Source organism: Drosophila biarmipes, unplaced genomic scaffold (assembly GCF_025231255.1).
Source record: "Drosophila biarmipes strain raj3 unplaced genomic scaffold, RU_DBia_V1.1 ptg000016l, whole genome shotgun sequence".
NCBI lineage: Eukaryota > Metazoa > Arthropoda > Insecta > Diptera > Drosophilidae > Drosophila > Drosophila biarmipes.
The window spans coordinates 135,677-279,855 of NW_026114534.1; the positions used below are offsets into that span (position 1 = coordinate 135,677).

General features: G+C 37.3%; 20 non-coding genes and 3 pseudogenes across 20 annotated transcripts; all 23 read right to left on the reverse strand.

Annotated features, from left to right (window-relative positions):
* Positions 1-4,340, reverse strand: part of LOC127011981 (large subunit ribosomal RNA) — a 9,444-nt pseudogene extending 5,104 nt beyond the window's left edge.
* Positions 4,341-4,742: 402 nt separating this feature from the next.
* On the reverse strand, positions 4,743-4,921 carry LOC127011895 (5.8S ribosomal RNA). The gene has a single exon (XR_007765353.1). It is a non-coding gene; the product is annotated as a 5.8S ribosomal RNA (ribosomal RNA).
* A 1,203-nt stretch (positions 4,922-6,124) lies between these two features.
* On the reverse strand, positions 6,125-8,119 carry LOC127011878 (small subunit ribosomal RNA). Its single transcript, XR_007765336.1, has one exon. It is a non-coding gene; the product is annotated as a small subunit ribosomal RNA (ribosomal RNA).
* Positions 8,120-15,655: 7,536 nt separating this feature from the next.
* Positions 15,656-19,626, reverse strand: LOC127011938 (large subunit ribosomal RNA). The gene has a single exon (XR_007765397.1). It is a non-coding gene; the product is annotated as a large subunit ribosomal RNA (ribosomal RNA).
* A 402-nt stretch (positions 19,627-20,028) lies between these two features.
* LOC127011906 (5.8S ribosomal RNA) lies at positions 20,029-20,207 on the reverse strand. The gene has a single exon (XR_007765364.1). It is a non-coding gene; the product is annotated as a 5.8S ribosomal RNA (ribosomal RNA).
* A 940-nt stretch (positions 20,208-21,147) lies between these two features.
* LOC127011879 (small subunit ribosomal RNA) lies at positions 21,148-23,142 on the reverse strand. The gene has a single exon (XR_007765337.1). It is a non-coding gene; the product is annotated as a small subunit ribosomal RNA (ribosomal RNA).
* Positions 23,143-36,055: 12,913 nt separating this feature from the next.
* LOC127011939 (large subunit ribosomal RNA) lies at positions 36,056-40,026 on the reverse strand. The gene has a single exon (XR_007765398.1). It is a non-coding gene; the product is annotated as a large subunit ribosomal RNA (ribosomal RNA).
* Positions 40,027-40,428: 402 nt separating this feature from the next.
* On the reverse strand, positions 40,429-40,607 carry LOC127011915 (5.8S ribosomal RNA). The gene has a single exon (XR_007765373.1). It is a non-coding gene; the product is annotated as a 5.8S ribosomal RNA (ribosomal RNA).
* A 1,204-nt stretch (positions 40,608-41,811) lies between these two features.
* Positions 41,812-43,806, reverse strand: LOC127011918 (small subunit ribosomal RNA). Its single transcript, XR_007765377.1, has one exon. It is a non-coding gene; the product is annotated as a small subunit ribosomal RNA (ribosomal RNA).
* A 7,535-nt stretch (positions 43,807-51,341) lies between these two features.
* Positions 51,342-60,808, reverse strand: LOC127011970 (large subunit ribosomal RNA; annotated as a pseudogene).
* A 402-nt stretch (positions 60,809-61,210) lies between these two features.
* On the reverse strand, positions 61,211-61,389 carry LOC127011924 (5.8S ribosomal RNA). Its single transcript, XR_007765383.1, has one exon. It is a non-coding gene; the product is annotated as a 5.8S ribosomal RNA (ribosomal RNA).
* Positions 61,390-62,593: 1,204 nt separating this feature from the next.
* Positions 62,594-64,588, reverse strand: LOC127011880 (small subunit ribosomal RNA). The gene has a single exon (XR_007765338.1). It is a non-coding gene; the product is annotated as a small subunit ribosomal RNA (ribosomal RNA).
* A 7,386-nt stretch (positions 64,589-71,974) lies between these two features.
* Positions 71,975-81,413, reverse strand: LOC127011975 (large subunit ribosomal RNA; annotated as a pseudogene).
* Positions 81,414-81,815: 402 nt separating this feature from the next.
* Positions 81,816-81,994, reverse strand: LOC127011934 (5.8S ribosomal RNA). Its single transcript, XR_007765393.1, has one exon. It is a non-coding gene; the product is annotated as a 5.8S ribosomal RNA (ribosomal RNA).
* A 1,204-nt stretch (positions 81,995-83,198) lies between these two features.
* LOC127011881 (small subunit ribosomal RNA) lies at positions 83,199-85,193 on the reverse strand. The gene has a single exon (XR_007765339.1). It is a non-coding gene; the product is annotated as a small subunit ribosomal RNA (ribosomal RNA).
* Positions 85,194-94,306: 9,113 nt separating this feature from the next.
* On the reverse strand, positions 94,307-98,277 carry LOC127011947 (large subunit ribosomal RNA). The gene has a single exon (XR_007765406.1). It is a non-coding gene; the product is annotated as a large subunit ribosomal RNA (ribosomal RNA).
* Positions 98,278-98,679: 402 nt separating this feature from the next.
* Positions 98,680-98,858, reverse strand: LOC127011944 (5.8S ribosomal RNA). The gene has a single exon (XR_007765403.1). It is a non-coding gene; the product is annotated as a 5.8S ribosomal RNA (ribosomal RNA).
* A 1,203-nt stretch (positions 98,859-100,061) lies between these two features.
* On the reverse strand, positions 100,062-102,056 carry LOC127011882 (small subunit ribosomal RNA). The gene has a single exon (XR_007765340.1). It is a non-coding gene; the product is annotated as a small subunit ribosomal RNA (ribosomal RNA).
* Positions 102,057-107,469: 5,413 nt separating this feature from the next.
* LOC127011993 (large subunit ribosomal RNA) lies at positions 107,470-111,270 on the reverse strand. Its single transcript, XR_007765424.1, has one exon. It is a non-coding gene; the product is annotated as a large subunit ribosomal RNA (ribosomal RNA).
* Positions 111,271-111,672: 402 nt separating this feature from the next.
* Positions 111,673-111,851, reverse strand: LOC127011955 (5.8S ribosomal RNA). The gene has a single exon (XR_007765414.1). It is a non-coding gene; the product is annotated as a 5.8S ribosomal RNA (ribosomal RNA).
* A 1,204-nt stretch (positions 111,852-113,055) lies between these two features.
* On the reverse strand, positions 113,056-115,050 carry LOC127011909 (small subunit ribosomal RNA). Its single transcript, XR_007765367.1, has one exon. It is a non-coding gene; the product is annotated as a small subunit ribosomal RNA (ribosomal RNA).
* A 21,779-nt stretch (positions 115,051-136,829) lies between these two features.
* LOC127011966 (5.8S ribosomal RNA) lies at positions 136,830-137,008 on the reverse strand. The gene has a single exon (XR_007765421.1). It is a non-coding gene; the product is annotated as a 5.8S ribosomal RNA (ribosomal RNA).
* A 937-nt stretch (positions 137,009-137,945) lies between these two features.
* On the reverse strand, positions 137,946-139,940 carry LOC127011867 (small subunit ribosomal RNA). The gene has a single exon (XR_007765325.1). It is a non-coding gene; the product is annotated as a small subunit ribosomal RNA (ribosomal RNA).
* Between the last annotated feature and the right edge of the window lie 4,239 nt (positions 139,941-144,179).

Here is a 144,179-nt window from a genome sequence, read left to right on the forward strand (position 1 = left end):
CTTTGTGGTCAAAACCAAGGCATCGGTGGCACGCATAGGTGCGCACTTGAGAGCGGCAGCGGTAAGAGAACCACTTGATATACACCCTCCCGCTTTCGAGAACGGCCAACGCCTGATCATCTACTTCCAGCGTCACGTTTATAGTGGCGCTGTTAGCTGCTGACCAGGGCTTGGTCGCCAGGACTACCGCCTTCTGGAACTCCTTCAGCGACATCTCCTCGAAGTTTTTCTCTTTTAACTCCATCATGAACTCATCCGGCGTCACAGTGGTGTCCACATCCTGTACCGTCACCCTGGGTTTTGCGGCAGTGTTTTTGGACACCTTAAGGCCCACCTCAGCGAATTTTGCGGAGGCAACGATTTTCGACATCTCCGCCTGCGATGGCGTGCGAATAATCGCGCCGCCCCGCTTCAACTCTCGCACCTCATGCACTCTGACGCCCAAAGCAGGCGCTACCTCTTTGCGGACCTTGTCCGCAATTTGCCTCCCTGATAAGGCCGGATCATCACATGCAACGACTGCCGACCAGGTCTCCCGGATTTTCCGCGGTGCGGCTACAGGGGCATAGGGGGCGACAGGGGCAGCAGGTGAGGCGATAAGGTGCGCGCCTCTAGCAGCGGCGGCTGCGTATGAGACGGCCGAGGCAACCGGTGCCTGCTTCTTAAGGCGGTCCTCAAGCACTCCAATCCGTATAAGGAGGGCTGCAACAACCTCCTCGTAGCGGTTGGCTACGGACTGCACCTTCACATTTGTGGCCGGGTTGGCATAGGAGACCATGAACATCCTACCGATCTCCGATCGGATGTCCCCCATCTCGGCAGCGACGGCACCATTACCTCTCCACTCCCTATCCGAGAAGGATTTTAGAGGACTGGCTGGTGCAACGAAGGTCTTCTCGTGTTCAGCAGAGGATGCAGCAGCGGCGGGGGCTGCGGGAGCGGCAGGGGCTGCGGCAAGGGCAGCGACAGGGGCAGCGGCAGCGGCAGCAGCAGGGGCAGCGGCAGCGGCAGCGGCAGCGGCAGGGGCTGTCGCAGTGTCAGCGGCAGTTGCATCCAGTGCCATCAACTTGCACCTAGAGGCGTCCCTCAGCGGCGCTTTATTGCGCTTACCTCTGGGTCGTCCTCTGCCCCCACTGCTTCCCCTACTACTAGCACTCTCACTGCCAGAATCTCCAACATCCATTTTGGGTGGCGCCATCCGCCGGTTATCGGCAGTTCCAACCCAAAAGCTTTTCCACCAAGGACTTACCCCTTTATTATCAGCTGGTCGGAAAGCTCTATCAGCTGATCAGCTGATAAAAGTTTAGCGATGACACAAACCGCACAGCTGTTTTAGGCAAAATGTGCCTAAATAAGCCTAACGCCTCTCTCAAGAGAGCGCCTCTCTCGTGACACACGTGGCGCAATGGAAAATTTCCAATGGGAAAAACCCAATTTCACCCGGTTTCACCACTTTTACACAGGGAAAACACGCGCACTGGGTTCGCAGGCACAAAACACGAATTTTCGTGCTGTTTCTAGCTTCGTATCTGGTCTCTATCAGTCAATATTGGCTACACTCGCGGAGCGTACGGAAAACACGTCTGTTCGCACGAGCAATCTAACACCGACTGAGTAGATAGGGACAGTAGGAATCTCGTTAATCCATTCATGCGCGTCACTAATTAGATGACGAGGCATTTGGCTACCTTAAGAGAGTCATAGTTACTCCCGCCGTTGACCCGCGCTTACTTGAATTTCTTCACTTTGACATTCAGAGCACTGGGCAGAAATCACATTGTGTCAACACCCGCTAGGGCCATCACAATGCTTTGTTTTAATTAGACAGTCGGATTCCCCAAGTCCGTGCCAGTTCTGAATTGATTGTTAATTGATAATCGTTATAATTAATAAGAACTAATTGGTTTAACCCAATTAGTATTCTTAAAAATTTTAGCAAGAAAGTTCCACAATTGGCTACGTAACTAAACTATCCGGGGAACAAGTAACTAACATAAATGCTAGAAACTCTATTTACCCAGAACGAGCACATAAACCATGTTATTGTTTCCCAATCAAGCCCGACTATCTCAATCTTCAGAGCCAATCCTTATCCCGAAGTTACGGATCTAATTTGCCGACTTCCCTTACCTACATTATTCTATCGACTAGAGACTCTTCACCTTGGAGACCAGCTGCGGATATTGGTACGGCCTGTTGAGAAGTTTGCGTGTCCCCACCATAAATTTTCAAGGTCCGAGGAGAAAATATCGACACAACAGTATATGTCATGCTCTTCTAGCCCATCTACCATATCTCTCTGCGAAAGACTTCCATGGTAGTACGGCTATAAAACAGAAAAGAAAACTCTTCCGATATCTCTCGACGGCTTCTTTATGGTCGTTCCTGTTGCCAGGATGAGCACGAGGCCCATATTTAATAACAAACGGATACTCAACAGGTTACGGAATTGGAACCGTATTCCCTTTCGTTCAAAATTATTCAAGTATATTAATTTAGCTAGATTTTATATAATATATATATTTGTTTGGCATTTGTATTTTACTTGAAAATTTTCGGCTTTCGCCTTGAACTTAGGACCGACTAACTCGTGATCAACCACTGTTCACACGAAACCCTTCTCCACTTCAGTCCTCCAAGGTCTCATTCGATTATTTGCTACTACCACCAAGATCTGTACCAATGGCAGCTCCATGCAGGCTTACGCCAAACACTTCTACGCATACCATTGTACCTTCCTACTCACTAAAGTTTCAAAATTTATATTACAAGTAATATAAATCATCTACTTTAGCGGTAATGTATAGGTATACAACTTAAGCGCCATCCATTTTAAGGGCTAGTTGCTTCGGCAGGTGAGTTGTTACACACTCCTTAGCGGATTTCGACTTCCATGATCACCGTCCTGCTGTTTTAAGCAACCAACGCCTTTCATGGTATCTGCATGAGTTGTTAATTTGGGCACCGTAACATTACGTTTGGTTCATCCCACAGCGCCAGTTCTGCTTACCAAAAGTGGCCCACTGGGCACATTATATCATAACCTTGAACTTCATATCAAGAAAGTTAAGGTTCTTACCCATTTAAAGTTTGAGAATAGGTTAAGATCGTTTCGACCCTAAGGCCTCTAATCATTCGCTTTACCAGATAAGATTATTTTATATAATATTAAAATGCACCAGCTATCCTGAGGGAAACTTCGGAAGGAACCAGCTACTAGATGGTTCGATTGGTCTTTCGCCCCTATACTCAATTCTGACAATCGATTTGCACGTCAGAACTGTTTCGGTCTTCCATCAGGGTTTCCCCTGACTTCAACCTGATCAAGTATAGTTCACCATCTTTCGGGTCACAGCATATATGCTCAAGGTACGTTCCAGTTAGAGGCATAAATAATATAAATATCATTATACATAACTATATAGAACGCCCCGGGATTGTGTTAATTAGCTATAAATAGTTAAAAAACTAATCCCATTATTAGTCAAGTTAATTACGCTATTAGGTTTATATCCCAATAACTTGCACATATGTTAGACTCCTTGGTCCGTGTTTCAAGACGGGTCCCGAAGGTATCCTGAATCTTTCGCATTGTTAATCCTACAAGTGCATATAATAAACACAAAAATCAATGATAATTATGCCATTATATAATTCCGAAAAATTAACGCACTGTATTCATATAAATCTATCAGCACTTTATCAAATTAATAACATTTATTCTGTGTTAAAATGCAAGCAAATTAATTTGAATAAACTATAAGTTATATTTTATGATAAATTTGGTATGCTAATAGATTACAATGTCCTTATATGGAAAAAATGCACACTATTATCATAATATTGTTTAAATATTACAATTCTAATGATGAATTTTCCATAACGGATATTCAGGTTCATCGGGCTTAACCTCTAAGCAGTTTCACGTACTGTTTAACTCTCTATTCAGAGTTCTTTTCAACTTTCCCTCACGGTACTTGTTTACTATCGGTCTCATGGTTATATTTAGTTTTAGATGGAGTTTACCACCCACTTAGTGCTGCACTATCAAGCAACACGACTCTTTGGAAACATCATCTAGTAATCATTAACGTTATACGGGCCTGGCACCCTCTATGGGTAAATGGCCTCATTTAAGAAGGACTTAAATCGTTAATTTCTCATACTAGAATATTGACGCTCCATACACTGCATCTCACATTTGCCATATAGACAAAGTGACTTAGTGCTGAACTGATTTCTTTTCGCTCGCCGCTACTAAGAAAATCCTTGTTAGTTTCTTTTCCTCCCCTAATTAATATGCTTAAATTCAGGGGGTAGTCCCATATGAGTTGAGGTTGTGTATAACTTTTATATGCAATTAATTCTTTATATATAATGATAAAACATTTTATTAAATTCGTTATATTAATAATATCTGTATATAAATGGCATTTGTTTGATTTAACGAATCAACGAAGAACAATAATATTGTCAACGGTTTTCTATTTTCTAATCATTAATAAGAGACAATTCTAGATAAATTTTTATGCTAGACATTTCTCAGTATCATTTGATTGAAAAAGAAAATATTTCTCTTCGTTTTTCACATTCAAATTATTTACTAATGTGAGATAATGTTTTTCATATATTTTTTAATATTATGAATAAAATAATTAAATTATTATTATCCAATAATATACCATATGCTTATAAAATTTCATTATAAAATTTGTATAAGCAACTTAATTAGCATAGTCTTACAACCCTCAACCATATGTAGTCCAAGCAGCACTATAAAATTAATTAAAGTACATAACAGCATGGACTGCGATATGCGTTCAAAATGTCGATGTTCATGTGTCCTGCAGTTCACACGATGACGCACAGTTTGCTGCGTTCTTCATCGACCCATGAGCCGAGTGATCCACCGCTTAGAGTTTTATAAATTGGTTTCTTAATTTTGTCAAATATGTTTTTATTGAAAGAAATTAAAAATACACCATTTTACTGGCATATATCAATTCCTTCAATAAATTTATTTTTATACCTAAAACGAATGCTGCGAAATGTCTTAGTTTTATATAACCAATATATATCAAAGTATTTCTTTTTAAATTGCATTTATTGTAAATAAATATATATATATATATATTAATACTTTTTTAGCGATATAAATTGAAATTTATATAAAACATTAACCTGTATAAAACCAGGTACAACATTGTACATTTTAGGTTGTTGCATTATCCAATGTATGCGCATAACTGAGATGAACAATACATATCGCAACGCGTGTATATTATGGTCCATATACACACAGTATTTTAATTGTGTTTATATACAATAATAATTTAATATTATTATTTTAATAATTCGATTTGCTTGTTCGAATTTTTATTTGTTTGTTTTGGCTGCTTATTATTTCTCTCATATGTATTAAATACAATATATAATTTTAATATTTGCATTATTTCGATTTGCTTGTTCGAAATTTCATTTGATCTATATTAGATCATATACATTTTGGCAATTCATATTTTATTTGTATTACTATAATGTATTTATTATAATATAAACAAATATTTTATTAACGGTAAGGATATACAATAATAATTTAATATTATTATTTTAATAATTCGATTTGCTTGTTCGAATTTTTATTTGTTTGCTTTGGCTGCTTATTATTTCTCTCATATGTATTAAATACAATATATAATTTTAATATTTGCATTATTTCGATTTGCTTGTTCGAAATTTTATTTGATCTATATTAGATCTCATATACATTTTGGCAATTCATATTTTATTTGTATTATTATAATGTATTTATTATAATATAAACAAATATTTTATTAACGGTAAGGATATACAATAATAATTTAATATTATTATTTTAATAATTCGATTTGCTTGTTCGAATTTTTATTTGTTTGCTTTGGCTGCTTATTAATTTCTCTCATATGTATTAAATACAATATATAATTTTAATATTTGCATTATTTCGATTTGCTTGTTCGAAATTTCATTTGATCTATAATAGATCTCATATACATTTTGGCAATTCATATTTTATTTGTAATACTATAATGTATTTATTATAATATAAACAAATATTTTATTAACGGTAAGGATATTAAAACATTAATGATCCTTCCGCAGGTTCACCTACGGAAACCTTGTTACGACTTTTACTTCCTCTAAATAATCAAGTTCGGTCAACTTTTGCGAAACAACCGTAACACGCAAGGCGTCACAGTGATCACGTCCGGAGACCTCACTAAATAATTCAATCGGTAGTAGCGACGGGCGGTGTGTACAAAGGGCAGGGACGTAATCAATGCGAGTTAATGACTCACACTTACTGGGAATTCCAAGTTCATGTGAACAGTTTCAGTTCACAATCCCAAGCATGAAAGTGGTTCAGCGGTTTACCCGGACCTCTCGGTCTAGGAAATACACGTTGATACTTTCATTGTAGCGCGCGTGCAGCCCAGGACATCTAAGGGCATCACAGACCTGTTATTGCTCAATCTCATTATTGCTAGACGCAATTTGTCCATTTAAGAAGCTAGTGTCCTTATAATGGGACAAACCAACAGGTACGGCTCCACTTATATAAACACATTCAAACACAATAAACATTTTACTGCCACCATGAATGAAGGCTATATAAGCTTCAACACCATAATCCTGAAGATATCTATTTAATATATTTGAGTCTCGTTCGTTATCGGAATTAACCAGACAAATCACTCCACGAACTAAGAACGGCCATGCACCACCACCCATAGATTCGAGAAAGAGCTATCAATCTGTCTTACACACTTATGTTCGGACCTGGTAAGTTTTCCCGTGTTGAGTCAAATTAAGCCGCAGGCTCCACTCCTGGTGGTGCCCTTCCGTCAATTCCTTTAAGTTTCAGCTTTGCAACCATACTTCCCCCGGAGCCCAAAAGCTTTGGTTTCCCGGGAAGCGACTGAGAGAGCCATAAAAGTAGCTACACCCAATTGCTAGCTGGCATCGTTTATGGTTAGAACTAGGGCGGTATCTGATCGCCTTCGAACCTCTAACTTTCGTTCTTGATTAATGAAAACATCTTTGGCAAATGCTTTCGCTTAAGTTAGTCTTACGACGGTCCAAGAATTTCACCTCTCGCGTCGTAATACTAATGCCCCCAAACTGCTTCTATTAATCATTACCTCTTGATCTGAAAACCAATGAAAGCAGAACAGAGGTCTTATTTCATTATCCCATGCACAGAATATTCAGGCATTTGAAGCCTGCTTTAAGCACTCTAATTTGTTCAAAGTAATTGTACCGGCCCACAATAACACTCGTTTAAGAGCACTAATGCAGGTTTTTAAATAGGAGGAACATATGAAAAAATACAAGTATCTAAGCACATGTAAGAACTCCACCGGTAATACGCTTACATACATAAAGGTATAGTACTAACCACAATTGTAAGTTGTACTACCCGTATGAAGCACAAGTTCAACTACGAACGTTTTAACCGCAACAACTTTAATATACGCTATTGGAGCTGGAATTACCGCGGCTGCTGGCACCAGACTTGCCCTCCAATTGGTCCTTGTTAAAGGATTTAAAGTGTACTCATTCCAATTACAGGGCCTCGGATATGAGTCCTGTATTGTTATTTTTCGTCACTACCTCCCCGAGCTGGGAGTGGGTAATTTACGCGCCTGCTGCCTTCCTTAGATGTGGTAGCCGTTTCTCAGGCTCCCTCTCCGGAATCGAACCCTGATTCCCCGTTACCCGTTGCAACCATGGTAGTCCTAGATACTACCATCAAAAGTTGATAGGGCAGACATTTGAAAGATCTGTCGTCGGTACAAGACCATACGATCTGCATGTTATCTAGAGTTCAACCAATATAACGATCTTGCGATCGCTTGGTTTTAGCCTAATAAAAGCACATGTTCCATAAGGTTCATGTTTTAATTGCATGTATTAGCTCTAGAATTACCACAGTTATCCAAGTAACTGTTAACGATCTAAGGAACCATAACTGATATAATGAGCCTTTTGCGGTTTCACTTTTAATTCGTGTGTACTTAGACATGCATGGCTTAATCTTTGAGACAAGCATATAACTACTGGCAGGATCAACCAGAATAATGTTTTTATTCATATTTCATTCATATTTTTTGAATAGAAATTAGCAATATATATGTTGTTATAGATTTTATTTCTATCGAATACGGCCATTTTTATATAGCATTCGTATACGTTTGTTTTCCAATTTATACTTGTTTCGCCACTAATAATAACAAGTTTTTATTGATGTCAAAAAGAATCATATTCTTTATAAACACAATATTTATTTTTCATATATTTTCTTTATATATGCACATTTCATTCTAAAATATCATTTTTGTTCGACATACATAATATATTGTATCCACACATGTACAATTTTTGTTTAACCAATATAAGATATTGAGTTAATCATTTGTATTTTGACGATAAATTTAAAATTTATCTATATATATCCATATAAGTCTCTGGTAATATATAAAATAGAACCGAGTGTATATATATAATTATTACTACTATATTTATTTCTTAAATAATATATACTTATATATTATTTATATATATACTCTTTATTATATATTATATAATTTCTTAAATAACTCTCTTAATAGCTATTTTTTATTATCAACAATATAAGTTGATATTAATATTGAAAATGTATTCATAATTACATTTTTATATTTCTTTGGTAGACTTTTATGTACTATTATTATTTAATAATACACATATAATATAAATCATGTTAGCCTACCTCCTAAAATTAACGATAAAATTCGGAAACAATTTGTTATTCTATGTACAATAGAAACTTGGCCTTTGTTTCAACGTTATTATCTTTGGGCTTAAAATATTAACCGCGGAGCCAAGTCTCGTATTCAAATAAATGAATAAAGAAACAAATTTGACGGATAATATCTTCTCTACTGACATATGTCAATAGCAGACGGCCGGCCCATTGACCATCCTATAGTAGTTTTTGGACACGCTGTCTCCCATTCGGGTATATTCAATTTACTTTGCCACTCACCCATATAGTGTTCTCTTATATAATAAGACAACGCACTTTTATATTCATTATATGGATATATTGCCTTCCTCATATTTGCCACACCACCTATAGTAGTTTTTGGACACGCTGTCTCCCATTCGGGTATATTCAATTTACTTTGCCACTCACCCATATAGTGTTCTCTTATATAATAAGAAAACGCACTTTTATTTTCATTATATGGATATATTGCCTTCCTCATATTTGCCACACCACCTATAGTAGTTTTTGGACACGCTGTCTCCCATTCGGGTATATTCAATTTACTTTGCCACTCACCCATATAGTGTTCTCTTATATAATAAGAAAACGCACTTTTATTTTCATTATATGGATATATTGCCTTCCTCATATTTGCCACACCACCTATAGTAGTTTTTGGACACGCTGTCTCCCATTCGGGTATATTCAATTCTCTTTGCCACTCACCCTTATAGTATTCTCTTATTTAATAAGAATACTAAAATACTTCTCATATTATAGATGTAATCTATTAACTTCTCAATATCCATACGGTTTATGTATGGTATTGACAAAATCCTATGCATTTGCATAAGATTTATTTTGCCACAATTTATAGTACTAGTGCCGCCCTCACTAGGTATAAATATCTCATTTCGCTAGTAGTGTATGGGCAAATTCTACTAGCTATTCTCATAAATATGTCACTTATATGCCATATCTATACAATTCATGCACTTTTATATGTATATTTGCTATATTATACATTATTATGCCTTATAGGTATTATACCTATAAGCCACATCCATACGATTGCTTAATATAAATATATGTATAATTTTTTATACATATTTTTTTTTTATTTATGTATGGTTTTTTATTCATATCCATATACTGTATTCACTTTTATATGGATATGATTGGCGTTTTATATAGTATTGACAAAATCATAAGTTTGACCAATACGAGGAGAGGTCCGCCAACGACCACCTCCCTATAGGTGTTTTTGGACACGCTGTCTCCCATTCGACTGCTTACTATACTAGGGGCTACCCGCTCCGTATGATATTCTCTCATATAACAAGAGAATGCAAGAAATATTCGTATTTTATGAATATAATCCATTTATTTTTCAATATCCATACGTTTTACTTAGTTTTTTGTACGGTATTGACAAAATCCTATGCATTTGCATAAGATTTATTTTGCCACAATTTATAGTACTAGTGCCGCCCTCACTAGGTATAAATATCTCATTTCGCTAGTAGTGTATGGGGAAATTCTACTAGCTATTCTCATAAATATGTCACTTATATGCCATATCTATACAATTCATGCACTTTTATATGTATATTTGCTATATTATACATTATTATGCCTTATAGGTATTATACCTATAAGCCACATCCATACGATTGCTTAATATAAATATATGTATAATTTTTTATACATATTTTTTTTTTATTTATGTATGGTTTTTTATTCATATCCATATACTGTATTCAATTTTATATGGATATGATTGGCGTTTTATATAGTATTGACAAAATCATAAGTTTGACCAATACGAGGAGAGGTCCGCCAACGACCACCTCCCTATAGGTGTTTTTGGACACGCTGTCTCCCATTCGACTGCTTACTATACTAGGGGCTACCCGCTCCGTATGATATTCTCTCATATAACAAGAGAATGCAAGAAATATTCGTATTTTATGAATATAATCCATTTATTTTTCAATATCCATACGTTTTACTTAGTTTTTTGTACGGTATTGACAAAATCCTATGCATTTGCATAAGATTTATTTTGCCACAATTTATAGTACTAGTGCCGCCCTCACTAGGTATAAATATCTCATTTCGCTAGTAGTGTATGGGCAAATTCTACTAGCTATTCTCATAAATATGTCACTTATATGCCATATCTATACAATTCATGCACTTTTATATGTATATTTGCTATATTATACATTATTATGCCTTATAGGTATTATACCTATAAGCCACATCCATACGATTGCTTAATATAAATATATGTATAATTTTTTATACATATTTTTTTTTATTTATGTATGGTTTTTTATTCATATCCATATACTGTATTCACTTTTATATGGATATGATTGGCGTTTTATATAGTATTGACAAAATCATAAGTTTGACCAATACGAGGAGAGGTCCGCCAACGACCACCTCCCTATAGGTGTTTTTGGACACGCTGTCTCCCATTCGACTGCTTACTATACTAGGGGCTACCCGCTCCGTATGATATTCTCTCATATAACAAGAGAATGCAAGAAATATTCGTATTTTATGAATATAATCCATTTATTTTTCAATATCCATACGTTTTACTTAGTTTTTTGTACGGTATTGACAAAATCCTATGCATTTGCATAAGATTTATTTTGCCACAATTTATAGTACTAGTGCCGCCCTCACTAGGTATAAATATCTCATTTCGCTAGTAGTGTATGGGCAAATTCTACTAGCTATTCTCATAAATATGTCACTTATATGCCATATCTATACAATTCATGCACTTTTATATGTATATTTGCTATATTATACATTATTATGCCTTATAGGTATTATACCTATAAGCCACATCCATACGATTGCTTAATATAAATATATGTATAATTTTTTATACATATTTTTTTTTATTTATGTATGGTTTTTTATTCATATCCATATACTGTATTCACTTTTATATGGATATGATTGGCGTTTTATATAGTATTGACAAAATCATAAGTTTGACCAATACGAGGAGAGGTCCGCCAACGACCACCTCCCTATAGGTGTTTTTGGACACGCTGTCTCCCATTCGACTGCTTACTATACTAGGGGCTGCCCGCTCCGTATGATATTCTCTCGTATAACAAGAGAATGCAAGAAATATTCGTATTTTATGAATATAATCCATTTATTTTTCAATATCCATACGTTTTACTTAGTTTTTTGTACGGTATTGACAAAATCCTATGCATTTGCATAAGATTTATTTTGCCACAATTTATAGTACTAGTGCCGCCCTCACTAGGTATAAATATCTCATTTCGCTAGTAGTGTATGGGCAAATTCTACTAGCTATTCTCATAAATATGTCACTTATATGCCATATCTATACAATTCATGCACTTTTATATGTATATTTGCTATATTATACATTATTATGCCTTATAGGTATTATACCTATAAGCCACATCCATACGATTGCTTAATATAAATATATGTATAATTTTTTATACATATTTTTTTTTTATTTTTGTATGGTTTTTTATTCATATCCATATACTGTATTCAATTTTATATGGATATGATTGGCGTTTTATATAGTATTGACAAAATCATAAGTTTGACCAATACGAGGAGAGGTCCGCCAACGACCACCTCCCTATAGGTGTTTTTGGACACGCTGTCTCCCATTCGACTGCTTACTATACTAGGGGCTACCCGCTCCGTATGATATTCTCTCATATAACAAGAGAATGCAAGAAATATTCGTATTTTATGAATATAATCCATTTATTTTTCAATATCCATACGTTTTACTTAGTTTTTTGTACGGTATTGACAAAATCCTATGCATTTGCATAAGATTTATTTTGCCACAATTTATAGTACTAGTGCCGCCCTCACTAGGTATAAATATCTCATTTCGCTAGTAGTGTATGGGCAAATTCTACTAGCTATTCTCATAAATATGTCACTTATATGCCATATCTATACAATTCATGCACTTTTATATGTATATTTGCTATATTATACATTATTATGCCTTATAGGTATTATACCTATAAGCCACATCCATACGATTGCTTAATATAAATATATGTATAATTTTTTATACATATTTTTTTTTATTTATGTATGGTTTTTTATTCATATCCATATACTGTATTCACTTTTATATGGATATGATTGGCGTTTTATATAGTATTGACAAAATCATAAGTTTGACCAATACGAGGAGAGGTCCGCCAACGACCACCTCCCTATAGGTGTTTTTGGACACGCTGTCTCCCATTCGACTGCTTACTATACTAGGGGCTACCCGCTCCGTATGATATTCTCTCATATAACAAGAGAATGCAAGAAATATTCGTATTTTATGAATATAATCCATTTATTTTTCAATATCCATACGTTTTACTTAGTTTTTTGTACGGTATTGACAAAATCCTATGCATTTGCATAAGATTTATTTTGCCACAATTTATAGTACTAGTGCCGCCCTCACTAGGTATAAATATCTCATTTCGCTAGTAGTGTATGGGCAAATTCTACTAGCTATTCTCATAAATATGTCACTTATATGCCATATCTATACAATTCATGCACTTTTATATGTATATTTGCTATATTATACATTATTATGCCTTATAGGTATTATACCTATAAGCCACATCCATACGATTGCTTAATATAAATATATGTATAATTTTTTATACATATTTTTTTTTATTTATGTATGGTTTTTTATTCATATCCATATACTGTATTCACTTTTATATGGATATGATTGGCGTTTTATATAGTATTGACAAAATCATAAGTTTGACCAATACGAGGAGAGGTCCGCCAACGACCACCTCCCTATAGGTGTTTTTGGACACGCTGTCTCCCATTCGACTGCTTACTATACTAGGGGCTGCCCGCTCCGTATGATATTCTCTCGTATAACAAGAGAATGCAAGAAATATTCGTATTTTATGAATATAATCCATTTATTTTTCAATATCCATACGTTTTACTTAGTTTTTTGTACGGTATTGACAAAATCCTATGCATTTGCATAAGATTTATTTTGCCACAATTTATAGTACTAGTGCCGCCCTCACTAGGTATAAATATCTCATTTCGCTAGTAGTGTATGGGCAAATTCTACTAGCTATTCTCATAAATGCCTTCTTTATGCCATATCTATACAATTTATGCACTTTTATATGTATATTTGCTAATATTATACATTATTATGCCTTATAGGTATTATACCTATAAGCCATATACATACGATTTCATTTTTTTATTTATATATGGTTTTGTATTTATAACCATATACCGTATTTACTTTTATAAGGATATGATTGGCGTTTTATATAGTATTGACAAAATTATAAGTTTGACAAACACTTTTTTAAGTCTTTTAGTTAAAATTGTCATTTTTAATTGACTATCTAAACACTAGATATATTTGCACATGGAGCAAAGAGTATAAAAATTGGTCGCGTCACTAATAATATCGCGATACATTTTTACTACCATCAAAATACCACATACGTTTATATGTCCTCTTTATTTAATTTGGTTTCTAAACCTCAGGAATAGTTTTAATTATATGTGCGCTCTAAGTTGAATGAATTTCTTGAATCTCTTTACTTGAATTTCTAAGACTTAAAAATATTTATAAATAGATGTCCTATTGCATAATATTTTTTTATCGCTTCACTTATAAAATAACGATCCTGCCTTTCTACCTTTGAATAAACATTCATATAAACATGGAGAAAAAAACGTTCGCGTCACTAACAGTATGTGACGATAAAATTTTGCTAACATTAAAAGGAACATATTTTTATATGTCAACTCTTAGTTGAATTGGTCTATTGCTTAAGATTCTAGACCTTAGGAATATTTTTATATTATATGTTTGCCAATCTTCGCGTCACTAAAAAGATGACGATTCATATTGTTATTATTAGATGGTCGAGTTGTACTTATATTGATATGTTAATCAAATTGGTCTCTTACTTGAAAATCTAGACCTTAGGAATATTTTTATATTATATGTTTGCCAATCTTCGCGTCACTAATAAGATGACGATTCATATTGTTATTATTAGATGGTCGAGTTGTACTTATATTGATATGTTAATCAAATTGGTCTCTTACTTGAAAATCTAGACCTTAGGAATATTTTTATATTATATGTTTGCCAATCTTCGCGTCACTAATAAGATGACGATTCATATTGTTATTATTAGATGGTCGAGTTGTACTTATATTGATATGTTAATCAAATTGGTCTCTTACTTGAAAATCTAGACCTTAGGAATATTTTTATATTATATGTTTGCCAATCTTCGCGTCACTAATAAGATGACGATTCATATTGTTATTATTAGATGGTCGAGTTGTACTTATATTGATATGTTAATCAAATTGGTCTCTTACTTGAAAATCTAGACCTTAGGAATATTTTTATATTATATGTTTGCCAATCTTCGCGTCACTAATAAGATGACGATTCATATTATTATTAGATGGTCGAGTTGTACTTATATTGATATGTTAATCAAATTGGTCTCTTACTTGAAAATCTAGACCTTAGGAATATTTTTATATTATATGTTTGCCAATCTTCGCGTCACTAATAAGATGACGATTCATATTGTTATTATTAGATGGTCGAGTTGTACTTATATTGATATGTTAATCAAATTGGTCTCTTACTTGAAAATCTAGACCTTAGGAATGTAATATATAAAGGATTAAAAATTCGCCACAAAGCCAAGCAAACAATCAATGCATACAAATAGATTGTTGGTTGAACTTTATATAAGAAGTTCAACACAACAAATAAATTATGCAATTTTATTATCGAATCATCAAGCAAAGGATAAGCTTCAGTGGATCGCAGTATGGCAGCTGCTCAACCACTTACAACACCTTGCCTGTTACAAAAGTCGTTTACAATTGATTCTAGGCTTTGTCATTGTATTAAATAATGCTTTTATATGTAACTAGCGCGGCATCAGGTGATCAAAGATCCTCCCAATTTACTATGTTACAAATTACATTGGCATCACATCCATTGTCGTTTAAAAAGTAAATTATAAACTTTAAATGGTTTAGAAGCCATACAATGCAAATTGCCCCTTATTTATCATTGCAGTCCAGCACGGATACGACCTTAGAGGCGTTCAGGCATAATCCAACGGACGTAGCGTCATACCACTGTTCGCTCGAACAAGTATTGTGCCATTGGTCCGTACCTGCGGTTCCTCTCGTACTACGCAGGAATGCTGTCGCAACAACGTTTTGTCATTAGTAGGGTAAAACTAACCTGTCTCACGACGGTCTAAACCCAGCTCACGTTCCCTTGCATGGGTGAACAATCCAACGCTTGGTGAATTTTGCTTCACAATGATAGGAAGAGCCGACATCGAAGGATCAAAAAGCGACGTCGCTATGAACGCTTGGCCGCCACAAGCCAGTTATCCCTATGGTAACTTTTCTGACACCTCTTGTTAAAAACTCTTTAAACCAAAAGGATCGATAGGCCGAGCTTTTGCTGTCCCTGTGTGTACTGAACACCGAGATCAAGTCAGCATTTGCCCTTTTGCTCTATGTGTGGTTTCTGTCCGCACTGAGCTGGCCTTGGGACACCTCCGTTATTATTTGAGAGATGTACCGCCCCAGTCAAACTCCCTACCTGGCAATGTCCTTGAATTGGATCATACCTGAGTAATTGGAGTTATACCAAATTTTCAAATCAAAAATACATAAATGCACCGTTTTATTAAAGAATTTGTTTGCGATTATATAACAAACTCGTGATACTTTGATCAAGAAGCTTGCATCAAAACCCAATACCATAAGATATAATAAATATATCCGTATAATGGCTAGGAAATGATACACGTTCCATTTAATCAAGTAAGTAAGGAAACAATAAGAGTAGTGGTATTTCATTGGCGATACCAAACCGAGGTCTAATATCTCCCACTTATTCTACACCTCTTATGTCTCCTTACACTGCCAGATTAGAGTCAAGCTCAAAAGGGTCTTCTTTCCCCGCTAATTATTCCAAGCCCGTTCCCTTGGCTGTGGTTTCGCTAGATAGTAGATAGGGACAGTAGGAATCTCGTTAATCCATTCATGCGCGTCACTAATTAGATGACGAGGCATTTGGCTACCTTAAGAGAGTCATAGTTACTCCCGCCGTTGACCCGCGCTTACTTGAATTTCTTCACTTTGACATTCAGAGCACTGGGCAGAAATCACATTGTGTCAACACCCGCTAGGGCCATCACAATGCTTTGTTTTAATTAGACAGTCGGATTCCCCAAGTCCGTGCCAGTTCTGAATTGATTGTTAATTGATAATCGTTATAATTAATAAGAACTAATTGGTTTAACCCAATTAGTATTCTTAAAAATTTTAGCAAGAAAGTTCCACAATTGGCTACGTAACTAAACTATCCGGGGAACAAGTAACTAACATAAATGCTAGAAACTCTATTTACCCAGAACGAGCACATAAACCATGTTATTGTTTCCCAATCAAGCCCGACTATCTCAATCTTCAGAGCCAATCCTTATCCCGAAGTTACGGATCTAATTTGCCGACTTCCCTTACCTACATTATTCTATCGACTAGAGACTCTTCACCTTGGAGACCAGCTGCGGATATTGGTACGGCCTGTTGAGAAGTTTGCGTGTCCCCACCATAAATTTTCAAGGTCCGAGGAGAAAATATCGACACAACAGTATATGTCATGCTCTTCTAGCCCATCTACCATATCTCTCTGCGAAAGACTTCCATGGTAGTACGGCTATAAAACAGAAAAGAAAACTCTTCCGATATCTCTCGACGGCTTCTTTATGGTCGTTCCTGTTGCCAGGATGAGCACGAGGCCCATATTTAATAACAAACGGATACTCAACAGGTTACGGAATTGGAACCGTATTCCCTTTCGTTCAAAATTATTCAAGTATATTAATTTAGCTAGATTTTATATAATATATATATTTGTTTGGCATTTGTATTTTACTTGAAAATTTTCGGCTTTCGCCTTGAACTTAGGACCGACTAACTCGTGATCAACCACTGTTCACACGAAACCCTTCTCCACTTCAGTCCTCCAAGGTCTCATTCGATTATTTGCTACTACCACCAAGATCTGTACCAATGGCAGCTCCATGCAGGCTTACGCCAAACACTTCTACGCATACCATTGTACCTTCCTACTCACTAAAGTTTCAAAATTTATATTACAAGTAATATAAATCATCTACTTTAGCGGTAATGTATAGGTATACAACTTAAGCGCCATCCATTTTAAGGGCTAGTTGCTTCGGCAGGTGAGTTGTTACACACTCCTTAGCGGATTTCGACTTCCATGATCACCGTCCTGCTGTTTTAAGCAACCAACGCCTTTCATGGTATCTGCATGAGTTGTTAATTTGGGCACCGTAACATTACGTTTGGTTCATCCCACAGCGCCAGTTCTGCTTACCAAAAGTGGCCCACTGGGCACATTATATCATAACCTTGAACTTCATATCAAGAAAGTTAAGGTTCTTACCCATTTAAAGTTTGAGAATAGGTTAAGATCGTTTCGACCCTAAGGCCTCTAATCATTCGCTTTACCAGATAAGATTATTTTATATAATATTAAAATGCACCAGCTATCCTGAGGGAAACTTCGGAAGGAACCAGCTACTAGATGGTTCGATTGGTCTTTCGCCCCTATACTCAATTCTGACAATCGATTTGCACGTCAGAACTGTTTCGGTCTTCCATCAGGGTTTCCCCTGACTTCAACCTGATCAAGTATAGTTCACCATCTTTCGGGTCACAGCATATATGCTCAAGGTACGTTCCAGTTAGAGGCATAAATAATATAAATATCATTATACATAACTATATAGAACGCCCCGGGATTGTGTTAATTAGCTATAAATAGTTAAAAAACTAATCCCATTATTAGTCAAGTTAATTACGCTATTAGGTTTATATCCCAATAACTTGCACATATGTTAGACTCCTTGGTCCGTGTTTCAAGACGGGTCCCGAAGGTATCCTGAATCTTTCGCATTGTTAATCCTACAAGTGCATATAATAAACACAAAAATCAATGATAATTATGCCATTATATAATTCCGAAAAATTAACGCACTGTATTCATATAAATCTATCAGCACTTTATCAAATTAATAACATTTATTCTGTGTTAAAATGCAAGCAAATTAATTTGAATAAACTATAAGTTATATTTTATGATAAATTTGGTATGCTAATAGATTACAATGTCCTTATATGGAAAAAATGCACACTATTATCATAATATTGTTTAAATATTACAATTCTAATGATGAATTTTCCATAACGGATATTCAGGTTCATCGGGCTTAACCTCTAAGCAGTTTCACGTACTGTTTAACTCTCTATTCAGAGTTCTTTTCAACTTTCCCTCACGGTACTTGTTTACTATCGGTCTCATGGTTATATTTAGTTTTAGATGGAGTTTACCACCCACTTAGTGCTGCACTATCAAGCAACACGACTCTTTGGAAACATCATCTAGTAATCATTAACGTTATACGGGCCTGGCACCCTCTATGGGTAAATGGCCTCATTTAAGAAGGACTTAAATCGTTAATTTCTCATACTAGAATATTGACGCTCCATACACTGCATCTCACATTTGCCATATAGACAAAGTGACTTAGTGCTGAACTGATTTCTTTTCGCTCGCCGCTACTAAGAAAATCCTTGTTAGTTTCTTTTCCTCCCCTAATTAATATGCTTAAATTCAGGGGGTAGTCCCATATGAGTTGAGGTTGTGTATAACTTTTATATGCAATTAATTCTTTATATATAATGATAAAACATTTTATTAAATTCGTTATATTAATAATATCTGTATATAAATGGCATTTGTTTGATTTAACGAATCAACGAAGAACAATAATATTGTCAACGGTTTTCTATTTTCTAATCATTAATAAGAGACAATTCTAGATAAATTTTTATGCTAGACATTTCTCAGTATCATTTGATTGAAAAAGAAAATATTTCTCTTCGTTTTTCACATTCAAATTATTTACTAATGTGAGATAATGTTTTTCATATATTTTTTAATATTATGAATAAAATAATTAAATTATTATTATCCAATAATATACCATATGCTTATAAAATTTCATTATAAAATTTGTATAAGCAACTTAATTAGCATAGTCTTACAACCCTCAACCATATGTAGTCCAAGCAGCACTATAAAATTAATTAAAGTACATAACAGCATGGACTGCGATATGCGTTCAAAATGTCGATGTTCATGTGTCCTGCAGTTCACACGATGACGCACAGTTTGCTGCGTTCTTCATCGACCCATGAGCCGAGTGATCCACCGCTTAGAGTTTTATAAATTGGTTTCTTAATTTTGTCAAATATGTTTTTATTGAAAGAAATTAAAAATACACCATTTTACTGGCATATATCAATTCCTTCAATAAATTTATTTTTATACCTAAAACGAATGCTGCGAAATGTCTTAGTTTTATATAACCAATATATATCAAAGTATTTCTTTTTAAATTGCATTTATTGTAAATAAATATATATATATATATATTAATACTTTTTTAGCGATATAAATTGAAATTTATATAAAACATTAACCTGTATAAAACCAGGTACAACATTGTACATTTTAGGTTGTTGCATTATCCAATGTATGCGCATAACTGAGATGAACAATACATATCGCAACGCGTGTATATTATGGTCCATATACACACAGTATTTTAATTGTGTTTATATACAATAATAATTTAATATTATTATTTTAATAATTCGATTTGCTTGTTCGAATTTTTATTTGTTTGTTTTGGCTGCTTATTATTTCTCTCATATGTTTTAAATACAATATATAATTTTAATATTTGCATTATTTCGATTTGCTTGTTCGAAATTTTATTTGATCTATATTAGATCTCATATACATTTTGGCAATTCATATTTTATTTGTATTATTATAATGTATTTATTATAATATAAACAAATATTTTATTAACGGTAAGGATATACAATAATAATTTAATATTATTATTTTAATAATTCGATTTGCTTGTTCGAATTTTTATTTGTTTGCTTTGGCTGCTTATTAATTTCTCTCATATGTATTAAATACAATATATAATTTTAATATTTGCATTATTTCGATTTGCTTGTTCGAAATTTCATTTGATCTATAATAGATCTCATATACATTTTGGCAATTCATATTTTATTTGTAATACTATAATGTATTTATTATAATATAAACAAATATTTTATTAACGGTAAGGATATTAAAACATTAATGATCCTTCCGCAGGTTCACCTACGGAAACCTTGTTACGACTTTTACTTCCTCTAAATAATCAAGTTCGGTCAACTTTTGCGAAACAACCGTAACACGCAAGGCGTCACAGTGATCACGTCCGGAGACCTCACTAAATAATTCAATCGGTAGTAGCGACGGGCGGTGTGTACAAAGGGCAGGGACGTAATCAATGCGAGTTAATGACTCACACTTACTGGGAATTCCAAGTTCATGTGAACAGTTTCAGTTCACAATCCCAAGCATGAAAGTGGTTCAGCGGTTTACCCGGACCTCTCGGTCTAGGAAATACACGTTGATACTTTCATTGTAGCGCGCGTGCAGCCCAGGACATCTAAGGGCATCACAGACCTGTTATTGCTCAATCTCATTATTGCTAGACGCAATTTGTCCATTTAAGAAGCTAGTGTCCTTATAATGGGACAAACCAACAGGTACGGCTCCACTTATATAAACACATTCAAACACAATAAACATTTTACTGCCACCATGAATGAAGGCTATATAAGCTTCAACACCATAATCCTGAAGATATCTATTTAATATATTTGAGTCTCGTTCGTTATCGGAATTAACCAGACAAATCACTCCACGAACTAAGAACGGCCATGCACCACCACCCATAGATTCGAGAAAGAGCTATCAATCTGTCTTACACACTTATGTTCGGACCTGGTAAGTTTTCCCGTGTTGAGTCAAATTAAGCCGCAGGCTCCACTCCTGGTGGTGCCCTTCCGTCAATTCCTTTAAGTTTCAGCTTTGCAACCATACTTCCCCCGGAGCCCAAAAGCTTTGGTTTCCCGGGAAGCGACTGAGAGAGCCATAAAAGTAGCTACACCCAATTGCTAGCTGGCATCGTTTATGGTTAGAACTAGGGCGGTATCTGATCGCCTTCGAACCTCTAACTTTCGTTCTTGATTAATGAAAACATCTTTGGCAAATGCTTTCGCTTAAGTTAGTCTTACGACGGTCCAAGAATTTCACCTCTCGCGTCGTAATACTAATGCCCCCAAACTGCTTCTATTAATCATTACCTCTTGATCTGAAAACCAATGAAAGCAGAACAGAGGTCTTATTTCATTATCCCATGCACAGAATATTCAGGCATTTGAAGCCTGCTTTAAGCACTCTAATTTGTTCAAAGTAATTGTACCGGCCCACAATAACACTCGTTTAAGAGCACTAATGCAGGTTTTTAAATAGGAGGAACATATGAAAAAATACAAGTATCTAAGCACATGTAAGAACTCCACCGGTAATACGCTTACATACATAAAGGTATAGTACTAACCACAATTGTAAGTTGTACTACCCGTATGAAGCACAAGTTCAACTACGAACGTTTTAACCGCAACAACTTTAATATACGCTATTGGAGCTGGAATTACCGCGGCTGCTGGCACCAGACTTGCCCTCCAATTGGTCCTTGTTAAAGGATTTAAAGTGTACTCATTCCAATTACAGGGCCTCGGATATGAGTCCTGTATTGTTATTTTTCGTCACTACCTCCCCGAGCTGGGAGTGGGTAATTTACGCGCCTGCTGCCTTCCTTAGATGTGGTAGCCGTTTCTCAGGCTCCCTCTCCGGAATCGAACCCTGATTCCCCGTTACCCGTTGCAACCATGGTAGTCCTAGATACTACCATCAAAAGTTGATAGGGCAGACATTTGAAAGATCTGTCGTCGGTACAAGACCATACGATCTGCATGTTATCTAGAGTTCAACCAATATAACGATCTTGCGATCGCTTGGTTTTAGCCTAATAAAAGCACATGTTCCATAAGGTTCATGTTTTAATTGCATGTATTAGCTCTAGAATTACCACAGTTATCCAAGTAACTGTTAACGATCTAAGGAACCATAACTGATATAATGAGCCTTTTGCGGTTTCACTTTTAATTCGTGTGTACTTAGACATGCATGGCTTAATCTTTGAGACAAGCATATAACTACTGGCAGGATCAACCAGAATAATGTTTTTATTCATATTTCATTCATATTTTTTGAATAGAAATTAGCAATATATATGTTGTTATAGATTTTATTTCTATCGAATACGGCCATTTTTATATAGCATTCGTATACGTTTGTTTTCCAATTTATACTTGTTTCGCCACTAATAATAACAAGTTTTTATTGATGTCAAAAAGAATCATATTCTTTATAAACACAATATTTATTTTTCATATATTTTCTTTATATATGCACATTTCATTCTAAAATATCATTTTTGTTCGACATACATAATATATTGTATCCACACATGTACAATTTTTGTTTAACCAATATAAGATATTGAGTTAATCATTTGTATTTTGACGATAAATTTAAAATTTATCTATATATATCCATATAAGTCTCTGGTAATATATAAAATAGAACCGAGTGTATATATATAATTATTACTACTATATTTATTTCTTAAATAATATATACTTATATATTATTTATATATAAGTTAACAACCAACTCCCAACTTGGGCTGAGCAGGCCAATTCATATTCCCTTTATTAATATTAATCACTATTATTATATTATTATTACACTTCTTATACCACTCGTGTATGGTTCGCCTCAATTTGAGGTCCACCCTAATGAGCCCAAGTGCTGAGCCAACATATTGTGCCAACATATGGGCCGTGGCTTTGTCCCATTGGCTGACAGCGAACGTATGACTTCTGCAAAATGTGCATGGTCAGCGGTCTGCCACGGGCATCCGGTCATGCATGAGCCTTTGTTAATTCTTAAGTTCAGTTCATATAGGATATTCAATAAATAAAGAGCACCAGCTCCTATTAATGAAACTCCGGCACTTAGCCGTTAAATCTTTAATTAAAATATACTGACTGAGTCTCTAGGCCAGCAGGTAAAGAAGGGCAGTCACCCTTCCAACGTAAACTTCCTAATCTTCAGTGGATAGGAGTAGCCAGCCGGCTCCTCAAGAATCACCAACACCAAGTACGCGTGATCCCCCCTGGATCCAACACCCGTCCCATAAGAATTGGGACTGATATTAGTGACTGCTGCGTGGGACCTGCCCGCCAGCCGATCTGTATTATATAACAATTAGTGACTACTGCGTGGGACCTGCCCGCCAGCTAACCCCCATTAAATCAATAATTGACGCCCAACTACTCTTCGAATCTCACCCTGAGGAAAACAAAATGTAAGTGACTGTGCGACGAAGATAGGTCACCCAGGTCAATACGAAATATTGTGACAGATAAGTGCCTACACAAATTCTCCATATTTACTTACAAACTTGTGCCAGAGCTAGCAATTTAAATTTAAAAATTTAAATTTAAAAATACACAAAGCAGTTATATGAAATATATATTTGTTTGCAATTTTAAGTGGTTATTACGCGTGGAAAATTTTCCCCTCCCCTATTCCCTTGATTATTCTATGATTATACTCGATTTGCATGCGTTTATTTTAAAAAAAAAAAAAAACAGAAATTTTGTGTCCAGTGTACCTGTGTGATTACTAAGCCTGTTGTTTCGACCCAGCCATTTTCCAACCGGAATTTTTCTTGAGATATATAAATTCAGCGGGTTTTTTATTATAGTTTCTCTTCAAATTCGTTGTGCTTCACCCACCGCGCAGTTACTCCCCTAAATAATTGTCCATCGTCGCCTTTATTACTGCCGATTAACTCACTCAGCCCCATTTGCGGCCGATGAGTTGGGAATATAGGGAAGTTAAACAAGAAGTAGAGAGCGACGACAGTGAAGAAATCGGATTTTGCCCCACAACGACACAACCAGACTCAGAAATGAACCCAGAAATGATACAGGCCCTCATTACAAATGCTGTCAACGCCGCGCTAACCGCACAGGAGCAGCGCTGGCGGGCAGAAATTGAATCAGTTAGAAATCAGGTCAGCTCGTTAACTGTGCAGGCACCCCAAGTAGAAGTTTATGAAAGGGTAACACCGGACCCCGCCATAAAGTGCGATGTCAAATTAGATATTGTAAAATCGCTCCCAACCTTTAGTGGCAGCCACGATGAATACGTGTCGTGGAGGCAGGCCGCATCAGATGCGTATGAGGTATTCAAGAGATACAAAGGCAGCGAGGCCCACTATGAAGCAGTGGTTATTATCAAAAACAAAATTTGTGGTAATGCGCGATCGCTCCTCACGTCCCATAATACAGTGCTAAATTTCGATGCAATTCTGGCTAGGCTGGATTGCACATACGCGGACAAAACGTCCCTACGCGTACTGCGTCAAAATCTAGAGATGGTTCAACAGCGCGATGCCGATCTCATGGCATATTATGACGAGGTCGAGAGGAAACTCACGCTCGTCGCGAACAAAATAGTTATGTCGCACACTGCAGACACGGCAACCATCCTGAATAAAGAAGTTAGGGGCGACGCCTTACACGCATTTATTGCTGGACTGAAAAGACCCCTTAGAGCACTGGTGCTGCCAGCACAGCCAAAAGACCTTCCGTCTGCGCTTGCGCTAGCGCGGGAGGCCGAAAATAGCATTGAAAGAAGTGCATTCGCGGCTTCCTACGCAAAAGCAATAGAAGACAAGTCCCTTGTCCACGATGGAAACAGGCGTAACAATAAATTTCAGGGAAAGCAATGGAAAGGAGAGGATAAAAATCCACACTTCGTTCCGAAGCAAAGCCAAAGCAAGCCCCAGGAGGACAGCCCCTGGCAGAAGCGCGGGGACCCCGAAGTTACAGACCATAACAAAGTACAGCCTATGGAGGTCGACCCTTCCACATCAAAGTTTAGGCAGGAGACTAATTGGGGAAAGCCTCAGAATAATAACAATCACAAAAGACAGAATTCATCTCAGCGTTATTCGGGGCAAAGACGCCAGCGCGTCAATAACATAACCCAGTCCCATGAGCAGGAGGAGGCAGATTACGCCGCCGCAGCTGAAGCGGAAGTCGCCAGCATTGAAGAAGGTAATGACTCCGACGAACTTAAGGACCTGCTACATTTTTTAGGGAGCGCTCCCGACTGCCGTTCATCGAACGACAGTTGGCTGATAGAACATTAAAAATACTTATCGACACGGGGGCGGCAAAAAATTACGTTAAGCCCGTAAAGGAGCTAAAAAACGTAATGCCGGTCGAGAACCCCTTTACTGTGAGCTCTATTCACGGCTCCAGTAGCGTCAAGCAAAAATGCATGATGCGCATTTTTGGGCTAAACGCCCCATTTTTTTTGTTAAATACGCTAAGCACGTTCGATGCCATAATTGGCTTTGACTCGCTAACGCGAGCAGGGGTCGCATTGGACTTAGGCAATGGCGTAATAAAATTCGCAAACTCCACGGAAAAACTAAAATTCTTTGACTGCGATAACGTGAATTTTACAAAAATCGACGACATCGTGGTACCAAATTCGGCGAAAGCCGAGTTCAAAAAAGTTATTCTGAAAAGAATAAAGGTGTTTTCGACCTCTAACGAGGCCCTAACATTCAACACCTCGGTCATCGCCACTATCCGAACTAAGAGTGACGAACCCGTCTACTCCAGGTTATACCCCTACCCCATGGGGGCAGCAGACTTTGTAAACAGCGAAATCAAGGAACTGCTGAGCAATGGCATAATCAGGCCTTCCAGATCCCCGTACAACAGCCCTACTTGGGTAGTTGACAAAAAAGGGACCGACGAGAATGGCATCAGGAAGAAACGTTTGGTAATCGACTTTAGGAAACTAAACGAGCAAACAATTGCCGATCGCTACCCTATGCCAAGCATTCCCATGATTCTAGCGAATTTAGGGAAAGCCAAATACTTTACTACCCTAGACTTGAAGTCAGGGTATCATCAGATATACTTGGCCGAGAAAGACCGGGAAAAAACCTCGTTCTCAGTTAACGGAGGAAAATACGAATTTTGTCGACTACCTTTCGGATTAAAAAACGCAGGTAGCATATTCCAAAGAGCCATCGATGATGTACTGCGGGAAGAAATAGGCAAGATATGTTACGTGTACGTCGATGACGTTATTGTTTTTTCCGAAAACGAAACCGAACATGTTAAGCACATCGATATAGTGCTTAAGCGACTGCTCGACGCCAACATGAAGGTGGCTCGAGAAAAGACTAAATTCTTTAAAGAAAGCGTAGAATTTTTAGGCTTCATAGTTACTAGAGGGGGAACAAAAACAGATCCCGAAAAAGTCAGGGCAATACAAGAATTCCCAGAACCTAAAACCCTCTTTAGCCTCAGGTCCTTCCTCGGCCTGGCGAGTTATTACAGAAGCTTTGTCAAAAATTTTGCCTCCATTGCCAGGCCCCTTACTCATATTCTCAAAGGGCAAAACGGAGCAGTCAGTAAAAACATGTCGAAAAAAGTTCCTATTACGTTTGATGAAGCCCAGCGCAATGCGTTTGACCACCTGCGCAATATCCTGGCATCAGAAGATGTCATTCTAACGTACCCCGACTTTAAATTACCATTCGACCTAACCACCGACGCTTCAGCCAGTGGAATAGGCGCGGTATTGTCCCAGAACAAGAGGCCCATTACAATGATATCGCGCACGCTTAAGGATTGCGAGCTAAATTACGCTACCAACGAAAGAGAATTGTTAGCGATAGTTTGGGCCATAGGCAAACTACAGAACTACCTTTACGGCACTCAGGAGGTTAGGATCTTCACAGACCACCAGCCGCTGACTTACGCGGTATCTGACAGAAACACCAACGCTAAAATCAAGCGATGGAAGGCCTTTATAGACGAAAACAACGGGAAGGTGTTTTACACGCCAGGGAAGCAAAACCTTGTAGCCGATGCGCTGTCTCGGCAACACTTGAACAACCTAGAGGCTGAGCCTCAGTCCGACGCTGCCACGGTGCATAGCGAGCTTTCGCTCTCATACACCATCGAGACTACGGATAAACCCCTAAACTGCTTCAGAAACCAAATTATTTTGGAAGAGGCAAACCAACCACTTCGGCGAGACTTCATTGTTTTTGGCAATAGAACTCGCCACGTCATTTACTTTAATAACAAAAACCTACTTGTCCAATCTGTTAAAGAAATTATCAACGCCAACGTCGTAAACGCGATCCACTGCGACTTTCCGACACTAGCTTGTGTTCAACATGCCTTGAGGCAGGAGTTCCCTGCAACGAAATTTTGGCATTGTAAAAACTTTGTCACTGACATTACAAATACCAATGAAAAGCTGGAAATTGTTAATGCCGAACACAACCGCGCCCACAGGGCTGCGCAGGAAAACGCCAAGCAAATTCTTCGCGACTACTATTTTCCCAACATGTCAAAGCTGGCCAGCGAAGTCGTCGCAAATTGCAAGGTCTGCAATAAAGCCAAATACGATCGCCACCCCAAACGACAGGAGTTAGGAAGCACCCCAATTCCTTCATATGTAGGGGAGATGTTACATATTGACGTTTTTTCTACCGACAAAAAGATCTTCCTAACTTGCATCGATAAGTTCTCTAAGTTCGCCATCGTACAGCCCTTATCTTCTAGGGCAATAGTTGATGTACGGGCCCCTATACTCCAATTGGTAAATTTCTACCACAAAACTAAAACCATCTATTGTGACAATGAGGCTTCCTTCAATTCTGAAACGATTACGTCTTTGCTGAAAAATCAATACAGCATCGATGTCATTAATGCGCCACCGCTTCACAGTAGCTCCAATGGCCAAGTGGAAAGATTCCACAGTACCTTGGCAGAAATAGCCAGGTGCCTCAAAATCGATAAAAAAATTGACGACACTGTGGAATTAATTTTGCGGGCTACAGTAGAATATAATAGATCGTTGCACTCAGTCACGGATTGTAGGCCAGCAGAAGTTATCCATGCCAGCAGCGACGAGGCTAATTCGGCTATTAGAGCCAAGATCGACAAGGCGCAACAAACCAACCTCGATAGAATTAACACTTCAAGACAAAACAGAGTCTTTGAAGTTGGGGAAAAGGTCCTCGTGCGCAATAATAAAAGACTCGGAAATAAGCTGACGCCGCTCTACTCGGAAGAGCGCATAGAAGCAGACCTAAAAACGTCTGTTCTCATTAAAGGGAGGGTGGTCCATAAGGACAATATAAAATAAACATCTCCGCCATCCATACTCGCCCTTATGTTATTCAGAACTCAACATTACTACCATCTCCACAGGCTTGCCGTTATACTCGTCTTACTGCTGTCCATAGCGAATGCGAGAATTACCGACTTCTCTCACGCGAAGTATATTCCGGTACTGGACGGGAATGTCCTGGTGTGGGAACAATATGGCCTAGTTAGGCACTCGACAAATTTGTCTGAGTTCTCCAGCATAATTGACTCTACGGTCAGAATGCTGGAGCTGTTCCCACAGTCGCATATGAGGAAGTTATTGGAAGTGGACGTCGATCATGCCCAGAACATTCTGGATGAATTAACCGTGCACCATAGAATGGCCAGGAGCCTAGATTTCCTGGGCACTGCACTTAAGGTCGTGGCAGGCACGCCCGACGCGGAGGACCTCTATAGAATTAAGACTAACGAAGCAGCGCTGATCGAAGCAAACAATAGGCAGGTTGTAATCAATACAGAAACACAGAAACACATTAACCAACTTACAGATACAGTAAATAAAATCCTCAAGGAAAAAAGGGACGGGTTAGTTGACTCCGGCCACCTTTTCGAAACACTTCTAGCCAGGAATAGAATCCTCATTTCAGAATTACAAAATTGCATGCTCACAATCACACTTGCCAAGAACAACATTATAAATCCGGTTATATTTAATCACAATGACCTTAAATCTATCTTTGACGAACAGCTCACAGAGGTCCCCATAGTCAGTCTTATGGCTGTATCTAAGATTAAAATTTTTCAATCTAATGTCTTTATCCATGTCTTAGTTCAGTATCCTAAAGTTAAGCGTATTTGTAAAAAAGTCCTGCTCTTCCCGGTCGCGCACTACCATACTATTCTACAAATAGAAGATAACAGCGTGGCGGAATGCGACGACGAAGTCCTAGCAGTTTCCGACTGCGCCTCCACCAACTTGGCCACATTTTGTAAAAAGGCGCCGCACGACACCTGCGCCAGGCAATTACATGCAGGCGGGGCGGCTACATGCCGGACGCGGCCCAGTAATCTGGAACCACTTACAATCGTGGACGACGGAATAATGATCGTCAATGAAAAACTCACGAGGATCACCATCGATGACGGTCCCCCAACAACCATAATAGGGACCCACCTTATTACTTTCGAAAGGAAGGCGGTGGTTAATGACTCCGTGTTTTTGAACCTCGGCTTCTCTGTGAAAAAGAGCCCAGGGATCGCGGCCTCCCCATTAATCAACATAACGGGACATGATCACATATTGAGTTTGCCATTACTGCAACGGATGAACGAGCACAACCTGCGTCTGATGCAGGAACTCAGAGATGACGTGTCGGCGGGAGGTGCACCTAAGATGTGGTTCGCCGCGGGAGTTGCCGTCAGCTTTACATTATGCGGCCTGGTCCTGCTCCAACATCACTGCAGGCGCAAACGAGAGGCATCCCGATTACGAAAGTCCATCGACGAATTGGCTGTCACCGAGGACGGCGTCTAATTTAAAGGGGGGAGTAGTTAACAACCAACTCCCAACTTGGGCTGAGCAGGCCAATTCATATTCCCTTTATTAATATTAATCACTATTATTATATTATTATTACACTTCTTATACCACTCGTGTATGGTTCGCCTCAATTTGAGGTCCACCCTAATGAGCCCAAGTGCTGAGCCAACATATTGTGCCAACATATGGGCCGTGGCTTTGTCCCATTGGCTGACAGCGAACGTATGACTTCTGCAAAATGTGCATGGTCAGCGGTCTGCCACGGGCATCCGGTCATGCATGAGCCTTTGTTAATTCTTAAGTTCAGTTCATATAGGATATTCAATAAATAAAGAGCACCAGCTCCTATTAATGAAACTCCGGCACTTAGCCGTTAAATCTTTAATTAAAATATACTGACTGAGTCTCTAGGCCAGCAGGTAAAGAAGGGCAGTCACCCTTCCAACGTAAACTTCCTAATCTTCAGTGGATAGGAGTAGCCAGCCGGCTCCTCAAGAATCACCAACACCAAGTACGCGTGATCCCCCCTGGATCCAACACCCGTCCCATAAGAATTGGGACTGATATTAGTGACTGCTGCGTGGGACCTGCCCGCCAGCCGATCTGTATTATATAACAATTAGTGACTACTGCGTGGGACCTGCCCGCCAGCTAACCCCCATTAAATCTATAATTTATATACTCTTTATTATATATTATATAATTTCTTAAATAACTCTCTTAATAGCTATTTTTTATTATCAACAATATAAGTTGATATTAATATTGAAAATGTATTCATAATTACATTTTTATATTTCTTTGGTAGACTTTTATGTACTATTATTATTTAATAATACACATATAATATAAATCATGTTAGCCTACCTCCTAAAATTAACGATAAAATTCGGAAACAATTTGTTATTCTATGTACAATAGAAACTTGGCCTTTGTTTCAACGTTATTATCTTTGGGCTTAAAATATTAACCGCGGAGCCAAGTCTCGTATTCAAATAAATGAATAAAGAAACAAATTTGACGGATAATATCTTCTCTACTGACATATGTCAATAGCAGACGGCCGGCCCATTGACCATCCTATAGTAGTTTTTGGACACGCTGTCTCCCATTCGGGTATATTCAATTTACTTTGCCACTCACCCATATAGTGTTCTCTTATATAATAAGACAACGCACTTTTATATTCATTATATGGATATATTGCCTTCCTCATATTTGCCACACCACCTATAGTAGTTTTTGGACACGCTGTCTCCCATTCGGGTATATTCAATTTACTTTGCCACTCACCCATATAGTGTTCTCTTATATAATAAGAAAACGCACTTTTATTTTCATTATATGGATATATTGCCTTCCTCATATTTGCCACACCACCTATAGTAGTTTTTGGACACGCTGTCTCCCATTCGGGTATATTCAATTTACTTTGCCACTCACCCATATAGTGTTCTCTTATATAATAAGAAAACGCACTTTTATTTTCATTATATGGATATATTGCCTTCCTCATATTTGCCACACCACCTATAGTAGTTTTTGGACACGCTGTCTCCCATTCGGGTATATTCAATTCTCTTTGCCACTCACCCTTATAGTATTCTCTTATTTAATAAGAATACTAAAATACTTCTCATATTATAGATGTAATCTATTAACTTCTCAATATCCATACGGTTTATGTATGGTATTGACAAAATCCTATGCATTTGCATAAGATTTATTTTGCCACAATTTATAGTACTAGTGCCGCCCTCACTAGGTATAAATATCTCATTTCGCTAGTAGTGTATGGGCAAATTCTACTAGCTATTCTCATAAATATGTCACTTATATGCCATATCTATACAATTCATGCACTTTTATATGTATATTTGCTATATTATACATTATTATGCCTTATAGGTATTATACCTATAAGCCACATCCATACGATTGCTTAATATAAATATATGTATAATTTTTTATACATATTTTTTTTTATTTATGTATGGTTTTTTATTCATATCCATATACTGTATTCACTTTTATATGGATATGATTGGCGTTTTATATAGTATTGACAAAATCATAAGTTTGACCAATACGAGGAGAGGTCCGCCAACGACCACCTCCCTATAGGTGTTTTTGGACACGCTGTCTCCCATTCGACTGCTTACTATACTAGGGGCTACCCGCTCCGTATGATATTCTCTCATATAACAAGAGAATGCAAGAAATATTCGTATTTTATGAATATAATCCATTTATTTTTCAATATCCATACGTTTTACTTAGTTTTTTGTACGGTATTGACAAAATCCTATGCATTTGCATAAGATTTATTTTGCCACAATTTATAGTACTAGTGCCGCCCTCACTAGGTATAAATATCTCATTTCGCTAGTAGTGTATGGGCAAATTCTACTAGCTATTCTCATAAATATGTCACTTATATGCCATATCTATACAATTCATGCACTTTTATATGTATATTTGCTATATTATACATTATTATGCCTTATAGGTATTATACCTATAAGCCACATCCATACGATTGCTTAATATAAATATATGTATAATTTTTTATACATATTTTTTTTTATTTATGTATGGTTTTTTATTCATATCCATATACTGTATTCACTTTTATATGGATATGATTGGCGTTTTATATAGTATTGACAAAATCATAAGTTTGACCAATACGAGGAGAGGTCCGCCAACGACCACCTCCCTATAGGTGTTTTTGGACACGCTGTCTCCCATTCGACTGCTTACTATACTAGGGGCTACCCGCTCCGTATGATATTCTCTCATATAACAAGAGAATGCAAGAAATATTCGTATTTTATGAATATAATCCATTTATTTTTCAATATCCATACGTTTTACTTAGTTTTTTGTACGGTATTGACAAAATCCTATGCATTTGCATAAGATTTATTTTGCCACAATTTATAGTACTAGTGCCGCCCTCACTAGGTATAAATATCTCATTTCGCTAGTAGTGTATGGGCAAATTCTACTAGCTATTCTCATAAATATGTCACTTATATGCCATATCTATACAATTCATGCACTTTTATATGTATATTTGCTATATTATACATTATTATGCCTTATAGGTATTATACCTATAAGCCACATCCATACGATTGCTTAATATAAATATATGTATAATTTTTTATACATATTTTTTTTTATTTATGTATGGTTTTTTATTCATATCCATATACTGTATTCACTTTTATATGGATATGATTGGCGTTTTATATAGTATTGACAAAATCATAAGTTTGACCAATACGAGGAGAGGTCCGCCAACGACCACCTCCCTATAGGTGTTTTTGGACACGCTGTCTCCCATTCGACTGCTTACTATACTAGGGGCTACCCGCTCCGTATGATATTCTCTCATATAACAAGAGAATGCAAGAAATATTCGTATTTTATGAATATAATCCATTTATTTTTCAATATCCATACGTTTTACTTAGTTTTTTGTACGGTATTGACAAAATCCTATGCATTTGCATAAGATTTATTTTGCCACAATTTATAGTACTAGTGCCGCCCTCACTAGGTATAAATATCTCATTTCGCTAGTAGTGTATGGGCAAATTCTACTAGCTATTCTCATAAATGCCTTCTTTATGCCATATCTATACAATTTATGCACTTTTATATGTATATTTGCTAATATTATACATTATTATGCCTTATAGGTATTATACCTATAAGCCATATACATACGATTTCATTTTTTTATTTATATATGGTTTTGTATTTATAACCATATACCGTATTTACTTTTATAAGGATATGATTGGCGTTTTATATAGTATTGACAAAATTATAAGTTTGACAAACACTTTTTTAAGTCTTTTAGTTAAAATTGTCATTTTTAATTGACTATCTAAACACTAGATATATTTGCACATGGAGCAAAGAGTATAAAAATTGGTCGCGTCACTAATAATATCGCGATACATTTTTACTACCATCAAAATACCACATACGTTTATATGTCCTCTTTATTTAATTTGGTTTCTAAACCTCAGGAATAGTTTTAATTATATGTGCGCTCTAAGTTGAATGAATTTCTTGAATCTCTTTACTTGAATTTCTAAGACTTAAAAATATTTATAAATAGATGTCCTATTGCATAATATTTTTTTATCGCTTCACTTATAAAATAACGATCCTGCCTTTCTACCTTTGAATAAACATTCATATAAACATGGAGAAAAAAACGTTCGCGTCACTAACAGTATGTGACGATAAAATTTTGCTAACATTAAAAGGAACATATTTTTATATGTCAACTCTTAGTTGAATTGGTCTATTGCTTAAGATTCTAGACCTTAGGAATATTTTTATATTATATGTTTGCCAATCTTCGCGTCACTAAAAAGATGACGATTCATATTGTTATTATTAGATGGTCGAGTTGTACTTATATTGATATGTTAATCAAATTGGTCTCTTACTTGAAAATCTAGACCTTAGGAATATTTTTATATTATATGTTTGCCAATCTTCGCGTCACTAATAAGATGACGATTCATATTGTTATTATTAGATGGTCGAGTTGTACTTATATTGATATGTTAATCAAATTGGTCTCTTACTTGAAAATCTAGACCTTAGGAATATTTTTATATTATATGTTTGCCAATCTTCGCGTCACTAATAAGATGACGATTCATATTGTTATTATTAGATGGTCGAGTTGTACTTATATTGATATGTTAATCAAATTGGTCTCTTACTTGAAAATCTAGACCTTAGGAATATTTTTATATTATATGTTTGCCAATCTTCGCGTCACTAATAAGATGACGATTCATATTGTTATTATTAGATGGTCGAGTTGTACTTATATTGATATGTTAATCAAATTGGTCTCTTACTTGAAAATCTAGACCTTAGGAATATTTTTATATTATATGTTTGCCAATCTTCGCGTCACTAATAAGATGACGATTCATATTATTATTAGATGGTCGAGTTGTACTTATATTGATATGTTAATCAAATTGGTCTCTTACTTGAAAATCTAGACCTTAGGAATATTTTTATATTATATGTTTGCCAATCTTCGCGTCACTAATAAGATGACGATTCATATTGTTATTATTAGATGGTCGAGTTGTACTTATATTGATATGTTAATCAAATTGGTCTCTTACTTGAAAATCTAGACCTTAGGAATGTAATATATAAAGGATTAAAAATTCGCCACAAAGCCAAGCAAACAATCAATGCATACAAATAGATTGTTGGTTGAACTTTATATAAGAAGTTCAACACAACAAATAAATTATGCAATTTTATTATCGAATCATCAAGCAAAGGATAAGCTTCAGTGGATCGCAGTATGGCAGCTGCTCAACCACTTACAACACCTTGCCTGTTACAAAAGTCGTTTACAATTGATTCTAGGCTTTGTCATTGTATTAAATAATGCTTTTATATGTAACTAGCGCGGCATCAGGTGATCAAAGATCCTCCCAATTTACTATGTTACAAATTACATTGGCATCACATCCATTGTCGTTTAAAAAGTAAATTATAAACTTTAAATGGTTTAGAAGCCATACAATGCAAATTGCCCCTTATTTATCATTGCAGTCCAGCACGGATACGACCTTAGAGGCGTTCAGGCATAATCCAACGGACGTAGCGTCATACCACTGTTCGCTCGAACAAGTATTGTGCCATTGGTCCGTACCTGCGGTTCCTCTCGTACTACGCAGGAATGCTGTCGCAACAACGTTTTGTCATTAGTAGGGTAAAACTAACCTGTCTCACGACGGTCTAAACCCAGCTCACGTTCCCTTGCATGGGTGAACAATCCAACGCTTGGTGAATTTTGCTTCACAATGATAGGAAGAGCCGACATCGAAGGATCAAAAAGCGACGTCGCTATGAACGCTTGGCCGCCACAAGCCAGTTATCCCTATGGTAACTTTTCTGACACCTCTTGTTAAAAACTCTTTAAACCAAAAGGATCGATAGGCCGAGCTTTTGCTGTCCCTGTGTGTACTGAACACCGAGATCAAGTCAGCATTTGCCCTTTTGCTCTATGTGTGGTTTCTGTCCGCACTGAGCTGGCCTTGGGACACCTCCGTTATTATTTGAGAGATGTACCGCCCCAGTCAAACTCCCTACCTGGCAATGTCCTTGAATTGGATCATACCTGAGTAATTGGAGTTATACCAAATTTTCAAATCAAAAATACATAAATGCACCGTTTTATTAAAGAATTTGTTTGCGATTATATAACAAACTCGTGATACTTTGATCAAGAAGCTTGCATCAAAACCCAATACCATAAGATATAATAAATATATCCGTATAATGGCTAGGAAATGATACACGTTCCATTTAATCAAGTAAGTAAGGAAACAATAAGAGTAGTGGTATTTCATTGGCGATACCAAACCGAGGTCTAATATCTCCCACTTATTCTACACCTCTTATGTCTCCTTACACTGCCAGATTAGAGTCAAGCTCAAAAGGGTCTTCTTTCCCCGCTAATTATTCCAAGCCCGTTCCCTTGGCTGTGGTTTCGCTAGATAGTAGATAGGGACAGTAGGAATCTCGTTAATCCATTCATGCGCGTCACTAATTAGATGACGAGGCATTTGGCTACCTTAAGAGAGTCATAGTTACTCCCGCCGTTGACCCGCGCTTACTTGAATTTCTTCACTTTGACATTCAGAGCACTGGGCAGAAATCACATTGTGTCAACACCCGCTAGGGCCATCACAATGCTTTGTTTTAATTAGACAGTCGGATTCCCCAAGTCCGTGCCAGTTCTGAATTGATTGTTAATTGATAATCGTTATAATTAATAAGAACTAATTGGTTTAACCCAATTAGTATTCTTAAAAATTTTAGCAAGAAAGTTCCACAATTGGCTACGTAACTAAACTATCCGGGGAACAAGTAACTAACATAAATGCTAGAAACTCTATTTACCCAGAACGAGCACATAAACCATGTTATTGTTTCCCAATCAAGCCCGACTATCTCAATCTTCAGAGCCAATCCTTATCCCGAAGTTACGGATCTAATTTGCCGACTTCCCTTACCTACATTATTCTATCGACTAGAGACTCTTCACCTTGGAGACCAGCTGCGGATATTGGTACGGCCTGTTGAGAAGTTTGCGTGTCCCCACCATAAATTTTCAAGGTCCGAGGAGAAAATATCGACACAACAGTATATGTCATGCTCTTCTAGCCCATCTACCATATCTCTCTGCGAAAGACTTCCATGGTAGTACGGCTATAAAACAGAAAAGAAAACTCTTCCGATATCTCTCGACGGCTTCTTTATGGTCGTTCCTGTTGCCAGGATGAGCACGAGGCCCATATTTAATAACAAACGGATACTCAACAGGTTACGGAATTGGAACCGTATTCCCTTTCGTTCAAAATTATTCAAGTATATTAATTTAGCTAGATTTTATATAATATATATATTTGTTTGGCATTTGTATTTTACTTGAAAATTTTCGGCTTTCGCCTTGAACTTAGGACCGACTAACTCGTGATCAACCACTGTTCACACGAAACCCTTCTCCACTTCAGTCCTCCAAGGTCTCATTCGATTATTTGCTACTACCACCAAGATCTGTACCAATGGCAGCTCCATGCAGGCTTACGCCAAACACTTCTACGCATACCATTGTACCTTCCTACTCACTAAAGTTTCAAAATTTATATTACAAGTAATATAAATCATCTACTTTAGCGGTAATGTATAGGTATACAACTTAAGCGCCATCCATTTTAAGGGCTAGTTGCTTCGGCAGGTGAGTTGTTACACACTCCTTAGCGGATTTCGACTTCCATGATCACCGTCCTGCTGTTTTAAGCAACCAACGCCTTTCATGGTATCTGCATGAGTTGTTAATTTGGGCACCGTAACATTACGTTTGGTTCATCCCACAGCGCCAGTTCTGCTTACCAAAAGTGGCCCACTGGGCACATTATATCATAACCTTGAACTTCATATCAAGAAAGTTAAGGTTCTTACCCATTTAAAGTTTGAGAATAGGTTAAGATCGTTTCGACCCTAAGGCCTCTAATCATTCGCTTTACCAGATAAGATTATTTTATATAATATTAAAATGCACCAGCTATCCTGAGGGAAACTTCGGAAGGAACCAGCTACTAGATGGTTCGATTGGTCTTTCGCCCCTATACTCAATTCTGACAATCGATTTGCACGTCAGAACTGTTTCGGTCTTCCATCAGGGTTTCCCCTGACTTCAACCTGATCAAGTATAGTTCACCATCTTTCGGGTCACAGCATATATGCTCAAGGTACGTTCCAGTTAGAGGCATAAATAATATAAATATCATTATACATAACTATATAGAACGCCCCGGGATTGTGTTAATTAGCTATAAATAGTTAAAAAACTAATCCCATTATTAGTCAAGTTAATTACGCTATTAGGTTTATATCCCAATAACTTGCACATATGTTAGACTCCTTGGTCCGTGTTTCAAGACGGGTCCCGAAGGTATCCTGAATCTTTCGCATTGTTAATCCTACAAGTGCATATAATAAACACAAAAATCAATGATAATTATGCCATTATATAATTCCGAAAAATTAACGCACTGTATTCATATAAATCTATCAGCACTTTATCAAATTAATAACATTTATTCTGTGTTAAAATGCAAGCAAATTAATTTGAATAAACTATAAGTTATATTTTATGATAAATTTGGTATGCTAATAGATTACAATGTCCTTATATGGAAAAAATGCACACTATTATCATAATATTGTTTAAATATTACAATTCTAATGATGAATTTTCCATAACGGATATTCAGGTTCATCGGGCTTAACCTCTAAGCAGTTTCACGTACTGTTTAACTCTCTATTCAGAGTTCTTTTCAACTTTCCCTCACGGTACTTGTTTACTATCGGTCTCATGGTTATATTTAGTTTTAGATGGAGTTTACCACCCACTTAGTGCTGCACTATCAAGCAACACGACTCTTTGGAAACATCATCTAGTAATCATTAACGTTATACGGGCCTGGCACCCTCTATGGGTAAATGGCCTCATTTAAGAAGGACTTAAATCGTTAATTTCTCATACTAGAATATTGACGCTCCATACACTGCATCTCACATTTGCCATATAGACAAAGTGACTTAGTGCTGAACTGATTTCTTTTCGCTCGCCGCTACTAAGAAAATCCTTGTTAGTTTCTTTTCCTCCCCTAATTAATATGCTTAAATTCAGGGGGTAGTCCCATATGAGTTGAGGTTGTGTATAACTTTTATATGCAATTAATTCTTTATATATAATGATAAAACATTTTATTAAATTCGTTATATTAATAATATCTGTATATAAATGGCATTTGTTTGATTTAACGAATCAACGAAGAATAATAATATTGTCAACGGTTTTCTATTTTCTAATCATTAATAAGAGACAATTCTAGATAAATTTTTATGCTAGACATTTCTCAGTATCATTTGATTGAAAAAGAAAATATTTCTCTTCGTTTTTCACATTCAAATTATTTACTAATGTGAGATAATGTTTTTCATATATTTTTTAATATTATGAATAAAATAATTAAATTATTATTATCCAATAATATACCATATGCTTATAAAATTTCATTATAAAATTTGTATAAGCAACTTAATTAGCATAGTCTTACAACCCTCAACCATATGTAGTCCAAGCAGCACTATAAAATTAATTAAAGTACATAACAGCATGGACTGCGATATGCGTTCAAAATGTCGATGTTCATGTGTCCTGCAGTTCACACGATGACGCACAGTTTGCTGCGTTCTTCATCGACCCATGAGCCGAGTGATCCACCGCTTAGAGTTTTATAAATTGGTTTCTTAATTTTGTCAAATATGTTTTTATTGAAAGAAATTAAAAATACACCATTTTACTGGCATATATCAATTCCTTCAATAAATTTATTTTTATACCTAAAACGAATGCTGCGAAATGTCTTAGTTTTATATAACCAATATATATCAAAGTATTTCTTTTTAAATTGCATTTATTGTAAATAAATATATATATATATATATTAATACTTTTTTAGCGATATAAATTGAAATTTATATAAAACATTAACCTGTATAAAACCAGGTACAACATTGTACATTTTAGGTTGTTGCATTATCCAATGTATGCGCATAACTGAGATGAACAATACATATCGCAACGCGTGTATATTATGGTCCATATACACACAGTATTTTAATTGTGTTTATATACAATAATAATTTAATATTATTATTTTAATAATTCGATTTGCTTGTTCGAATTTTTATTTGTTTGATTTGGCTGCTTATTATTTCTCTCATATGTATTAAATACAATATATAATTTTAATATTTGCATTATTTCGATTTGCTTGTTCGAAATTTCATTTGATCTATATTAGATCATATACATTTTGGCAATTCATATTTTATTTGTATTACTATAATGTATTTATTATAATATAAACAAATATTTTATTAACGGTAAGGATATACAATAATAATTTAATATTATTATTTTAATAATTCGATTTGCTTGTTCGAATTTTTATTTGTTTGCTTTGGCTGCTTATTATTTCTCTCATATGTATTAAATACAATATATAATTTTAATATTTGCATTATTTCGATTTGCTTGTTCGAAATTTTATTTGATCTATATTAGATCTCATTATACATTTTGGCAATTCATATTTTATTTGTATTATTATAATGTATTTATTATAATATAAACAAATATTTTATTAACGGTAAGGATATACAATAATAATTTAATATTATTATTTTAATAATTCGATTTGCTTGTTCGAATTTTTATTTGTTTGCTTTGGCTGCTTATTAATTTCTCTCATATGTATTAAATACAATATATAATTTTAATATTTGCATTATTTCGATTTGCTTGTTCGAAATTTCATTTGATCTATAATAGATCTCATATACATTTTGGCAATTCATATTTTATTTGTAATACTATAATGTATTTATTATAATATAAACAAATATTTTATTAACGGTAAGGATATTAAAACATTAATGATCCTTCCGCAGGTTCACCTACGGAAACCTTGTTACGACTTTTACTTCCTCTAAATAATCAAGTTCGGTCAACTTTTGCGAAACAACCGTAACACGCAAGGCGTCACAGTGATCACGTCCGGAGACCTCACTAAATAATTCAATCGGTAGTAGCGACGGGCGGTGTGTACAAAGGGCAGGGACGTAATCAATGCGAGTTAATGACTCACACTTACTGGGAATTCCAAGTTCATGTGAACAGTTTCAGTTCACAATCCCAAGCATGAAAGTGGTTCAGCGGTTTACCCGGACCTCTCGGTCTAGGAAATACACGTTGATACTTTCATTGTAGCGCGCGCGCAGCCCAGGACATCTAAGGGCATCACAGACCTGTTATTGCTCAATCTCATTATTGCTAGACGCAATTTGTCCATTTAAGAAGCTAGTGTCCTTATAATGGGACAAACCAACAGGTACGGCTCCACTTATATAAACACATTCAAACACAATAAACATTTTACTGCCACCATGAATGAAGGCTATATAAGCTTCAACACCATAATCCTGAAGATATCTATTTAATATATTTGAGTCTCGTTCGTTATCGGAATTAACCAGACAAATCACTCCACGAACTAAGAACGGCCATGCACCACCACCCATAGATTCGAGAAAGAGCTATCAATCTGTCTTACACACTTATGTTCGGACCTGGTAAGTTTTCCCGTGTTGAGTCAAATTAAGCCGCAGGCTCCACTCCTGGTGGTGCCCTTCCGTCAATTCCTTTAAGTTTCAGCTTTGCAACCATACTTCCCCCGGAGCCCAAAAGCTTTGGTTTCCCGGGAAGCGACTGAGAGAGCCATAAAAGTAGCTACACCCAATTGCTAGCTGGCATCGTTTATGGTTAGAACTAGGGCGGTATCTGATCGCCTTCGAACCTCTAACTTTCGTTCTTGATTAATGAAAACATCTTTGGCAAATGCTTTCGCTTAAGTTAGTCTTACGACGGTCCAAGAATTTCACCTCTCGCGTCGTAATACTAATGCCCCCAAACTGCTTCTATTAATCATTACCTCTTGATCTGAAAACCAATGAAAGCAGAACAGAGGTCTTATTTCATTATCCCATGCACAGAATATTCAGGCATTTGAAGCCTGCTTTAAGCACTCTAATTTGTTCAAAGTAATTGTACCGGCCCACAATAACACTCGTTTAAGAGCACTAATGCAGGTTTTTAAATAGGAGGAACATATGAAAAAATACAAGTATCTAAGCACATGTAAGAACTCCACCGGTAATACGCTTACATACATAAAGGTATAGTACTAACCACAATTGTAAGTTGTACTACCCGTATGAAGCACAAGTTCAACTACGAACGTTTTAACCGCAACAACTTTAATATACGCTATTGGAGCTGGAATTACCGCGGCTGCTGGCACCAGACTTGCCCTCCAATTGGTCCTTGTTAAAGGATTTAAAGTGTACTCATTCCAATTACAGGGCCTCGGATATGAGTCCTGTATTGTTATTTTTCGTCACTACCTCCCCGAGCTGGGAGTGGGTAATTTACGCGCCTGCTGCCTTCCTTAGATGTGGTAGCCGTTTCTCAGGCTCCCTCTCCGGAATCGAACCCTGATTCCCCGTTACCCGTTGCAACCATGGTAGTCCTAGATACTACCATCAAAAGTTGATAGGGCAGACATTTGAAAGATCTGTCGTCGGTACAAGACCATACGATCTGCATGTTATCTAGAGTTCAACCAATATAACGATCTTGCGATCGCTTGGTTTTAGCCTAATAAAAGCACATGTCCCATAAGGTTCATGTTTTAATTGCATGTATTAGCTCTAGAATTACCACAGTTATCCAAGTAACTGTTAACGATCTAAGGAACCATAACTGATATAATGAGCCTTTTGCGGTTTCACTTTTAATTCGTGTGTACTTAGACATGCATGGCTTAATCTTTGAGACAAGCATATAACTACTGGCAGGATCAACCAGAATAATGTTTTTATTCATATTTCATTCATATTTTTTGAATAGAAATTAGCAATATATATGTTGTTATAGATTTTATTTCTATCGAATACGGCCATTTTTATATAGCATTCGTATACGTTTGTTTTCCAATTTATACTTGTTTCGCCACTAATAATAACAAGTTTTTATTGATGTCAAAAAGAATCATATTCTTTATAAACACAATATTTATTTTTCATATATTTTCTTTATATATGCACATTTCATTCTAAAATATCATTTTTGTTCGACATACATAATATATTGTATCCACACATGTACAATTTTTGTTTAACCAATATAAGATATTGAGTTAATCATTTGTATTTTGACGATAAATTTAAAATTTATCTATATATATCCATATAAGTCTCTGGTAATATATAAAATAGAACCGAGTGTATATATATAATTATTACTACTATATTTATTTCTTAAATAATATATACTTATATATTATTTATATATATACTCTTTATTATATATTATATAATTTCTTAAATAACTCTCTTAATAGCTATTTTTTATTATCAACAATATAAGTTGATATTAATATTGAAAATGTATTCATAATTACATTTTTATATTTCTTTGGTAGACTTTTATGTACTATTATTATTTAATAATACACATATAATATAAATCATGTTAGCCTACCTCCTAAAATTAACGATAAAATTCGGAAACAATTTGTTATTCTATGTACAATAGAAACTTGGCCTTTGTTTCAACGTTATTATCTTTGGGCTTAAAATATTAACCGCGGAGCCAAGTCTCGTATTCAAATAAATGAATAAAGAAACAAATTTGACGGATAATATCTTCTCTACTGACATATGTCAATAGCAGACGGCCGGCCCATTGACCATCCTATAGTAGTTTTTGGACACGCTGTCTCCCATTCGGGTATATTCAATTTACTTTGCCACTCACCCATATAGTGTTCTCTTATATAATAAGACAACGCACTTTTATATTCATTATATGGATATATTGCCTTCCTCATATTTGCCACACCACCTATAGTAGTTTTTGGACACGCTGTCTCCCATTCGGGTATATTCAATTTACTTTGCCACTCACCCATATAGTGTTCTCTTATATAATAAGAAAACGCACTTTTATTTTCATTATATGGATATATTGCCTTCCTCATATTTGCCACACCACCTATAGTAGTTTTTGGACACGCTGTCTCCCATTCGGGTATATTCAATTTACTTTGCCACTCACCCATATAGTGTTCTCTTATATAATAAGAAAACGCACTTTTATTTTCATTATATGGATATATTGCCTTCCTCATATTTGCCACACCACCTATAGTAGTTTTTGGACACGCTGTCTCCCATTCGGGTATATTCAATTCTCTTTGCCACTCACCCTTATAGTATTCTCTTATTTAATAAGAATACTAAAATACTTCTCATATTATAGATGTAATCTATTAACTTCTCAATATCCATACGGTTTATGTATGGTATTGACAAAATCCTATGCATTTGCATAAGATTTATTTTGCCACAATTTATAGTACTAGTGCCGCCCTCACTAGGTATAAATATCTCATTTCGCTAGTAGTGTATGGGCAAATTCTACTAGCTATTCTCATAAATATGTCACTTATATGCCATATCTATACAATTCATGCACTTTTATATGTATATTTGCTATATTATACATTATTATGCCTTATAGGTATTATACCTATAAGCCACATCCATACGATTGCTTAATATAAATATATGTATAATTTTTTATACATATTTTTTTTTTATTTATGTATGGTTTTTTATTCATATCCATATACTGTATTCACTTTTATATGGATATGATTGGCGTTTTATATAGTATTGACAAAATCATAAGTTTGACCAATACGAGGAGAGGTCCGCCAACGACCACCTCCCTATAGGTGTTTTTGGACACGCTGTCTCCCATTCGACTGCTTACTATACTAGGGGCTACCCGCTCCGTATGATATTCTCTCATATAACAAGAGAATGCAAGAAATATTCGTATTTTATGAATATAATCCATTTATTTTTCAATATCCATACGTTTTACTTAGTTTTTTGTACGGTATTGACAAAATCCTATGCATTTGCATAAGATTTATTTTGCCACAATTTATAGTACTAGTGCCGCCCTCACTAGGTATAAATATCTCATTTCGCTAGTAGTGTATGGGGAAATTCTACTAGCTATTCTCATAAATATGTCACTTATATGCCATATCTATACAATTCATGCACTTTTATATGTATATTTGCTATATTATACATTATTATGCCTTATAGGTATTATACCTATAAGCCACATCCATACGATTGCTTAATATAAATATATGTATAATTTTTTATACATATTTTTTTTTTATTTATGTATGGTTTTTTATTCATATCCATATACTGTATTCAATTTTATATGGATATGATTGGCGTTTTATATAGTATTGACAAAATCATAAGTTTGACCAATACGAGGAGAGGTCCGCCAACGACCACCTCCCTATAGGTGTTTTTGGACACGCTGTCTCCCATTCGACTGCTTACTATACTAGGGGCTACCCGCTCCGTATGATATTCTCTCATATAACAAGAGAATGCAAGAAATATTCGTATTTTATGAATATAATCCATTTATTTTTCAATATCCATACGTTTTACTTAGTTTTTTGTACGGTATTGACAAAATCCTATGCATTTGCATAAGATTTATTTTGCCACAATTTATAGTACTAGTGCCGCCCTCACTAGGTATAAATATCTCATTTCGCTAGTAGTGTATGGGCAAATTCTACTAGCTATTCTCATAAATATGTCACTTATATGCCATATCTATACAATTCATGCACTTTTATATGTATATTTGCTATATTATACATTATTATGCCTTATAGGTATTATACCTATAAGCCACATCCATACGATTGCTTAATATAAATATATGTATAATTTTTTATACATATTTTTTTTTATTTATGTATGGTTTTTTATTCATATCCATATACTGTATTCACTTTTATATGGATATGATTGGCGTTTTATATAGTATTGACAAAATCATAAGTTTGACCAATACGAGGAGAGGTCCGCCAACGACCACCTCCCTATAGGTGTTTTTGGACACGCTGTCTCCCATTCGACTGCTTACTATACTAGGGGCTACCCGCTCCGTATGATATTCTCTCATATAACAAGAGAATGCAAGAAATATTCGTATTTTATGAATATAATCCATTTATTTTTCAATATCCATACGTTTTACTTAGTTTTTTGTACGGTATTGACAAAATCCTATGCATTTGCATAAGATTTATTTTGCCACAATTTATAGTACTAGTGCCGCCCTCACTAGGTATAAATATCTCATTTCGCTAGTAGTGTATGGGCAAATTCTACTAGCTATTCTCATAAATATGTCACTTATATGCCATATCTATACAATTCATGCACTTTTATATGTATATTTGCTATATTATACATTATTATGCCTTATAGGTATTATACCTATAAGCCACATCCATACGATTGCTTAATATAAATATATGTATAATTTTTTATACATATTTTTTTTTATTTATGTATGGTTTTTTATTCATATCCATATACTGTATTCACTTTTATATGGATATGCTTGGCGTTTTATATAGTATTGACAAAATCATAAGTTTGACCAATACGAGGAGAGGTCCGCCAACGACCACCTCCCTATAGGTGTTTTTGGACACGCTGTCTCCCATTCGACTGCTTACTATACTAGGGGCTGCCCGCTCCGTATGATATTCTCTCGTATAACAAGAGAATGCAAGAAATATTCGTATTTTATGAATATAATCCATTTATTTTTCAATATCCATACGTTTTACTTAGTTTTTTGTACGGTATTGACAAAATCCTATGCATTTGCATAAGATTTATTTTGCCACAATTTATAGTACTAGTGCCGCCCTCACTAGGTATAAATATCTCATTTCGCTAGTAGTGTATGGGCAAATTCTACTAGCTATTCTCATAAATGCCTTCTTTATGCCATATCTATACAATTTATGCACTTTTATATGTATATTTGCTATATTATACATTATTATGCCTTATAGGTATTATACCTATAAGCCACATCCATACGATTGCTTAATATAAATATATGTATAATTTTTTATACATATTTTTTTTTATTTATGTATGGTTTTTTATTCATATCCATATACTGTATTCACTTTTATATGGATATGCTTGGCGTTTTATATAGTATTGACAAAATCATAAGTTTGACCAATACGAGGAGAGGTCCGCCAACGACCACCTCCCTATAGGTGTTTTTGGACACGCTGTCTCCCATTCGACTGCTTACTATACTAGGGGCTGCCCGCTCCGTATGATATTCTCTCGTATAACAAGAGAATGCAAGAAATATTCGTATTTTATGAATATAATCCATTTATTTTTCAATATCCATACGTTTTACTTAGTTTTTTGTACGGTATTGACAAAATCCTATGCATTTGCATAAGATTTATTTTGCCACAATTTATAGTACTAGTGCCGCCCTCACTAGGTATAAATATCTCATTTCGCTAGTAGTGTATGGGCAAATTCTACTAGCTATTCTCATAAATATGTCACTTATATGCCATATCTATACAATTCATGCACTTTTATATGTATATTTGCTATATTATACATTATTATGCCTTATAGGTATTATACCTATAAGCCACATCCATACGATTGCTTAATATAAATATATGTATAATTTTTTATACATATTTTTTTTTTATTTATGTATGGTTTTTTATTCATATCCATATACTGTATTCACTTTTATATGGATATGATTGGCGTTTTATATAGTATTGACAAAATCATAAGTTTGACCAATACGAGGAGAGGTCCGCCAACGACCACCTCCCTATAGGTGTTTTTGGACACGCTGTCTCCCATTCGACTGCTTACTATACTAGGGGCTACCCGCTCCGTATGATATTCTCTCATATAACAAGAGAATGCAAGAAATATTCGTATTTTATGAATATAATCCATTTATTTTTCAATATCCATACGTTTTACTTAGTTTTTTGTACGGTATTGACAAAATCCTATGCATTTGCATAAGATTTATTTTGCCACAATTTATAGTACTAGTGCCGCCCTCACTAGGTATAAATATCTCATTTCGCTAGTAGTGTATGGGGAAATTCTACTAGCTATTCTCATAAATATGTCACTTATATGCCATATCTATACAATTCATGCACTTTTATATGTATATTTGCTATATTATACATTATTATGCCTTATAGGTATTATACCTATAAGCCACATCCATACGATTGCTTAATATAAATATATGTATAATTTTTTATACATATTTTTTTTTTATTTATGTATGGTTTTTTATTCATATCCATATACTGTATTCAATTTTATATGGATATGATTGGCGTTTTATATAGTATTGACAAAATCATAAGTTTGACCAATACGAGGAGAGGTCCGCCAACGACCACCTCCCTATAGGTGTTTTTGGACACGCTGTCTCCCATTCGACTGCTTACTATACTAGGGGCTGCCCGCTCCGTATGATATTCTCTCGTATAACAAGAGAATGCAAGAAATATTCGTATTTTATGAATATAATCCATTTATTTTTCAATATCCATACGTTTTACTTAGTTTTTTGTACGGTATTGACAAAATCCTATGCATTTGCATAAGATTTATTTTGCCACAATTTATAGTACTAGTGCCGCCCTCACTAGGTATAAATATCTCATTTCGCTAGTAGTGTATGGGCAAATTCTACTAGCTATTCTCATAAATGCCTTCTTTATGCCATATCTATACAATTTATGCACTTTTATATGTATATTTGCTAATATTATACATTATTATGCCTTATAGGTATTATACCTATAAGCCATATACATACGATTTCATTTTTTTATTTATATATGGTTTTGTATTTATAACCATATACCGTATTTACTTTTATAAGGATATGATTGGCGTTTTATATAGTATTGACAAAATTATAAGTTTGACAAACACTTTTTTAAGTCTTTTAGTTAAAATTGTCATTTTTAATTGACTATCTAAACACTAGATATATTTGCACATGGAGCAAAAAGTATAAAAATTGGTCGCGTCACTAATAATATCGCGATACATTTTTACTACCATCAAAATACCACATACGTTTATATGTCCTCTTTATTTAATTTGGTTTCTAAACCTCAGGAATAGTTTTAATTATATGTGCGCTCTAAGTTGAATGAATTTCTTGAATCTCTTTACTTGAATTTCTAAGACTTAAAAATATTTATAAATAGATGTCCTATTGCATAATATTTTTTTATCGCTTCACTTATAAAATAACGATCCTGCCTTTCTACCTTTGAATAAACATTCATATAAACATGGAGAAAAAAACGTTCGCGTCACTAACAGTATGTGACGATAAAATTTTGCTAACATTAAAAGGAACATATTTTTATATGTCAACTCTTAGTTGAATTGGTCTATTGCTTAAGATTCTAGACCTTAGGAATATTTTTATATTATATGTTTGCCAATCTTCGCGTCACTAAAAAGATGACGATTCATATTGTTATTATTAGATGGTCGAGTTGTACTTATATTGATATGTTAATCAAATTGGTCTCTTACTTGAAAATCTAGACCTTAGGAATATTTTTATATTATATGTTTGCCAATCTTCGCGTCACTAATAAGATGACGATTCATATTGTTATTATTAGATGGTCGAGTTGTACTTATATTGATATGTTAATCAAATTGGTCTCTTACTTGAAAATCTAGACCTTAGGAATATTTTTATATTATATGTTTGCCAATCTTCGCGTCACTAATAAGATGACGATTCATATTGTTATTATTAGATGGTCGAGTTGTACTTATATTGATATGTTAATCAAATTGGTCTCTTACTTGAAAATCTAGACCTTAGGAATATTTTTATATTATATGTTTGCCAATCTTCGCGTCACTAATAAGATGACGATTCATATTATTATTAGATGGTCGAGTTGTACTTATATTGATATGTTAATCAAATTGGTCTCTTACTTGAAAATCTAGACCTTAGGAATATTTTTATATTATATGTTTGCCAATCTTCGCGTCACTAATAAGATGACGATTCATATTGTTATTATTAGATGGTCGAGTTGTACTTATATTGATATGTTAATCAAATTGGTCTCTTACTTGAAAATCTAGACCTTAGGAATATTTTTATATTATATGTTTGCCAATCTTCGCGTCACTAATAAGATGACGATTCATATTGTTATTATTAGATGGTCGAGTTGTACTTATATTGATATGTTAATCAAATTGGTCTCTTACTTGAAAATCTAGACCTTAGGAATGTAATATATAAAGGATTAAAAATTCGCCACAAAGCCAAGCAAACAATCAATGCATACAAATAGATTGTTGGTTGAACTTTATATAAGAAGTTCAACACAACAAATAAATTATGCAATTTTATTATCGAATCATCAAGCAAAGGATAAGCTTCAGTGGATCGCAGTATGGCAGCTGCTCAACCACTTACAACACCTTGCCTGTTACAAAAGTCGTTTACAATTGATTCTAGGCTTTGTCATTGTATTAAATAATGCTTTTATATGTAACTAGCGCGGCATCAGGTGATCAAAGATCCTCCCAATTTACTATGTTACAAATTACATTGGCATCACATCCATTGTCGTTTAAAAAGTAAATTATAAACTTTAAATGGTTTAGAAGCCATACAATGCAAATTGCCCCTTATTTATCATTGCAGTCCAGCACGGATACGACCTTAGAGGCGTTCAGGCATAATCCAACGGACGTAGCGTCATACCACTGTTCGCTCGAACAAGTATTGTGCCATTGGTCCGTACCTGCGGTTCCTCTCGTACTACGCAGGAATGCTGTCGCAACAACGTTTTGTCATTAGTAGGGTAAAACTAACCTGTCTCACGACGGTCTAAACCCAGCTCACGTTCCCTTGCATGGGTGAACAATCCAACGCTTGGTGAATTTTGCTTCACAATGATAGGAAGAGCCGACATCGAAGGATCAAAAAGCGACGTCGCTATGAACGCTTGGCCGCCACAAGCCAGTTATCCCTATGGTAACTTTTCTGACACCTCTTGTTAAAAACTCTTTAAACCAAAAGGATCGATAGGCCGAGCTTTTGCTGTCCCTGTGTGTACTGAACACCGAGATCAAGTCAGCATTTGCCCTTTTGCTCTATGTGTGGTTTCTGTCCGCACTGAGCTGGCCTTGGGACACCTCCGTTATTATTTGAGAGATGTACCGCCCCAGTCAAACTCCCTACCTGGCAATGTCCTTGAATTGGATCATACCTGAGTAATTGGAGTTATACCAAATTTTCAAATCAAAAATACATAAATGCACCGTTTTATTAAAGAATTTGTTTGCGATTATATAACAAACTCGTGATACTTTGATCAAGAAGCTTGCATCAAAACCCAATACCATAAGATATAATAAATATATCCGTATAATGGCTAGGAAATGATACACGTTCCATTTAATCAAGTAAGTAAGGAAACAATAAGAGTAGTGGTATTTCATTGGCGATACCAAACCGAGGTCTAATATCTCCCACTTATTCTACACCTCTTATGTCTCCTTACACTGCCAGATTAGAGTCAAGCTCAAAAGGGTCTTCTTTCCCCGCTAATTATTCCAAGCCCGTTCCCTTGGCTGTGGTTTCGCTAGATAGTAGATAGGGACAGTGGGAATCGGATCCCTCCGAACTTATTTAACGTGGCGTGTTCCACACTAAAGGGATTACAACCACGGCACTCACATATGCCCACTTTGGAGCATATAGTGCAGCGGGTCTAGGTTAAGCGCCAGACCAACGCCCCGGACTAGAAGCTATAGCTATGTACATAGCAACCACCCCAGTAGCAATTTAAGTACTTGCTTGTCGGGCAAGCACTTCCCCTTGCGTTGGGGCGAGATCTATCTAAAATCTCTACTGTTCTTTGGGTCGCAGCACCCGAGTTGTATAAACGCAACATCCACGTCGAGCCCGGGGACTCTACCCGCGATATAGGTGTCAACCACAGCCACCACGAAACTCCCACAAGGGGGCCGACCTCAATGAGCAGCCTTGGATAACTGCTCAACCCGTGGTACCGAAAATTACAGGCTCGGTGGGCCTCACCCCTTCAGCTCCGACAAGCTCGGATGGGGCAACCATGTCATATTAGTCGCCTCCTACGACAAGCAATGACAGACTGTGGCAGTATTCTTCGCTGCTACCACACGGCAGGGATGAGGACTAAGAGTCCCTCCTCCGGTTGAACGCCTCCTCGGCAAACGCTGTAAGCCTTCTGGTCTTCTCCTGATCCGCTAGTATGCCATCGAATCCAATCCATCTTTCGCCAACTTGCTGCACACCAAGTCCATCGAGGTCTCGCAAATCTTCATAGTTCGGGCAGTCGCATAGAACATGTTGCCAGTCCTCATATGGGTCGCCACATGAGCATGCGGCAGTGCCCGACGCTCTGACACCAAACAGAAATGCGTTTAGCGATCCATGTCCTGTAAGCAAGAATCCGGTACGCATCGTGAATCCAAAGTTAGGATCGCGATAGGCAAATTCGACATCCGGGATGAACTTGTAGGTCACCCGGCCGGATGACTCTACGCTATCCCATCTGTCTTGCCACGCGTGCAGTATGCACTGCTCAGTACGCACCTTCATCTGCCCTCGGCTAAGACTTGTGAGGTCCTCGCCATAACACAGATCGTACTCCTCCAACGGGTATCCACGCTTAAGCTTGTATTTGGCTTGGCGACCAAATCAAGCGGGGGAGCGCCAGCAAGAACCTGCAGTGCCACAGTAGACACTGTTCGGCAAACCGGGAGGCTACCAAGCAGGATGAGCCTCTGGCAAGAAAGAAGTCGCTTCCTGGCCACTACTTCCTGCGTCGTATCGACATACCATATCGGGGCACCAAATAGCACACAGGGTACCATGAGTCCGGCATAGATGGTCCGCTTGGCTCGAGGACTGAATCCCCAGTCTGCTCGAATCACACGCGCCAATGCTCCAACGACTCCGGTCATTCGCTGCTTGAGCGAGGTGAAGTGCTTGGAGAATTTCAAGCCTTCTTCGACCGTGATGCCAAGATACCGGCAGCTGCTTACATACGGCAAGCTTGCTCCAGCAAGCTTGACCGCTGGGGGCCGACTAAGCACACCCGAAGGATTACGTGCCAAAGGTGGGCGGGCGTTCTCCTTAAGCAGCATTATCACCGTCTTGCTGGTGGAGACGGCAACGCCGACTTCCATCCCCCACGCTTCTACGATGGACATTAGCTGCGCTCCTTTTGTCTCTAGCACGCTTCGGGATTCTCCCTCGACGAGAAGCAGCAGGTCATCCGCGTACGCGCTCAAGGCGCAGTACGACTCAAGGCGTCGGAGCAGAACGTCCATCAGCAAGTCCCATATAAATGGGCCGCTGATTGATCCCTGCGGACAGCCTCTAGTTACGGGAACATTAACTGCCTCGTAACTGCTTCGGATCACTGCGCTTCTGCCTGAGAAAAAGCTCTGCCACAAGCCCATCTCTCGGCATCCCAGTTCGGCTAATCGGCGCAATGCAGCACTCCATTCCACGTTGTCAAAGGCTCCCTTGAAGTCCACGAAAATTCCGAGCACGTATTTCGCCGGGCTGGCATGAACACTGCTCTTAACGTGCATCCAAGCGTCCTCCACACAACGTCCTTGGCGAAATCCGAATTGCCATCTACAGCCTTCCGGAAGAACTTCCCTCACACGATCCACCATAATGGCCTCGAGCACCTTGCCAAAAACCGGCAGCAGGCAAATTCCGCGATATGACGACGGTTCGCACTTGTCCTTGTCGGGTCCCTTGAGCAGTGCCACTACACGTGGACATTTCCACTCTGCGGGGAAGTACCCCGACCGGACGCAGTTTGAATACAGCACCGTCAGATGCTGAGGTATGGCACGCCACACAGCCTTGCAAATCGTCCCGTTGATACCGTCCATGCCAGGCGAGCGCTTGCTCTTCAACCTGGCGACACAAGCATCAACTTCCGAGACATTCAAGGGCGGTGGGATTTCCTCCACGGGGGCAATCGGTGCGTCAGACTCCGCAGCTGGGAAAAAGTTGCGGAGGAGCACTCGCGCACAGTCACTCCAATTGGTGACCAGCTCGCCATTCACGCGGAGGCACCCAATCTCCGTCCGTCTCTTGCGACCTCGGCACATCTTGTAGACGCGCCCCCAGGGATCGTGCGAGTTTTCTCCCACGATGCGTCTCCAGCTGTTCTCCTTGGTCCTCACGATAAGCTTCCTGTAGTCGGCTGTCGCAAGCCTCAGCTCCACTACAGTCAGCTCGGCCACGTCATCATGCTGATGGCGTCTGGCATCCTGAAGACGGCGCCTGAGTCTCCTGACTTGGCGGCGCTTTGCGCAAAGGTCAGCGGTCCACCAACTTACCCTCGTTCTCGGCTGTCCGGGCGTTCTCCTTCCCAACGCAAGGTCGCACACATCGTGCACCATCCTGCGGAGTCTAGACACTTGTTGGTCCAGCGGCAATCCTTGGAAGTCTTCCGGAATCTCGGCTGCCCTATTCACCAATTCCTGTTCGAACAGACGCCAACGTGCATTGGAGAAGTTCCAGGACGGTACCGGAGATAATCTCCCAACGGCATTCGCGGTCGAGGTGCTGGCCACAACGGAAATTACGTTGTGGTCACTCAATTCCCACTCGTCCACTCTCCACTCATATGTGGCTAGCATATGTCCTGCTGAGTTGGCGAATGTCACGTCGATATCGCTGTGCGATCTTATGTTATCGAACGTGTAGCTTTGACTAGGTTGGTTCAAGACCACCGCTCCCTTCGTCAGCATCCACTCGGACAGCAGCTCACCCCGGGAGTAGTTAGTTAGTCCCTCCGGTCGAGGAGGGAGTTTACTAAACCACATGGGGGACGCTGCGTTCGCGTCAAGTCCGAAGATTGCTGGAGTACTGCTGGCCAGCAGCAGGACAGAATCCAAGTACCTTAGGTACGACTGGAGGTTGTAGCTGTATTCATCCGGTTGCGGGTTCGGTCTACCATTTGGTCTGCTATCGAACTGGCAGTATGCGGCGCAAAGGAAGATTGAGCCAAAACTTCCTTTAATGCACACACACACGCCGTAGTTGTTGGTGAGCGGCTCCACTGGCATGCAGATGACATCCTGGTGGCTGACAAAGATGGCTGCCTTCCCTCGCCGATCGACGAAGCTTCGCACTCCATCCGGCAACACGTCTATCCTCTCGTCACCTGCGTAAGGCTCCTGAACCAGTGCGAACAGACTCTTGCTTTCAAGCAACCGGACTCCGAGCTCGATGGTCGCCGCTCGTCCTCGACCACAGTTTGCTTGGATGAACCTAAACATTAATGTCTAGAGTTCACCCTCGCAAGCACTGCCGCATATACGGGACATCCCGGGGACAGCATGTGGTGTCCCGACGGGTAGCCCTTAAACCGGCAGTTCCGGCAGTCCACCGGCTTCTGGCACTCGCGTGCACTGTGGCCAGTTTGTCCGCACTGTCGGCAGACATTCTCCTTATACCGGCAGTCCTTCACCTTGTGGTCGAAACCCACGCACCTGTGGCATGCGTAAGTGCGCACCAACGCCCGGCAGTTGTACGCAAACCAGCCAATGTACGCCTTGCCGCCGTCAAGCACGTCGAGGGCCGTGGTGCTGACTTCCAGCGTCACATTTACAGTGGCGCCATCCGCCTGCGACCACGATTTCTCTAGCCGCACCTGCTTTTTGAAGGCCTCCAGGTCCATTCGGTCTGCGAAGTTGTTTTTAAACAACTCGCTCATAAAATCAGCCGGTGGCGTCGCAGTATCAACATTGCTGACCAGAACTTTTGGAGTCTGAGCTGGGCTTTGCTTCACCTCCAAGCCAGCTTCTGCAAACTTCCTATTTGCCACAACCTTCCTTATTTCCCCGGACGACGGGGTGCGGATAATGGCACCGCCACGCGCCAGTCCTCTGACTTCGTGTAGACGGACTCCTAGTGAAGGAGCAATCTCCTTCCGCACCTTTTCAGCCAGCTGCTGCCCCGAAATATTCGGGTCTGAGCTGTGAACCACAGCCGACCAGGTCTCGCGCGGCTTCCTCGGCATCGGGACCGGCACGGCAGGGGGCATGACAGAGGACACCGGCAGGCTGGGGTACGCAGTGGCATACACCGAGGGCATATGGGCGGCTCCATGTTGGATAGTCGGCGGTGGCGGCGGTGGCGGCGGTGGCGGCGTTGGCAGCGGCGTCCTCTTCATTTGCTTCCACCGGTCCTCCAAAATCGCATTGCGCACCGTGAGCGCCGAGATCAGGGCCTCGTACTTTGCGGCGACTCTGAGTAACTCCCTCGTTGAGCTTCGTCCCAGGCAGGTGGTGACGTCCAGCACGATCTCCGACCTAATTTTCGCGATCTCCGCGGAAATTCGGCCGAGGCCACCTCTCACGATCTCCATTGCCTCGAGCTCCTCTACGCATTCTCCTTCTCCGGTGGCAGCGGCGCCAGCAGCGGCGCCAGCTGCGACGCCGACGCAGGCATCGGCAGAGGAGGCAGCGGGGACAGTGCCAGCAGCGGGGACGATGGCATCAACGGGAGCCGGCGGCGGCGGCATCTCCAGCGATGACAGCGTCTTCTCCACAAGTTGCTTCGGTCCACCACTGCCTCCGTCGATGGCCACATACTTGGCCTGTGAGGCATCCCTCGCAGCTGCACCTCTGCCACGCTTTCCCTTCGACCGACCCTGCCTATCACGGCTAACACTGCCGCTACGACTGCTCGCAGACTCACTGCCCGAGCATCCACCTGCCGTCTCCATCGGAGATGGAGCCATTTTCCTCCTACCACCAAACTTACTCGAGCAAGTACACTTACCCGATACGCAAGTTTAGCCGGTACACACACCCGCTAGAACAGCTGACTGCGAGAGAGAAAGCTCGCTCTCGCCGCTTTTGCTCTCACGAAAGTTCTCGCGGCTGCACTCACCCACGCGCACGTGTGGAAATTTTCCAAAAAGGAAAACGGCGATTTCCACTCTTACCGCTCACTTTTCAAAATTGTTTTTACACAGGCGTCTTCCTTGCACTAAACTGCGAATTTTAGTCCAATTTCGAGCTCTGTACACCCAGAAATAACTTTGAAATGACCGTTTGATTGGGACCACGAGAAAACACACGTCCGTCGTTAATCCATTCATGCGCGTCACTAATTAGATGACGAGGCATTTGGCTACCTTAAGAGAGTCATAGTTACTCCCGCCGTTGACCCGCGCTTACTTGAATTTCTTCACTTTGACATTCAGAGCACTGGGCAGAAATCACATTGTGTCAACACCCGCTAGGGCCATCACAATGCTTTGTTTTAATTAGACAGTCGGATTCCCCAAGTCCGTGCCAGTTCTGAATTGATTGTTAATTGATAATCGTTATAATTAATAAGAACTAATTGGTTTAACCCAATTAGTATTCTTAAAAATTTTAGCAAGAAAGTTCCACAATTGGCTACGTAACTAAACTATCCGGGGAACAAGTAACTAACATAAATGCTAGAAACTCTATTTACCCAGAACGAGCACATAAACCATGTTATTGTTTCCCAATCAAGCCCGACTATCTCAATCTTCAGAGCCAATCCTTATCCCGAAGTTACGGATCTAATTTGCCGACTTCCCTTACCTACATTATTCTATCGACTAGAGACTCTTCACCTTGGAGACCAGCTGCGGATATTGGTACGGCCTGTTGAGAAGTTTGCGTGTCCCCACCATAAATTTTCAAGGTCCGAGGAGAAAATATCGACACAACAGTATATGTCATGCTCTTCTAGCCCATCTACCATATCTCTCTGCGAAAGACTTCCATGGTAGTACGGCTATAAAACAGAAAAGAAAACTCTTCCGATATCTCTCGACGGCTTCTTTATGGTCGTTCCTGTTGCCAGGATGAGCACGAGGCCCATATTTAATAACAAACGGATACTCAACAGGTTACGGAATTGGAACCGTATTCCCTTTCGTTCAAAATTATTCAAGTATATTAATTTAGCTAGATTTTATATAATATATATATTTGTTTGGCATTTGTATTTTACTTGAAAATTTTCGGCTTTCGCCTTGAACTTAGGACCGACTAACTCGTGATCAACCACTGTTCACACGAAACCCTTCTCCACTTCAGTCCTCCAAGGTCTCATTCGATTATTTGCTACTACCACCAAGATCTGTACCAATGGCAGCTCCATGCAGGCTTACGCCAAACACTTCTACGCATACCATTGTACCTTCCTACTCACTAAAGTTTCAAAATTTATATTACAAGTAATATAAATCATCTACTTTAGCGGTAATGTATAGGTATACAACTTAAGCGCCATCCATTTTAAGGGCTAGTTGCTTCGGCAGGTGAGTTGTTACACACTCCTTAGCGGATTTCGACTTCCATGATCACCGTCCTGCTGTTTTAAGCAACCAACGCCTTTCATGGTATCTGCATGAGTTGTTAATTTGGGCACCGTAACATTACGTTTGGTTCATCCCACAGCGCCAGTTCTGCTTACCAAAAGTGGCCCACTGGGCACATTATATCATAACCTTGAACTTCATATCAAGAAAGTTAAGGTTCTTACCCATTTAAAGTTTGAGAATAGGTTAAGATCGTTTCGACCCTAAGGCCTCTAATCATTCGCTTTACCAGATAAGATTATTTTATATAATATTAAAATGCACCAGCTATCCTGAGGGAAACTTCGGAAGGAACCAGCTACTAGATGGTTCGATTGGTCTTTCGCCCCTATACTCAATTCTGACAATCGATTTGCACGTCAGAACTGTTTCGGTCTTCCATCAGGGTTTCCCCTGACTTCAACCTGATCAAGTATAGTTCACCATCTTTCGGGTCACAGCATATATGCTCAAGGTACGTTCCAGTTAGAGGCATAAATAATATAAATATCATTATACATAACTATATAGAACGCCCCGGGATTGTGTTAATTAGCTATAAATAGTTAAAAAACTAATCCCATTATTAGTCAAGTTAATTACGCTATTAGGTTTATATCCCAATAACTTGCACATATGTTAGACTCCTTGGTCCGTGTTTCAAGACGGGTCCCGAAGGTATCCTGAATCTTTCGCATTGTTAATCCTACAAGTGCATATAATAAACACAAAAATCAATGATAATTATGCCATTATATAATTCCGAAAAATTAACGCACTGTATTCATATAAATCTATCAGCACTTTATCAAATTAATAACATTTATTCTGTGTTAAAATGCAAGCAAATTAATTTGAATAAACTATAAGTTATATTTTATGATAAATTTGGTATGCTAATAGATTACAATGTCCTTATATGGAAAAAATGCACACTATTATCATAATATTGTTTAAATATTACAATTCTAATGATGAATTTTCCATAACGGATATTCAGGTTCATCGGGCTTAACCTCTAAGCAGTTTCACGTACTGTTTAACTCTCTATTCAGAGTTCTTTTCAACTTTCCCTCACGGTACTTGTTTACTATCGGTCTCATGGTTATATTTAGTTTTAGATGGAGTTTACCACCCACTTAGTGCTGCACTATCAAGCAACACGACTCTTTGGAAACATCATCTAGTAATCATTAACGTTATACGGGCCTGGCACCCTCTATGGGTAAATGGCCTCATTTAAGAAGGACTTAAATCGTTAATTTCTCATACTAGAATATTGACGCTCCATACACTGCATCTCACATTTGCCATATAGACAAAGTGACTTAGTGCTGAACTGATTTCTTTTCGCTCGCCGCTACTAAGAAAATCCTTGTTAGTTTCTTTTCCTCCCCTAATTAATATGCTTAAATTCAGGGGGTAGTCCCATATGAGTTGAGGTTGTGTATAACTTTTATATGCAATTAATTCTTTATATATAATGATAAAACATTTTATTAAATTCGTTATATTAATAATATCTGTATATAAATGGCATTTGTTTGATTTAACGAATCAACGAAGAATAATAATATTGTCAACGGTTTTCTATTTTCTAATCATTAATAAGAGACAATTCTAGATAAATTTTTATGCTAGACATTTCTCAGTATCATTTGATTGAAAAAGAAAATATTTCTCTTCGTTTTTCACATTCAAATTATTTACTAATGTGAGATAATGTTTTTCATATATTTTTTAATATTATGAATAAAATAATTAAATTATTATTATCCAATAATATACCATATGCTTATAAAATTTCATTATAAAATTTGTATAAGCAACTTAATTAGCATAGTCTTACAACCCTCAACCATATGTAGTCCAAGCAGCACTATAAAATTAATTAAAGTACATAACAGCATGGACTGCGATATGCGTTCAAAATGTCGATGTTCATGTGTCCTGCAGTTCACACGATGACGCACAGTTTGCTGCGTTCTTCATCGACCCATGAGCCGAGTGATCCACCGCTTAGAGTTTTATAAATTGGTTTCTTAATTTTGTCAAATATGTTTTTATTGAAAGAAATTAAAAATACACCATTTTACTGGCATATATCAATTCCTTCAATAAATTTATTTTTATACCTAAAACGAATGCTGCGAAATGTCTTAGTTTTATATAACCAATATATATCAAAGTATTTCTTTTTAAATTGCATTTATTGTAAATAAATATATATATATATATATTAATACTTTTTTAGCGATATAAATTGAAATTTATATAAAACATTAACCTGTATAAAACCAGGTACAACATTGTACATTTTAGGTTGTTGCATTATCCAATGTATGCGCATAACTGAGATGAACAATACATATCGCAACGCGTGTATATTATGGTCCATATACACACAGTATTTTAATTGTGTTTATATACAATAATAATTTAATATTATTATTTTAATAATTCGATTTGCTTGTTCGAATTTTTATTTGTTTGTTTTGGCTGCTTATTATTTCTCTCATATGTATTAAATACAATATATAATTTTAATATTTGCATTATTTCGATTTGCTTGTTCGAAATTTCATTTGATCTATATTAGATCATATACATTTTGGCAATTCATATTTTATTTGTATTACTATAATGTATTTATTATAATATAAACAAATATTTTATTAACGGTAAGGATATACAATAATAATTTAATATTATTATTTTAATAATTCGATTTGCTTGTTCGAATTTTTATTTGTTTGCTTTGGCTGCTTATTATTTCTCTCATATGCATTAAATACAATATATAATTTTAATATTTGCATTATTTCGATTTGCTTGTTCGAAATTTTATTTGATCTATATTAGATCTCATTATACATTTTGGCAATTCATATTTTATTTGTATTATTATAATGTATTTATTATAATATAAACAAATATTTTATTAACGGTAAGGATATACAATAATAATTTAATATTATTATTTTAATAATTCGATTTGCTTGTTCGAATTTTTATTTGTTTGCTTTGGCTGCTTATTAATTTCTCTCATATGTATTAAATACAATATATAATTTTAATATTTGCATTATTTCGATTTGCTTGTTCGAAATTTCATTTGATCTATAATAGATCTCATATACATTTTGGCAATTCATATTTTATTTGTAATACTATAATGTATTTATTATAATATAAACAAATATTTTATTAACGGTAAGGATATTAAAACATTAATGATCCTTCCGCAGGTTCACCTACGGAAACCTTGTTACGACTTTTACTTCCTCTAAATAATCAAGTTCGGTCAACTTTTGCGAAACAACCGTAACACGCAAGGCGTCACAGTGATCACGTCCGGAGACCTCACTAAATAATTCAATCGGTAGTAGCGACGGGCGGTGTGTACAAAGGGCAGGGACGTAATCAATGCGAGTTAATGACTCACACTTACTGGGAATTCCAAGTTCATGTGAACAGTTTCAGTTCACAATCCCAAGCATGAAAGTGGTTCAGCGGTTTACCCGGACCTCTCGGTCTAGGAAATACACGTTGATACTTTCATTGTAGCGCGCGTGCAGCCCAGGACATCTAAGGGCATCACAGACCTGTTATTGCTCAATCTCATTATTGCTAGACGCAATTTGTCCATTTAAGAAGCTAGTGTCCTTATAATGGGACAAACCAACAGGTACGGCTCCACTTATATAAACACATTCAAACACAATAAACATTTTACTGCCACCATGAATGAAGGCTATATAAGCTTCAACACCATAATCCTGAAGATATCTATTTAATATATTTGAGTCTCGTTCGTTATCGGAATTAACCAGACAAATCACTCCACGAACTAAGAACGGCCATGCACCACCACCCATAGATTCGAGAAAGAGCTATCAATCTGTCTTACACACTTATGTTCGGACCTGGTAAGTTTTCCCGTGTTGAGTCAAATTAAGCCGCAGGCTCCACTCCTGGTGGTGCCCTTCCGTCAATTCCTTTAAGTTTCAGCTTTGCAACCATACTTCCCCCGGAGCCCAAAAGCTTTGGTTTCCCGGGAAGCGACTGAGAGAGCCATAAAAGTAGCTACACCCAATTGCTAGCTGGCATCGTTTATGGTTAGAACTAGGGCGGTATCTGATCGCCTTCGAACCTCTAACTTTCGTTCTTGATTAATGAAAACATCTTTGGCAAATGCTTTCGCTTAAGTTAGTCTTACGACGGTCCAAGAATTTCACCTCTCGCGTCGTAATACTAATGCCCCCAAACTGCTTCTATTAATCATTACCTCTTGATCTGAAAACCAATGAAAGCAGAACAGAGGTCTTATTTCATTATCCCATGCACAGAATATTCAGGCATTTGAAGCCTGCTTTAAGCACTCTAATTTGTTCAAAGTAATTGTACCGGCCCACAATAACACTCGTTTAAGAGCACTAATGCAGGTTTTTAAATAGGAGGAACATATGAAAAAATACAAGTATCTAAGCACATGTAAGAACTCCACCGGTAATACGCTTACATACATAAAGGTATAGTACTAACCACAATTGTAAGTTGTACTACCCGTATGAAGCACAAGTTCAACTACGAACGTTTTAACCGCAACAACTTTAATATACGCTATTGGAGCTGGAATTACCGCGGCTGCTGGCACCAGACTTGCCCTCCAATTGGTCCTTGTTAAAGGATTTAAAGTGTACTCATTCCAATTACAGGGCCTCGGATATGAGTCCTGTATTGTTATTTTTCGTCACTACCTCCCCGAGCTGGGAGTGGGTAATTTACGCGCCTGCTGCCTTCCTTAGATGTGGTAGCCGTTTCTCAGGCTCCCTCTCCGGAATCGAACCCTGATTCCCCGTTACCCGTTGCAACCATGGTAGTCCTAGATACTACCATCAAAAGTTGATAGGGCAGACATTTGAAAGATCTGTCGTCGGTACAAGACCATACGATCTGCATGTTATCTAGAGTTCAACCAATATAACGATCTTGCGATCGCTTGGTTTTAGCCTAATAAAAGCACATGTTCCATAAGGTTCATGTTTTAATTGCATGTATTAGCTCTAGAATTACCACAGTTATCCAAGTAACTGTTAACGATCTAAGGAACCATAACTGATATAATGAGCCTTTTGCGGTTTCACTTTTAATTCGTGTGTACTTAGACATGCATGGCTTAATCTTTGAGACAAGCATATAACTACTGGCAGGATCAACCAGAATAATGTTTTTATTCATATTTCATTCATATTTTTTGAATAGAAATTAGCAATATATATGTTGTTATAGATTTTATTTCTATCGAATACGGCCATTTTTATATAGCATTCGTATACGTTTGTTTTCCAATTTATACTTGTTTCGCCACTAATAATAACAAGTTTTTATTGATGTCAAAAAGAATCATATTCTTTATAAACACAATATTTATTTTTCATATATTTTCTTTATATATGCACATTTCATTCTAAAATATCATTTTTGTTCGACATACATAATATATTGTATCCACACATGTACAATTTTTGTTTAACCAATATAAGATATTGAGTTAATCATTTGTATTTTGACGATAAATTTAAAATTTATCTATATATATCCATATAAGTCTCTGGTAATATATAAAATAGAACCGAGTGTATATATATAATTATTACTACTATATTTATTTCTTAAATAATATATACTTATATATTATTTATATATATACTCTTTATTATATATTATATAATTTCTTAAATAACTGTCTTAATAGCTATTTTTTATTATCAACAATATAAGTTGATATTAATATTGAAAATGTATTCATAATTACATTTTTATATTTCTTTGGTAGACTTTTATGTACTATTATTATTTAATAATACACATATAATATAAATCATGTTAGCCTACCTCCTAAAATTAACGATAAAATTCGGAAACAATTTGTTATTCTATGTACAATAGAAACTTGGCCTTTGTTTCAACGTTATTATCTTTGGGCTTAAAATATTAACCGCGGAGCCAAGTCTCGTATTCAAATAAATGAATAAAGAAACAAATTCGACGGATAATATCTTCTCTACTGACATATGTCAATAGCAGACGGCCGGCCCATTGACCATCCTATAGTAGTTTTTGGACACGCTGTCTCCCATTCGGGTATATTCAATTTACTTTGCCACTCACCCATATAGTGTTCTCTTATATAATAAGACAACGCACTTTTATATTCATTATATGGATATATTGCCTTCCTCATATTTGCCACACCACCTATAGTAGTTTTTGGACACGCTGTCTCCCATTCGGGTATATTCAATTTACTTTGCCACTCACCCATATAGTGTTCTCTTATATAATAAGAAAACGCACTTTTATTTTCATTATATGGATATATTGCCTTCCTCATATTTGCCACACCACCTATAGTAGTTTTTGGACACGCTGTCTCCCATTCGGGTATATTCAATTCTCTTTGCCACTCACCCTTATAGTATTCTCTTATTTAATAAGAATACTAAAATACTTCTCATATTATAGATGTAATCTATTAACTTCTCAATATCCATACGGTTTATGTATGGTATTGACAAAATCCTATGCATTTGCATAAGATTTATTTTGCCACAATTTATAGTACTAGTGCCGCCCTCACTAGGTATAAATATCTCATTTCGCTAGTAGTGTATGGGCAAATTCTACTAGCTATTCTCATAAATATGTCACTTATATGCCATATCTATACAATTCATGCACTTTTATATGTATATTTGCTATATTATACATTATTATGCCTTATAGGTATTATACCTATAAGCCACATCCATACGATTGCTTAATATAAATATATGTATAATTTTTTATACATATTTTTTTTTTATTTATGTATGGTTTTTTATTCATATCCATATACTGTATTCACTTTTATATGGATATGATTGGCGTTTTATATAGTATTGACAAAATCATAAGTTTGACCAATACGAGGAGAGGTCCGCCAACGACCACCTCCCTATAGGTGTTTTTGGACACGCTGTCTCCCATTCGACTGCTTACTATACTAGGGGCTACCCGCTCCGTATGATATTCTCTCATATAACAAGAGAATGCAAGAAATATTCGTATTTTATGAATATAATCCATTTATTTTTCAATATCCATACGTTTTACTTAGTTTTTTGTACGGTATTGACAAAATCCTATGCATTTGCATAAGATTTATTTTGCCACAATTTATAGTACTAGTGCCGCCCTCACTAGGTATAAATATCTCATTTCGCTAGTAGTGTATGGGCAAATTCTACTAGCTATTCTCATAAATATGTCACTTATATGCCATATCTATACAATTCATGCACTTTTATATGTATATTTGCTATATTATACATTATTATGCCTTATAGGTATTATACCTATAAGCCACATCCATACGATTGCTTAATATAAATATATGTATAATTTTTTATACATATTTTTTTTTATTTATGTATGGTTTTTTATTCATATCCATATACTGTATTCACTTTTATATGGATATGATTGGCGTTTTATATAGTATTGACAAAATCATAAGTTTGACCAATACGAGGAGAGGTCCGCCAACGACCACCTCCCTATAGGTGTTTTTGGACACGCTGTCTCCCATTCGACTGCTTACTATACTAGGGGCTGCCCGCTCCGTATGATATTCTCTCGTATAACAAGAGAATGCAAGAAATATTCGTATTTTATGAATATAATCCATTTATTTTTCAATATCCATACGTTTTACTTAGTTTTTTGTACGGTATTGACAAAATCCTATGCATTTGCATAAGATTTATTTTGCCACAATTTATAGTACTAGTGCCGCCCTCACTAGGTATAAATATCTCATTTCGCTAGTAGTGTATGGGCAAATTCTACTAGCTATTCTCATAAATATGTCACTTATATGCCATATCTATACAATTCATGCACTTTTATATGTATATTTGCTATATTATACATTATTATGCCTTATAGGTATTATACCTATAAGCCACATCCATACGATTGCTTAATATAAATATATGTATAATTTTTTATACATATTTTTTTTTATTTATGTATGGTTTTTTATTCATATCCATATACTGTATTCACTTTTATATGGATATGCTTGGCGTTTTATATAGTATTGACAAAATCATAAGTTTGACCAATACGAGGAGAGGTCCGCCAACGACCACCTCCCTATAGGTGTTTTTGGACACGCTGTCTCCCATTCGACTGCTTACTATACTAGGGGCTGCCCGCTCCGTATGATATTCTCTCGTATAACAAGAGAATGCAAGAAATATTCGTATTTTATGAATATAATCCATTTATTTTTCAATATCCATACGTTTTACTTAGTTTTTTGTACGGTATTGACAAAATCCTATGCATTTGCATAAGATTTATTTTGCCACAATTTATAGTACTAGTGCCGCCCTCACTAGGTATAAATATCTCATTTCGCTAGTAGTGTATGGGCAAATTCTACTAGCTATTCTCATAAATATGTCACTTATATGCCATATCTATACAATTCATGCACTTTTATATGTATATTTGCTATATTATACATTATTATGCCTTATAGGTATTATACCTATAAGCCACATCCATACGATTGCTTAATATAAATATATGTATAATTTTTTATACATATTTTTTTTTATTTATGTATGGTTTTTTATTCATATCCATATACTGTATTCACTTTTATATGGATATGCTTGGCGTTTTATATAGTATTGACAAAATCATAAGTTTGACCAATACGAGGAGAGGTCCGCCAACGACCACCTCCCTATAGGTGTTTTTGGACACGCTGTCTCCCATTCGACTGCTTACTATACTAGGGGCTGCCCGCTCCGTATGATATTCTCTCGTATAACAAGAGAATGCAAGAAATATTCGTATTTTATGAATATAATCCATTTATTTTTCAATATCCATACGTTTTACTTAGTTTTTTGTACGGTATTGACAAAATCCTATGCATTTGCATAAGATTTATTTTGCCACAATTTATAGTACTAGTGCCGCCCTCACTAGGTATAAATATCTCATTTCGCTAGTAGTGTATGGGCAAATTCTACTAGCTATTCTCATAAATATGTCACTTATATGCCATATCTATACAATTCATGCACTTTTATATGTATATTTGCTATATTATACATTATTATGCCTTATAGGTATTATACCTATAAGCCACATCCATACGATTGCTTAATATAAATATATGTATAATTTTTTATACATATTTTTTTTTATTTATGTATGGTTTTTTATTCATATCCATATACTGTATTCACTTTTATATGGATATGATTGGCGTTTTATATAGTATTGACAAAATCATAAGTTTGACCAATACGAGGAGAGGTCCGCCAACGACCACCTCCCTATAGGTGTTTTTGGACACGCTGTCTCCCATTCGACTGCTTACTATACTAGGGGCTACCCGCTCCGTATGATATTCTCTCATATAACAAGAGAATGCAAGAAATATTCGTATTTTATGAATATAATCCATTTATTTTTCAATATCCATACGTTTTACTTAGTTTTTTGTACGGTATTGACAAAATCCTATGCATTTGCATAAGATTTATTTTGCCACAATTTATAGTACTAGTGCCGCCCTCACTAGGTATAAATATCTCATTTCGCTAGTAGTGTATGGGCAAATTCTACTAGCTATTCTCATAAATATGTCACTTATATGCCATATCTATACAATTCATGCACTTTTATATGTATATTTGCTATATTATACATTATTATGCCTTATAGGTATTATACCTATAAGCCACATCCATACGATTGCTTAATATAAATATATGTATAATTTTTTATACATATTTTTTTTTTATTTATGTTTGGTTTTTTATTCATATCCATATACTGTATTCACTTTTATATGGATATGATTGGCGTTTTATATAGTATTGACAAAATCATAAGTTTGACCAATACGAGGAGAGGTCCGCCAACGACCACCTCCCTATAGGTGTTTTTGGACACGCTGTCTCCCATTCGACTGCTTACTATACTAGGGGCTACCCGCTCCGTATGATATTCTCTCATATAACAAGAGAATGCAAGAAATATTCGTATTTTATGAATATAATCCATTTATTTTTCAATATCCATACGTTTTACTTAGTTTTTTGTACGGTATTGACAAAATCCTATGCATTTGCATAAGATTTATTTTGCCACAATTTATAGTACTAGTGCCGCCCTCACTAGGTATAAATATCTCATTTCGCTAGTAGTGTATGGGGAAATTCTACTAGCTATTCTCATAAATATGTCACTTATATGCCATATCTATACAATTCATGCACTTTTATATGTATATTTGCTATATTATACATTATTATGCCTTATAGGTATTATACCTATAAGCCACATCCATACGATTGCTTAATATAAATATATGTATAATTTTTTATACATATTTTTTTTTTATTTATGTATGGTTTTTTATTCATATCCATATACTGTATTCAATTTTATATGGATATGATTGGCGTTTTATATAGTATTGACAAAATCATAAGTTTGACCAATACGAGGAGAGGTCCGCCAACGACCACCTCCCTATAGGTGTTTTTGGACACGCTGTCTCCCATTCGACTGCTTACTATACTAGGGGCTGCCCGCTCCGTATGATATTCTCTCGTATAACAAGAGAATGCAAGAAATATTCGTATTTTATGAATATAATCCATTTATTTTTCAATATCCATACGTTTTACTTAGTTTTTTGTACGGTATTGACAAAATCCTATGCATTTGCATAAGATTTATTTTGCCACAATTTATAGTACTAGTGCCGCCCTCACTAGGTATAAATATCTCATTTCGCTAGTAGTGTATGGGCAAATTCTACTAGCTATTCTCATAAATGCCTTCTTTATGCCATATCTATACAATTTATGCACTTTTATATGTATATTTGCTAATATTATACATTATTATGCCTTATAGGTATTATACCTATAAGCCATATACATACGATTTCATTTTTTTATTTATATATGGTTTTGTATTTATAACCATATACCGTATTTACTTTTATAAGGATATGATTGGCGTTTTATATAGTATTGACAAAATTATAAGTTTGACAAACACTTTTTTAAGTCTTTTAGTTAAAATTGTCATTTTTAATTGACTATCTAAACACTAGATATATTTGCACATGGAGCAAAAAGTATAAAAATTGGTCGCGTCACTAATAATATCGCGATACATTTTTACTACCATCAAAATACCACATACGTTTATATGTCCTCTTTATTTAATTTGGTTTCTAAACCTCAGGAATAGTTTTAATTATATGTGCGCTCTAAGTTGAATGAATTTCTTGAATCTCTTTACTTGAATTTCTAAGACTTAAAAATATTTATAAATAGATGTCCTATTGCATAATATTTTTTTATCGCTTCACTTATAAAATAACGATCCTGCCTTTCTACCTTTGAATAAACATTCATATAAACATGGAGAAAAAAACGTTCGCGTCACTAACAGTATGTGACGATAAAATTTTGCTAACATTAAAAGGAACATATTTTTATATGTCAACTCTTAGTTGAATTGGTCTATTGCTTAAGATTCTAGACCTTAGGAATATTTTTATATTATATGTTTGCCAATCTTCGCGTCACTAAAAAGATGACGATTCATATTGTTATTATTAGATGGTCGAGTTGTACTTATATTGATATGTTAATCAAATTGGTCTCTTACTTGAAAATCTAGACCTTAGGAATATTTTTATATTATATGTTTGCCAATCTTCGCGTCACTAATAAGATGACGATTCATATTGTTATTATTAGATGGTCGAGTTGTACTTATATTGATATGTTAATCAAATTGGTCTCTTACTTGAAAATCTAGACCTTAGGAATATTTTTATATTATATGTTTGCCAATCTTCGCGTCACTAATAAGATGACGATTCATATTGTTATTATTAGATGGTCGAGTTGTACTTATATTGATATGTTAATCAAATTGGTCTCTTACTTGAAAATCTAGACCTTAGGAATATTTTTATATTATATGTTTGCCAATCTTCGCGTCACTAATAAGATGACGATTCATATTATTATTAGATGGTCGAGTTGTACTTATATTGATATGTTAATCAAATTGGTCTCTTACTTGAAAATCTAGACCTTAGGAATATTTTTATATTATATGTTTGCCAATCTTCGCGTCACTAATAAGATGACGATTCATATTGTTATTATTAGATGGTCGAGTTGTACTTATATTGATATGTTAATCAAATTGGTCTCTTACTTGAAAATCTAGACCTTAGGAATATTTTTATATTATATGTTTGCCAATCTTCGCGTCACTAATAAGATGACGATTCATATTGTTATTATTAGATGGTCGAGTTGTACTTATATTGATATGTTAATCAAATTGGTCTCTTACTTGAAAATCTAGACCTTAGGAATGTAATATATAAAGGATTAAAAATTCGCCACAAAGCCAAGCAAACAATCAATGCATACAAATAGATTGTTGGTTGAACTTTATATAAGAAGTTCAACACAACAAATAAATTATGCAATTTTATTATCGAATCATCAAGCAAAGGATAAGCTTCAGTGGATCGCAGTATGGCAGCTGCTCAACCACTTACAACACCTTGCCTGTTACAAAAGTCGTTTACAATTGATTCTAGGCTTTGTCATTGTATTAAATAATGCTTTTATATGTAACTAGCGCGGCATCAGGTGATCAAAGATCCTCCCAATTTACTATGTTACAAATTACATTGGCATCACATCCATTGTCGTTTAAAAAGTAAATTATAAACTTTAAATGGTTTAGAAGCCATACAATGCAAATTGCCCCTTATTTATCATTGCAGTCCAGCACGGATACGACCTTAGAGGCGTTCAGGCATAATCCAACGGACGTAGCGTCATACCACTGTTCGCTCGAACAAGTATTGTGCCATTGGTCCGTACCTGCGGTTCCTCTCGTACTACGCAGGAATGCTGTCGCAACAACGTTTTGTCATTAGTAGGGTAAAACTAACCTGTCTCACGACGGTCTAAACCCAGCTCACGTTCCCTTGCATGGGTGAACAATCCAACGCTTGGTGAATTTTGCTTCACAATGATAGGAAGAGCCGACATCGAAGGATCAAAAAGCGACGTCGCTATGAACGCTTGGCCGCCACAAGCCAGTTATCCCTATGGTAACTTTTCTGACACCTCTTGTTAAAAACTCTTTAAACCAAAAGGATCGATAGGCCGAGCTTTTGCTGTCCCTGTGTGTACTGAACACCGAGATCAAGTCAGCATTTGCCCTTTTGCTCTATGTGTGGTTTCTGTCCGCACTGAGCTGGCCTTGGGACACCTCCGTTATTATTTGAGAGATGTACCGCCCCAGTCAAACTCCCTACCTGGCAATGTCCTTGAATTGGATCATACCTGAGTAATTGGAGTTATACCAAATTTTCAAATCAAAAATACATAAATGCACCGTTTTATTAAAGAATTTGTTTGCGATTATATAACAAACTCGTGATACTTTGATCAAGAAGCTTGCATCAAAACCCAATACCATAAGATATAATAAATATATCCGTATAATGGCTAGGAAATGATACACGTTCCATTTAATCAAGTAAGTAAGGAAACAATAAGAGTAGTGGTATTTCATTGGCGATACCAAACCGAGGTCTAATATCTCCCACTTATTCTACACCTCTTATGTCTCCTTACACTGCCAGATTAGAGTCAAGCTCAAAAGGGTCTTCTTTCCCCGCTAATTATTCCAAGCCCGTTCCCTTGGCTGTGGTTTCGCTAGATAGTAGATAGGGACAGGTGTGTCTCGGATCCCTCCGAACTTATTTAACGTGACGTGTTCCGCACTGAAGGGATTACAGCCACGGCATTCTAATATACCCACAAGGGAGTATATAATGCAAGGGTCTGGGTTAAGCGCCAAACCAACGCCCTGGACTAGAAGCTATAGCTATGTACATAGCAACCACCCCAGTAGCAATTTAAGTACTTGCTTGTCGGGCAAGCACTCCCCCTTGCATAGGGGCGAGATCTATCTAAAATCTCTACTGTTCTTTGGGTCGCAGCACCCGAGTTGTATTAACGCAACATCCACGTCGAGCCCGGGGACTCTACCCGCGATATAGGTGTCAACCACAGCCACCACGAAACTCCCACTAGGGGGCCGACCTCAATGAGTAGCCTTGGAGAACCACTCAACCCGTGGCACCGAAATTTCAGGCTCGGTGGGCCTCACCCCTTCAGCTCCGACAAGCTCGGATGGGGCAACCATGTCATATTAGTCGCCTCCTACGACAAGCAATGACAAGCTGTGGCAGTATTCTTCGCCGTTGCCACACGGCAAGGGGGTTTTGGGACTATTGTCCCGGCGCCTGCGGTTCATCCCTCGTCGCTTCCATCCTACGCCTCGAGAAGGCAGCATCAGCAAAAGCTCCTAGGAGACGCATCCGTTCTGGGGTCTCGACTACTCCTGCGACGTTCCATCGTTCTTGGACTCGAACAATGCCAAGGGCATCCAAGTCACGCAAATCGCTATAGAGGCGGCACTCACATAGTACGTGAAGCCAGTCCTCACTCTCCTCTCCACATGAGCATGCGGTTGTGGTGCTGAGGGTTCTACCATGGAGGAAAGCGTTGAACGACCCGTGTCCTGTCAGCAAGAATCCGGCTCTTAAGGTGAAGACAAAGTCCTTCCTCTTGTAGACGAACGCTGCCTCTGGGAAAAACTGGCGAGTCACAAAACCGTGAGCCGCTTGGTCCCATCTGAGTTGCCACTCATTTAGCAGACATTCGTCTAGCAGAGCCATCTTGGATTTCCAGTCCAACACAGACAAGTCCTGTCCATAGAGCCAGTCGCTCTCGTCCAGGGGAACGTGCTTTCTGAGCTTAAACTTCACTGCCATCCTGTGAGCATCTAAATCCATTGGAGGAGCACCAGCAAGCACCTGCAGTGCCACCGTGGACACTGTGCGGCATACCGGTAGGCATCCTAATAGGATGGTCCTCTGGCACGAGGTGAGGAGTCTTAAGGACTTGCCCTTGCTCGCCGCCTTGTACCAGACCGAGGCACCGAAGAGTGCACAGGGGACCATGAGTCCGCTGTATATCGTCCTCTTAGCACGGGAGCTGAGCCCCCAATCGACTCGGAGCACCCGTGCTAGCCCTCCGGCAACTCCAGCCAGCCGATCTCTGAGAGCAGAGATATGCGGGAGAAAGCTCATCCGCTCGCCGACTAAGATGCCAAGGTACCGGCATTTGGTGACGTATGGCAGGCTTGCTCCAGCAAACCGTACGGTCGGTCTCCTAGTGTCTGAAAGATTCCCTTTCAGCAACATGATTGCCGTCTTGCTGGTTGACACACTCACTCCAACCTCAGCTCCCCAGGCTCCCACGATGTCCATCAACTGCTCGCCCTTTCGCTCCAGATCGGCACGGGAATTCCCATCGACGAAAAGTAGCAAGTCATCTGCAAACGCGCTCAGAGCACAATGTGGCTCCAGGCGCTGAAGCAGCACATCCATCAGTAGGTTCCAAATAAATGGACCACTGACGGACCCTTGCGGGCAGCCCCGTGTAACCGACACTGTGGCCGCTTCGTAACTGCTGATGATACTGGCACTTCGACCGGAGAAATAACTTTTCCACAAGTCTATCTCTCGACAGCCGACGTCGATAAGCCGATCCAGCACCGCGTTCCACTCAACATTGTCGAAGGCACCCTTGAAATCAACAAAGATTCCCAGCACCCTCCTCTCGCGGCTGGTGGAAACGGTGTTTTTAGCGTGCATCCACGCATCCTCAACGCAGCGTCCAGGCCGAAATCCAAATTGCCATCTGCAGCCATCCGGTAGCACATCCTTTAGTCGATTCACCATGATCCCTTCCAGCACCTTTCCGAACACTGGCAAAAGGCATATGCCACGATAAGAGGCAGGATCGCTCCTGTCCTTATCTGGCCCCTTTACCAGCGGTATCACTCTCGGGTGTTTCCACTCGGCAGGAAAATATCCTTCCGAGAGGCATCGAGAGTACAACTTCGTCAGGTGCTGAGGGATAGCACGCCATACCTCCTTGACGATCCCACCCGTGATGCCGTCCATTCCCGGCGATCGCCGGCTTCTCAGCTTCGCGACGCTGGTTGCCACCTCGAAGGCTTCGAGGGTCGGTGGAGCAGCAGGAGTTATACCCTCACGCACTGTGGATTCCGCAACAGGGAAGAAGTTGCGGAGGAGTATATCTGCGCAGTCGTGCCATGTCGTAAGTAGCGCGCCGTTCGACCTAAGACATCCAAGATCGGTTGTCTTTTTCCGGCCTCGGCATATTCGGTAGGCGTGCCCCCATGGATCATCCTTGTGCCGTCCCACGAAGTCCCGCCAGTTTTGTTCCTTTGTCATCAGGATAAGCTTCTTATACTGGCCTGAGGCAAGCCTTAATCCAGCGGCAAGTCGCTCAACATCGCCGGTGCCACTCCGACGAGCTGCCTGCAGCCTGCGCCTCAGTCTCCTGACCTCTTGGCGCTTGGTACTCAGTTCAGGATTCCACCATATTACGTTTCCCCTTGCTGCAGGTATCCTGCGCCCTATTACCCTGTCGCACACTTCGTGTACGATGGAGCGAAGGGCTGACACATGATCATCCAACGGCGATTCCTCCAGTTCCTCGAGACATTCAGCTACATCCCTTAGTTCTACTCTGAATCTTCGCCAACTTGCATTGGAGAGCCTCCATTGCGGTACCGGAGCTAGGCTCTCAACGGTACTGCTTGGATCTGGAGTAACCTCAACAGTGATGATGTTGTGGTCACTCAGCTCCCAGAAGTCAACTCTCCATTCGTATGTTGCCCACACACGCGCTGCTTCGTTGGTGAAGGTCACGTCGATATCACTTCTGGAGCGGTGATTATCGAACGTGAACACCTGGCTGGCCGTATTAAGCACACAGACACCGCTTGCGATGATCCACTCGTCCATGTGCTGTCCCCGTTCGCGATTCAGACGGTCTCCAGAGTTAGCTGGAGTTTTGCTGAACCACATCGGGGAAACCGCATTCGCATCAAGTCCGAGGATTGTCGGTGTCCTGCTGGCTAGCAGCAGAACCGTATCCAGGTAGTCAGTGTAGGGCTGCAGGGCAGCTGAGTACTGGCAGTATACGGAGGACAGAAAAATGGTGCCGTATTTTCCTGTGACACTCACGCACACTCCATAATCCGTCGTCAATGTCTCGATGGGCATGCAGATGGCAGACGGGTCGTCCACGATGATGGCAGCTTTCTTCCTTTTGTCAGCGAAGATTCTCATGCCTCCAGGGAGTCCAGTGAGACGCTTGCCTGCGTCCACATAGGGCTCCTGAATGAGTGCGAACAGGTGGCCAGCATCTCTCATCCGCTTTGCAAGCTCGATGACAGCGCAACGGCCTCGACCACAATTCGCTTGGATGAAGCTGAACATGTTAATGTCTAGCTTGCACCCTGGCTAGCACAGCGCTATATATCGGGCATCCACCCGAGAGCATATAGTGCCCCGAGGGTAGCCCTTTATGGCGGCAGTTACGGCAGTCCACCGCATTTTTGCACTTCGCCGCGACGTGGTCGTTCTGTCCGCACTGGCGGCAGACCTGGTTTTCTCTAGCGTACCGACACTCGCTGACTTTGTGGTCAAAACCAAGGCATCGGTGGCACGCATAGGTGCGCACTTGAGAGCGGCAGCGGTAAGAGAACCACTTGATATACACCCTCCCGCTTTCGAGAACGGCCAACGCCTGATCATCTACTTCCAGCGTCACGTTTATAGTGGCGCTGTTAGCTGCTGACCAGGGCTTGGTCGCCAGGACTACCGCCTTCTGGAACTCCTTCAGCGACATCTCCTCGAAGTTTTTCTCTTTTAACTCCATCATGAACTCATCCGGCGTCACAGTGGTGTCCACATCCTGTACCGTCACCCTGGGTTTTGCGGCAGTGTTTTTGGACACCTTAAGGCCCACCTCAGCGAATTTTGCGGAGGCAACGATTTTCGACATCTCCGCCTGCGATGGCGTGCGAATAATCGCGCCGCCCCGCTTCAACTCTCGCACCTCATGCACTCTGACGCCCAAAGCAGGCGCTACCTCTTTGCGGACCTTGTCCGCAATTTGCCTCCCTGATAAGGCCGGATCATCACATGCAACGACTGCCGACCAGGTCTCCCGGATTTTCCGCGGTGCGGCTACAGGGGCATAGGGGGCGACAGGGGCAGCAGGTGAGGCGATAAGGTGCGCGCCTCTAGCAGCGGCGGCTGCGTATGAGACGGCCGAGGCAACCGGTGTCTGCTTCTTAAGGCGGTCCTCAAGCACTCCAATCCGTATAAGGAGGGCTGCAACAACCTCCTCGTAGCGGTTGGCTACGGACTGTACCTTCACATTTGTGGCCGGGTTGGCATAGGAGACCATGAACATCCTACCGATCTCCGATCGGATGTCCCCCATCTCGGCAGCGACGGCACCATTACCTCTCCACTCCCTATCCGAGAAGGATTTTAGAGGACTGGCTGGTGCAACGAAGGTCTTCTCGTGTTCAGCAGAGGATGCAGCAGCGGCGGGGGCTGCGGGAGCGGCAGGGGCTGCGGCAAGGGCAGCGACAGGCGCAGCGGCAGCGGCAGCAGCAGGGGCAGCGGCAGCGGCAGCGGCAGGGGCTGTCGCAGTGTCAGCGGCAGTTGCATCCAGTGCCATCAACTTGCACCTAGAGGCGTCCCTCAGCGGCGCTTTATTGCGCTTACCTCTGGGTCGTCCTCTGCCCCCACTGCTTCCCCTACTACTAGCACTCTCACTGCCAGAATCTCCAACATCCATTTTGGGTGGCGCCATCCGCCGGTTATCGGCAGTTCCAACCCAAAAGCTTTTCCACCAAGGACTTACCCCTTTATTATCAGCTGGTCGGAAAGCTCTATCAGCTGATCAGCTGATAAAAGTTTAGCGATGACACAAACCGCACAGCTGTTTTAGGCAAAATGTGCCTAAATAAGCCTAACTCCTCTCTCAAGAGAGCGCCTCTCTCGTGACACACGTGGCGCAATGGAAAATTTCCAATGGGAAAAACCCAATTTCACCCGGTTTCACCACTTTTACACAGGGAAAACACGCGCACTGGGTTCGCAGGCACAAAACACGAATTTTCGTGCTGTTTCTAGCTTCGTATCTGGTCTCTATCAGTCAATATTGGCTACACTCGCGGAGCGTACGGAAAACACGTCTGTTCGCACGAGCAATCTAACACCGATGTGTGTAGATAGGGACAGTAGGAATCTCGTTAATCCATTCATGCGCGTCACTAATTAGATGACGAGGCATTTGGCTACCTTAAGAGAGTCATAGTTACTCCCGCCGTTGACCCGCGCTTACTTGAATTTCTTCACTTTGACATTCAGAGCACTGGGCAGAAATCACATTGTGTCAACACCCGCTAGGGCCATCACAATGCTTTGTTTTAATTAGACAGTCGGATTCCCCAAGTCCGTGCCAGTTCTGAATTGATTGTTAATTGATAATCGTTATAATTAATAAGAACTAATTGGTTTAACCCAATTAGTATTCTTAAAAATTTTAGCAAGAAAGTTCCACAATTGGCTACGTAACTAAACTATCCGGGGAACAAGTAACTAACATAAATGCTAGAAACTCTATTTACCCAGAACGAGCACATAAACCATGTTATTGTTTCCCAATCAAGCCCGACTATCTCAATCTTCAGAGCCAATCCTTATCCCGAAGTTACGGATCTAATTTGCCGACTTCCCTTACCTACATTATTCTATCGACTAGAGACTCTTCACCTTGGAGACCAGCTGCGGATATTGGTACGGCCTGTTGAGAAGTTTGCGTGTCCCCACCATAAATTTTCAAGGTCCGAGGAGAAAATATCGACACAACAGTATATGTCATGCTCTTCTAGCCCATCTACCATATCTCTCTGCGAAAGACTTCCATGGTAGTACGGCTATAAAACAGAAAAGAAAACTCTTCCGATATCTCTCGACGGCTTCTTTATGGTCGTTCCTGTTGCCAGGATGAGCACGAGGCCCATATTTAATAACAAACGGATACTCAACAGGTTACGGAATTGGAACCGTATTCCCTTTCGTTCAAAATTATTCAAGTATATTAATTTAGCTAGATTTTATATAATATATATATTTGTTTGGCATTTGTATTTTACTTGAAAATTTTCGGCTTTCGCCTTGAACTTAGGACCGACTAACTCGTGATCAACCACTGTTCACACGAAACCCTTCTCCACTTCAGTCCTCCAAGGTCTCATTCGATTATTTGCTACTACCACCAAGATCTGTACCAATGGCAGCTCCATGCAGGCTTACGCCAAACACTTCTACGCATACCATTGTACCTTCCTACTCACTAAAGTTTCAAAATTTATATTACAAGTAATATAAATCATCTACTTTAGCGGTAATGTATAGGTATACAACTTAAGCGCCATCCATTTTAAGGGCTAGTTGCTTCGGCAGGTGAGTTGTTACACACTCCTTAGCGGATTTCGACTTCCATGATCACCGTCCTGCTGTTTTAAGCAACCAACGCCTTTCATGGTATCTGCATGAGTTGTTAATTTGGGCACCGTAACATTACGTTTGGTTCATCCCACAGCGCCAGTTCTGCTTACCAAAAGTGGCCCACTGGGCACATTATATCATAACCTTGAACTTCATATCAAGAAAGTTAAGGTTCTTACCCATTTAAAGTTTGAGAATAGGTTAAGATCGTTTCGACCCTAAGGCCTCTAATCATTCGCTTTACCAGATAAGATTATTTTATATAATATTAAAATGCACCAGCTATCCTGAGGGAAACTTCGGAAGGAACCAGCTACTAGATGGTTCGATTGGTCTTTCGCCCCTATACTCAATTCTGACAATCGATTTGCACGTCAGAACTGTTTCGGTCTTCCATCAGGGTTTCCCCTGACTTCAACCTGATCAAGTATAGTTCACCATCTTTCGGGTCACAGCATATATGCTCAAGGTACGTTCCAGTTAGAGGCATAAATAATATAAATATCATTATACATAACTATATAGAACGCCCCGGGATTGTGTTAATTAGCTATAAATAGTTAAAAAACTAATCCCATTATTAGTCAAGTTAATTACGCTATTAGGTTTATATCCCAATAACTTGCACATATGTTAGACTCCTTGGTCCGTGTTTCAAGACGGGTCCCGAAGGTATCCTGAATCTTTCGCATTGTTAATCCTACAAGTGCATATAATAAACACAAAAATCAATGATAATTATGCCATTATATAATTCCGAAAAATTAACGCACTGTATTCATATAAATCTATCAGCACTTTATCAAATTAATAACATTTATTCTGTGTTAAAATGCAAGCAAATTAATTTGAATAAACTATAAGTTATATTTTATGATAAATTTGGTATGCTAATAGATTACAATGTCCTTATATGGAAAAAATGCACACTATTATCATAATATTGTTTAAATATTACAATTCTAATGATGAATTTTCCATAACGGATATTCAGGTTCATCGGGCTTAACCTCTAAGCAGTTTCACGTACTGTTTAACTCTCTATTCAGAGTTCTTTTCAACTTTCCCTCACGGTACTTGTTTACTATCGGTCTCATGGTTATATTTAGTTTTAGATGGAGTTTACCACCCACTTAGTGCTGCACTATCAAGCAACACGACTCTTTGGAAACATCATCTAGTAATCATTAACGTTATACGGGCCTGGCACCCTCTATGGGTAAATGGCCTCATTTAAGAAGGACTTAAATCGTTAATTTCTCATACTAGAATATTGACGCTCCATACACTGCATCTCACATTTGCCATATAGACAAAGTGACTTAGTGCTGAACTGATTTCTTTTCGCTCGCCGCTACTAAGAAAATCCTTGTTAGTTTCTTTTCCTCCCCTAATTAATATGCTTAAATTCAGGGGGTAGTCCCATATGAGTTGAGGTTGTGTATAACTTTTATATGCAATTAATTCTTTATATATAATGATAAAACATTTTATTAAATTCGTTATATTAATAATATCTGTATATAAATGGCATTTGTTTGATTTAACGAATCAACGAAGAATAATAATATTGTCAACGGTTTTCTATTTTCTAATCATTAATAAGAGACAATTCTAGATAAATTTTTATGCTAGACATTTCTCAGTATCATTTGATTGAAAAAGAAAATATTTCTCTTCGTTTTTCACATTCAAATTATTTACTAATGTGAGATAATGTTTTTCATATATTTTTTAATATTATGAATAAAATAATTAAATTATTATTATCCAATAATATACCATATGCTTATAAAATTTCATTATAAAATTTGTATAAGCAACTTAATTAGCATAGTCTTACAACCCTCAACCATATGTAGTCCAAGCAGCACTATAAAATTAATTAAAGTACATAACAGCATGGACTGCGATATGCGTTCAAAATGTCGATGTTCATGTGTCCTGCAGTTCACACGATGACGCACAGTTTGCTGCGTTCTTCATCGACCCATGAGCCGAGTGATCCACCGCTTAGAGTTTTATAAATTGGTTTCTTAATTTTGTCAAATATGTTTTTATTGAAAGAAATTAAAAATACACCATTTTACTGGCATATATCAATTCCTTCAATAAATTTATTTTTATACCTAAAACGAATGCTGCGAAATGTCTTAGTTTTATATAACCAATATATATCAAAGTATTTCTTTTTAAATTGCATTTATTGTAAATAAATATATATATATATATATTAATACTTTTTTAGCGATATAAATTGAAATTTATATAAAACATTAACCTGTATAAAACCAGGTACAACATTGTACATTTTAGGTTGTTGCATTATCCAATGTATGCGCATAACTGAGATGAACAATACATATCGCAACGCGTGTATATTATGGTCCATATACACACAGTATTTTAATTGTGTTTATATACAATAATAATTTAATATTATTATTTTAATAATTCGATTTGCTTGTTCGAATTTTTATTTGTTTGTTTTGGCTGCTTATTATTTCTCTCATATGTATTAAATACAATATATAATTTTAATATTTGCATTATTTCGATTTGCTTGTTCGAAATTTCATTTGATCTATATTAGATCATATACATTTTGGCAATTCATATTTTATTTGTATTACTATAATGTATTTATTATAATATAAACAAATATTTTATTAACGGTAAGGATATACAATAATAATTTAATATTATTATTTTAATAATTCGATTTGCTTGTTCGAATTTTTATTTGTTTGCTTTGGCTGCTTATTATTTCTCTCATATGCATTAAATACAATATATAATTTTAATATTTGCATTATTTCGATTTGCTTGTTCGAAATTTTATTTGATCTATATTAGATCTCATTATACATTTTGGCAATTCATATTTTATTTGTATTATTATAATGTATTTATTATAATATAAACAAATATTTTATTAACGGTAAGGATATACAATAATAATTTAATATTATTATTTTAATAATTCGATTTGCTTGTTCGAATTTTTATTTGTTTGCTTTGGCTGCTTATTAATTTCTCTCATATGTATTAAATACAATATATAATTTTAATATTTGCATTATTTCGATTTGCTTGTTCGAAATTTCATTTGATCTATAATAGATCTCATATACATTTTGGCAATTCATATTTTATTTGTAATACTATAATGTATTTATTATAATATAAACAAATATTTTATTAACGGTAAGGATATTAAAACATTAATGATCCTTCCGCAGGTTCACCTACGGAAACCTTGTTACGACTTTTACTTCCTCTAAATAATCAAGTTCGGTCAACTTTTGCGAAACAACCGTAACACGCAAGGCGTCACAGTGATCACGTCCGGAGACCTCACTAAATAATTCAATCGGTAGTAGCGACGGGCGGTGTGTACAAAGGGCAGGGACGTAATCAATGCGAGTTAATGACTCACACTTACTGGGAATTCCAAGTTCATGTGAACAGTTTCAGTTCACAATCCCAAGCATGAAAGTGGTTCAGCGGTTTACCCGGACCTCTCGGTCTAGGAAATACACGTTGATACTTTCATTGTAGCGCGCGTGCAGCCCAGGACATCTAAGGGCATCACAGACCTGTTATTGCTCAATCTCATTATTGCTAGACGCAATTTGTCCATTTAAGAAGCTAGTGTCCTTATAATGGGACAAACCAACAGGTACGGCTCCACTTATATAAACACATTCAAACACAATAAACATTTTACTGCCACCATGAATGAAGGCTATATAAGCTTCAACACCATAATCCTGAAGATATCTATTTAATATATTTGAGTCTCGTTCGTTATCGGAATTAACCAGACAAATCACTCCACGAACTAAGAACGGCCATGCACCACCACCCATAGATTCGAGAAAGAGCTATCAATCTGTCTTACACACTTATGTTCGGACCTGGTAAGTTTTCCCGTGTTGAGTCAAATTAAGCCGCAGGCTCCACTCCTGGTGGTGCCCTTCCGTCAATTCCTTTAAGTTTCAGCTTTGCAACCATACTTCCCCCGGAGCCCAAAAGCTTTGGTTTCCCGGGAAGCGACTGAGAGAGCCATAAAAGTAGCTACACCCAATTGCTAGCTGGCATCGTTTATGGTTAGAACTAGGGCGGTATCTGATCGCCTTCGAACCTCTAACTTTCGTTCTTGATTAATGAAAACATCTTTGGCAAATGCTTTCGCTTAAGTTAGTCTTACGACGGTCCAAGAATTTCACCTCTCGCGTCGTAATACTAATGCCCCCAAACTGCTTCTATTAATCATTACCTCTTGATCTGAAAACCAATGAAAGCAGAACAGAGGTCTTATTTCATTATCCCATGCACAGAATATTCAGGCATTTGAAGCCTGCTTTAAGCACTCTAATTTGTTCAAAGTAATTGTACCGGCCCACAATAACACTCGTTTAAGAGCACTAATGCAGGTTTTTAAATAGGAGGAACATATGAAAAAATACAAGTATCTAAGCACATGTAAGAACTCCACCGGTAATACGCTTACATACATAAAGGTATAGTACTAACCACAATTGTAAGTTGTACTACCCGTATGAAGCACAAGTTCAACTACGAACGTTTTAACCGCAACAACTTTAATATACGCTATTGGAGCTGGAATTACCGCGGCTGCTGGCACCAGACTTGCCCTCCAATTGGTCCTTGTTAAAGGATTTAAAGTGTACTCATTCCAATTACAGGGCCTCGGATATGAGTCCTGTATTGTTATTTTTCGTCACTACCTCCCCGAGCTGGGAGTGGGTAATTTACGCGCCTGCTGCCTTCCTTAGATGTGGTAGCCGTTTCTCAGGCTCCCTCTCCGGAATCGAACCCTGATTCCCCGTTACCCGTTGCAACCATGGTAGTCCTAGATACTACCATCAAAAGTTGATAGGGCAGACATTTGAAAGATCTGTCGTCGGTACAAGACCATACGATCTGCATGTTATCTAGAGTTCAACCAATATAACGATCTTGCGATCGCTTGGTTTTAGCCTAATAAAAGCACATGTTCCATAAGGTTCATGTTTTAATTGCATGTATTAGCTCTAGAATTACCACAGTTATCCAAGTAACTGTTAACGATCTAAGGAACCATAACTGATATAATGAGCCTTTTGCGGTTTCACTTTTAATTCGTGTGTACTTAGACATGCATGGCTTAATCTTTGAGACAAGCATATAACTACTGGCAGGATCAACCAGAATAATGTTTTTATTCATATTTCATTCATATTTTTTGAATAGAAATTAGCAATATATATGTTGTTATAGATTTTATTTCTATCGAATACGGCCATTTTTATATAGCATTCGTATACGTTTGTTTTCCAATTTATACTTGTTTCGCCACTAATAATAACAAGTTTTTATTGATGTCAAAAAGAATCATATTCTTTATAAACACAATATTTATTTTTCATATATTTTCTTTATATATGCACATTTCATTCTAAAATATCATTTTTGTTCGACATACATAATATATTGTATCCACACATGTACAATTTTTGTTTAACCAATATAAGATATTGAGTTAATCATTTGTATTTTGACGATAAATTTAAAATTTATCTATATATATCCATATAAGTCTCTGGTAATATATAAAATAGAACCGAGTGTATATATATAATTATTACTACTATATTTATTTCTTAAATAATATATACTTATATATTATTTATATATATACTCTTTATTATATATTATATAATTTCTTAAATAACTCTCTTAATAGCTATTTTTTATTATCAACAATATAAGTTGATATTAATATTGAAAATGTATTCATAATTACATTTTTATATTTCTTTGGTAGACTTTTATGTACTATTATTATTTAATAATACACATATAATATAAATCATGTTAGCCTACCTCCTAAAATTAACGATAAAATTCGGAAACAATTTGTTATTCTATGTACAATAGAAACTTGGCCTTTGTTTCAACGTTATTATCTTTGGGCTTAAAATATTAACCGCGGAGCCAAGTCTCGTATTCAAATAAATGAATAAAGAAACAAATTCGACGGATAATATCTTCTCTACTGACATATGTCAATAGCAGACGGCCGGCCCATTGACCATCCTATAGTAGTTTTTGGACACGCTGTCTCCCATTCGGGTATATTCAATTTACTTTGCCACTCACCCATATAGTGTTCTCTTATATAATAAGACAACGCACTTTTATATTCATTATATGGATATATTGCCTTCCTCATATTTGCCACACCACCTATAGTAGTTTTTGGACACGCTGTCTCCCATTCGGGTATATTCAATTTACTTTGCCACTCACCCATATAGTGTTCTCTTATATAATAAGAAAACGCACTTTTATTTTCATTATATGGATATATTGCCTTCCTCATATTTGCCACACCACCTATAGTAGTTTTTGGACACGCTGTCTCCCATTCGGGTATATTCAATTCTCTTTGCCACTCACCCTTATAGTATTCTCTTATTTAATAAGAATACTAAAATACTTCTCATATTATAGATGTAATCTATTAACTTCTCAATATCCATACGGTTTATGTATGGTATTGACAAAATCCTATGCATTTGCATAAGATTTATTTTGCCACAATTTATAGTACTAGTGCCGCCCTCACTAGGTATAAATATCTCATTTCGCTAGTAGTGTATGGGGAAATTCTACTAGCTATTCTCATAAATATGTCACTTATATGCCATATCTATACAATTCATGCACTTTTATATGTATATTTGCTATATTATACATTATTATGCCTTATAGGTATTATACCTATAAGCCACATCCATACGATTGCTTAATATAAATATATGTATAATTTTTTATACATATTTTTTTTTTATTTATGTATGGTTTTTTATTCATATCCATATACTGTATTCACTTTTATATGGATATGATTGGCGTTTTATATAGTATTGACAAAATCATAAGTTTGACCAATACGAGGAGAGGTCCGCCAACGACCACCTCCCTATAGGTGTTTTTGGACACGCTGTCTCCCATTCGACTGCTTACTATACTAGGGGCTACCCGCTCCGTATGATATTCTCTCATATAACAAGAGAATGCAAGAAATATTCGTATTTTATGAATATAATCCATTTATTTTTCAATATCCATACGTTTTACTTAGTTTTTTGTACGGTATTGACAAAATCCTATGCATTTGCATAAGATTTATTTTGCCACAATTTATAGTACTAGTGCCGCCCTCACTAGGTATAAATATCTCATTTCGCTAGTAGTGTATGGGGAAATTCTACTAGCTATTCTCATAAATATGTCACTTATATGCCATATCTATACAATTCATGCACTTTTATATGTATATTTGCTATATTATACATTATTATGCCTTATAGGTATTATACCTATAAGCCACATCCATACGATTGCTTAACATAAATATATGTATAATTTTTTATACATATTTTTTTTTTATTTATGTATGGTTTTTTATTCATATCCATATACTGTATTCAATTTTATATGGATATGATTGGCGTTTTATATAGTATTGACAAAATCATAAGTTTGACCAATACGAGGAGAGGTCCGCCAACGACCACCTCCCTATAGGTGTTTTTGGACACGCTGTCTCCCATTCGACTGCTTACTATACTAGGGGCTACCCGCTCCGTATGATATTCTCTCATATAACAAGAGAATGCAAGAAATATTCGTATTTTATGAATATAATCCATTTATTTTTCAATATCCATACGTTTTACTTAGTTTTTTGTACGGTATTGACAAAATCCTATGCATTTGCATAAGATTTATTTTGCCACAATTTATAGTACTAGTGCCGCCCTCACTAGGTATAAATATCTCATTTCGCTAGTAGTGTATGGGCAAATTCTACTAGCTATTCTCATAAATATGTCACTTATATGCCATATCTATACAATTCATGCACTTTTATATGTATATTTGCTATATTATACATTATTATGCCTTATAGGTATTATACCTATAAGCCACATCCATACGATTGCTTAATATAAATATATGTATAATTTTTTATACATATTTTTTTTTATTTATGTATGGTTTTTTATTCATATCCATATACTGTATTCACTTTTATATGGATATGATTGGCGTTTTATATAGTATTGACAAAATCATAAGTTTGACCAATACGAGGAGAGGTCCGCCAACGATCACCTCCCTATAGGTGTTTTTGGACACGCTGTCTCCCATTCGACTGCTTACTATACTAGGGGCTACCCGCTCCGTATGATATTCTCTCATATAACAAGAGAATGCAAGAAATATTCGTATTTTATGAATATAATCCATTTATTTTTCAATATCCATACGTTTTACTTAGTTTTTTGTACGGTATTGACAAAATCCTATGCATTTGCATAAGATTTATTTTGCCACAATTTATAGTACTAGTGCCGCCCTCACTAGGTATAAATATCTCATTTCGCTAGTAGTGTATGGGCAAATTCTACTAGCTATTCTCATAAATATGTCACTTATATGCCATATCTATACAATTCATGCACTTTTATATGTATATTTGCTATATTATACATTATTATGCCTTATAGGTATTATACCTATAAGCCACATCCATACGATTGCTTAATATAAATATATGTATAATTTTTTATACATATTTTTTTTTATTTATGTATGGTTTTTTATTCATATCCATATACTGTATTCACTTTTATATGGATATGATTGGCGTTTTATATAGTATTGACAAAATCATAAGTTTGACCAATACGAGGAGAGGTCCGCCAACGACCACCTCCCTATAGGTGTTTTTGGACACGCTGTCTCCCATTCGACTGCTTACTATACTAGGGGCTGCCCGCTCCGTATGATATTCTCTCGTATAACAAGAGAATGCAAGAAATATTCGTATTTTATGAATATAATCCATTTATTTTTCAATATCCATACGTTTTACTTAGTTTTTTGTACGGTATTGACAAAATCCTATGCATTTGCATAAGATTTATTTTGCCACAATTTATAGTACTAGTGCCGCCCTCACTAGGTATAAATATCTCATTTCGCTAGTAGTGTATGGGCAAATTCTACTAGCTATTCTCATAAATATGTCACTTATATGCCATATCTATACAATTCATGCACTTTTATATGTATATTTGCTATATTATACATTATTATGCCTTATAGGTATTATACCTATAAGCCACATCCATACGATTGCTTAATATAAATATATGTATAATTTTTTATACATATTTTTTTTTTATTTATGTATGGTTTTTTATTCATATCCATATACTGTATTCACTTTTATATGGATATGATTGGCGTTTTATATAGTATTGACAAAATCATAAGTTTGACCAATACGAGGAGAGGTCCGCCAACGACCACCTCCCTATAGGTGTTTTTGGACACGCTGTCTCCCATTCGACTGCTTACTATACTAGGGGCTACCCGCTCCGTATGATATTCTCTCATATAACAAGAGAATGCAAGAAATATTCGTATTTTATGAATATAATCCATTTATTTTTCAATATCCATACGTTTTACTTAGTTTTTTGTACGGTATTGACAAAATCCTATGCATTTGCATAAGATTTATTTTGCCACAATTTATAGTACTAGTGCCGCCCTCACTAGGTATAAATATCTCATTTCGCTAGTAGTGTATGGGGAAATTCTACTAGCTATTCTCATAAATATGTCACTTATATGCCATATCTATACAATTCATGCACTTTTATATGTATATTTGCTATATTATACATTATTATGCCTTATAGGTATTATACCTATAAGCCACATCCATACGATTGCTTAATATAAATATATGTATAATTTTTTATACATATTTTTTTTTTATTTATGTATGGTTTTTTATTCATATCCATATACTGTATTCAATTTTATATGGATATGATTGGCGTTTTATATAGTATTGACAAAATCATAAGTTTGACCAATACGAGGAGAGGTCCGCCAACGACCACCTCCCTATAGGTGTTTTTGGACACGCTGTCTCCCATTCGACTGCTTACTATACTAGGGGCTACCCGCTCCGTATGATATTCTCTCATATAACAAGAGAATGCAAGAAATATTCGTATTTTATGAATATAATCCATTTATTTTTCAATATCCATACGTTTTACTTAGTTTTTTGTACGGTATTGACAAAATCCTATGCATTTGCATAAGATTTATTTTGCCACAATTTATAGTACTAGTGCCGCCCTCACTAGGTATAAATATCTCATTTCGCTAGTAGTGTATGGGCAAATTCTACTAGCTATTCTCATAAATATGTCACTTATATGCCATATCTATACAATTCATGCACTTTTATATGTATATTTGCTATATTATACATTATTATGCCTTATAGGTATTATACCTATAAGCCACATCCATACGATTGCTTAATATAAATATATGTATAATTTTTTATACATATTTTTTTTTATTTATGTATGGTTTTTTATTCATATCCATATACTGTATTCACTTTTATATGGATATGATTGGCGTTTTATATAGTATTGACAAAATCATAAGTTTGACCAATACGAGGAGAGGTCCGCCAACGACCACCTCCCTATAGGTGTTTTTGGACACGCTGTCTCCCATTCGACTGCTTACTATACTAGGGGCTACCCGCTCCGTATGATATTCTCTCATATAACAAGAGAATGCAAGAAATATTCGTATTTTATGAATATAATCCATTTATTTTTCAATATCCATACGTTTTACTTAGTTTTTTGTACGGTATTGACAAAATCCTATGCATTTGCATAAGATTTATTTTGCCACAATTTATAGTACTAGTGCCGCCCTCACTAGGTATAAATATCTCATTTCGCTAGTAGTGTATGGGCAAATTCTACTAGCTATTCTCATAAATATGTCACTTATATGCCATATCTATACAATTCATGCACTTTTATATGTATATTTGCTATATTATACATTATTATGCCTTATAGGTATTATACCTATAAGCCACATCCATACGATTGCTTAATATAAATATATGTATAATTTTTTATACATATTTTTTTTTATTTATGTATGGTTTTTTATTCATATCCATATACTGTATTCACTTTTATATGGATATGATTGGCGTTTTATATAGTATTGACAAAATCATAAGTTTGACCAATACGAGGAGAGGTCCGCCAACGACCACCTCCCTATAGGTGTTTTTGGACACGCTGTCTCCCATTCGACTGCTTACTATACTAGGGGCTGCCCGCTCCGTATGATATTCTCTCGTATAACAAGAGAATGCAAGAAATATTCGTATTTTATGAATATAATCCATTTATTTTTCAATATCCATACGTTTTACTTAGTTTTTTGTACGGTATTGACAAAATCCTATGCATTTGCATAAGATTTATTTTGCCACAATTTATAGTACTAGTGCCGCCCTCACTAGGTATAAATATCTCATTTCGCTAGTAGTGTATGGGCAAATTCTACTAGCTATTCTCATAAATGCCTTCTTTATGCCATATCTATACAATTTATGCACTTTTATATGTATATTTGCTAATATTATACATTATTATGCCTTATAGGTATTATACCTATAAGCCATATACATACGATTTCATTTTTTTATTTATATATGGTTTTGTATTTATAACCATATACCGTATTTACTTTTATAAGGATATGATTGGCGTTTTATATAGTATTGACAAAATTATAAGTTTGACAAACACTTTTTTAAGTCTTTTAGTTAAAATTGTCATTTTTAATTGACTATCTAAACACTAGATATATTTGCACATGGAGCAAAGAGTATAAAAATTGGTCGCGTCACTAATAATATCGCGATACATTTTTACTACCATCAAAATACCACATACGTTTATATGTCCTCTTTATTTAATTTGGTTTCTAAACCTCAGGAATAGTTTTAATTATATGTGCGCTCTAAGTTGAATGAATTTCTTGAATCTCTTTACTTGAATTTCTAAGACTTAAAAATATTTATAAATAGATGTCCTATTGCATAATATTTTTTTATCGCTTCACTTATAAAATAACGATCCTGCCTTTCTACCTTTGAATAAACATTCATATAAACATGGAGAAAAAAACGTTCGCGTCACTAACAGTATGTGACGATAAAATTTTGCTAACATTAAAAGGAACATATTTTTATATGTCAACTCTTAGTTGAATTGGTCTATTGCTTAAGATTCTAGACCTTAGGAATATTTTTATATTATATGTTTGCCAATCTTCGCGTCACTAAAAAGATGACGATTCATATTGTTATTATTAGATGGTCGAGTTGTACTTATATTGATATGTTAATCAAATTGGTCTCTTACTTGAAAATCTAGACCTTAGGAATATTTTTATATTATATGTTTGCCAATCTTCGCGTCACTAATAAGATGACGATTCATATTGTTATTATTAGATGGTCGAGTTGTACTTATATTGATATGTTAATCAAATTGGTCTCTTACTTGAAAATCTAGACCTTAGGAATATTTGTATATTATATGTTTGCCAATCTTCGCGTCAGTAATAAGATGACGATTCATATTGTTATTATTAGATGGTCGAGTTGTACTTATATTGATATGTTAATCAAATTGGTCTCTTACTTGAAAATCTAGACCTTAGGAATATTTTTATATTATATGTTTGCCAATCTTCGCGTCACTAATAAGATGACGATTCATATTGTTATTATTAGATGGTCGAGTTGTACTTATATTGATATGTTAATCAAATTGGTCTCTTACTTGAAAATCTAGACCTTAGGAATATTTTTATATTATATGTTTGCCAATCTTCGCGTCACTAATAAGATGACGATTCATATTATTATTAGATGGTCGAGTTGTACTTATATTGATATGTTAATCAAATTGGTCTCTTACTTGAAAATCTAGACCTTAGGAATATTTTTATATTATATGTTTGCCAATCTTCGCGTCACTAATAAGATGACGATTCATATTGTTATTATTAGATGGTCGAGTTGTACTTATATTGATATGTTAATCAAATTGGTCTCTTACTTGAAAATCTAGACCTTAGGAATATTTTTATATTATATGTTTGCCAATCTTCGCGTCACTAATAAGATGACGATTCATATTGTTATTATTAGATGGTCGAGTTGTACTTATATTGATATGTTAATCAAATTGGTCTCTTACTTGAAAATCTAGACCTTAGGAATATTTTTATATTATATGTTTGCCAATCTTCGCGTCACTAATAAGATGACGATTCATATTGTTATTATTAGATGGTCGAGTTGTACTTATATTGATATGTTAATCAAATTGGTCTCTTACTTGAAAATCTAGACCTTAGGAATATTTTTATATTATATGTTTGCCAATCTTCGCGTCACTAATAAGATGACGATTCATATTATTATTAGATGGTCGAGTTGTACTTATATTGATATGTTAATCAAATTGGTCTCTTACTTGAAAATCTAGACCTTAGGAATATTTTTATATTATATGTTTGCCAATCTTCGCGTCACTAATAAGATGACGATTCATATTGTTATTATTAGATGGTCGAGTTGTACTTATATTGATATGTTAATCAAATTGGTCTCTTACTTGAAAATCTAGACCTTAGGAATATTTTTATATTATATGTTTGCCAATCTTCGCGTCACTAATAAGATGACGATTCATATTGTTATTATTAGATGGTCGAGTTGTACTTATATTGATATGTTAATCAAATTGGTCTCTTACTTGAAAATCTAGACCTTAGGAATATTTTTATATTATATGTTTGCCAATCTTCGCGTCACTAATAAGATGACGATTCATATTGTTATTATTAGATGGTCGAGTTGTACTTATATTGATATGTTAATCAAATTGGTCTCTTACTTGAAAATCTAGACCTTAGGAATATTTTTATATTATATGTTTGCCAATCTTCGCGTCACTAATAAGATGACGATTCATATTGTTATTATTAGATGGTCGAGTTGTACTTATATTGATATGTTAATCAAATTGGTCTCTTACTTGAAAATCTAGACCTTAGGTATATTTTTATATTATATGTTTGCCAATCTTCGCGTCACTAATAAGATGACGATTCATATTGTTATTATTAGATGGTCGAGTTGTACTTATATTGATATGTTAATCAAATTGGTCTCTTACTTGAAAATCTAGACCTTAGGAATGTAATATATAAAGGATTAAAAATTCGCCACAAAGCCAAGCAAACAATCAATGCATACAAATAGATTGTTGGTTGAACTTTATATAAGAAGTTCAACACAACAAATAAATTATGCAATTTTATTATCGAATCATCAAGCAAAGGATAAGCTTCAGTGGATCGCAGTATGGCAGCTGCTCAACCACTTACAACACCTTGCCTGTTACAAAAGTCGTTTACAATTGATTCTAGGCTTTGTCATTGTATTAAATAATGCTTTTATATGTAACTAGCGCGGCATCAGGTGATCAAAGATCCTCCCAATTTACTATGTTACAAATTACATTGGCATCACATCCATTGTCGTTTAAAAAGTAAATTATAAACTTTAAATGGTTTAGAAGCCATACAATGCAAATTGCCCCTTATTTATCATTGCAGTCCAGCACGGATACGACCTTAGAGGCGTTCAGGCATAATCCAACGGACGTAGCGTCATACCACTGTTCGCTCGAACAAGTATTGTGCCATTGGTCCGTACCTGCGGTTCCTCTCGTACTACGCAGGAATGCTGTCGCAACAACGTTTTGTCATTAGTAGGGTAAAACTAACCTGTCTCACGACGGTCTAAACCCAGCTCACGTTCCCTTGCATGGGTGAACAATCCAACGCTTGGTGAATTTTGCTTCACAATGATAGGAAGAGCCGACATCGAAGGATCAAAAAGCGACGTCGCTATGAACGCTTGGCCGCCACAAGCCAGTTATCCCTATGGTAACTTTTCTGACACCTCTTGTTAAAAACTCTTTAAACCAAAAGGATCGATAGGCCGAGCTTTTGCTGTCCCTGTGTGTACTGAACACCGAGATCAAGTCAGCATTTGCCCTTTTGCTCTATGTGTGGTTTCTGTCCGCACTGAGCTGGCCTTGGGACACCTCCGTTATTATTTGAGAGATGTACCGCCCCAGTCAAACTCCCTACCTGGCAATGTCCTTGAATTGGATCATACCTGAGTAATTGGAGTTATACCAAATTTTCAAATCAAAAATACATAAATGCACCGTTTTATTAAAGAATTTGTTTGCGATTATATAACAAACTCGTGATACTTTGATCAAGAAGCTTGCATCAAAACCCAATACCATAAGATATAATAAATATATCCGTATAATGGCTAGGAAATGATACACGTTCCATTTAATCAAGTAAGTAAGGAAACAATAAGAGTAGTGGTATTTCATTGGCGATACCAAACCGAGGTCTAATATCTCCCACTTATTCTACACCTCTTATGTCTCCTTACACTGCCAGATTAGAGTCAAGCTCAAAAGGGTCTTCTTTCCCCGCTAATTATTCCAAGCCCGTTCCCTTGGCTGTGGTTTCGCTAGATAGTAGATAGGGACAGTAGGAATCTCGTTAATCCATTCATGCGCGTCACTAATTAGATGACGAGGCATTTGGCTACCTTAAGAGAGTCATAGTTACTCCCGCCGTTGACCCGCGCTTACTTGAATTTCTTCACTTTGACATTCAGAGCACTGGGCAGAAATCACATTGTGTCAACACCCGCTAGGGCCATCACAATGCTTTGTTTTAATTAGACAGTCGGATTCCCCAAGTCCGTGCCAGTTCTGAATTGATTGTTAATTGATAATCGTTATAATTAATAAGAACTAATTGGTTTAACCCAATTAGTATTCTTAAAAATTTTAGCAAGAAAGTTCCACAATTGGCTACGTAACTAAACTATCCGGGGAACAAGTAACTAACATAAATGCTAGAAACTCTATTTACCCAGAACGAGCACATAAACCATGTTATTGTTTCCCAATCAAGCCCGACTATCTCAATCTTCAGAGCCAATCCTTATCCCGAAGTTACGGATCTAATTTGCCGACTTCCCTTACCTACATTATTCTATCGACTAGAGACTCTTCACCTTGGAGACCAGCTGCGGATATTGGTACGGCCTGTTGAGAAGTTTGCGTGTCCCCACCATAAATTTTCAAGGTCCGAGGAGAAAATATCGACACAACAGTATATGTCATGCTCTTCTAGCCCATCTACCATATCTCTCTGCGAAAGACTTCCATGGTAGTACGGCTATAAAACAGAAAAGAAAACTCTTCCGATATCTCTCGACGGCTTCTTTATGGTCGTTCCTGTTGCCAGGATGAGCACGAGGCCCATATTTAATAACAAACGGATACTCAACAGGTTACGGAATTGGAACCGTATTCCCTTTCGTTCAAAATTATTCAAGTATATTAATTTAGCTAGATTTTATATAATATATATATTTGTTTGGCATTTGTATTTTACTTGAAAATTTTCGGCTTTCGCCTTGAACTTAGGACCGACTAACTCGTGATCAACCACTGTTCACACGAAACCCTTCTCCACTTCAGTCCTCCAAGGTCTCATTCGATTATTTGCTACTACCACCAAGATCTGTACCAATGGCAGCTCCATGCAGGCTTACGCCAAACACTTCTACGCATACCATTGTACCTTCCTACTCACTAAAGTTTCAAAATTTATATTACAAGTAATATAAATCATCTACTTTAGCGGTAATGTATAGGTATACAACTTAAGCGCCATCCATTTTAAGGGCTAGTTGCTTCGGCAGGTGAGTTGTTACACACTCCTTAGCGGATTTCGACTTCCATGATCACCGTCCTGCTGTTTTAAGCAACCAACGCCTTTCATGGTATCTGCATGAGTTGTTAATTTGGGCACCGTAACATTACGTTTGGTTCATCCCACAGCGCCAGTTCTGCTTACCAAAAGTGGCCCACTGGGCACATTATATCATAACCTTGAACTTCATATCAAGAAAGTTAAGGTTCTTACCCATTTAAAGTTTGAGAATAGGTTAAGATCGTTTCGACCCTAAGGCCTCTAATCATTCGCTTTACCAGATAAGATTATTTTATATAATATTAAAATGCACCAGCTATCCTGAGGGAAACTTCGGAAGGAACCAGCTACTAGATGGTTCGATTGGTCTTTCGCCCCTATACTCAATTCTGACAATCGATTTGCACGTCAGAACTGTTTCGGTCTTCCATCAGGGTTTCCCCTGACTTCAACCTGATCAAGTATAGTTCACCATCTTTCGGGTCACAGCATATATGCTCAAGGTACGTTCCAGTTAGAGGCATAAATAATATAAATATCATTATACATAACTATATAGAACGCCCCGGGATTGTGTTAATTAGCTATAAATAGTTAAAAAACTAATCCCATTATTAGTCAAGTTAATTACGCTATTAGGTTTATATCCCAATAACTTGCACATATGTTAGACTCCTTGGTCCGTGTTTCAAGACGGGTCCCGAAGGTATCCTGAATCTTTCGCATTGTTAATCCTACAAGTGCATATAATAAACACAAAAATCAATGATAATTATGCCATTATATAATTCCGAAAAATTAACGCAATGTATTCATATAAATCTATCAGCACTTTATCAAATTAATAACATTTATTCTGTGTTAAAATGCAAGCAAATTAATTTGAATAAACTATAAGTTATATTTTATGATAAATTTGGTATGCTAATAGATTACAATGTCCTTATATGGAAAAAATGCACACTATTATCATAATATTGTTTAAATATTACAATTCTAATGATGAATTTTCCATAACGGATATTCAGGTTCATCGGGCTTAACCTCTAAGCAGTTTCACGTACTGTTTAACTCTCTATTCAGAGTTCTTTTCAACTTTCCCTCACGGTACTTGTTTACTATCGGTCTCATGGTTATATTTAGTTTTAGATGGAGTTTACCACCCACTTAGTGCTGCACTATCAAGCAACACGACTCTTTGGAAACATCATCTAGTAATCATTAACGTTATACGGGCCTGGCACCCTCTATGGGTAAATGGCCTCATTTAAGAAGGACTTAAATCGTTAATTTCTCATACTAGAATATTGACGCTCCATACACTGCATCTCACATTTGCCATATAGACAAAGTGACTTAGTGCTGAACTGATTTCTTTTCGCTCGCCGCTACTAAGAAAATCCTTGTTAGTTTCTTTTCCTCCCCTAATTAATATGCTTAAATTCAGGGGGTAGTCCCATATGAGTTGAGGTTGTGTATAACTTTTATATGCAATTAATTCTTTATATATAATGATAAAACATTTTATTAAATTCGTTATATTAATAATATCTGTATATAAATGGCATTTGTTTGATTTAACGAATCAACGAAGAATAATAATATTGTCAACGGTTTTCTATTTTCTAATCATTAATAAGAGACAATTCTAGATAAATTTTTATGCTAGACATTTCTCAGTATCATTTGATTGAAAAAGAAAATATTTCTCTTCGTTTTTCACATTCAAATTATTTACTAATGTGAGATAATGTTTTTCATATATTTTTTAATATTATGAATAAAATAATTAAATTATTATTATCCAATAATATACCATATGCTTATAAAATTTCATTATAAAATTTGTATAAGCAACTTAATTAGCATAGTCTTACAACCCTCAACCATATGTAGTCCAAGCAGCACTATAAAATTAATTAAAGTACATAACAGCATGGACTGCGATATGCGTTCAAAATGTCGATGTTCATGTGTCCTGCAGTTCACACGATGACGCACAGTTTGCTGCGTTCTTCATCGACCCATGAGCCGAGTGATCCACCGCTTAGAGTTTTATAAATTGGTTTCTTAATTTTGTCAAATATGTTTTTATTGAAAGAAATTAAAAATACACCATTTTACTGGCATATATCAATTCCTTCAATAAATTTATTTTTATACCTAAAACGAATGCTGCGAAATGTCTTAGTTTTATATAACCAATATATATCAAAGTATTTCTTTTTAATTGCATTTATTGTAAATAAATATATATATATATATATTAATACTTTTTTAGCGATATAAATTGAAATTTATATAAAACATTAACCTGTATAAAACCAGGTACAACATTGTACATTTTAGGTTGTTGCATTATCCAATGTATGCGCATAACTGAGATGAACAATACATATCGCAACGCGTGTATATTATGGTCCATATACACACAGTATTTTAATTGTGTTTATATACAATAATAATTTAATATTATTATTTTAATAATTCGATTTGCTTGTTCGAATTTTTATTTGTTTGTTTTGGCTGCTTATTATTTCTCTCATATGTATTAAATACAATATATAATTTTAATATTTGCATTATTTCGATTTGCTTGTTCGAAATTTCATTTGATCTATATTAGATCATATACATTTTGGCAATTCATATTTTATTTGTATTACTATAATGTATTTATTATAATATAAACAAATATTTTATTAACGGTAAGGATATACAATAATAATTTAATATTATTATTTTAATAATTCGATTTGCTTGTTCGAATTTTTATTTGTTTGCTTTGGCTGCTTATTATTTCTCTCATATGCATTAAATACAATATATAATTTTAATATTTGCATTATTTCGATTTGCTTGTTCGAAATTTTATTTGATCTATATTAGATCTCATTATACATTTTGGCAATTCATATTTTATTTGTATTATTATAATGTATTTATTATAATATAAACAAATATTTTATTAACGGTAAGGATATACAATAATAATTTAATATTATTATTTTAATAATTCGATTTGCTTGTTCGAATTTTTATTTGTTTGCTTTGGCTGCTTATTAATTTCTCTCATATGTATTAAATACAATATATAATTTTAATATTTGCATTATTTCGATTTGCTTGTTCGAAATTTCATTTGATCTATAATAGATCTCATATACATTTTGGCAATTCATATTTTATTTGTAATACTATAATGTATTTATTATAATATAAACAAATATTTTATTAACGGTAAGGATATTAAAACATTAATGATCCTTCCGCAGGTTCACCTACGGAAACCTTGTTACGACTTTTACTTCCTCTAAATAATCAAGTTCGGTCAACTTTTGCGAAACAACCGTAACACGCAAGGCGTCACAGTGATCACGTCCGGAGACCTCACTAAATAATTCAATCGGTAGTAGCGACGGGCGGTGTGTACAAAGGGCAGGGACGTAATCAATGCGAGTTAATGACTCACACTTACTGGGAATTCCAAGTTCATGTGAACAGTTTCAGTTCACAATCCCAAGCATGAAAGTGGTTCAGCGGTTTACCCGGACCTCTCGGTCTAGGAAATACACGTTGATACTTTCATTGTAGCGCGCGTGCAGCCCAGGACATCTAAGGGCATCACAGACCTGTTATTGCTCAATCTCATTATTGCTAGACGCAATTTGTCCATTTAAGAAGCTAGTGTCCTTATAATGGGACAAACCAACAGGTACGGCTCCACTTATATAAACACATTCAAACACAATAAACATTTTACTGCCACCATGAATGAAGGCTATATAAGCTTCAACACCATAATCCTGAAGATATCTATTTAATATATTTGAGTCTCGTTCGTTATCGGAATTAACCAGACAAATCACTCCACGAACTAAGAACGGCCATGCACCACCACCCATAGATTCGAGAAAGAGCTATCAATCTGTCTTACACACTTATGTTCGGACCTGGTAAGTTTTCCCGTGTTGAGTCAAATTAAGCCGCAGGCTCCACTCCTGGTGGTGCCCTTCCGTCAATTCCTTTAAGTTTCAGCTTTGCAACCATACTTCCCCCGGAGCCCAAAAGCTTTGGTTTCCCGGGAAGCGACTGAGAGAGCCATAAAAGTAGCTACACCCAATTGCTAGCTGGCATCGTTTATGGTTAGAACTAGGGCGGTATCTGATCGCCTTCGAACCTCTAACTTTCGTTCTTGATTAATGAAAACATCTTTGGCAAATGCTTTCGCTTAAGTTAGTCTTACGACGGTCCAAGAATTTCACCTCTCGCGTCGTAATACTAATGCCCCCAAACTGCTTCTATTAATCATTACCTCTTGATCTGAAAACCAATGAAAGCAGAACAGAGGTCTTATTTCATTATCCCATGCACAGAATATTCAGGCATTTGAAGCCTGCTTTAAGCACTCTAATTTGTTCAAAGTAATTGTACCGGCCCACAATAACACTCGTTTAAGAGCACTAATGCAGGTTTTTAAATAGGAGGAACATATGAAAAAATACAAGTATCTAAGCACATGTAAGAACTCCACCGGTAATACGCTTACATACATAAAGGTATAGTACTAACCACAATTGTAAGTTGTACTACCCGTATGAAGCACAAGTTCAACTACGAACGTTTTAACCGCAACAACTTTAATATACGCTATTGGAGCTGGAATTACCGCGGCTGCTGGCACCAGACTTGCCCTCCAATTGGTCCTTGTTAAAGGATTTAAAGTGTACTCATTCCAATTACAGGGCCTCGGATATGAGTCCTGTATTGTTATTTTTCGTCACTACCTCCCCGAGCTGGGAGTGGGTAATTTACGCGCCTGCTGCCTTCCTTAGATGTGGTAGCCGTTTCTCAGGCTCCCTCTCCGGAATCGAACCCTGATTCCCCGTTACCCGTTGCAACCATGGTAGTCCTAGATACTACCATCAAAAGTTGATAGGGCAGACATTTGAAAGATCTGTCGTCGGTACAAGACCATACGATCTGCATGTTATCTAGAGTTCAACCAATATAACGATCTTGCGATCGCTTGGTTTTAGCCTAATAAAAGCACATGTTCCATAAGGTTCATGTTTTAATTGCATGTATTAGCTCTAGAATTACCACAGTTATCCAAGTAACTGTTAACGATCTAAGGAACCATAACTGATATAATGAGCCTTTTGCGGTTTCACTTTTAATTCGTGTGTACTTAGACATGCATGGCTTAATCTTTGAGACAAGCATATAACTACTGGCAGGATCAACCAGAATAATGTTTTTATTCATATTTCATTCATATTTTTTGAATAGAAATTAGCAATATATATGTTGTTATAGATTTTATTTCTATCGAATACGGCCATTTTTATATAGCATTCGTATACGTTTGTTTTCCAATTTATACTTGTTTCGCCACTAATAATAACAAGTTTTTATTGATGTCAAAAAGAATCATATTCTTTATAAACACAATATTTATTTTTCATATATTTTCTTTATATATGCACATTTCATTCTAAAATATCATTTTTGTTCGACATACATAATATATTGTATCCACACATGTACAATTTTTGTTTAACCAATATAAGATATTGAGTTAATCATTTGTATTTTGACGATAAATTTAAAATTTATCTATATATATCCATATAAGTCTCTGGTAATATATAAAATAGAACCGAGTGTATATATATAATTATTACTACTATATTTATTTCTTAAATAATATATACTTATATATTATTTATATATATACTCTTTATTATATATTATATAATTTCTTAAATAACTCTCTTAATAGCTATTTTTTATTATCAACAATATAAGTTGATATTAATATTGAAAATGTATTCATAATTACATTTTTATATTTCTTTGGTAGACTTTTATGTACTATTATTATTTAATAATACACATATAATATAAATCATGTTAGCCTACCTCCTAAAATTAACGATAAAATTCGGAAACAATTTGTTATTCTATGTACAATAGAAACTTGGCCTTTGTTTCAACGTTATTATCTTTGGGCTTAAAATATTAACCGCGGAGCCAAGTCTCGTATTCAAATAAATGAATAAAGAAACAAATTTGACGGATAATATCTTCTCTACTGACATATGTCAATAGCAGACGGCCGGCCCATTGACCATCCTATAGTAGTTTTTGGACACGCTGTCTCCCATTCGGGTATATTCAATTTACTTTGCCACTCACCCATATAGTGTTCTCTTATATAATAAGAAAACGCACTTTTATATTCATTATATGGATATATTGCCTTCCTCATATTTGCCACACCACCTATAGTAGTTTTTGGACACGCTGTCTCCCATTCGGGTATATTCAATTTACTTTGCCACTCACCCATATAGTGTTCTCTTATATAATAAGAAAACGCACTTTTATTTTCATTATATGGATATATTGCCTTCCTCATATTTGCCACACCACCTATAGTAGTTTTTGGACACGCTGTCTCCCATTCGGGTATATTCAATTTACTTTGCCACTCACCCATATAGTGTTCTCTTATATAATAAGAAAACGCACTTTTATTTTCATTATATGGATATATTGCCTTCCTCATATTTGCCACACCACCTATAGTAGTTTTTGGACACGCTGTCTCCCATTCGGGTATATTCAATTCTCTTTGCCACTCACCCTTATAGTATTCTCTTATTTAATAAGAATACTAAAATACTTCTCATATTATAGATGTAATCTATTAACTTCTCAATATCCATACGGTTTATGTATGGTATTGACAAAATCCTATGCATTTGCATAAGATTTATTTTGCCACAATTTATAGTACTAGTGCCGCCCTCACTAGGTATAAATATCTCATTTCGCTAGTAGTGTATGGGCAAATTCTACTAGCTATTCTCATAAATATGTCACTTATATGCCATATCTATACAATTCATGCACTTTTATATGTATATTTGCTATATTATACATTATTATGCCTTATAGGTATTATACCTATAAGCCACATCCATACGATTGCTTAATATAAATATATGTATAATTTTTTATACATATTTTTTTTTTATTTATGTATGGTTTTTTATTCATATCCATATACTGTATTCACTTTTATATGGATATGATTGGCGTTTTATATAGTATTGACAAAATCATAAGTTTGACCAATACGAGGAGAGGTCCGCCAACGACCACCTCCCTATAGGTGTTTTTGGACACGCTGTCTCCCATTCGACTGCTTACTATACTAGGGGCTACCCGCTCCGTATGATATTCTCTCATATAACAAGAGAATGCAAGAAATATTCGTATTTTATGAATATAATCCATTTATTTTTCAATATCCATACGTTTTACTTAGTTTTTTGTACGGTATTGACAAAATCCTATGCATTTGCATAAGATTTATTTTGCCACAATTTATAGTACTAGTGCCGCCCTCACTAGGTATAAATATCTCATTTCGCTAGTAGTGTATGGGGAAATTCTACTAGCTATTCTCATAAATATGTCACTTATATGCCATATCTATACAATTCATGCACTTTTATATGTATATTTGCTATATTATACATTATTATGCCTTATAGGTATTATACCTATAAGCCACATCCATACGATTGCTTAATATAAATATATGTATAATTTTTTATACATATTTTTTTTTTATTTATGTATGGTTTTTTATTCATATCCATATACTGTATTCAATTTTATATGGATATGATTGGCGTTTTATATAGTATTGACAAAATCATAAGTTTGACCAATACGAGGAGAGGTCCGCCAACGACCACCTCCCTATAGGTGTTTTTGGACACGCTGTCTCCCATTCGACTGCTTACTATACTAGGGGCTACCCGCTCCGTATGATATTCTCTCATATAACAAGAGAATGCAAGAAATATTCGTATTTTATGAATATAATCCATTTATTTTTCAATATCCATACGTTTTACTTAGTTTTTTGTACGGTATTGACAAAATCCTATGCATTTGCATAAGATTTATTTTGCCACAATTTATAGTACTAGTGCCGCCCTCACTAGGTATAAATATCTCATTTCGCTAGTAGTGTATGGGCAAATTCTACTAGCTATTCTCATAAATATGTCACTTATATGCCATATCTATACAATTCATGCACTTTTATATGTATATTTGCTATATTATACATTATTATGCCTTATAGGTATTATACCTATAAGCCACATCCATACGATTGCTTAATATAAATATATGTATAATTTTTTATACATATTTTTTTTTATTTATGTATGGTTTTTTATTCATATCCATATACTGTATTCACTTTTATATGGATATGATTGGCGTTTTATATAGTATTGACAAAATCATAAGTTTGACCAATACGAGGAGAGGTCCGCCAACGACCACCTCCCTATAGGTGTTTTTGGACACGCTGTCTCCCATTCGACTGCTTACTATACTAGGGGCTGCCCGCTCCGTATGATATTCTCTCGTATAACAAGAGAATGCAAGAAATATTCGTATTTTATGAATATAATCCATTTATTTTTCAATATCCATACGTTTTACTTAGTTTTTTGTACGGTATTGACAAAATCCTATGCATTTGCATAAGATTTATTTTGCCACAATTTATAGTACTAGTGCCGCCCTCACTAGGTATAAATATCTCATTTCGCTAGTAGTGTATGGGCAAATTCTACTAGCTATTCTCATAAATGCCTTCTTTATGCCATATCTATACAATTTATGCACTTTTATATGTATATTTGCTAATATTATACATTATTATGCCTTATAGGTATTATACCTATAAGCCATATACATACGATTTCATTTTTTTATTTATATATGGTTTTGTATTTATAACCATATACCGTATTTACTTTTATAAGGATATGATTGGCGTTTTATATAGTATTGACAAAATTATAAGTTTGACAAACACTTTTTTAAGTCTTTTAGTTAAAATTGTCATTTTTAATTGACTATCTAAACACTAGATATATTTGCACATGGAGCAAAAAGTATAAAAATTGGTCGCTTCACTAATAATATCGCGATACATTTTTACTACCATCAAAATACCACATACGTTTATATGTCCTCTTTATTTAATTTGGTTTCTAAACCTCAGGAATAGTTTTAATTATATGTGCGCTCTAAGTTGAATGAATTTCTTGAATCTCTTTACTTGAATTTCTAAGACTTAAAAATATTTATAAATAGATGTCCTATTGCATAATATTTTTTTATCGCTTCACTTATAAAATAACGATCCTGCCTTTCTACCTTTGAATAAACATTCATATAAACATGGAGAAAAAAACGTTCGCGTCACTAACAGTATGTGACGATAAAATTTTGCTAACATTAAAAGGAACATATTTTTATATGTCAACTCTTAGTTGAATTGGTCTATTGCTTAAGATTCTAGACCTTAGGAATATTTTTATATTATATGTTTGCCAATCTTCGCGTCACTAAAAAGATGACGATTCATATTGTTATTATTAGATGGTCGAGTTGTACTTATATTGATATGTTAATCAAATTGGTCTCTTACTTGAAAATCTAGACCTTAGGAATATTTTTATATTATATGTTTGCCAATCTTCGCGTCACTAATAAGATGACGATTCATATTGTTATTATTAGATGGTCGAGTTGTACTTATATTGATATGTTAATCAAATTGGTCTCTTACTTGAAAATCTAGACCTTAGGAATATTTTTATATTATATGTTTGCCAATCTTCGCGTCACTAATAAGATGACGATTCATATTGTTATTATTAGATGGTCGAGTTGTACTTATATTGATATGTTAATCAAATTGGTCTCTTACTTGAAAATCTAGACCTTAGGAATATTTTTATATTATATGTTTGCCAATCTTCGCGTCACTAATAAGATGACGATTCATATTATTATTAGATGGTCGAGTTGTACTTATATTGATATGTTAATCAAATTGGTCTCTTACTTGAAAATCTAGACCTTAGGAATATTTTTATATTATATGTTTGCCAATCTTCGCGTCACTAATAAGATGACGATTCATATTGTTATTATTAGATGGTCGAGTTGTACTTATATTGATATGTTAATCAAATTGGTCTCTTACTTGAAAATCTAGACCTTAGGAATATTTTTATATTATATGTTTGCCAATCTTCGCGTCACTAATAAGATGACGATTCATATTGTTATTATTAGATGGTCGAGTTGTACTTATATTGATATGTTAATCAAATTGGTCTCTTACTTGAAAATCTAGACCTTAGGAATATTTTTATATTATATGTTTGCCAATCTTCGCGTCACTAATAAGATGACGATTCATATTGTTATTATTAGATGGTCGAGTTGTACTTATATTGATATGTTAATCAAATTGGTCTCTTACTTGAAAATCTAGACCTTAGGAATATTTTTATATTATATGTTTGCCAATCTTCGCGTCACTAATAAGATGACGATTCATATTGTTATTATTAGATGGTCGAGTTGTACTTATATTGATATGTTAATCAAATTGGTCTCTTACTTGAAAATCTAGACCTTAGGAATGTAATATATAAAGGATTAAAAATTCGCCACAAAGCCAAGCAAACAATCAATGCATACAAATAGATTGTTGGTTGAACTTTATATAAGAAGTTCAACACAACAAATAAATTATGCAATTTTATTATCGAATCATCAAGCAAAGGATAAGCTTCAGTGGATCGCAGTATGGCAGCTGCTCAACCACTTACAACACCTTGCCTGTTACAAAAGTCGTTTACAATTGATTCTAGGCTTTGTCATTGTATTAAATAATGCTTTTATATGTAACTAGCGCGGCATCAGGTGATCAAAGATCCTCCCAATTTACTATGTTACAAATTACATTGGCATCACATCCATTGTCGTTTAAAAAGTAAATTATAAACTTTAAATGGTTTAGAAGCCATACAATGCAAATTGCCCCTTATTTATCATTGCAGTCCAGCACGGATACGACCTTAGAGGCGTTCAGGCATAATCCAACGGACGTAGCGTCATACCACTGTTCGCTCGAACAAGTATTGTGCCATTGGTCCGTACCTGCGGTTCCTCTCGTACTACGCAGGAATGCTGTCGCAACAACGTTTTGTCATTAGTAGGGTAAAACTAACCTGTCTCACGACGGTCTAAACCCAGCTCACGTTCCCTTGCATGGGTGAACAATCCAACGCTTGGTGAATTTTGCTTCACAATGATAGGAAGAGCCGACATCGAAGGATCAAAAAGCGACGTCGCTATGAACGCTTGGCCGCCACAAGCCAGTTATCCCTATGGTAACTTTTCTGACACCTCTTGTTAAAAACTCCCTACCTGGCAATGTCCTTGAATTGGATCATACCTGAGTAATTGGAGTTATACCAAATTTTCAAATCAAAAATACATAAATGCACCGTTTTATTAAAGAATTTGTTTGCGATTATATAACAAACTCGTGATACTTTGATCAAGAAGCTTGCATCAAAACCCAATACCATAAGATATAATAAATATATCCGTATAATGGCTAGGAAATGATACACGTTCCATTTAATCAAGTAAGTAAGGAAACAATAAGAGTAGTGGTATTTCATTGGCGATACCAAACCGAGGTCTAATATCTCCCACTTATTCTACACCTCTTATGTCTCCTTACACTGCCAGATTAGAGTCAAGCTCAAAAGGGTCTTCTTTCCCCGCTAATTATTCCAAGCCCGTTCCCTTGGCTGTGGTTTCGCTAGATAGTAGATAGGGACAGTAGGAATCTCGTTAATCCATTCATGCGCGTCACTAATTAGATGACGAGGCATTTGGCTACCTTAAGAGAGTCATAGTTACTCCCGCCGTTGACCCGCGCTTACTTGAATTTCTTCACTTTGACATTCAGAGCACTGGGCAGAAATCACATTGTGTCAACACCCGCTAGGGCCATCACAATGCTTTGTTTTAATTAGACAGTCGGATTCCCCAAGTCCGTGCCAGTTCTGAATTGATTGTTAATTGATAATCGTTATAATTAATAAGAACTAATTGGTTTAACCCAATTAGTATTCTTAAAAATTTTAGCAAGAAAGTTCCACAATTGGCTACGTAACTAAACTATCCGGGGAACAAGTAACTAACATAAATGCTAGAAACTCTATTTACCCAGAACGAGCACATAAACCATGTTATTGTTTCCCAATCAAGCCCGACTATCTCAATCTTCAGAGCCAATCCTTATCCCGAAGTTACGGATCTAATTTGCCGACTTCCCTTACCTACATTATTCTATCGACTAGAGACTCTTCACCTTGGAGACCAGCTGCGGATATTGGTACGGCCTGTTGAGAAGTTTGCGTGTCCCCACCATAAATTTTCAAGGTCCGAGGAGAAAATATCGACACAACAGTATATGTCATGCTCTTCTAGCCCATCTACCATATCTCTCTGCGAAAGACTTCCATGGTAGTACGGCTATAAAACAGAAAAGAAAACTCTTCCGATATCTCTCGACGGCTTCTTTATGGTCGTTCCTGTTGCCAGGATGAGCACGAGGCCCATATTTAATAACAAACGGATACTCAACAGGTTACGGAATTGGAACCGTATTCCCTTTCGTTCAAAATTATTCAAGTATATTAATTTAGCTAGATTTTATATAATATATATATTTGTTTGGCATTTGTATTTTACTTGAAAATTTTCGGCTTTCGCCTTGAACTTAGGACCGACTAACTCGTGATCAACCACTGTTCACACGAAACCCTTCTCCACTTCAGTCCTCCAAGGTCTCATTCGATTATTTGCTACTACCACCAAGATCTGTACCAATGGCAGCTCCATGCAGGCTTACGCCAAACACTTCTACGCATACCATTGTACCTTCCTACTCACTAAAGTTTCAAAATTTATATTACAAGTAATATAAATCATCTACTTTAGCGGTAATGTATAGGTATACAACTTAAGCGCCATCCATTTTAAGGGCTAGTTGCTTCGGCAGGTGAGTTGTTACACACTCCTTAGCGGATTTCGACTTCCATGATCACCGTCCTGCTGTTTTAAGCAACCAACGCCTTTCATGGTATCTGCATGAGTTGTTAATTTGGGCACCGTAACATTACGTTTGGTTCATCCCACAGCGCCAGTTCTGCTTACCAAAAGTGGCCCACTGGGCACATTATATCATAACCTTGAACTTCATATCAAGAAAGTTAAGGTTCTTACCCATTTAAAGTTTGAGAATAGGTTAAGATCGTTTCGACCCTAAGGCCTCTAATCATTCGCTTTACCAGATAAGATTATTTTATATAATATTAAAATGCACCAGCTATCCTGAGGGAAACTTCGGAAGGAACCAGCTACTAGATGGTTCGATTGGTCTTTCGCCCCTATACTCAATTCTGACAATCGATTTGCACGTCAGAACTGTTTCGGTCTTCCATCAGGGTTTCCCCTGACTTCAACCTGATCAAGTATAGTTCACCATCTTTCGGGTCACAGCATATATGCTCAAGGTACGTTCCAGTTAGAGGCATAAATAATATAAATATCATTATACATAACTATATAGAACGCCCCGGGATTGTGTTAATTAGCTATAAATAGTTAAAAAACTAATCCCATTATTAGTCAAGTTAATTACGCTATTAGGTTTATATCCCAATAACTTGCACATATGTTAGACTCCTTGGTCCGTGTTTCAAGACGGGTCCCGAAGGTATCCTGAATCTTTCGCATTGTTAATCCTACAAGTGCATATAATAAACACAAAAATCAATGATAATTATGCCATTATATAATTCCGAAAAATTAACGCACTGTATTCATATAAATCTATCAGCACTTTATCAAATTAATAACATTTATTCTGTGTTAAAATGCAAGCAAATTAATTTGAATAAACTATAAGTTATATTTTATGATAAATTTGGTATGCTAATAGATTACAATGTCCTTATATGGAAAAAATGCACACTATTATCATAATATTGTTTAAATATTACAATTCTAATGATGAATTTTCCATAACGGATATTCAGGTTCATCGGGCTTAACCTCTAAGCAGTTTCACGTACTGTTTAACTCTCTATTCAGAGTTCTTTTCAACTTTCCCTCACGGTACTTGTTTACTATCGGTCTCATGGTTATATTTAGTTTTAGATGGAGTTTACCACCCACTTAGTGCTGCACTATCAAGCAACACGACTCTTTGGAAACATCATCTAGTAATCATTAACGTTATACGGGCCTGGCACCCTCTATGGGTAAATGGCCTCATTTAAGAAGGACTTAAATCGTTAATTTCTCATACTAGAATATTGACGCTCCATACACTGCATCTCACATTTGCCATATAGACAAAGTGACTTAGTGCTGAACTGATTTCTTTTCGCTCGCCGCTACTAAGAAAATCCTTGTTAGTTTCTTTTCCTCCCCTAATTAATATGCTTAAATTCAGGGGGTAGTCCCATATGAGTTGAGGTTGTGTATAACTTTTATATGCAATTAATTCTTTATATATAATGATAAAACATTTTATTAAATTCGTTATATTAATAATATCTGTATATAAATGGCATTTGTTTGATTTAACGAATCAACGAAGAATAATAATATTGTCAACGGTTTTCTATTTTCTAATCATTAATAAGAGACAATTCTAGATAAATTTTTATGCTAGACATTTCTCAGTATCATTTGATTGAAAAAGAAAATATTTCTCTTCGTTTTTCACATTCAAATTATTTACTAATGTGAGATAATGTTTTTCATATATTTTTTAATATTATGAATAAAATAATTAAATTATTATTATCCAATAATATACCATATGCTTATAAAATTTCATTATAAAATTTGTATAAGCAACTTAATTAGCATAGTCTTACAACCCTCAACCATATGTAGTCCAAGCAGCACTATAAAATTAATTAAAGTACATAACAGCATGGACTGCGATATGCGTTCAAAATGTCGATGTTCATGTGTCCTGCAGTTCACACGATGACGCACAGTTTGCTGCGTTCTTCATCGACCCATGAGCCGAGTGATCCACCGCTTAGAGTTTTATAAATTGGTTTCTTAATTTTGTCAAATATGTTTTTATTGAAAGAAATTAAAAATACACCATTTTACTGGCATATATCAATTCCTTCAATAAATTTATTTTTATACCTAAAACGAATGCTGCGAAATGTCTTAGTTTTATATAACCAATATATATCAAAGTATTTCTTTTTAAATTGCATTTATTGTAAATAAATATATATATATATATATTAATACTTTTTTAGCGATATAAATTGAAATTTATATAAAACATTAACCTGTATAAAACCAGGTACAACATTGTACATTTTAGGTTGTTGCATTATCCAATGTATGCGCATAACTGAGATGAACAATACATATCGCAACGCGTGTATATTATGGTCCATATACACACAGTATTTTAATTGTGTTTATATACAATAATAATTTAATATTATTATTTTAATAATTCGATTTGCTTGTTCGAATTTTTATTTGTTTGTTTTGGCTGCTTATTATTTCTCTCATATGTATTAAATACAATATATAATTTTAATATTTGCATTATTTCGATTTGCTTGTTCGAAATTTCATTTGATCTATATTAGATCATATACATTTTGGCAATTCATATTTTATTTGTATTACTATAATGTATTTATTATAATATAAACAAATATTTTATTAACGGTAAGGATATACAATAATAATTTAATATTATTATTTTAATAATTCGATTTGCTTGTTCGAATTTTTATTTGTTTGCTTTGGCTGCTTATTATTTCTCTCATATGCATTAAATACAATATATAATTTTAATATTTGCATTATTTCGATTTGCTTGTTCGAAATTTTATTTGATCTATATTAGATCTCATTATACATTTTGGCAATTCATATTTTATTTGTATTATTATAATGTATTTATTATAATATAAACAAATATTTTATTAACGGTAAGGATATGCAATAATAATTTAATATTATTATTTTAATAATTCGATTTGCTTGTTCGAATTTTTATTTGTTTGCTTTGGCTGCTTATTAATTTCTCTCATATGTATTAAATACAATATATAATTTTAATATTTGCATTATTTCGATTTGCTTGTTCGAAATTTCATTTGATCTATAATAGATCTCATATACATTTTGGCAATTCATATTTTATTTGTAATACTATAATGTATTTATTATAATATAAACAAATATTTTATTAACGGTAAGGATATTAAAACATTAATGATCCTTCCGCAGGTTCACCTACGGAAACCTTGTTACGACTTTTACTTCCTCTAAATAATCAAGTTCGGTCAACTTTTGCGAAACAACCGTAACACGCAAGGCGTCACAGTGATCACGTCCGGAGACCTCACTAAATAATTCAATCGGTAGTAGCGACGGGCGGTGTGTACAAAGGGCAGGGACGTAATCAATGCGAGTTAATGACTCACACTTACTGGGAATTCCAAGTTCATGTGAACAGTTTCAGTTCACAATCCCAAGCATGAAAGTGGTTCAGCGGTTTACCCGGACCTCTCGGTCTAGGAAATACACGTTGATACTTTCATTGTAGCGCGCGTGCAGCCCAGGACATCTAAGGGCATCACAGACCTGTTATTGCTCAATCTCATTATTGCTAGACGCAATTTGTCCATTTAAGAAGCTAGTGTCCTTATAATGGGACAAACCAACAGGTACGGCTCCACTTATATAAACACATTCAAACACAATAAACATTTTACTGCCACCATGAATGAAGGCTATATAAGCTTCAACACCATAATCCTGAAGATATCTATTTAATATATTTGAGTCTCGTTCGTTATCGGAATTAACCAGACAAATCACTCCACGAACTAAGAACGGCCATGCACCACCACCCATAGATTCGAGAAAGAGCTATCAATCTGTCTTACACACTTATGTTCGGACCTGGTAAGTTTTCCCGTGTTGAGTCAAATTAAGCCGCAGGCTCCACTCCTGGTGGTGCCCTTCCGTCAATTCCTTTAAGTTTCAGCTTTGCAACCATACTTCCCCCGGAGCCCAAAAGCTTTGGTTTCCCGGGAAGCGACTGAGAGAGCCATAAAAGTAGCTACACCCAATTGCTAGCTGGCATCGTTTATGGTTAGAACTAGGGCGGTATCTGATCGCCTTCGAACCTCTAACTTTCGTTCTTGATTAATGAAAACATCTTTGGCAAATGCTTTCGCTTAAGTTAGTCTTACGACGGTCCAAGAATTTCACCTCTCGCGTCGTAATACTAATGCCCCCAAACTGCTTCTATTAATCATTATCTCTTGATCTGAAAACCAATGAAAGCAGAACAGAGGTCTTATTTCATTATCCCATGCACAGAATATTCAGGCATTTGAAGCCTGCTTTAAGCACTCTAATTTGTTCAAAGTAATTGTACCGGCCCACAATAACACTCGTTTAAGAGCACTAATGCAGGTTTTTAAATAGGAGGAACATATGAAAAAATACAAGTATCTAAGCACATGTAAGAACTCCACCGGTAATACGCTTACATACATAAAGGTATAGTACTAACCACAATTGTAAGTTGTACTACCCGTATGAAGCACAAGTTCAACTACGAACGTTTTAACCGCAACAACTTTAATATACGCTATTGGAGCTGGAATTACCGCGGCTGCTGGCACCAGACTTGCCCTCCAATTGGTCCTTGTTAAAGGATTTAAAGTGTACTCATTCCAATTACAGGGCCTCGGATATGAGTCCTGTATTGTTATTTTTCGTCACTACCTCCCCGAGCTGGGAGTGGGTAATTTACGCGCCTGCTGCCTTCCTTAGATGTGGTAGCCGTTTCTCAGGCTCCCTCTCCGGAATCGAACCCTGATTCCCCGTTACCCGTTGCAACCATGGTAGTCCTAGATACTACCATCAAAAGTTGATAGGGCAGACATTTGAAAGATCTGTCGTCGGTACAAGACCATACGATCTGCATGTTATCTAGAGTTCAACCAATATAACGATCTTGCGATCGCTTGGTTTTAGCCTAATAAAAGCACATGTTCCATAAGGTTCATGTTTTAATTGCATGTATTAGCTCTAGAATTACCACAGTTATCCAAGTAACTGTTAACGATCTAAGGAACCATAACTGATATAATGAGCCTTTTGCGGTTTCACTTTTAATTCGTGTGTACTTAGACATGCATGGCTTAATCTTTGAGACAAGCATATAACTACTGGCAGGATCAACCAGAATAATGTTTTTATTCATATTTCATTCATATTTTTTGAATAGAAATTAGCAATATATATGTTGTTATAGATTTTATTTCTATCGAATACGGCCATTTTTATATAGCATTCGTATACGTTTGTTTTCCAATTTATACTTGTTTCGCCACTAATAATAACAAGTTTTTATTGATGTCAAAAAGAATCATATTCTTTATAAACACAATATTTATTTTTCATATATTTTCTTTATATATGCACATTTCATTCTAAAATATCATTTTTGTTCGACATACATAATATATTGTATCCACACATGTACAATTTTTGTTTAACCAATATAAGATATTGAGTTAATCATTTGTATTTTGACGATAAATTTAAAATTTATCTATATATATCCATATAAGTCTCTGGTAATATATAAAATAGAACCGAGTGTATATATATAATTATTACTACTATATTTATTTCTTAAATAATATATACTTATATATTATTTATATATATACTCTTTATTATATATTATATAATTTCTTAAATAACTCTCTTAATAGCTATTTTTTATTATCAACAATATAAGTTGATATTAATATTGAAAATGTATTCATAATTACATTTTTATATTTCTTTGGTAGACTTTTATGTACTATTATTATTTAATAATACACATATAATATAAATCATGTTAGCCTACCTCCTAAAATTAACGATAAAATTCGGAAACAATTTGTTATTCTATGTACAATAGAAACTTGGCCTTTGTTTCAACGTTATTATCTTTGGGCTTAAAATATTAACCGCGGAGCCAAGTCTCGTATTCAAATAAATGAATAAAGAAACAAATTTGACGGATAATATCTTCTCTACTGACATATGTCAATAGCAGACGGCCGGCCCATTGACCATCCTATAGTAGTTTTTGGACACGCTGTCTCCCATTCGGGTATATTCAATTTACTTTGCCACTCACCCATATAGTGTTCTCTTATATAATAAGACAACGCACTTTTATATTCATTATATGGATATATTGCCTTCCTCATATTTGCCACACCACCTATAGTAGTTTTTGGACACGCTGTCTCCCATTCGGGTATATTCAATTTACTTTGCCACTCACCCATATAGTGTTCTCTTATATAATAAGAAAACGCACTTTTATTTTCATTATATGGATATATTGCCTTCCTCATATTTGCCACACCACCTATAGTAGTTTTTGGACACGCTGTCTCCCATTCGGGTATATTCAATTTACTTTGCCACTCACCCATATAGTGTTCTCTTATATAATAAGAAAACGCACTTTTATTTTCATTATATGGATATATTGCCTTCCTCATATTTGCCACACCACCTATAGTAGTTTTTGGACACGCTGTCTCCCATTCGGGTATATTCAATTCTCTTTGCCACTCACCCTTATAGTATTCTCTTATTTAATAAGAATACTAAAATACTTCTCATATTATAGATGTAATCTATTAACTTCTCAATATCCATACGGTTTATGTATGGTATTGACAAAATCCTATGCATTTGCATAAGATTTATTTTGCCACAATTTATAGTACTAGTGCCGCCCTCACTAGGTATAAATATCTCATTTCGCTAGTAGTGTATGGGCAAATTCTACTAGCTATTCTCATAAATATGTCACTTATATGCCATATCTATACAATTCATGCACTTTTATATGTATATTTGCTATATTATACATTATTATGCCTTATAGGTATTATACCTATAAGCCACATCCATACGATTGCTTAATATAAATATATGTATAATTTTTTATACATATTTTTTTTTTATTTATGTATGGTTTTTTATTCATATCCATATACTGTATTCACTTTTATATGGATATGATTGGCGTTTTATATAGTATTGACAAAATCATAAGTTTGACCAATACGAGGAGAGGTCCGCCAACGACCACCTCCCTATAGGTGTTTTTGGACACGCTGTCTCCCATTCGACTGCTTACTATACTAGGGGCTACCCGCTCCGTATGATATTCTCTCATATAACAAGAGAATGCAAGAAATATTCGTATTTTATGAATATAATCCATTTATTTTTCAATATCCATACGTTTTACTTAGTTTTTTGTACGGTATTGACAAAATCCTATGCATTTGCATAAGATTTATTTTGCCACAATTTATAGTACTAGTGCCGCCCTCACTAGGTATAAATATCTCATTTCGCTAGTAGTGTATGGGGAAATTCTACTAGCTATTCTCATAAATATGTCACTTATATGCCATATCTATACAATTCATGCACTTTTATATGTATATTTGCTATATTATACATTATTATGCCTTATAGGTATTATACCTATAAGCCACATCCATACGATTGCTTAATATAAATATATGTATAATTTTTTATACATATTTTTTTTTTATTTATGTATGGTTTTTTATTCATATCCATATACTGTATTCAATTTTATATGGATATGATTGGCGTTTTATATAGTATTGACAAAATCATAAGTTTGACCAATACGAGGAGAGGTCCGCCAACGACCACCTCCCTATAGGTGTTTTTGGACACGCTGTCTCCCATTCGACTGCTTACTATACTAGGGGCTACCCGCTCCGTATGATATTCTCTCATATAACAAGAGAATGCAAGAAATATTCGTATTTTATGAATATAATCCATTTATTTTTCAATATCCATACGTTTTACTTAGTTTTTTGTACGGTATTGACAAAATCCTATGCATTTGCATAAGATTTATTTTGCCACAATTTATAGTACTAGTGCCGCCCTCACTAGGTATAAATATCTCATTTCGCTAGTAGTGTATGGGGAAATTCTACTAGCTATTCTCATAAATATGTCACTTATATGCCATATCTATACAATTCATGCACTTTTATATGTATATTTGCTATATTATACATTATTATGCCTTATAGGTATTATACCTATAAGCCACATCCATACGATTGCTTAATATAAATATATGTATAATTTTTTATACATATTTTTTTTTATTTATGTATGGTTTTTTATTCATATCCATATACTGTATTCACTTTTATATGGATATGATTGGCGTTTTATATAGTATTGACAAAATCATAAGTTTGACCAATACGAGGAGAGGTCCGCCAACGACCACCTCCCTATAGGTGTTTTTGGACACGCTGTCTCCCATTCGACTGCTTACTATACTAGGGGCTACCCGCTCCGTATGATATTCTCTCATATAACAAGAGAATGCAAGAAATATTCGTATTTTATGAATATAATCCATTTATTTTTCAATATCCATACGTTTTACTTAGTTTTTTGTACGGTATTGACAAAATCCTATGCATTTGCATAAGATTTATTTTGCCACAATTTATAGTACTAGTGCCGCCCTCACTAGGTATAAATATCTCATTTCGCTAGTAGTGTATGGGCAAATTCTACTAGCTATTCTCATAAATATGTCACTTATATGCCATATCTATACAATTCATGCACTTTTATATGTATATTTGCTATATTATACATTATTATGCCTTATAGGTATTATACCTATAAGCCACATCCATACGATTGCTTAATATAAATATATGTATAATTTTTTATACATATTTTTTTTTATTTATGTATGGTTTTTTATTCATATCCATATACTGTATTCACTTTTATATGGATATGATTGGCGTTTTATATAGTATTGACAAAATCATAAGTTTGACCAATACGAGGAGAGGTCCGCCAACGACCACCTCCCTATAGGTGTTTTTGGACACGCTGTCTCCCATTCGACTGCTTACTATACTAGGGGCTACCCGCTCCGTATGATATTCTCTCGTATAACAAGAGAATGCAAGAAATATTCGTATTTTATGAATATAATCCATTTATTTTTCAATATCCATACGTTTTACTTAGTTTTTTGTACGGTATTGACAAAATCCTATGCATTTGCATAAGATTTATTTTGCCACAATTTATAGTACTAGTGCCGCCCTCACTAGGTATAAATATCTCATTTCGCTAGTAGTGTATGGGCAAATTCTACTAGCTATTCTCATAAATGCCTTCTTTATGCCATATCTATACAATTTATGCACTTTTATATGTATATTTGCTAATATTATACATTATTATGCCTTATAGGTATTATACCTATAAGCCATATACATACGATTTCATTTTTTTATTTATATATGGTTTTGTATTTATAACCATATACCGTATTTACTTTTATAAGGATATGATTGGCGTTTTATATAGTATTGACAAAATTATAAGTTTGACAAACACTTTTTTAAGTCTTTTAGTTAAAATTGTCATTTTTAATTGACTATCTAAACACTAGATATATTTGCACATGGAGCAAAGAGTATAAAAATTGGTCGCGTCACTAATAATATCGCGATACATTTTTACTACCATCAAAATACCACATACGTTTATATGTCCTCTTTATTTAATTTGGTTTCTAAACCTCAGGAATAGTTTTAATTATATGTGCGCTCTAAGTTGAATGAATTTCTTGAATCTCTTTACTTGAATTTCTAAGACTTAAAAATATTTATAAATAGATGTCCTATTGCATAATATTTTTTTATCGCTTCACTTATAAAATAACGATCCTGCCTTTCTACCTTTGAATAAACATTCATATAAACATGGAGAAAAAAACGTTCGCGTCACTAACAGTATGTGACGATAAAATTTTGCTAACATTAAAAGGAACATATTTTTATATGTCAACTCTTAGTTGAATTGGTCTATTGCTTAAGATTCTAGACCTTAGGAATATTTTTATATTATATGTTTGCCAATCTTCGCGTCACTAAAAAGATGACGATTCATATTGTTATTATTAGATGGTCGAGTTGTACTTATATTGATATGTTAATCAAATTGGTCTCTTACTTGAAAATCTAGACCTTAGGAATATTTTTATATTATATGTTTGCCAATCTTCGCGTCACTAATAAGATGACGATTCATATTGTTATTATTAGATGGTCGAGTTGTACTTATATTGATATGTTAATCAAATTGGTCTCTTACTTGAAAATCTAGACCTTAGGAATATTTGTATATTATATGTTTGCCAATCTTCGCGTCAGTAATAAGATGACGATTCATATTGTTATTATTAGATGGTCGAGTTGTACTTATATTGATATGTTAATCAAATTGGTCTCTTACTTGAAAATCTAGACCTTAGGAATATTTTTATATTATATGTTTGCCAATCTTCGCGTCACTAATAAGATGACGATTCATATTGTTATTATTAGATGGTCGAGTTGTACTTATATTGATATGTTAATCAAATTGGTCTCTTACTTGAAAATCTAGACCTTAGGAATATTTTTATATTATATGTTTGCCAATCTTCGCGTCACTAATAAAATGACGATTCATATTGTTATTATTAGATGGTCGAGTTGTACTTATATTGATATGTTAATCAAATTGGTCTCTTACTTGAAAATCTAGACCTTAGGAATATTTTTATATTATATGTTTGCCAATCTTCGCGTCACTAATAAGATGACGATTCATATTGTTATTATTAGATGGTCGAGTTGTACTTATATTGATATGTTAATCAAATTGGTCTCTTACTTGAAAATCTAGACCTTAGGAATATTTTTATATTATATGTTTGCCAATCTTCGCGTCACTAATAAGATGACGATTCATATTGTTATTATTAGATGGTCGAGTTGTACTTATATTGATATGTTAATCAAATTGGTCTCTTACTTGAAAATCTAGACCTTAGGAATATTTTTATATTATATGTTTGCCAATCTTCGCGTCACTAATAAGATGACGATTCATATTATTATTAGATGGTCGAGTTGTACTTATATTGATATGTTAATCAAATTGGTCTCTTACTTGAAAATCTAGACCTTAGGAATATTTTTATATTATATGTTTGCCAATCTTCGCGTCACTAATAAGATGACGATTCATATTGTTATTATTAGATGGTCGAGTTGTACTTATATTGATATGTTAATCAAATTGGTCTCTTACTTGAAAATCTAGACCTTAGGAATATTTTTATATTATATGTTTGCCAATCTTCGCGTCACTAATAAGATGACGATTCATATTGTTATTATTAGATGGTCGAGTTGTACTTATATTGATATGTTAATCAAATTGGTCTCTTACTTGAAAATCTAGACCTTAGGAATATTTTTATATTATATGTTTGCCAATCTTCGCGTCACTAATAAGATGACGATTCATATTGTTATTATTAGATGGTCGAGTTGTACTTATATTGATATGTTAATCAAATTGGTCTCTTACTTGAAAATCTAGACCTTAGGAATGTAATATATAAAGGATTAAAAATTCGCCACAAAGCCAAGCAAACAATCAATGCATACAAATAGATTGTTGGTTGAACTTTATATAAGAAGTTCAACACAACAAATAAATTATGCAATTTTATTATCGAATCATCAAGCAAAGGATAAGCTTCAGTGGATCGCAGTATGGCAGCTGCTCAACCACTTACAACACCTTGCCTGTTACAAAAGTCGTTTACAATTGATTCTAGGCTTTGTCATTGTATTAAATAATGCTTTTATATGTAACTAGCGCGGCATCAGGTGATCAAAGATCCTCCCAATTTACTATGTTACAAATTACATTGGCATCACATCCATTGTCGTTTAAAAAGTAAATTATAAACTTTAAATGGTTTAGAAGCCATACAATGCAAATTGCCCCTTATTTATCATTGCAGTCCAGCACGGATACGACCTTAGAGGCGTTCAGGCATAATCCAACGGACGTAGCGTCATACCACTGTTCGCTCGAACAAGTATTGTGCCATTGGTCCGTACCTGCGGTTCCTCTCGTACTACGCAGGAATGCTGTCGCAACAACGTTTTGTCATTAGTAGGGTAAAACTAACCTGTCTCACGACGGTCTAAACCCAGCTCACGTTCCCTTGCATGGGTGAACAATCCAACGCTTGGTGAATTTTGCTTCACAATGATAGGAAGAGCCGACATCGAAGGATCAAAAAGCGACGTCGCTATGAACGCTTGGCCGCCACAAGCCAGTTATCCCTATGGTAACTTTTCTGACACCTCTTGTTAAAAACTCTTTAAACCAAAAGGATCGATAGGCCGAGCTTTTGCTGTCCCTGTGTGTACTGAACACCGAGATCAAGTCAGCATTTGCCCTTTTGCTCTATGTGTGGTTTCTGTCCGCACTGAGCTGGCCTTGGGACACCTCCGTTATTATTTGAGAGATGTACCGCCCCAGTCAAACTCCCTACCTGGCAATGTCCTTGAATTGGATCATACCTGAGTAATTGGAGTTATACCAAATTTTCAAATCAAAAATACATAAATGCACCGTTTTATTAAAGAATTTGTTTGCGATTATATAACAAACTCGTGATACTTTGATCAAGAAGCTTGCATCAAAACCCAATACCATAAGATATAATAAATATATATGTATAATGGCTAGGAAATGATACACGTTCCATTTAATCAAGTAAGTAAGGAAACAATAAGAGTAGTGGTATTTCATTGGCGATACCAAACCGAGGTCTAATATCTCCCACTTATTCTACACCTCTTATGTCTCCTTACACTGCCAGATTAGAGTCAAGCTCAAAAGGGTCTTCTTTCCCCGCTAATTATTCCAAGCCCGTTCCCTTGGCTGTGGTTTCGCTAGATAGTAGATAGGGACAGGTGTGTCTCGGATCCCTCCGAACTTATTTAACGTGACGTGTTCCGCACTGAAGGGATTACAGCCACGGCATTCTAATATACCCACAAGGGAGTATATAATGCAAGGGTCTGGGTTAAGCGCCAAACCAACGCCCTGGACTAGAAGCTATAGCTATGTACATAGCAACCACCCCAGTAGCAATTTAAGTACTTGCTTGTCGGGCAAGCACTCCCCCTTGCATAGGGGCGAGATCTATCTAAAATCTCTACTGTTCTTTGGGTCGCAGCACCCGAGTTGTATTAACGCAACATCCACGTCGAGCCCGGGGACTCTACCCGCGATATAGGTGTCAACCACAGCCACCACGAAACTCCCACTAGGGGGCCGACCTCAATGAGTAGCCTTGGAGAACCACTCAACCCGTGGCACCGAAATTTCAGGCTCGGTGGGCCTCACCCCTTCAGCTCCGACAAGCTCGGATGGGGCAACCATGTCATATTAGTCGCCTCCTACGACAAGCAATGACAAGCTGTGGCAGTATTCTTCGCCGTTGCCACACGGCAAGGGGGTTTTGGGACTATTGTCCCGGCGCCTGCGGTTCATCCCTCGTCGCTTCCATCCTACGCCTCGAGAAGGCAGCATCAGCAAAAGCTCCTAGGAGACGCATCCGTTCTGGGGTCTCGACTACTCCTGCGACGTTCCATCGTTCTTGGACTCGAACAATGCCAAGGGCATCCAAGTCACGCAAATCGCTATAGAGGCGGCACTCACATAGTACGTGAAGCCAGTCCTCACTCTCCTCTCCACATGAGCATGCGGTTGTGGTGCTGAGGGTTCTACCATGGAGGAAAGCGTTGAACGACCCGTGTCCTGTCAGCAAGAATCCGGCTCTTAAGGTGAAGACAAAGTCCTTCCTCTTGTAGACGAACGCTGCCTCTGGGAAAAACTGGCGAGTCACAAAACCGTGAGCCGCTTGGTCCCATCTGAGTTGCCACTCATTTAGCAGACATTCGTCTAGCAGAGCCATCTTGGATTTCCAGTCCAACACAGACAAGTCCTGTCCATAGAGCCAGTCGCTCTCGTCCAGGGGAACGTGCTTTCTGAGCTTAAACTTCACTGCCATCCTGTGAGCATCTAAATCCATTGGAGGAGCACCAGCAAGCACCTGCAGTGCCACCGTGGACACTGTGCGGCATACCGGTAGGCATCCTAATAGGATGGTCCTCTGGCACGAGGTGAGGAGTCTTAAGGACTTGCCCTTGCTCGCCGCCTTGTACCAGACCGAGGCACCGAAGAGTGCACAGGGGACCATGAGTCCGCTGTATATCGTCCTCTTAGCACGGGAGCTGAGCCCCCAATCGACTCGGAGCACCCGTGCTAGCCCTCCGGCAACTCCAGCCAGCCGATCTCTGAGAGCAGAGATATGCGGGAGAAAGCTCATCCGCTCGCCGACTAAGATGCCAAGGTACCGGCATTTGGTGACGTATGGCAGGCTTGCTCCAGCAAACCGTACCGTCGGTCTCCTAGTGTCTGAAAGATTCCCTTTCAGCAACATGATTGCCGTCTTGCTGGTTGACACACTCACTCCAACCTCAGCTCCCCAGGCTCCCACGATGTCCATCAACTGCTCACCCTTTCGCTCCAGATCGGCACGGGAATTCCCATCGACGAAAAGTAGCAAGTCATCTGCAAACGCGCTCAGAGCACAATGTGGCTCCAGGCGCTGAAGCAGCACATCCATCAGTAGGTTCCAAATAAATGGACCACTGACGGACCCTTGCGGGCAGCCCCGTGTAACCGACACTGTGGCCGCTTCGTAACTGCTGATGATACTGGCACTTCGACCGGAGAAATAACTTTTCCACAAGTCTATCTCTCGACAGCCGACGTCGATAAGCCGATCCAGCACCGCGTTCCACTCAACATTGTCGAAGGCACCCTTGAAATCAACAAAGATTCCCAGCACCCTCCTCTCGCGGCTGGTGGAAACGGTGTTTTTAGCGTGCATCCACGCATCCTCAACGCAGCGTCCAGGCCGAAATCCAAATTGCCATCTGCAGCCATCCGGTAGCACATCCTTCAGTCGATTCACCATGATCCCTTCCAGCACCTTTCCGAACACTGGCAAAAGGCATATGCCACGATAAGAGGCAGGATCGCTCCTGTCCTTATCTGGCCCCTTTACCAGCGGTATCACTCTCGGGTGTTTCCACTCGGCAGGAAAATATCCTTCCGAGAGGCATCGAGAGTACAACTTCGTCAGGTGCTGAGGGATAGCACGCCATACCTCCTTGACGATCCCACCCGTGATGCCGTCCATTCCCGGCGATCGCCGGCTTCTCAGCTTCGCGACGCTGGTTGCCACCTCGAAGGCTTCGAGGGTCGGTGGAGCAGCAGGAGTTATACCCTCACGCACTGTGGATTCCGCAACAGGGAAGAAGTTGCGGAGGAGTATATCTGCGCAGTCGTGCCATGTCGTAAGTAGCGCGCCGTTCGACCTAAGACATCCAAGATCGGTTGTCTTTTTCCGGCCTCGGCATATTCGGTAGGCGTGCCCCCATGGATCATCCTTGTGCCGTCCCACGAAGTCCCGCCAGTTTTGTTCCTTTGTCATCAGGATAAGCTTCTTATACTGGCCTGAGGCAAGCCTTAATCCAGCGGCAAGTCGCTCAACATCGCCGGTGCCACTCCGACGAGCTGCCTGCAGCCTGCGCCTCAGTCTCCTGACCTCTTGGCGCTTGGTACTCAGTTCAGGATTCCACCATATTACGTTTCCCCTTGCTGCAGGTATCCTGCGCCCTATTACCCTGTCGCACACTTCGTGTACGATGGAGCGAAGGGCTGACACATGATCATCCAACGGCGATTCCTCCAGTTCCTCGAGACATTCAGCTACATCCCTTAGTTCTACTCTGAATCTTCGCCAACTTGCATTGGAGAGCCTCCATTGCGGTACCGGAGCTAGGCTCTCAACAGTACTGCTTGGATCTGGAGTAACCTCAACAGTGATGATGTTGTGGTCACTCAGCTCCCAGAAGTCAACTCTCCATTCGTATATTGCCCACACACGCGCTGCTTCGTTGGTGAAGGTCACGTCGATATCACTTCTGGAGCGGTGATTATCGAACGTGAACACCTGGCTGGCCGTATTAAGCACACAGACACCGCTTGCGATGATCCACTCGTCCATGTGCTGTCCCCGTTCGCGATTCAGACGGTCTCCAGAGTTAGCTGGAGTTTTGCTGAACCACATCGGGGAAACCGCATTCGCATCAAGTCCGAGGATTGTCGGTGTCCTGCTGGCTAGCAGCAGAACCGTATCCAGGTAGTCAGTGTAGGGCTGCAGGGCAGCTGAGTACTGGCAGTATACGGAGGACAGAAAAATGGTGCCGTATTTTCCTGTGACACTCACGCACACTCCATAATCCGTCGTCAATGTCTCGATGGGCATGCAGATGGCAGACGGGTCGTCCACGATGATGGCAGCTTTCTTCCTTTTGTCAGCGAAGATTCTCATGCCTCCAGGGAGTCCAGTGAGACGCTTGCCTGCGTCCACATAGGGCTCCTGAATGAGTGCGAACAGGTGGCCAGCATCTCTCATCCGCTTTGCAAGCTCGATGACAGCGCAACGGCCTCGACCACAATTCGCTTGGATGAAGCTGAACATGTTAATGTCTAGCTTGCACCCTGGCTAGCACAGCGCTATATATCGGGCATCCACCCGAGAGCATATAGTGCCCCGAGGGTAGCCCTTTATGGCGGCAGTTACGGCAGTCCACCGCATTTTTGCACTTCGCCGCGACGTGGTCGTTCTGTCCGCACTGGCGGCAGACCTGGTTTTCTCTAGCGTACCGACACTCGCTGACTTTGTGGTCAAAACCAAGGCATCGGTGGCACGCATAGGTGCGCACTTGAGAGCGGCAGCGGTAAGAGAACCACTTGATATACACCCTCCCGCTTTCGAGAACGGCCAACGCCTGATCATCTACTTCCAGCGTCACGTTTATAGTGGCGCTGTTAGCTGCTGACCAGGGCTTGGTCGCCAGGACTACCGCCTTCTGGAACTCCTTCAGCGACATCTCCTCGAAGTTTTTCTCTTTTAACTCCATCATGAACTCATCCGGCGTCACAGTGGTGTCCACATCCTGTACCGTCACCCTGGGTTTTGCGGCAGTGTTTTTGGACACCTTAAGGCCCACCTCAGCGAATTTTGCGGAGGCAACGATTTTCGACATCTCCGCCTGCGATGGCGTGCGAATAATCGCGCCGCCCCGCTTCAACTCTCGCACCTCATGCACTCTGACGCCCAAAGCAGGCGCTACCTCTTTGCGGACCTTGTCCGCAATTTGCCTCCCTGATAAGGCCGGATCATCACATGCAACGACTGCCGACCAGGTCTCCCGGATTTTCCGCGGTGCGGCTACAGGGGCATAGGGGGCGACAGGGGCAGCAGGTGAGGCGATAAGGTGCGCGCCTCTAGCAGCGGCGGCTGCGTATGAGACGGCCGAGGCAACCGGTGTCTGCTTCTTAAGGCGGTCCTCAAGCACTCCAATCCGTATAAGGAGGGCTGCAACAACCTCCTCGTAGCGGTTGGCTACGGACTGCACCTTCACATTTGTGGCCGGGTTGGCATAGGAGACCATGAACATCCTACCGATCTCCGATCGGATGTCCCCCATCTCGGCAGCGACGGCACCATTACCTCTCCACTCCCTATCCGAGAAGGATTTTAGAGGACTGGCTGGTGCAACGAAGGTCTTCTCGTGTTCAGCATAGGATGCAGCAGCGGCGGGGGCTGCGGGAGCGGCAGGGGCTGCGGCAAGGGCAGCGACAGGGGCAGCGGCAGCGGCAGCAGCAGGGGCAGCGGCAGCGGCAGCGGCAGCGGCAGGGGCTGTCGCAGTGTCAGCGGCAGTTGCATCCAGTGCCATCAACTTGCACCTAGAGGCGTCCCTCAGCGGCGCTTTATTGCGCTTACCTCTGGGTCGTCCTCTGCCCCCACTGCTTCCCCTACTACTAGCACTCTCACTGCCAGAATCTCCAACATCCATTTTGGGTGGCGCCATCCGCCGGTTATCGGCAGTTCCAACCCAAAAGCTTTTCCACCAAGGACTTACCCCTTTATTATCAGCTGGTCGGAAAGCTCTATCAGCTGATCAGCTGATAAAAGTTTAGCGATGACACAAACCGCACAGCTGTTTTAGGCAAAATGTGCCTAAATAAGCCTAACGCCTCTCTCAAGAGAGCGCCTCTCTCGTGACACACGTGGCGCAATGGAAAATTTCCAATGGGAAAAACCCAATTTCACCCGGTTTCACCACTTTTACACAGGGAAAACACGCGCACTGGGTTCGTAGGCACAAAACACGAATTTTCGTGCTGTTTCTAGCTTCGTATCTGGTCTCTATCAGTCAATATTGGCTACACTCGCGGAGCGTACGGAAAACACGTCTGTTCGCACGAGCAATCTAACACCGACGAGTAGATAGGGACAGTGGGAATCGGATCCCTCCGAACTTATTTAACGTGGCGTGTTCCACACTAAAGGGATTACAACCACGGCACTCACATATGCCCACTTTGGAGCATATAGTGCAGCGGGTCTAGGTTAAGCGCCAGACCAACGCCCCGGACTAGAAGCTATAGCTATGTACATAGCAACCACCCCAGTAGCAATTTAAGTACTTGCTTGTCGGGCAAGCACTTCCCCTTGCGTTGGGGCGAGATCTATCTAAAATCTCTACTGTTCTTTGGGTCGCAGCACCCGAGTTGTATAAACGCAACATCCACGTCGAGCCCGGGGACTCTACCCGCGATATAGGTGTCAACCACAGCCACCACGAAACTCCCACAAGGGGGCCGACCTCAATGAGCAGCCTTGGATAACTGCTCAACCCGTGGTACCGAAAATTACAGGCTCGGTGGGCCTCACCCCTTCAGCTCCGACAAGCTCGGATGGGGCAACCATGTCATATTAGTCGCCTCCTACGACAAGCAATGACAGACTGTGGCAGTATTCTTCGCTGCTACCACACGGCAGGGATGAGGACTAAGAGTCCCTCCTCCGGTTGAACGCCTCCTCGGCAAACGCTGTAAGCCTTCTGGTCTTCTCCTGATCCGCTAGTATGCCATCGAATCCAATCCATCTTTCGCCAACTTGCTGCACACCAAGTCCATCGAGGTCTCGCAAATCTTCATAGTTCGGGCAGTCGCATAGAACATGTTGCCAGTCCTCATATGGGTCGCCACATGAGCATGCGGCAGTGCCCGACGCTCTGACACCAAACAGAAATGCGTTTAGCGATCCATGTCCTGTAAGCAAGAATCCGGTACGCATCGTGAATCCAAAGTTAGGATCGCGATAGGCAAATTCGACATCCGGGATGAACTTGTAGGTCACCCGGCCGGATGACTCTACGCTATCCCATCTGTCTTGCCACGCGTGCAGTATGCACTGCTCAGTACGCACCTTCATCTGCCCTCGGCTAAGACTTGTGAGGTCCTCGCCATAACACAGATCGTACTCCTCCAACGGGTATCCACGCTTAAGCTTGTATTTGGCTGCCACTTGCTTGGCGACCAAATCAAGCGGGGGAGCGCCAGCAAGAACCTGCAGTGCCACAGTAGACACTGTTCGGCAAACCGGGAGGCTACCAAGCAGGATGAGCCTCTGGCAAGAAAGAAGTCGCTTCCTGGCCACTACTTCCTGCGTCGTATCGACATACCATATCGGGGCACCAAATAGCACACAGGGTACCATGAGTCCGGCATAGATGGTCCGCTTGGCTCGAGGACTGAATCCCCAGTCTGCTCGAAGCACACGCGCCAATGCTCCAACGACTCCGGTCATTCGCTGCTTGAGCGAGGTGAAGTGCTTGGAGAATTTCAAGCCTTCTTCGACCGTGATGCCAAGATACCGGCAGCTGCTTACATACGGCAAGCTTGCTCCAGCAAGCTTGACCGCTGGGGGCCGACTAAGCACACCCGAAGGATTACGTGCCAAAGGTGGGCGGGCGTTCTCCTTAAGCAGCATTATCACCGTCTTGCTGGTGGAGACGGCAACGCCGACTTCCATCCCCCACGCTTCTACGATGGACATTAGCTGCGCTCCTTTTGTCTCTAGCACGCTTCGGGATTCTCCCTCGACGAGAAGCAGCAGGTCATCCGCGTACGCGCTCAAGGCGCAGTACGACTCAAGGCGTCGGAGCAGAACGTCCATCAGCAAGTCCCATATAAATGGGCCGCTGATTGATCCCTGCGGACAGCCTCTAGTTACGGGAACATTAACTGCCTCGTAACTGCTTCGGATCACTGCGCTTCTGCCTGAGAAAAAGCTCTGCCACAAGCCCATCTCTCGGCATCCCAGTTCGGCTAATCGGCGCAATGCAGCACTCCATTCCACGTTGTCAAAGGCTCCCTTGAAGTCCACGAAAATTCCGAGCACGTATTTCGCCGGGCTGGCATGAACACTGCTCTTAACGTGCATCCAAGCGTCCTCCACACAACGTCCTTGGCGAAATCCGAATTGCCATCTACAGCCTTCCGGAAGAACTTCCCTCACACGATCCACCATAATGGCCTCGAGCACCTTGCCAAAAACCGGCAGCAGGCAAATTCCGCGATATGACGACGGTTCGCACTTGTCCTTGTCGGGTCCCTTGAGCAGTGCCACTACACGTGGACATTTCCACTCTGCGGGGAAGTACCCCGACCGGACGCAGTTTGAATACAGCACCGTCAGATGCTGAGGTATGGCACGCCACACAGCCTTGCAAATCGTCCCGTTGATACCGTCCATGCCAGGCGAGCGCTTGCTCTTCAACCTGGCGACACAAGCATCAACTTCCGAGACATTCAAGGGCGGTGGGATTTCCTCCACGGGGGCAATCGGTGCGTCAGACTCCGCAGCTGGGAAAAAGTTGCGGAGGAGCACTCGCGCACAGTCACTCCAATTGGTGACCAGCTCGCCATTCACGCGGAGGCACCCAATCTCCGTCCGTCTCTTGCGACCTCGGCACATCTTGTAGACGCGCCCCCAGGGATCGTGCGAGTTTTCTCCCACGATGCGTCTCCAGCTGTTCTCCTTGGTCCTCACGATAAGCTTCCTGTAGTCGGCTGTGGCAAGCCTCAGCTCCACTACAGTCAGCTCGGCCACGTCATCATGCTGATGGCGTCTGGCATCCTGAAGACGGCGCCTGAGTCTCCTGACTTGGCGGCGCTTTGCGCAAAGGTCAGCGGTCCACCAACTTACCCTCGTTCTCGGCTGTCCGGGCGTTCTCCTTCCCAACGCAAGGTCGCACACATCGTGCACCATCCTGCGGAGTCTAGACACTTGTTGGTCCAGCGGCAATCCTTGGAAGTCTTCCGGAATCTCGGCTGCCCTATTCACCAATTCCTGTTCGAACAGACGCCAACGTGCATTGGAGAAGTTCCAGGACGGTACCGGAGATAATCTCCCAACGGCATTCGCGGTCGAGGTGCTGGCCACAACGGAAATTACGTTGTGGTCACTCAATTCCCACTCGTCCACTCTCCACTCATATGTGGCTAGCATATGTCCTGCTGAGTTGGCGAATGTCACGTCGATATCGCTGTGCGATCTTATGTTATCGAACGTGTAGCTTTGACTAGGTTGGTTCAAGACCACCGCTCCCTTCGTCAGCATCCACTCGGACAGCAGCTCACCCCGGGAGTAGTTAGTTAGTCCCTCCGGTCGAGGAGGGAGTTTACTAAACCACATGGGGGACGCTGCGTTCGCGTCAAGTCCGAAGATTGCTGGAGTACTGCTGGCCAGCAGCAGGGCAGAATCCAAGTACCTTAGGTACGACTGGAGGTTGTAGCTGTATTCATCCGGTTGCGGGTTCGGTCTACCATTTGGTCTGCTATCGAACTGGCAGTATGCGGCGCAAAGGAAGATTGAGCCAAAACTTCCTTTAATGCACACACACACGCCGTAGTTGTTGGTGAGCGGCTCCACTGGCATGCAGATGACATCCTGGTGGCTGACAAAGATGGCTGCCTTCCCTCGCCGATCGACGAAGCTTCGCACTGCATCCGGCAACACGTCTATCCTCTCGTCACCTGCGTAAGGCTCCTGAACCAGTGCGAACAGACTCTTGCTTTCAAGCAACCGGACTCCGAGCTCGATGGTCGCCGCTCGTCCTCGACCACAGTTTGCTTGGATGAACCTAAACATTAATGTCTAGAGTTCACCCTCGCAAGCACTGCCGCATATACGGGACATCCCGGGGACAGCATGTGGTGTCCCGACGGGTAGCCCTTAAACCGGCAGTTCCGGCAGTCCACCGGCTTCTGGCACTCGCGTGCACTGTGGCCAGTTTGTCCGCACTGTCGGCAGACATTCTCCTTATACCGGCAGTCCTTCACCTTGTGGTCGAAACCCACGCACCTGTGGCATGCGTAAGTGCGCACCAACGCCCGGCAGTTGTACGCAAACCAGCCAATGTACGCCTTGCCGCCGTCAAGCACGTCGAGGGCCGTGGTGCTGACTTCCAGCGTCACATTTACAGTGGCGCCATCCGCCTGCGACCACGATTTCTCTAGCCGCACCTGCTTTTTGAAGGCCTCCAGGTCCATTCGGTCTGCGAAGTTGTTTTTAAACAACTCGCTCATAAAATCAGCCGGTGGCGTCGCAGTATCAACATTGCTGACCAGAACTTTTGGAGTCTGGGCTGGGCTTTGCTTCACCTCCAAGCCAGCTTCTGCAAACTTCCTATTTGCCACAACCTTCCTTATTTCCCCGGACGACGGGGTGCGGATAATGGCACCGCCACGCGCCAGTCCTCTGACTTCGTGTAGACGGACTCCTAGTGAAGGAGCAATCTCCTTCCGCACCTTTTCAGCCAGCTGCTGCCCCGAAATATTCGGGTCTGAGCTGTGAACCACAGCCGACCAGGTCTCGCGCGGCTTCCTCGGCATCGGGACCGGCACGGCAGGGGGCATGACAGAGGACACCGGCAGGCTGGGGTACGCAGTGGCATACACCGAGGGCATATGGGCGGCTCCATGTTGGATAGTCGGCGGTGGCGGCGGTGGCGGCGTTGGCAGCGGCGTCCTCTTCATTTGCTTCCACCGGTCCTCCAAAATCGCATTGCGCACCGTGAGCGCCGAGATCAGGGCCTCGTACTTTGCGGCGACTCTGAGTAACTCCCTCGTTGAGCTTCGTCCCAGGCAGGTGGTGACGTCCAGCACGATCTCCGACCTAATTTTCGCGATCTCCGCGGAAATTCGGCCGAGGCCACCTCTCACGATCTCCATTGCCTCGAGCTCCTCTACGCATTCTCCTTCTCCGGTGGCAGCGGCGCCAGCAGCGGCGCCAGCTGCGACGCCGACGCAGGCATCGGCAGAGGAGGCAGCGGGGACAGTGCCAGCAGCGGGGACGATGGCAGCAACGGGAGCCGGCGGCGGCGGCATCTCCAGCGATGACAGCGTCTTCTCCACAAGTTGCTTCGGTCCACCACTGCCTCCGTCGATGGCCACATACTTGGCCTGTGAGGCATCCCTCGCAGCTGCACCTCTGCCACGCTTTCCCTTCGACCGACCCTGCCTATCACGGCTAACACTGCCGCTACGACTGCTCGCAGACTCACTGCCCGAGCATCCACCTGCCGTCTCCATCGGAGATGGAGCCATTTTCCTCCTACCACCAAACTTACTCGAGCAAGTACACTTACCCGATACGCAAGTTTAGCCGGTACACACACCCGCTAGAACAGCTGACTGCGAGAGAGAAAGCTCGCTCTCGCCGCTTTTGCTCTCACGAAAGTTCTCGCGGCTGCACTCACCCACGCGCACGTGTGGAAATTTTCCAAAAAGGAAAACGGCGATTTCCACTCTTACCGCTCACTTTTCAAAATTGTTTTTACACAGGCGTCTTCCTTGCACTAAACTGCGAATTTTAGTCCAATTTCGAGCTCTGTACACCCAGAAATAACTTTGAAATGACCGTTTGATTGGGACCACGAGAAAACACACGTCCGTCGTTAATCCATTCATGCGCGTCACTAATTAGATGACGAGGCATTTGGCTACCTTAAGAGAGTCATAGTTACTCCCGCCGTTGACCCGCGCTTACTTGAATTTCTTCACTTTGACATTCAGAGCACTGGGCAGAAATCACATTGTGTCAACACCCGCTAGGGCCATCACAATGCTTTGTTTTAATTAGACAGTCGGATTCCCCAAGTCCGTGCCAGTTCTGAATTGATTGTTAATTGATAATCGTTATAATTAATAAGAACTAATTGGTTTAACCCAATTAGTATTCTTAAAAATTTTAGCAAGAAAGTTCCACAATTGGCTACGTAACTAAACTATCCGGGGAACAAGTAACTAACATAAATGCTAGAAACTCTATTTACCCAGAACGAGCACATAAACCATGTTATTGTTTCCCAATCAAGCCCGACTATCTCAATCTTCAGAGCCAATCCTTATCCCGAAGTTACGGATCTAATTTGCCGACTTCCCTTACCTACATTATTCTATCGACTAGAGACTCTTCACCTTGGAGACCAGCTGCGGATATTGGTACGGCCTGTTGAGAAGTTTGCGTGTCCCCACCATAAATTTTCAAGGTCCGAGGAGAAAATATCGACACAACAGTATATGTCATGCTCTTCTAGCCCATCTACCATATCTCTCTGCGAAAGACTTCCATGGTAGTACGGCTATAAAACAGAAAAGAAAACTCTTCCGATATCTCTCGACGGCTTCTTTATGGTCGTTCCTGTTGCCAGGATGAGCACGAGGCCCATATTTAATAACAAACGGATACTCAACAGGTTACGGAATTGGAACCGTATTCCCTTTCCTTCAAAATTATTCAAGTATATTAATTTAGCTAGATTTTATATAATATATATATTTGTTTGGCATTTGTATTTTACTTGAAAATTTTCGGCTTTCGCCTTGAACTTAGGACCGACTAACTCGTGATCAACCACTGTTCACACGAAACCCTTCTCCACTTCAGTCCTCCAAGGTCTCATTCGATTATTTGCTACTACCACCAAGATCTGTACCAATGGCAGCTCCATGCAGGCTTACGCCAAACACTTCTACGCATACCATTGTACCTTCCTACTCACTAAAGTTTCAAAATTTATATTACAAGTAATATAAATCATCTACTTTAGCGGTAATGTATAGGTATACAACTTAAGCGCCATCCATTTTAAGGGCTAGTTGCTTCGGCAGGTGAGTTGTTACACACTCCTTAGCGGATTTCGACTTCCATGATCACCGTCCTGCTGTTTTAAGCAACCAACGCCTTTCATGGTATCTGCATGAGTTGTTAATTTGGGCACCGTAACATTACGTTTGGTTCATCCCACAGCGCCAGTTCTGCTTACCAAAAGTGGCCCACTGGGCACATTATATCATAACCTTGAACTTCATATCAAGAAAGTTAAGGTTCTTACCCATTTAAAGTTTGAGAATAGGTTAAGATCGTTTCGACCCTAAGGCCTCTAATCATTCGCTTTACCAGATAAGATTATTTTATATAATATTAAAATGCACCAGCTATCCTGAGGGAAACTTCGGAAGGAACCAGCTACTAGATGGTTCGATTGGTCTTTCGCCCCTATACTCAATTCTGACAATCGATTTGCACGTCAGAACTGTTTCGGTCTTCCATCAGGGTTTCCCCTGACTTCAACCTGATCAAGTATAGTTCACCATCTTTCGGGTCACAGCATATATGCTCAAGGTACGTTCCAGTTAGAGGCATAAATAATATAAATATCATTATACATAACTATATAGAACGCCCCGGGATTGTGTTAATTAGCTATAAATAGTTAAAAAACTAATCCCATTATTAGTCAAGTTAATTACGCTATTAGGTTTATATCCCAATAACTTGCACATATGTTAGACTCCTTGGTCCGTGTTTCAAGACGGGTCCCGAAGGTATCCTGAATCTTTCGCATTGTTAATCCTACAAGTGCATATAATAAACACAAAAATCAATGATAATTATGCCATTATATAATTCCGAAAAATTAACGCACTGTATTCATATAAATCTATCAGCACTTTATCAAATTAATAACATTTATTCTGTGTTAAAATGCAAGCAAATTAATTTGAATAAACTATAAGTTATATTTTATGATAAATTTGGTATGCTAATAGATTACAATGTCCTTATATGGAAAAAATGCACACTATTATCATAATATTGTTTAAATATTACAATTCTAATGATGAATTTTCCATAACGGATATTCAGGTTCATCGGGCTTAACCTCTAAGCAGTTTCACGTACTGTTTAACTCTCTATTCAGAGTTCTTTTCAACTTTCCCTCACGGTACTTGTTTACTATCGGTCTCATGGTTATATTTAGTTTTAGATGGAGTTTACCACCCACTTAGTGCTGCACTATCAAGCAACACGACTCTTTGGAAACATCATCTAGTAATCATTAACGTTATACGGGCCTGGCACCCTCTATGGGTAAATGGCCTCATTTAAGAAGGACTTAAATCGTTAATTTCTCATACTAGAATATTGACGCTCCATACACTGCATCTCACATTTGCCATATAGACAAAGTGACTTAGTGCTGAACTGATTTCTTTTCGCTCGCCGCTACTAAGAAAATCCTTGTTAGTTTCTTTTCCTCCCCTAATTAATATGCTTAAATTCAGGGGGTAGTCCCATATGAGTTGAGGTTGTGTATAACTTTTATATGCAATTAATTCTTTATATATAATGATAAAACATTTTATTAAATTCGTTATATTAATAATATCTGTATATAAATGGCATTTGTTTGATTTAACGAATCAACGAAGAATAATAATATTGTCAACGGTTTTCTATTTTCTAATCATTAATAAGAGACAATTCTAGATAAATTTTTATGCTAGACATTTCTCAGTATCATTTGATTGAAAAAGAAAATATTTCTCTTCGTTTTTCACATTCAAATTATTTACTAATGTGAGATAATGTTTTTCATATATTTTTTAATATTATGAATAAAATAATTAAATTATTATTATCCAATAATATACCATATGCTTATAAAATTTCATTATAAAATTTGTATAAGCAACTTAATTAGCATAGTCTTACAACCCTCAACCATATGTAGTCCAAGCAGCACTATAAAATTAATTAAAGTACATAACAGCATGGACTGCGATATGCGTTCAAAATGTCGATGTTCATGTGTCCTGCAGTTCACACGATGACGCACAGTTTGCTGCGTTCTTCATCGACCCATGAGCCGAGTGATCCACCGCTTAGAGTTTTATAAATTGGTTTCTTAATTTTGTCAAATATGTTTTTATTGAAAGAAATTAAAAATACACCATTTTACTGGCATATATCAATTCCTTCAATAAATTTATTTTTATACCTAAAACGAATGCTGCGAAATGTCTTAGTTTTATATAACCAATATATATCAAAGTATTTCTTTTTAAATTGCATTTATTGTAAATAAATATATATATATATATATTAATACTTTTTTAGCGATATAAATTGAAATTTATATAAAACATTAACCTGTATAAAACCAGGTACAACATTGTACATTTTAGGTTGTTGCATTATCCAATGTATGCGCATAACTGAGATGAACAATACATATCGCAACGCGTGTATATTATGGTCCATATACACACAGTATTTTAATTGTGTTTATATACAATAATAATTTAATATTATTATTTTAATAATTCGATTTGCTTGTTCGAATTTTTATTTGTTTGTTTTGGCTGCTTATTATTTCTCTCATATGTATTAAATACAATATATAATTTTAATATTTGCATTATTTCGATTTGCTTGTTCGAAATTTCATTTGATCTATATTAGATCATATACATTTTGGCAATTCATATTTTATTTGTATTACTATAATGTATTTATTATAATATAAACAAATATTTTATTAACGGTAAGGATATACAATAATAATTTAATATTATTATTTTAATAATTCGATTTGCTTGTTCGAATTTTTATTTGTTTGCTTTGGCTGCTTATTATTTCTCTCATATGTATTAAATACAATATATAATTTTAATATTTGCATTATTTCGATTTGCTTGTTCGAAATTTTATTTGATCTATATTAGATCTCATATACATTTTGGCAATTCATATTTTATTTGTAATACTATAATGTATTTATTATAATATAAACAAATATTTTATTAACGGTAAGGATATTAAAACATTAATGATCCTTCCGCAGGTTCACCTACGGAAACCTTGTTACGACTTTTACTTCCTCTAAATAATCAAGTTCGGTCAACTTTTGCGAAACAACCGTAACACGCAAGGCGTCACAGTGATCACGTCCGGAGACCTCACTAAATAATTCAATCGGTAGTAGCGACGGGCGGTGTGTACAAAGGGCAGGGACGTAATCAATGCGAGTTAATGACTCACACTTACTGGGAATTCCAAGTTCATGTGAACAGTTTCAGTTCACAATCCCAAGCATGAAAGTGGTTCAGCGGTTTACCCGGACCTCTCGGTCTAGGAAATACACGTTGATACTTTCATTGTAGCGCGCGTGCAGCCCAGGACATCTAAGGGCATCACAGACCTGTTATTGCTCAATCTCATTATTGCTAGACGCAATTTGTCCATTTAAGAAGCTAGTGTCCTTATAATGGGACAAACCAACAGGTACGGCTCCACTTATATAAACACATTCAAACACAATAAACATTTTACTGCCACCATGAATGAAGGCTATATAAGCTTCAACACCATAATCCTGAAGATATCTATTTAATATATTTGAGTCTCGTTCGTTATCGGAATTAACCAGACAAATCACTCCACGAACTAAGAACGGCCATGCACCACCACCCATAGATTCGAGAAAGAGCTATCAATCTGTCTTACACACTTATGTTCGGACCTGGTAAGTTTTCCCGTGTTGAGTCAAATTAAGCCGCAGGCTCCACTCCTGGTGGTGCCCTTCCGTCAATTCCTTTAAGTTTCAGCTTTGCAACCATACTTCCCCCGGAGCCCAAAAGCTTTGGTTTCCCGGGAAGCGACTGAGAGAGCCATAAAAGTAGCTACACCCAATTGCTAGCTGGCATCGTTTATGGTTAGAACTAGGGCGGTATCTGATCGCCTTCGAACCTCTAACTTTCGTTCTTGATTAATGAAAACATCTTTGGCAAATGCTTTCGCTTAAGTTAGTCTTACGACGGTCCAAGAATTTCACCTCTCGCGTCGTAATACTAATGCCCCCAAACTGCTTCTATTAATCATTACCTCTTGATCTGAAAACCAATGAAAGCAGAACAGAGGTCTTATTTCATTATCCCATGCACAGAATATTCAGGCATTTGAAGCCTGCTTTAAGCACTCTAATTTGTTCAAAGTAATTGTACCGGCCCACAATAACACTCGTTTAAGAGCACTAATGCAGGTTTTTAAATAGGAGGAACATATGAAAAAATACAAGTATCTAAGCACATGTAAGAACTCCACCGGTAATACGCTTACATACATAAAGGTATAGTACTAACCACAATTGTAAGTTGTACTACCCGTATGAAGCACAAGTTCAACTACGAACGTTTTAACCGCAACAACTTTAATATACGCTATTGGAGCTGGAATTACCGCGGCTGCTGGCACCAGACTTGCCCTCCAATTGGTCCTTGTTAAAGGATTTAAAGTGTACTCATTCCAATTACAGGGCCTCGGATATGAGTCCTGTATTGTTATTTTTCGTCACTACCTCCCCGAGCTGGGAGTGGGTAATTTACGCGCCTGCTGCCTTCCTTAGATGTGGTAGCCGTTTCTCAGGCTCCCTCTCCGGAATCGAACCCTGATTCCCCGTTACCCGTTGCAACCATGGTAGTCCTAGATACTACCATCAAAAGTTGATAGGGCAGACATTTGAAAGATCTGTCGTCGGTACAAGACCATACGATCTGCATGTTATCTAGAGTTCAACCAATATAACGATCTTGCGATCGCTTGGTTTTAGCCTAATAAAAGCACATGTCCCATAAGGTTCATGTTTTAATTGCATGTATTAGCTCTAGAATTACCACAGTTATCCAAGTAACTGTTAACGATCTAAGGAACCATAACTGATATAATGAGCCTTTTGCGGTTTCACTTTTAATTCGTGTGTACTTAGACATGCATGGCTTAATCTTTGAGACAAGCATATAACTACTGGCAGGATCAACCAGAATAATGTTTTTATTCATATTTCATTCATATTTTTTGAATAGAAATTAGCAATATATATGTTGTTATAGATTTTATTTCTATCGAATACGGCCATTTTTATATAGCATTCGTATACGTTTGTTTTCCAATTTATACTTGTTTCGCCACTAATAATAACAAGTTTTTATTGATGTCAAAAAGAATCATATTCTTTATAAACACAATATTTATTTTTCATATATTTTCTTTATATATGCACATTTCATTCTAAAATATCATTTTTGTTCGACATACATAATATATTGTATCCACACATGTACAATTTTTGTTTAACCAATATAAGATATTGAGTTAATCATTTGTATTTTGACGATAAATTTAAAATTTATCTATATATATCCATATAAGTCTCTGGTAATATATAAAATAGAACCGAGTGTATATATATAATTATTACTACTATATTTATTTCTTAAATAATATATACTTATATATTATTTATATATATACTCTTTATTATATATTATATAATTTCTTAAATAACTCTCTTAATAGCTATTTTTTATTATCAACAATATAAGTTGATATTAATATTGAAAATGTATTCATAATTACATTTTTATATTTCTTTGGTAGACTTTTATGTACTATTATTATTTAATAATACACATATAATATAAATCATGTTAGCCTACCTCCTAAAATTAACGATAAAATTCGGAAACAATTTGTTATTCTATGTACAATAGAAACTTGGCCTTTGTTTCAACGTTATTATCTTTGGGCTTAAAATATTAACCGCGGAGCCAAGTCTCGTATTCAAATAAATGAATAAAGAAACAAATTTGACGGATAATATCTTCTCTACTGACATATGTCAATAGCAGACGGCCGGCCCATTGACCATCCTATAGTAGTTTTTGGACACGCTGTCTCCCATTCGGGTATATTCAATTTACTTTGCCACTCACCCATATAGTGTTCTCTTATATAATAAGACAACGCACTTTTATATTCATTATATGGATATATTGCCTTCCTCATATTTGCCACACCACCTATAGTAGTTTTTGGACACGCTGTCTCCCATTCGGGTATATTCAATTTACTTTGCCACTCACCCATATAGTGTTCTCTTATATAATAAGAAAACGCACTTTTATTTTCATTATATGGATATATTGCCTTCCTCATATTTGCCACACCACCTATAGTAGTTTTTGGACACGCTGTCTCCCATTCGGGTATATTCAATTTACTTTGCCACTCACCCATATAGTGTTCTCTTATATAATAAGAAAACGCACTTTTATTTTCATTATATGGATATATTGCCTTCCTCATATTTGCCACACCACCTATAGTAGTTTTTGGACACGCTGTCTCCCATTCGGGTATATTCAATTCTCTTTGCCACTCACCCTTATAGTATTCTCTTATTTAATAAGAATACTAAAATACTTCTCATATTATAGATGTAATCTATTAACTTCTCAATATCCATACGGTTTATGTATGGTATTGACAAAATCCTATGCATTTGCATAAGATTTATTTTGCCACAATTTATAGTACTAGTGCCGCCCTCACTAGGTATAAATATCTCATTTCGCTAGTAGTGTATGGGCAAATTCTACTAGCTATTCTCATAAATATGTCACTTATATGCCATATCTATACAATTCATGCACTTTTATATGTATATTTGCTATATTATACATTATTATGCCTTATAGGTATTATACCTATAAGCCACATCCATACGATTGCTTAATATAAATATATGTATAATTTTTTATACATATTTTTTTTTTATTTATGTATGGTTTTTTATTCATATCCATATACTGTATTCACTTTTATATGGATATGATTGGCGTTTTATATAGTATTGACAAAATCATAAGTTTGACCAATACGAGGAGAGGTCCGCCAACGACCACCTCCCTATAGGTGTTTTTGGACACGCTGTCTCCCATTCGACTGCTTACTATACTAGGGGCTACCCGCTCCGTATGATATTCTCTCATATAACAAGAGAATGCAAGAAATATTCGTATTTTATGAATATAATCCATTTATTTTTCAATATCCATACGTTTTACTTAGTTTTTTGTACGGTATTGACAAAATCCTATGCATTTGCATAAGATTTATTTTGCCACAATTTATAGTACTAGTGCCGCCCTCACTAGGTATAAATATCTCATTTCGCTAGTAGTGTATGGGGAAATTCTACTAGCTATTCTCATAAATATGTCACTTATATGCCATATCTATACAATTCATGCACTTTTATATGTATATTTGCTATATTATACATTATTATGCCTTATAGGTATTATACCTATAAGCCACATCCATACGATTGCTTAATATAAATATATGTATAATTTTTTATACATATTTTTTTTTTATTTATGTATGGTTTTTTATTCATATCCATATACTGTATTCAATTTTATATGGATATGATTGGCGTTTTATATAGTATTGACAAAATCATAAGTTTGACCAATACGAGGAGAGGTCCGCCAACGACCACCTCCCTATAGGTGTTTTTGGACACGCTGTCTCCCATTCGACTGCTTACTATACTAGGGGCTACCCGCTCCGTATGATATTCTCTCATATAACAAGAGAATGCAAGAAATATTCGTATTTTATGAATATAATCCATTTATTTTTCAATATCCATACGTTTTACTTAGTTTTTTGTACGGTATTGACAAAATCCTATGCATTTGCATAAGATTTATTTTGCCACAATTTATAGTACTAGTGCCGCCCTCACTAGGTATAAATATCTCATTTCGCTAGTAGTGTATGGGCAAATTCTACTAGCTATTCTCATAAATATGTCACTTATATGCCATATCTATACAATTCATGCACTTTTATATGTATATTTGCTATATTATACATTATTATGCCTTATAGGTATTATACCTATAAGCCACATCCATACGATTGCTTAATATAAATATATGTATAATTTTTTATACATATTTTTTTTTATTTATGTATGGTTTTTTATTCATATCCATATACTGTATTCACTTTTATATGGATATGATTGGCGTTTTATATAGTATTGACAAAATCATAAGTTTGACCAATACGAGGAGAGGTCCGCCAACGACCACCTCCCTATAGGTGTTTTTGGACACGCTGTCTCCCATTCGACTGCTTACTATACTAGGGGCTACCCGCTCCGTATGATATTCTCTCATATAACAAGAGAATGCAAGAAATATTCGTATTTTATGAATATAATCCATTTATTTTTCAATATCCATACGTTTTACTTAGTTTTTTGTACGGTATTGACAAAATCCTATGCATTTGCATAAGATTTATTTTGCCACAATTTATAGTACTAGTGCCGCCCTCACTAGGTATAAATATCTCATTTCGCTAGTAGTGTATGGGCAAATTCTACTAGCTATTCTCATAAATGCCTTCTTTATGCCATATCTATACAATTTATGCACTTTTATATGTATATTTGCTAATATTATACATTATTATGCCTTATAGGTATTATACCTATAAGCCATATACATACGATTTCATTTTTTTATTTATATATGGTTTTGTATTTATAACCATATACCGTATTTACTTTTATAAGGATATGATTGGCGTTTTATATAGTATTGACAAAATTATAAGTTTGACAAACACTTTTTTAAGTCTTTTAGTTAAAATTGTCATTTTTAATTGACTATCTAAACACTAGATATATTTGCACATGGAGCAAAAAGTATAAAAATTGGTCGCGTCACTAATAATATCGCGATACATTTTTACTACCATCAAAATACCACATACGTTTATATGTCCTCTTTATTTAATTTGGTTTCTAAACCTCAGGAATAGTTTTAATTATATGTGCGCTCTAAGTTGAATGAATTTCTTGAATCTCTTTACTTGAATTTCTAAGACTTAAAAATATTTATAAATAGATGTCCTATTGCATAATATTTTTTTATCGCTTCACTTATAAAATAACGATCCTGCCTTTCTACCTTTGAATAAACATTCATATAAACATGGAGAAAAAAACGTTCGCGTCACTAACAGTATGTGACGATAAAATTTTGCTAACATTAAAAGGAACATATTTTTATATGTCAACTCTTAGTTGAATTGGTCTATTGCTTAAGATTCTAGACCTTAGGAATATTTTTATATTATATGTTTGCCAATCTTCGCGTCACTAAAAAGATGACGATTCATATTGTTATTATTAGATGGTC